Source organism: Equus caballus, unplaced genomic scaffold (assembly GCF_041296265.1).
Source record: "Equus caballus isolate H_3958 breed thoroughbred unplaced genomic scaffold, TB-T2T haplotype2-0000437, whole genome shotgun sequence".
NCBI classification, from domain to species: Eukaryota; Metazoa; Chordata; class Mammalia; order Perissodactyla; family Equidae; genus Equus; species Equus caballus.
Window position 1 is genome coordinate 2,991,464 of NW_027222394.1, and position 121,896 is coordinate 3,113,359.

The window sequence follows — 121,896 nt, forward strand, 5'->3', positions numbered from 1 at the left end:
CAGGACGTGGTTCCAGTGTATCTGGCAGGTGATTTTGGCGTGTGCGGCAGATTGTTCCGACATGTTAGGCTGGTGGTTCTGGCTTGTGTGGCAGGTGTTTGTGGGGTGTCCGGCGCCTGGTTCTGGCATCTTCGGCAGGAGGTTTCAGTGTATCTGGCACCTGGCTGCATCATATCCAACAGGTGGTTCCAAAGTGTCTGGCAGGTGGTTCCTTGTGTCTGGCATGTGGTTCTGGTACGTTAGGAAGATGGTCCCAGCATGTCCGTTGGGGGCTTCTGGCATGTGCAGGAGTTGGTTCTGGAGTGTCAGAGTCATGGTTCCAGTGTGTCCGGCGGGTGGTTCCAGGTGGATCTGTCGTGTCCACTGGGTGCTTCAGGTGTGTCTGGAGTGTCATTCAGGCATGTCTGTCTGGTGCTTCCAGAGTGTGGGGCGGGTGGTTCCAACGTGTCTGTCGGGTTTTTCTGGCGTCTAAGGGGCCTGGTTCCTGCATATCCGGCAGGTGATTTTGTCGTGTCCGGCAGGTGGTTCCAGCGAGTCAAGCACGTGGATTTGGCATGTTTGGCAGGTGGTTCAGGCATGTCCAGCAGGTGGTTCAGGTCTGTCCAGGAGGTGGTTCTGGTGTGTCCGGCACATGGTTCTGGCATATGTGAGAGGTGGTTCCGGCATGCCCTGCGTGTGATTCCAGAGTGTCCATCAAGTGGTTCTGGCATATCCGGCAGGTGATTTCAGCGTGTGAGTCAGGTGGTTCTGGCATGTCCTGCAGGTGCTTCTGGTGTTCTGGACCTGATTCTCGCATCTGTGGTGGGTGGTTCCAGAGTGTCCAGATGATGGTTCCAATGTGTCCAAAAGTTGGCTCCAGCCTGTCAGTCAGGTGGTTCTGCTGTGTCTGGAATGTCATTCCCTGTTGTCCTGCATTTCGTTCTGGTATGTATGATGATTTGTTCCGGAGTGTCCAGAATTTGGTTACATCATGTCCGGCTTGTGGTTCCGGCATTTTAGTCACATGGTTCCGTCATGTCTGGAACATGATTCTGTCTTGTCTGACCTGTGGTTCCAGCGTGTCCCTTGACTGGATCAGGGTTGTCTGTCGGCTTCTTACTTCCTGTTCAACAGGTGTTTCTGGCATGCCCATGAACTGGTTCCTGTGTGTCTGGCAGGTGGTTCTAGTTTGTCCACCACATTGTTCCAGCACGTTTGGATGGTGGTTGTAGGGGGTCCGGCAGATGGCTCAGGTCTTTCCAGCAGGTGGTTCAGGTTGCCTGGCAGGTGGTTCTGGACTGTCCACCAAGTGATTCAGGCATATCAGGCAAGTGCTTCATTCTTCTCTGACAGGTGGTTCAGGCCTGTCCAGAAGGTGGTTCTGGCGTGTACAGCACCAAGTTCTGGCATATGTGACTGGTGGTTCTGGCGTGCCCAGCATGTAGTTTCAGAGTGTCTGTCAAATGTTTCAGGCATATCCTGCAGGTGGTTCTGTCTTGTCTGGCAGGTGGTTCAGTTTTGTCTGGCAGGTGGCTCTGGCATGTCTGGCCAATGGAACTGACGTGTCATTCATGTGGTTCCAGTGAGTCCAGCAGGGGGTTCCTGTGTGTCTGGCATGAGTTGGCGGTATGTCTGTAAGGTGGTTCTGACGTGTCCGGTGGGCGCTTCCGGGGTGTCTGGCAGTTAGTTCCCGCATGTCTGGTGGGTGATTTGGCGTGTCCAGGAGCTGATTATGTCATGTCTGGTTGGTGGTATCAATGTTTCCAGGTGGTGGTTCTGGCATGTCTGGCAGGTTTTTCTGGCCTGTCTGGAAGATGATTCTGGCGCATTCTAGACTTGATACCAGCATGACCAGCAGGTGATTCGCACAAGTCTGGCAGGTTGTTCAGGCTTGTCCAGCAGGTGATTCTGGTGTTTCCGGCACCTGGGCCCGGCATATCCAACGTGTGGTTCCAACGTGTCCGGTGTTTGCTTCTGGGGTGTCTGGCAGTGGATTCCTACATTTCCAGTGGGTGATTCCGGCATGTCCGGCAAGTGGCTACAGCGTGTCTGAGACCTGATTGCATCGGGACGGGTTGGTGGTTTCGGCATGTCCAGGTGGTGGTTCCAGCATTTCTGGCAGGTATTTCTAGCCTGTCTGGAATTTGGTTATGGCATATCTGGGACCTGGTCCTGGCACATCTGGCCGCTGATTTCAGTGTGTCCAGCAGGCTGCTGCAGCAGGTCTGGCAGGTGGTTCTCGCTTTTCTGGCAGGTGGATGTACTATGTCCGGCACCTGGTTCTGGCATATCCAACAGGTGGTTCCAGAGATTCCGGCAGGTGGATCCAGGGTGTCAGGCAGGTGATTCCGGCGTGTCCAGCCACTGGTTCAGCCGTGTTTGGTGGGTGGATGAGTGCTATCTAGCAGGTGGATCAGTCGTGTCCAGCGGTTGGTTTCTGCATATCCGGGGGTTGTTCCAGCCTGTCAGTCAGTTGGTTCCGGTGTGTCCAGAAGATGGTTCCGTTGTGTCCGGTGGGTGACTTTCCACTTCCTGTATGTGATTCCAGCGTGTCCAGAAGGTGCTTCTGGCCTGTCCAAGACCTGATTCTGGAGTCTCCAATGTCTGGTTCCAGAGTGTCTGGGTGGTGGTTCCAACATGTCTGGCATTTGGTTCTAGCGTGTCAGGCAGGTGGTTCACTGCTGGGAGCCATCAGCATACAAGTTAAGCCTCTGCCTTGTGACATGGTCCAGGAGAGAGATGAGGGGATGCATGGCGACCCTCAAGGGAATCTACCAGGCTGCCCCTGCAACAAGTCTCCCTGGTACTTTTGACTTTCCTGCTTCTGCTTACTCTGTTCTACACCTGGCGTTATTTCAGGGGAATTCAGCCCGGCCCTGGGAATGAGAATGATACAATACAATATTCTAGGGAAAGTTCTGGGGAAAAACATCTTCTAGGGAAAGAACATTCTGACCCGTCCTTCGGTCAGGTGAAGCGATGGGTGTGGAGAGGGAACAAAGAAATCTGTAGACCCCACAGATCTCTCTGGGAGGACGGTGGTTCCCATGGCCCATTGAGTCAGGAGGCCGCTGGGGGTAGCCTCCTTGAAGTACAGAATTACAGAAGCTTGACTCCCCCCGGGCCTGCACACAATCAATTGCTCTTAGGACTATTGTCTACCTTTCAAAAACCCGCTTACGCGAGCCAAAGATATGTCCTGGGACTGTTTCATGAAATCATCCTTGCATACCCTGAGCCCTATATAAATCATACATACACAAAATAAAGTTAGACTTGGACACTAAACTCCTTGTCTCACTGCCTGCTCCCTCGCCGACGCCGTCCATCCCTCAGGAGACCCTGTTCGGCTGGGGCTGGACCCCGGCAGTTCACGTGTTTCTGTTGGATGGTTCCGGTGTGTCCAGTGGGTAGTTCTGGCAAGTCTGGCAGGTTGTTCAGGCATGTCTGTCAGCTGGTCCAGGTGCATCAAGCACATGGTCAAGGAATGGCCCTTCTGAGGTCCACATATTTCTGAAACGTGGTTCTCATGTAGTCCAAAAGGTGTGTTGGGCATGTCTGGCAGGTGATTCAGGCCTCTCTGGGCAGGGCTTTCGGGGTGACCGGCACGTGGTCCAGGTTGGTCTGGGAAGTGGTTCCTGCATGTCTGGCATGTCGTTCCAGTATGTCTGGCCTGTGGTTCCGGCGTGTCCAGCAGGTGGTTCTGGAGTGTCCGGTACCGGGCTCTGGCATGCTGCGCAGGTGATTCCGGCATGTCCAACTGATGGTTACAGTGCATGCTGAATGAGATTATGGCACGTCACGCAGTTGGTCCTGTTGTGCCCACCAGGTGGTTCAGGCTGGTCAGGTAAGTGGTTCAGTCATGTTCAGCACCAGGTTCTGGCATGTCTGACACCTGTATTTGGCATATCAGGCAGGTGGTCCCAGCGTGTCTGGCAGGTGGTTCGTGCAAGGCCGTCAGGGGGTTCAGGCTTTTCCAGCATGTGTTTCAGTCATGTCCATCACATGGTTCTGGCATGCACGACACATGTTTCTGGTGTATAAGGCAGGTGGATCCATCCTGTCGGTCAGGTCTTCAGTCGTGTCCGGCACCTGGGTTCAGGATGTGCAAAAAGTGTTTCAGGCATATCCAGCATGTGGCTCCAGCATGTCCAGCAGGTGGATCACACTGGGATGTGAGGTGGTTCAGGTGTGTCCAGCAGGTGGTACTTGTGGGTCAGGCATCTGGTTCCAGCATGCCCGGAATGTGGATCTGGAATGTCGGAATCACCACACACACATGCCAGAACCACCCATCGCACTTGCCAGAAACCACTGCTGGGCACGCAAGGAGCACCCACGGGAAATGACGGGACCACCTTCTGAACGTACCAGAATCACATGCAAGACACACATTAGCCAACTGCCAGTCACACCAGAACCACCTGTTGGATAAGCTTGAACCAGGTGCCGGATACACTGAAACCACCTGACGAATATGCCAGAACCAGGTGCTGGATACAGTGGAACATGGTGCCCTAAGGCCAGGACCACCTGCTGGACAGGCCGGAACCACCTGCCAGACTTGTGTGAACCACCTGCCGGACACGCCGGAATCACCTGCCAGATAGGCTAGAAAATGTGTCTCACATGCAGAAACCAGGTGCTGGACATGAGTGAACCACCTGCCAGACATGCCGGAACCAACTGCCGGACACATCAGAACCACCACAAGGACACTCTGGAGCCACCCACTGGAGACAGTAGAATAAGGTCCTGGCACGCCGCAAGCACCTGCCAGACATGCTGGAACCAGATGCGGAACCGCCAATATTGGGTTGGTGGTTTCAGCGTGTCCGTCTGGTGGTTCCAGCATGTCCGGCAAGTTTTTACAGGACCTGGTTCTGGCAGACGCGGCAGGTCATTTGGGCACGTCCAGCAGATTGCTCCAGCATGTCAGGCAGGTGGTTCTGGCTTGTCCGGCAGGTGGTTCTGGCATATCGGAGAGGTGGTTCTGGCGTGTCCGGCATGTGATTCCAAAGTGTCGGTCCATTGGCTCTGGCATATCCAGCTGTTGACTTTGGCCTGTGAGTCAGGTGGTTCTGGCGTGTCCTGCAGGTGCTTCTGGCACTTTCTAGACCCGATTCTCACATCTGCATTGGGTGGGCCAGAGTGTCCAGATGATGGTTCCAACGTGCCCGGCAGTTGGTTCCAGCGTGTCAGGCAGGTAGGTCACACATGTCCGGCGGCTGGTTCCGGCGTGTGCCACAGACGGTTCCCACGCATCCGGAAGGTGGTTTCGGCATGTCCGGCAGATGGTTCAGTCTTGTATGGCAGGTGGATCAGTCCTGTGGGGCACCTGGTTCCGGTGTGTGCTGCGCCTGTTTCTGGTGAATCTGGCAGTGGCTCTGGCGTGAAAGGCAGGTGGTTCGGTTATGTCTGGCACGCGGTTCCGGGATATCATCCAGGTGATTTTGACGTTTCCTGTGGGTTGTCCAGGCGTGTCAGGCAGGTAGTTTCAGGGAATCAGGCACCCGGTTCTGGTGTATCCATTAGGGGGTCCCGGTATGTCTGGTAGGTGATTCCGGCGTGTGCAGCACATGGTTCTGGCGTAGCCAGCAGGGGATTTCAAAGTGTCCAGCAGGTGGTTCCAGCGTGTCCAGCACCTGGTTCTGGCATGTCTTGCAGGTGATTCAGTCATGTCCGGCACCTGGTTTTGGTGTGTGCGATACTGTTTCTGGTGTATCCATCAGGTGCTTCTCACTAGAATGGCAGGTGGTTCACACTAGCATGTGAGGTGGTTCAGGTGTGTCCAGCAGGTGGTACTTGTGTGTCAGGCATCTGGTTCCAGCATGCCCGGAATGTGGATCTGGAATGTCGGAATCACCACACACACATGCCAGAACCACCCATGACACTTGCCAGAAACCACTGCTGGGCACGCAAGGAGCACCCACTGGAAATGACGGAACCACCTTCTGAACGTACCAGAATCACATGCCAGACACACATTAGCCAACTGCCAGGCACGCCAGAACCACCTGTTGGATAGGCTTGAACCAGGTGCCGGATACACTGAAACCACCTGACGAATATGCCAAAACCAGGTGCTGGATACAGTGGAACCTGGTGCCCTAAGGCCAGAATCACCTGCTGGACAGGACAGAACCACCTGCCAGACTTGTGTGAACCACCTGCTGGACACGCCGGAATCACCTGCCAGATAGGCTAGAAAATGTGTCTCACATGCAGAAACCAGGTGCTGGACATGAGGGAACCACCTGCCGGACATGCTGGAGCCATCTAACCGATATGCCAGAAACAGTTGTCGCACACACCGGAACCATGTGCTGCACACGACCGAACAAAGTGACGGACAAGCCTGAACCACCTGCTGGACATGACTGAACTACCTACCGGACATGCCAGAACCACCTGCCGGATATGCCAGAAACAGGTGTTGAACATGCCAGAAGCAGGTGCTGGACATGACTGAACCACCTGCTGAGCAAGACTGAACCAGCTGCTGGACGTGATTGAACCACCTGCTGGATATTCCATAACCACCTTCAGGAGGCACCAGAAACATCTGGTGAACACGACCCAACCACCTGCCGAACACGCCGGAGCCAGGTGCCACACACACCCGGACCACCTGCCAGACTCCCCAAAGCACCTCCTGGAAACGCCTGAACCACTTGCCTGACATGCTGGAACCAACTGCTGCACACATCAGAACCACCACAAGGACACTCTGGAGCCACCCACTGGAGACAGTAGAATAAGGTCCTGGCACGCCGCAAGCACCTGCCAGACATGCTGGAACCAGATGCGGGACCGCCAATATTGGGTTGGTGGTTTCAGCGTGTCCGTCTGGTGGTTCCAGCGTGTCCGGCAGGTTTTTACAGGACCTGGTTCTGGCATATGCGGCAGGTCATTTGGGCACGTCCAGCAGATTGCTCCCGCGTGTCAGGCAGGTGGTTCTGGCTTGTCCGGCAGGTGGTTCTGGCATATCGGAGAGGTGGTTCTGGCGTGTCCAGCATGTGATTCCAAAGTGTCCGTCAATTGGCTCTGGCATATCCAGCAGGTGATTTTGGCCTGTGAGTCAGGTGGTTCTGGCGTGTCCTGCAGGTGCTTCTGGCACTTTCTAGACCTGATTCTCACATCTTCATTGGGTGGGTCAGAGTGTCCAGATGATGGTTCCAACGTGCCTGGCAGTTGGTTCCAGCGTGTCAGGCAGGTGGGTCACACATGTCCAGCGGCTGGTTCTGGCGTGTGCCACCGACGGTTCCCGCGCATCCGGACGGTGGTTACGGCATGTCCGGCAGATGGTTCAGTCTTGTATGGCAGGTGTGTGCTGCGCCTGTTTCTGGTGAATCTGGCAGGTGGCTCTGGCGTGTCAGGCAGGTCGTTCCATTATGTCTGGCACACAGTTCCGGGGTCTCATCCAGGTGATTTTGACGTTTCCTGTGGGTTGTCCAGGCGTGTCAGTCAGGTAGTTTCAGGGAATCAGGCACCTGATTCCAGCATATCTAACAGGTGGTCCTGGCATGTCTAGTAGGTGATTCTGGCGTGTGCGGCACATGGTTTCCCTGTATCCGGCAGGGGATTTTGACGTGTCCTGCAGGTGGTTTCAGCATGTCCGCCATCTGGTTCTCGCATGTCTTTCAGGTGCTTCAGTCATATCCAGCACCTCGTTTTGGCATGTGCAACACCTGTTTCTGGTGTATCCAGCAGGTGGTTCTCACAAGACTGAGTGGTGGTTCAGGAGTGTCGAGCAGGTGGTTCTGGCATGTTGGACAACTTGTTCCGGTGTGCCCGACATGTGGTTCCAGATTGTCCATCACGTGGTTCAGGCTGGTCTAGAAGGCGGTTCAGGTGTGTCTGGCACCTGGTTCTGGACTGTGCTGGCCCTGTTTCTGGTGTACCCATCACATGGGTCCAGCGTGTCCGGCACATGGTTCTTGTGTATTCGGCAAGTGGCTTCAGCGTACCGGGCCCCTGGTTCCAGCATATCGGACAGTTGTTTCCATGGTGTCTGGCAGGTAGTTCCTGTGTGTCTCGCATGTGGTTCTGGTACATTCTTAAGGTGGTTCTGGTGTGTCCAGCTGTGCCTGTTTCTGGCATTTCCAGCAGGTGGTTCCACCTGCTAGACATGCTGGAAGCCCCTGCTGCGCTCGTAGGAGCCAGGTACCAGAGACACTGTAACCTCCTACTGGACACGCCAGAAACACAGGCAAGACGTAATTGAAGGACACGCCAGACATGCCGAAACACTTCCTGCCCACTTCCCAGACCACCTGCCGGACACCCCCAAAGCATCTGCTGAAGAGGAATGTATCAGATGCCAGACAGGCCAAAACAACATTTCAGACACATCAAAACCACGTTTCAGAAATGCCTGGAACATGGGACGGCCATGCCAGGACCAAGTGCCAGATGCAACTGGACCGGCTGACAGACATGCTTGAACAACCTGCCAACACAGCTGAACTATCCGCTGGACATACTGAAACAATCCACTGGAAAAACCTGAACTACCTGCCTGACATGCTGGAACCAACTGCTGGGCACCTCGGAACCACCACCCAGACAGTCTGGAACCATGCACTGGAGATGCCAGAATCAGGTCCTGGACACACTGGAATCACGTGCAGGAACCGGCAGAATCACCCATTGGACACAGTGGACCCACTTTCTGGAAATGCCAGAACCACCTGCTGGACACAACGGAACCACCTTCTTGACACGCTGGAACCACCCCTGGATATGCTGCCACCAACCACCGGACATGACTGATCCACCTGCTGGACAGCACTGATCCACCTGCCAAACACAGCTGAACCACAAGCCGGACACACCAGAACCACCTGCCTGACATCCCAGAAACACCTGCCTGACACGCCGGAACCACCTGTCGGACATGGCAGAGTCAGGTGCCGGACACTGTAAAACCACATGCAGGATACGCCAGAAGCAGATGCCAAACACATCACAACTACCTGCCGGGCATGCCGGAACCACCTTCCAGACACGCCAGACAACAGGCAGGACAAGCTGAAATCACCTGCCGGATATGCCATAACCAGGTCCTGAATACACCAGAACCAACTTCAATGTCAAAATCAACTGATGGGCATGCCAGATCCACCACACAGACATGCTAAACCACCACCTGACATGACAAAATCAGGTCCCGGACACACCGTAGCCACCTGCCAGACACGCTGGAATCACCTGCCAGACACGTGGGAATCAACTGCCAGACACCCCAGACGCACCAGCCAGACACTTCAGAACCACCACACAGGCACGCCAGAAGCACCAGCCACACACGTCAGAACCAACTGCTGGACACCCTGGAGGCACCCACTGGAAATGCTGGAAACACCTTACCAATGTAACAGAACCACTTGCCAGACACACTGCAAACACCTACCAGACATGCCGGAAACACCTGTTGGATATGCCAGAACCAGTTGCCAGACACGGCGGAATCTGGTGCCCTAAGGCCAGAAAAACCTGCTGAACATGCCCGAAACACTTGCCAGACATGCAAGTACCACCTGCCAGACATGCCAGAATCACCTGCCAGATGTGCTAGAAAAAGGTGTCGCACACACTGAAACGAGGTGCCAGACAAAACTGAACCACCTGCCGGACACCCTGGAGCCACCTATTGGATACACCAGAAACAGGTGTTGCACATCCTGGAACCAGGTCCTGGACACGACTGAACCAAGTGATGGACAAGCCTGAGCCACCTGATGAACTCGTCATAATCACCTTTAGGATGTGCCGGAACCATCTGGTGGACATGATGGAAGCCAAACACGCTATATCCCGGTTCAAGACACGCTGGAACCACCTGTGGGACATGCCAGAACCCCAGGCTTGACATTCTCGAAGGACACGCCGGCTATGCCGAACCACTTCCTGGATACACCCGGACCACTTGCCATACAACCCCAAAAAGCCTCCCGGAGAGGACTGAATCACATGCAGGACATGCCCAAACATCATTCGGACACGTCAGAACCACATTTCAGAAATGCCTGGGCCAGGGGACGGCCATGCCTGGACCATCTGGCGGATGCACCTTGACCAGCTGACAGACACGCTTGACCCACCTGCCGTACACGCTGGAACCACCTGCTTGACTCACCAGAACCACATGCTGGACACGACGGAACGACCTTCTGGACACACTGCAACGACCCCTAGATATGCTGAAACCCACCACCAGACACAACTGATCCACGTGCTGGACAGCACTGATCCACCCGTGAAACACGGTGGAAGCATGAGCCTGACACCCCGGAACCAACTGCCAGACACGCCGGAATCACCTCTCACATATGGCAGAATCAGGTACTGGATACCGTAACCACATTCTGGGCACACCGGAACCAGGTTACGGATTTTCTGTTGAGTGGTTCAGGCTGGTCTAGAAGGTGATTCAAGGGTGTCTGGCAGCTGTTTCAGGCGTGTCCGGCACCTGGATCTGGCCTGTGCTGGACCTGTTCCTGGCGTATCCATAACATGGTTCCCGCGTGTGTGGCACATGGTTCTGGTGTATTCAGCAGGTGGCTTCAGCGTACCGGGCACCTGGTTCCGTATCTGACAGTTGGTTCCATGGTGTCTGACAGGTGTTTCCTGTGTGTCTGGCATGTGGTTCCGGTATGTTCTGAAGGTGGTTCCAGCGTGTCTGGCAGGTGGCTACTGTGTGTCCAGGACCTGATTCAGTTGTGTGTGGTTGGTGCGCTCAGAGTGTCCAGGTGTTGATTCCGGCATGTCTGGCAGTTGGTTCCCGCATGTGCAGTGGGGGATTCCAGTCTGTCTGGTAGGTTGTTCCAGCCTTTTCCAGAAATTGGTTCTGGTGTATCTGGCAGGTGATTTTGTTGTGTCTGGCAGGTTTTTCCAGCATGTTAGGATGGTGGTTCTGGCTTGTCTGACAGGTTTTTGTGGCATGTCCGGCACCTGGTTCTGGCATGTACTGTGCCTGTTTCTGGTGTATCTGGCAGGTGGTTCCGTTATGTCTGGCACATGGTTCCAGGGTATCATGCAGGTGATTTTGACATGTCCTGTGGGTTGTCCAGGCGTGTCTGACACCTGGTTCTGGTGTGTTTGGCAGGTACTTTCAGTGAATCAGGCACCTGGTTCCAGTGTATCCAAGAGGTGGTCCCGGCATGTCTGGTAGATGATTCCGACGTATGTGTCACAAGGTTCCGTCGTATCCAGCAGGAGATTTTGAGGTGTCTGGCAGGTGGTTCCAGTGTGTCTGGCACCTGGTTCTGGCATGTCTTGCAGGTGGTCAGTCATGTCCATCACCTGGTTTCGGTGTGTGCGACACCTGTATCTGGTGTATCCGGCAGGTGGTTCTCACAAGACTTGTAGGTGGTTCAGACGTGTCCAGAAGGTGGTTCTGGAGTGTGGGGCACCTGGTTCCGGTGTACCTGGCATGTGGTTCAGGATTCTCCATCTAGTGGTTCAGGCTGGTCTAAGAGCTGGTTCAAGTGTGTCCGGCAGCTGTTTCAGGTGTTTCTGGAACCTGGTTCTGGCCTGTGCTGGACCTGTTTCTGGTGTATCCATCATATAGATCTGGCATGTCCAGCACAGCATTTGGGCGTGTTCAGCAGGTGGCTTCAGCGTACTGGGCACCTGGTTCCATCGTATCTGACCAGTGGTTCCGTGATGTCTCGCAGGTAGTTCCTGTGTGTCTGGCATATGGTTCCAATATGTTCTGAAGGTGGTTCCGGCGTGTCCAGCTGGTGGCTACCATGTGTCCGGACCCTGATTCCTTCGTTTGTGGTTGGTGCGTTCAGTGTGTCCAGGTGTTGGTTCTGGCGTGTTTGACAGTTGGTTCCCACATGCCTGGCGGGGGATTCCAGGCTGTCTGGCAGGTTGTTCTGGCCTTTTCTGGAAATTAGTTCTGGCGTATCCAGGACCTGGTTCCAGTTTATCCAGCAGGTGATTTTGGCATGTCCGGCAGGTTGTGCTGGCGTGTTAGGCTGGTGGTTCCGGCTTGTCTGGCAGGTGTTTGTGGCATGGCCAGCACCTGGTTCTGGCGTATTCGGGAGGTGGTTTCAGTGTATCTGGCACATGGTCTCGGCATATCCAACAGGTGGTTGCGAAGTGTTTGGCAGGTGGTTCCTGTGTGTCTGGCATGTGGTTCTGGTACGTTCGGAAGATGGTTCCAGCATGTCCTTTGGGTGCTTCTGGCATGTCTGCAAGGTGGTTCTGGCATGTCAGTGTCATGGTTCCAGTGTGTCCGGCGGGTGGTTCCAGGTGGTTCTGGCGTGTCTGGTGGGTGCTTCTGGTGTGTATGGCGGGTCATTCAGGCATGTCTGTATGGTGGTTCCAGAGTGTGTGGCAGGTGCTTCTGGTATGTCTGTTGGCTTTTTCTGGCTTCTAAGGGGCCTGGTTCCAGTGTATCTGGCAGGTGATTTTGGCTTGTCCAGAAGGTGGTTCTGGCGAGTGAAGCAGGTGGTTCAGGCGTGTCCAGCAGGTGGTTCATGTCTGTCAGTGATGTGGTTCCGGCGTTTCCAGCACATGGTTCTGGCACTCTGAGAGATGGTTCTTTCATGCCCGTCATGTGATTCTGGAGTATCCATCAAGTGGTTCTTGTGTATCCGGCAGGTGATTTTGGCTTTTGAGTCAGATGGTTCTGGTGTGTCCTGCAGGTGCTTCTGGCACGTTTTGGACCTGATTCTCACATCTTTGTTGGGTGGTTCTACCGTTTCCAGATGATGCTTCTGAAGTGTCCAACAGTTGGCTCCAGCATTTAAGGCAGGTGGGTCACACAAGTCCCGCCCGAATCATTTGGCTGAGGCACGAATGATTGTCCTTCCACATGCTTAGGAGGAGAGAGACAATAGGATTTTAACCAACCACTCTTTGGAAGTTAAGAAAAAAACTCGCTTTCCACAGTGCTCTTACAGCATACCGGCAACCTCTCATGCCGCCCTTGTGCATGGGTGGAGAGAGTGTTCAGAAAGCAGCTATGGAAGAAAGGCCAAGTTTGCTCAGCAGAGTCCTACATTGACCTAAAACTGCAAGGCACAAAACACTGCCTCCAACCCTCAAGGGGAGATGAGCAATAATCCATCTTGCTTCCAGCTCTTTAGGAAGCTGAGAAAGAACTCACTTTCCACACTGTTCTTATAGTGTACCTTGACCATCTCATACAAAGGCACCTGAAATGCTGTTTATTTGGAGCCCTTAACTCATTCCTTTAGAACTTCTGCTTTTGGGGCATTTCCATCTTGCCAACCCAGCTCAGACAAAATGCCTACATCTTCTCCTTAAGCAAGGAGGCTGAGGCCCGAATGATTGTGCGTCCACATGCTTAGGAGGAGAGAGACAATAGGCTTTTAACCAACCACCCTTGTGCACTGGAGGAGAGAGTGTCAGAAAGCACCTATGGAAGAAAGGCCCCTTTGCTCTCAGCCATGCCCTACATTGCTCTAGAGGTGGAAGGCACAAAGCACTGCCTCCATCCTTCAAGGGGAGAAAAGACACAAACCATCTTGCTTCCAGCTCTTCAGGAAGCTGAAAAAGAAGTCGCTTTCCACAGTGCTCTTACAGCATACTGGGAACCTCTCATACACAGGCAGCTGAACGCCATTTCCTCCCAGCCCTTAACTCGCTGCTTTAGAACTTCTGCTTCTGCCACATTTCCCTCTTGCCAACCCAGCTCAGGGGTAATGGCTACATCTTCCCCTTAAGCAATGGGGCCAAGGCCCATATGATTGTGATTCCACAAGCTTAGGAGGATAGAGACAAGAGGCTTTTAACCAACCGCCCTTGTGCACTCGTGGAGAGAGTGTCAGAAAGCCCCTATGTCAGAAAGGCCCATTTGCTCTCAACCATGCCCTATATTGCTCGAGAGGTGGACGGCAAAAAGCACTGCCTCCATCCCTCAAGGGGAGACAAGCCACAAACTGTCTTGCTTCCAGCTCTTTAGGAAGCTGAGAAAGAACTCACCTGTTGCATATGCTTGAACCAGGCACCTTAGAAGCTGGAAAAACCCGACAGGCATGCTGAAAGCACCCACCAAACACTCTGGAACCACCACACAGACATCCCATAACGACCCACCAGACTCACCGGAAGCACCCACCGGACACACCAGAACCACCTGGAACCACCCACTGGACACACTGGAAACATGAGTCTGACATGCCAGAACCAACTTCCAGACATGCTGGAAGCACCTAACGGACAGGCCAGAACCATCTTCCGAACCTACCAGAACCACATGCCAGACACACAGGAACCACCTGCCACACACTTCGGAACCACCTGTTGGATATCCCGGAACCAAGTACCAGATGCACTGAAACCACCTCCCAAATATGCCAGAATCGAGTGCCGGACACGCCACAAACACCTGCCACACAAGCTGGAACCACCATCCTAACATGCCAGAACAACCTGCCGGACACGCCAAAATCACCTGCCGGATACACCGGAACCAGGTCCTGGATACACCAGTACCAATTTCTGGAAAAGGCTGGAAAATCTGCCAGACATGCCAGAATCACCCACCGGACATGTCGGAACTAATTGCAAGACAGGCCAGAAACAAAGCCAGGACACTCTGAAAGCATCAACCGGACAGGATGGAATCAGGTCCCAGACACACTGTTGCAACCTGCTGGACATGCCAGAACCACCTTTCGAATGTACCAGAACCATATGCCAGACACACAGGAGCCACCTGCCAGACACCATGGAACCAACTGTCAGATACACCGGAACCAGGCTCCCAGTATGCTGAAGCCACCTACCAAATATGCCAGAACCATGTGCCAGACACGCTAGAACCATGTGACGGATACACCAGAAACAGGTCCAGCACAGGCCAGAACCAGGTGCCAGACATGCCTGAAACAGCTGCCGGACACACCTGAAACACCTGCTAGACCAGCTTGAACCACTTGACAGACAGTCCGGAACCACATGCTGGGCACACCAGAATCAGGTGCCCAACATGCCAGAACCACCTGCTGGACACGCCTGAAGCACCTGCCAGTCTTGTGAGAACCACCTGCCAAGAACTCCAGAAACAGGTGTCGCACACGCCAAAACCAGGTGCTGGACATGAATGAACCACCTTAAAGAAATGCCAGAACCAGGTGCCAGACACGAGTGAGTCACCTGCAAGACATGCCAGAACCAGGTGCCTGACATGCTGGAACCACCTGCCGCTCACGTCGAAATCACCTGCCAGATACGCTGGAACCATGTGCCGCACAGGCGGGAATCATGTACCAGACATGCCGGGACCACCTGTTGGATATGCCAGAACCAGGTGCCTGATTCACTGAAACTACCTGCCAGACACAAGAACCAGGTGTCAGACCGGCCTCGACAACCGACAGGACACATTGAAATCACCTGCATGATACCCCGTAACCATGTGCCAGACAGAATGGGACCACCTACCGGACACACCGGAGCCACCTCTCAGATATGCCAGAACCACATGTTGGACATGCTGGAACCACCTCCCAGACACACCTGAACCACCTGCTGGACATGCCAAAATCACCTGCCTGATATGCTGGAACCAGGCACCTTGGATGCTGGAAAAACCCGGTAGACATGCCGTAACCACCCGCCACACACTCTGGAACCACCACACAGACATGCCAGTACGACCCACCAGACACACTGGAAGCACCCACCAGACAAGGCAGAACCACCTGGAACCAGGTGACGGACATGCTGGGACCATGACTCTGACACACCAGAACCAACTCCCGCACATGCCAGAAGCACCTAACGGACACATCAGAACCACCTTCCGAACGTACCAGAACCACATGCCAGACACACAGGAACCACCTGCCAGACACTTCGCAAACACCTGTTGGATATGCTGAGACCACGTGCCAGATACACTGAAACCAATGGTGAATACGCCAGAACCAGGTGTTGGACATGCCACAAAAACCTGTCAGACAAGCCAGAACCACCATCCTAACATGCTGGAAAAACCCGCCAGACACAACAAAATCACCTGCCAGATACACCAGAACCAGCTCCTGGATACACCAGAACCAATTTCTGGAAAAGGCTGGAACAACCTACCAGACAGACTGGAATCCCCCACTGCACATGCGGGAACCAACTGCCAGACATGCCGGAATCAACACCTGGACACTCTGAGCGCACCAACCACACACAACTGAATCAGGTCCTGGACACACAGTAGCCACCTGCCAGACACGCTGGAACCACCTTCAGAACATACCGGAACCACATGCCAGACACACAGGAAACACCTGTCAGACACCATGGAACCAACTGTCAGATACGGAACCAGGTGCCCGGTACGCTGAAGCCACCTGCTGAATACACCAGAACCATGTGCCACACATGCGGGAACCATGTTATGGATACGCCAGGAACAGGTCCAGCACAGGCCAGATCCAGGTGCCGGACACGCCTGAAACAGCTGCCAGACACCCTTGTATCACCTTCTAGACCAGCCTGAACCACTTGACAGAAAATCCGTAACCTGGTTCCCGTGTGCCCAGAATGTGGTTACGGTATCCAGTACCTGATTCTGCCATATGTGAGAGGTGATTCCGGCATGTCTGGCAGTTGGTTCCCGGATGTCAGGCTCGTGCTTAAGCTGTGTTTCATGGGTGGATCAGTGCTGTCCAGCACGTGGATCAGTTGTGTCTGGTGGTGGGTTGCAGCATATCTAGGGGTCGTTGCATTGTGTCCAGAAGGTCGTTCCGTCGTGTCCAGCATGTGGTTCTGGCGAGTCAAGCAGGTGGTTCCAGCGTGTACAGCAGGTGGGTCAGGCGTGTCTGTCAGCTGGTCGAGGTGCATCCACTAGATGGTCCAGGCATGGCCGTCCCCTGGCCCAGGCATTTCTGAAATGTGGTTCTGACGTGTCCGAATGATGTTTGGGCATGTCCTGCATGTGATTCAGTCCTCTCCGGGAGGCTTTTTGGGGTTGTATGGCAAGTGGTCCGGGTGTATCCAGGAAGTGGTTCGGCATAGCCGGCGTGTCCTTCGAGAATGTCAAGCCTGGGGTTCTGGCATGTCCCACAGGTGGTTCCAGCGTGTCTTGAACCGGGATGTAGCGTGTTTGGCTTCCAGCATGTCCACCAGATGGTTCCGGCGCATCCTAAAGGTGATTACGACGAGTTCATCAGGTGGCTCAGGCTTGTCCATCACTTGGTTCAGTCGTGTCCAGGACCTGGTTCCAGGATGTGCAACACCTGTTTCTGGTGTATCCAGTAGGTGGCTCCAGGGTGTCCGGCAGGTGGTTCAGTTTTGTCTGGCACCTCGTTTCGGTGTGTGCGACACCTTTTCCTAGCACATCTGGCAGGTGATTCTGGCATGTCTGGCAGGTGGTACTTGCATGTCTGGCAAGTGTTTCCAGCATGTCCAGCAGGTTTTTCTGGCCTTAGGGCACCAGATTCCTCCGTGTCCGGCAACTGGTTCTGGCATACCCAACAGGTGTTTCCGGCATGTCTGGTAGGTGTTTGCAGTGTGTCTGGCAAGTGGTTCTGTTACATTGGTAAGGTGTTTCCAGCATTTCCAGTGGGTGCCTCCAGGGTGTCCAGCAGTTGGTTCAGACGTGTGTGGCTGGTGCTTCTGGCGTGCCTGTGTGGTGGTTCTGAAGTGTCTGGCTGGTGTGTCTGGGGTGTCTGGCAGTTGATTCCCACGTGTCTGGCAGGTGATTCCAGCGTGTCTGGCAGGTGGCTACGGTGTGTGCGGGACCTGATTTCGTCATATCAGGTGGTGGTTTAGCATGTCTGTGTGGTGGTTCTGGCATGCCCATCAGTTGATTTTGACACTGAAGTTGGTTCTGGTGTATTCTGGACCTGGTTATGGCATATCTGGCAGGTGATTTCAGCTTGTCCTGCCTGTTGTCTGGTGTGTCTGGAAGGTGGTTATGGCATGCCCGGCAGGTGGTTGTGATGTGTTTGGCATCTGCTTCTGGCGTATCCTGCATGTGGTTTCACAGTGTCCGGCACCTGATTCTGCCATGTCCGACAGGTGGTTCTGGCGTGTCCGGCTCATGGTTCAGCTGTGTTTGGCAGGTGGATCAGTGCTGTCCAGCAGGTGGATCAGTCATGTCCGGTGGTTGGTGGCAGCATATCCAGGGGTGGTTCCAGCGTGTCAAGAAGGTGGTTCCATTGTGTCCAGCAGGTGGTTCTGGCATTTCTAGAAAGTGGGTCCACTGTGTCCAATGGGTGATTCTGCCGGTTCCTGCACGTGATTCCAGTGTGTCCAGGACCTGATTCTGGCATCTCCAGTGCATGGTTCCAGACTGTCTGGGTGGTGGTTCCGAGGTGCCCAGCAGTTGGTTCAGCATGTCAGGCAGGTAGTTCAGGTTTTTCCAGTGGATTGTTTCAGTATGTCCAGCGGGTAGTTCAGCTGTGTCCGGCAGGTTGTTCAAGCATGTCTGTCAGCTGGTCCAGTTGCATCTGGCACTTGGTCCTTGCATGGCTGTCCCATGTTCCAGGCATTTCTGAAACGTGGTTTTGATGTGTCCAAAATGTGGTTTTGGCCTGTCTGGCATCTGATACATTCCTCTTCAGCAGATGCTTTGGGGGTGTCCGGCAGGTGGTCTGGGTGTTTCCAGGAAGTGGTTCGGCATGTCTGGTGTGTCCTACAATTATGTCTTGCCTGTGTTTCTGGTATGTCCAGTAGGTGGTTACAGTGTCTCCAGTACCTGGCTCCTACGAGCGCAGCAGGGGCTTCCAGCATGTCTAGCAGATGGAGCCACCTGCTGGAAATGCCAGAAACAGGCACAGCCGGACACACCAGAACCACCTTAAAATGTACCAAAACCACATGCGAGACACACAGGAACTACCTGCCAGACACCATGGAAACGACTGTCAGATATGCCGAAACCATGGGCCCGGTACGCTGAAGCCACCTGCTGAATACACCAGAACCATGTGCCGGACACGCTGGACCCATGTGATGGGTACACCAGAAACAGGGCCAGCACAGTCCAGAACCAGGTGCCAGACACACCTGAACCACCTTCTAGACCAGCCTGAACCACGTGATGGACAATCGGAACCACATGCCGGGCACACCGGAACAAGTTGTCCAACATGCCAGAACCACCTGCTCGACACTCCTGAACCACCACTCAGTCTTGTGAGAACCACCTGCTGGATACACCAGAAACAGGTGTTGCACATGCCAAAACGAGGTGCTGGATATGACTGAAGCACCTGAAAGACATGCGAGAACCAGAGGGCGGACATGCTGAAACCACCTGCAGGACACATCAAAATCCCATGCCGGATACAGGGAAACCATGTGCCACACACGCCAGAATCACCTACCAGACATGCCAGCACCACCTGTTAGATATGCCAGAATCAGGTGCCTGATTCGTTGAAAATACCTGCCGGACATGCCAGAACCAGGTGTCAGACATGCCTGGACAACCCACATGACACGTCAACATCAACTGCATGATACCCCGGAACCATGTGCCAGACATAATGGAACCACCAGCTGGACACACCAGAGCCATATGCCAGATATGCCAGAAACAGGCACAGCACACGCAGGAACGGGGTGCCCCAGATGACTGATCCATCTGCCAGATAAGACTGAACCATCTGCTGGACATGCTGAAACCACCTTCCGGATGTGCCTGAACCATCTGTAGCACACGCTGGAACTACCCACCGGACATGTGTGACGCACCTGCCGGACAAGCTGGAACCAACTCTCAGACACGTAAGGACCAACATATGGTCACTCTAGAACCACCCACCACAGATGTGAGAATCAAGTCCAGAATGCACCAGAAGCACCAGCAAGACATGCCAGAACCTCTTGACTCCCATGCCAAAATCACCTGCCAGATATGCCAGAACCACTTGACGGACAGTCCGAAAGCACATGCCAGGCATGCCTGAACCAGCTCCCAGATATGCCGGAGCCACGTGCTGGACACGCCGAACCACCTCCCGAACAGACCTGAACCACATGCCGGACACGCCTGAACCACCTGCCATTCTAGTGAGAAGCACCTGATGGATACACCAGAAACAGTATCGCACACACCAAAACCAGGTGCCGGACACGACTGAATCACCTGCAAGACATGCCAGAACCAGGTGCAGGACACGCTGGAACCACCTGCTGGACACTTTGAAAGCCCCTGCCGGATGCGGCAGAACCATGTGCTGCACACGCCGGAATCACCTACCAGACATACCGGGACCACCTCATGGATACGCCAGAACCAGGTGCCTGATTCCCTGAAACTACCTGCCTGACACGCCTGGACAACCCACAGGAAACGTCAAAATCACCTGGATGATACCCCGGAACCATGTGCCAGACATAATGGAACGACCTGCCTGACACGCCAGAGCCACCTGCCAGATTCACCAGAAACAGGCACAGCACACACTGGAACCAGGTGCCCCACACGACTGATCCACCTGCCATACAAGCCTGAACCCTCTGCCAGACATGCCGAAACCACCTTCCGGATGCGCCAGAACCGTCTGTGGCACACGCCGGAACCAGCCGCCAGACATGTGTGACCCACCTGCCTGACACGCTGGAACCAACTGCCAGGCACGTTGGAACCATCATCTGGACACTCTGGACCACCCAATGCAGATGCGAGAATCAGGCCTAGAAAGTTCCAGAAGCACCTGCAGAACACGCCAGAACCACCTGACTCACATGCCAAAATCACCTGCTGGATATGCCAGAGCCAATTGACGGACACTTTGGAATCACATGCCGGACACGCCAGAAGCACCTCTCAGATATGCCAGAACCACCTGCCGGACAAGCCAGAACCACCTGCCTGACATGCCGGAGCAATCTGCTGGACGTGCCCAAATGACCTGCCGCATCTGCCAGAACCAGGTCCTGTAAAAACCTGCCGGACACGCGGGAACCACCAACCCAATATTGGCGGTCCCGCATCTGGTTCCAGCATGTCTGGCAGGTGCTTGCGGCGTGCCAGGACCTTATTCTACTGTCTCCAGTGGGTGGCTCCAGAGTGTCCTTGTGGTGGTTCTGATGTGTGGCAGTTGGTTCCAGCATGTCAGGCAGGTGGTTCAGGCGTGTCCAGGAGGTGCTTTGGGGTGTCTGGCAGGTGGTCCGGGTGTGCATGGCACCTGGCTCCGGCGTGTTCGGCAGGTGGTTGGGTCATGTTCACCAGATGTTTCTGGTGCATCCTGAAGGTGGTTATGGAATATCCGGCAGGTGGTTCCATCATGTCCAGCCGCTGGTTCAGTCTTGCTCAGCAGGTGGTTCAGTCGTGTCCAGCACCTGCTTCTGGCACGTTCAACACCTGTTTCTGGTGTATCCGGCAGGTGGTTCTGGCATGTCCGGTAGGTAGTTCAGTCATGTCCAGCAGGTGGTTCAGGCTTGTCCGTTGCTTTGTTTGGTCGTGTGCAGCACATGGTTCCGGTGTGTGCGACAACTGTTCCTGGCATATCGGCTAGATGGCTCCAGCATGTCCGGCAGGTGGTTCACTCATGTCCAGCACCTGGTTTCTGCCTGTGAGACACATTTTCTAGCCTATCTGGCAGGTGATTCCGGCGTGTCCGGCAGGTGGTTCACACAAGTCTGGCAGGCGGTTCCGGCCTGTCCAGCAGGTGGTTCTGGCCTTAGGGCACCAGGTGCCACTGTAGCCAGCACCTGGTTCTGGCATATTCGTCAGGTGGTTTCAGTGTATCCAGCACCTGGTTCAAGCTTCTCCAACAGGTGGTTCTGTCATGCCTGGCACTTGGCTAATGTGTGTCTGGCATGTGATTCTGGTATGTTCGGAAGGTGGTTCCGTCATTTCCAGTGGGTGCTTCTTGCGTGCCCAGCAGTTGTTTCTGGCAAGTGTGATGGGTGGTTCTGGCATGTGTGTGTGCTGATTCCCACATTCCAGATCCCCATTCCGGGCATGCTGGAACCAGATGCCTGACACACAAGTACCACCTGCTGGACACACCTGAACCACCTCACATCTTAGCATGAACCACCTGCTGGACATGCTGGAGCCACATGCTGGATATGCCTGTAACACTTTTTGCACATGCTGAACCCAGGTGCCGGACACGACTGAAGACCTGCCTGACACGGTGGAGCCACCTGCCTTATACACCAGAAACATGTGTCGTGCATGCCAGAACCAGGTGCTGAACACGACTGAAACACATTCTGGAAAAGCCTGAACCCCCTGACAGCCTTGCACGAACCACCTGCCAGACACGCTGGGACCACCCGCCTGATATGCCAAATACAGGTGTCAGACATGCCAGAACCAGGTGCTGAACACGACTGAACCACCTACCTGTCCAGCCTGAACCACCTGGGGGGCACGACAGGATCAACTGCCTGACGTGCCATAGTCTCATTCAGCATGCACTGGAACCATCAGTTGGAGTTGCTGGAATCACCTGCGCAGCACGCCAGAGCCAGGTACCGGACACTCCAGAACCACCTGCTGGACACGCTGGAACCACAGGCCAGACATACTGGAACGACATGCCAGACATCCAGGAACCACTTGCCAGACCAACCTGGACCACGTGCCGGACACCCCGAAAGCTCTGCCCAGAGAGGCCTGAATCACCTGCCAGACATGCTCAACGTACCTTTCGGACACATGAGAACCACGTTTCAGAAATATGTGGACCTCAGAAGGGCCATTCCTTGGCCATGTGCTTGATGCACCTGGACCAGCTGACAGACATGCCTGAACAACCTGCCGGACTTGCCAGAACTACCCACTGGACACACCGGAACCATCCAACAGAAACACGTGAACTGCCGGGGTCCAGCCCCAGCCGAACAGGGTCTCCTGAGGGATGGACGGCGTCGGCGAGGGAGCAGGCAGTGAGACAAGGAGTTTAGTGTCCAAGTCTAACTTTATTTTGTGTATGTATGATTTATATAGGGCTCAGGGTATGCAAGGATGATTTCATGAAACAGTCCCAGTACATATCTTTGGCTCACATAAGCGGGTTTTTGCAAGGTAGACAATACTCCTAAGAGTAATTGATTGTAAGGTAGACAATAGTCTTAAGAGCAATGGATTGTGTGCAGGCCCGGGGGGAGTCAAGCTTCTGTAATTCTGTACTTCAAGGAGGCTACCCGCTGCGGCCTCCTGACTCAATGGGCCGTGGCAACCACCGTCCTCCCAGAGAGATCTGTGGGGGCTACAGATTTCTTTGTTCCCTCTCTACTACCATCGCTTCACCTGACCGAAGGATGGGTCAGAATATTCTTTCCCTAGAAGATGTTTCTCCCCAGAACTTTCCCTAGAATATTGTATTGTATCATTCTCATTCCCAGGGCCGGGCTGAATTCCCCTGAAATAATGCCAGGTGTAGAACAGTAAGCAGAAGCAGGAAAGTTAAAAGTACCAGGGAGACTTGTTGCAGGGGCAGCCTGGTAGATTCCCTTGAGGGTCGCCGTGTGTCCCCTCATCTCTCTCCAGGACCGTGTCACAAGGCAGAGGCTTAACTTGTAGGCTGATGGCTCCCGGCAGTGAACCACCTGCCTGACACACTAGAACCAAATGCCAGACATGTCGGAACCACCACCCAGACACTCTGGAACCAGACATTGGAGACTCCAGAATCAGGTCTCGGACAGGCCGGAAGCACCTTCTGGACATGCTGGAATCACATACAGGAAGTGGAAAATCACCCACCGGACACAACGGAACCATCTTCTGGACACACTGGAATCAACTGACTGACAGGCTGGAACAACCCCCGGATATGCAGAAACCAACCGCTGGACACGACTGATCCACCTGCTGGATAGCACTGATCCACCCACCAAACACGGCTGAACCAGCGGCCAGACACGCCGGAATCACCTGCCTGACACCCTGGATCCACCTGCCGGAATCTCTGGAAACACCTGTTGGATATGCCAGAACCAGGTGCCAGACACAGTAGATCCACCTGCCAGAAAAGCGAGAACCACCTGCCAGACATGCCGCAGCAGCCTGCTGGACACACTGAAATCAGCGGCCAGATGTGCCAGGACCAGGTCCCAGATATGCCATAACCAAATTCCGGACAGACTGGAAATACCTGCCAGAAATGCTGGTACAACCACCTGGACATGCCGAGACCACCAACCCGTCCTGATGCAATCAGGTCTCAGACACGCTGTAGCCACTTGCCGGACATGCCGGAATCACCCACCAGAAATGTAAGAATCCACTGCCAGACACCCCAGAAGCAAACACCGGACACGTTGGAAACACACGTTTGATATGCCAGGCCCAGGTGCCGGAAACACCAGAACCACCTGCTGGACAAGCCTGAACAACCTGCCAGACTTGTGTGAATCACCTGCTGGTCACGCTGGTATCAAGTCTAGAATGCGCCAGAATCATCTTCCAGACAGGCCAGAAAAACCTGCCGGACATGCCGGAACCACCACCCAGAAACATTGATACCACCAACCAGACATGACAGAATCAGCTCCTGGACACGCCAAATCACCCAGCAGACATGCGGGAACTAACTGCCAGACACCCCGGAAGCACCCACCTTACAGACATACCGGCAACTCATGCCAGACACACAGGAACCCCCTGCTGGACACACTGGAACCACATGAATGACACGTCAGTACCATTGGCCAGACATGCCAGAGCCACCTGCCAGACAAAACTGAACCACCTGCCAGACAAGACAGAACCACCTGCCGGATACACCTGAAACATTTGACAGACACTCTGGAACTACATGCTGGGCACGCCATAACCACCAGTCAGATATGCCAGAACTGGGTGCTGGACACGCCGGAACCACCTTCTGGACAGGCCTGAACCACCTGTCAGAGAAGAATGAAGCACTTGCCCGATACGCCTGAATCACTTGGTGGACAGTCCAGAACCACCTGCCGGGCAACCTGAACCACCTGCTGGAAAGACCTGAGCCATCTGCCGGAACCCCTACAACCACCATCCAAACGTGCTGGAACAATGTGGTGGACAAACTAGAACCACCTGCCAGACACACAGGAACCAGTTCATGGGCATGCCAGAAACACCTGTTGAACAGGAAGTAAGAAGCCGACAGACAACCCTGATCCAGTCAAGGGACACGCTGGAACCACAGGTCAGACAAGACAGAATCATGTTCCAGACATGACGGAACCATGTGACTAAAATGCCGGAACCACAAGCCCGACATGATGTAACCAAATTCTGGACACTCCGGAACAAATCATCATACATACCAGAACGAAATGCAGGACAACAGGGAATGACATTCCAGACACAGCAGAACCACCTGACTGACAGGCTGGAACCAACTTTTGGACACATCGGAACCATCATCTGGACACTCTGGAACCACCCACCACAGATGCGAGAATCAGGTCCAGAACGCGCCAGAAGCACCTGCAGGACATGCCAGAACCACCTGACTCACACGCTGAAATCACCTGCCGGATATGCCAGAACCACTTGATGGACACTCTGGAATCACATGCAGGGCATGTCGGAACCACCTCTCACATGTGCCGGACACGCCAGAACCACCTCCTGGACAGACCTGAACCACCTGCTGGACATGCCTGAACCACCTGTCGAACATGCCAAATCCACGTGCTTGACTTGCTGGAACCACCTGCCGGACACGACAAAATCACCTGCCGGATACGCTGGAACCAGGCTCCTTAGACGCTGGAAAAACCCGACAGACACGTGGGAACCACCCGCCGGACACTCTCGAACCACCACACAGACATGCCTGAATGACACTCCAGACACACCTGAAGCACCCACTGGACACGCCAGATCCACCTGGAACCACCCGCCAGACACACTGGAACCATGACTCTGACACTCCAGAACCAACTCCTGCACATGCCAGAAGCACCCAACGGACATGCTGGGACCATCTTCCTAACGTACCAGAACCACACGCCAGACACAAGGAACCACCTGCCAGACACTTCGGAACCACCTGTTGGATATGACGCAACTAGGTGCCAGATACACTGAAACCTCCTGCCGAAGACGCCAGAACCAGGTGCCGGACACCCCACAAACACCTGCCACACAAGCCGGAACCACCAGCCTAACATGTCGGAACAACCTGCCGCACACACCAAAATCACCTGCCAGATACACTGGAACCACGTCCTGGATATGCCAGAACCAATTTCCATAAAACGTGGGAAACACCTGCCGGACACGCCGGAATCACCCACCGGACATGTGGGAACCAACTGCCAGACACACTGGAACCAACACCCGGACACTCTGAAAGCACCAACCCGACACAATGGCATCGGGTCCCGTACACACAGCAGCGACCTGCCGGACACGCCGGTACCACCTTAAGAATGTACCAGAACCACCTGCCAGACACCATGGAACCAACTGTCAGATACGCCGGAATCAGGCGCCCAGTACGCTGAAGCCACCTGCTGAATATGCCAGAACCATGTGCCAGACATGACGGAACCATGTGAGGGATACACCAGTAACAGGTCCAGCACAGGCCAGAACCAAGTGCTGGACACGCCTGAAACAGCTGGCGGACACACATGAACCACCTGCTAAACCAGCCTGAACCACTTTACGGACAATCCAGAACCAGTTGCCCAACACGCCTGAACAACCTGCTGGACACTCTGGAGCTACCCGCCGGACATACACCCAGCGTCCACCAGAAACGCCTGAACCACCTCCCAGACACTCTGGAACCAACCGCTGTAAAAATCGGAACCACTACCTGGACAATCTGCAAACACCTGCCGGAGACACCAAAATCAGGTCCTGGCAGGTGGTCCGGGTGTGTCTGGCACCTGGCTCTGGTGTGTTCGGCAGATGGTTCCGGCATGTCCACCAGATGGTTCTGGCGCATTCTGAAGGTGGTTATGGAACGTCAGGCAGGTGGTTCAATCATGTCCAGCACCTGGTTCAGTCTTGTTCAGGAGGTGCTTCAGTCATGTCCAGCACCTGCTTCTGGTATGTGCAACACCTGTTTCTGGTGTATGCAGCAGGTGGTTCAGTCATGTCCGGCACCTTGTTTCTGTGTGTGCAACACCTGTTTCTGGCGTATCGGCCAGGTGGTTCCGGCATGTCCGGCAGGTGTTTCCCTCAAGCCTGGCTGGTGGTTCAGGCGTGTCCATCAGGTGGTTCTGGTGTGTCGGGCACCTGGTTCCAGCACGTCTGGCATGTGGTTCTGGAATGTCCATAAAGTGGTCCTCGCTGGTCCAGCAGGTTGTCCAGGCTGGTATGGCAGCTGCTTCAGGCTTGTCCAGCACCTGGTTCTGGCCTGCCCTGGACCTGTTTCTGGCGTAACCAGCAGATGGTTCCGGCAAGTCCAAGAGGTGGCTCGGCTGTGTCCGGCAGATGGTTTCAGTGTATTCAGCAGGTGATTTGGACATGGCCACCAGGTGTTTCCACCATGTCTGGCAACTGGTTCTGGCATATTCGGCAGGTGGTTTCAGGGTATCTGGTACCTGATTCTGCCATATGTGAGAGGTGATTCCGGCATTTCTGGCAGTTGGTTCTGGGGTGTCAGGCTGGTGATTCTGCCGTGTTTCGCAGGTGGATCAGTGCTATCCAGCAGGTGGATCAGTCATGTCGGGTGGTGGGTTGCAGCATATCCTGGGGTGGTTGCAGTGTGTCCAGAAGGTGGTTCTGTCGTGTCGGGCAGGTGGTTCTGGCGAGTCAAGCAGGTGGTTCTGGCGTGTACGGCCGGTGGGTCAGGCGTGTCTGTCAGCTGGTCAAGGTGCATCCAGCAGATGGTCCAGGCATGGCCGTCCCGTGGTCCAGGCATTTCTGAAACGTGGTTCTGATGTGTCTGAATGATGGTTTGGGAGTGTCTGGCATGTGATTCAGTCCTCTCTGGGAGGTGCTTTGGGGTAGTCCGGCAGGTGGTCCGGGTGTATCCAGGAAGTGCTTCGGCATGGCCGGCGTGTCCTTTGAGTATGTCTGGCCTGGGGTTCCGGCATGTCCATCAGGCGGTTCCAGTGTGTCTGGCACCTGGCTCCAGTGTGTTTGGCAGGTGCTTCCAGCATGTCCACCAGATGGTTCTGGCGCATCCTAAAAGTGGTTATGATGAATTCATCAGGTGGTTCAGGCTTGTCCGTCACTTGGTTCAGTCATGTCCAAGACCTGGTTCCCGCATGTGTGACACCTGTTTCTGGCATACCCAGTAGGTGGCTCCAGGGTGTTTGGCAGGTGTTTCAGTCGTGTCCAGCACCTGGTTTCGTCATGTGCGATACCTTTTTCTAGCGTATCTGACAGGTGATTCTGGTATGTCTGGCTGGTGGTACACGCAAGTCTGGCAAGTGTTTCGGGCGTGTCCAGCAGGTGGTTCTGGCTTTAGGGTACCAGATTCCACCATGTCCGGCAACTGCTTCTGGCACATCCAATAGGTGGTTGCAGTGCGTCTGGCAGGTATTTGTGGTGTGTCTGGCAAGTGGTTCTTTTACATTAGGAAAGTGGTTCTGGCGTTTCCAGTGGGTGCTTCCAGGGTGTCCAGCAGTTGGTTCCAGCGTGTGTGGCTGGTGGTTCTGGTGTTTCTGTGTGGTGGTTCCAATGTGTCTGGTGGGTGCTTATGGGGTTTCCGGCAGTTGTTTCCCACATGTCCGGTGGGTGATTCCAGTGTGTCTGGCAGGTGGCTACGGCACGTCCGGGACCTGATTCCATCATGTCGGGTGGTGGTTTAGGCATGTCTGTGTGGTGGTTCTGGCATGTCCGGCAGTTGATTTTGACATGTACGCCAGGTTTTTCCAGTCTGTGCAGAAGTTTGTTCTGGCGTATTCAGGACCTGGTTCTGGCATATCCAGCAGGTGATTTCAGTGTGTCCAGCAGGTTGTTTCAGCGTGTCCGGCAGGTAGTTCTGGCATGTCAAGCAGGTTGTTGTGGTGTGTTCGGCATCTGCTTCTGGCATATCCCGCAGGTGGTTTTACAGTGTCTGGCACCTGGTTCTGCCATATCCTAACAGGTGGTTCCAGCATGTCAGGCAGGTGTTTCCGGGGTGTCAAGCAGGTGGTTCTGGTGTGTCCAGTTGGTGGTTCAGCCGTGTTTGCCAGGTGGATCAGTGCTGTCCGGCAAATGGATCAGTCATGTCCAGTGGTTGGTTGCAGCATATCCAGGGGTGGTTCCAGTGTGTCAAGAAAGTGGTTCCGTTGTGTCCAGCAGATGGTTCTGGCGTTTCCAGAAGGTGGTCTATCGTGTCCGGCAGCTGATTCTGCCAGTTCCTGCAGGTGGTACAAGCATGTCCAGGCATCTCCAGTGCATGGTTCCAGAGTGTCTGGGTGGTGGTTCCGACGTGCCCAGCAGTTGGTTCCAGCATGTCAGGCAGGTAGTTCAGGTTTTTCTGGTGGATGGTACCAGTATGTCTGGTGGGTAGTTCCAGTGTGTCTGGCAGGTTGTTCAAGCATGTCTGTCAGGTGGTCCAGTTGCATCCGGCACTTGGTCCTGGCATGGCCATCCTGTGTTCCACACATTTCTGAAATGTGGTTCTTATGTGTCCGAAATATTGTTTGGGCATGTCCGGCATCTGATTCAGTCCTATTCAGGAGGTGCTTTGGGGGTGTCCGGCAGGTGGTCCGGGTGTTTCTGGCAAGTGGTTTGGCATGTCTGGTGTGTCCTTCAATTGTGTCTTGCCTGTGTTTCTGGCACGTCCAGTAGGCAGTTCCAGTGTGTCTGGCACCTGGTTCCAGCGTGCTCAGCAGGTGCTTCCGGCATGTCTAGCAGATGGTTCCAGCGCATCCTGAAGTTGGTTACGGTGTGTCGAGCGGGTGGTTCAGGCTGTTCCGTCACTTGGTTCAGTCGTGTGCAGCACCTGCTTCCAGCGTGTGTGACACCTGGTTCTGGCGTATCCGTCAGATGGCTCCAGCATCTCCGGCAGGTTGTTCAGTCATGTCTGGCACCTGGTTTCGGTGTGTGCGACACCTTTTTCTAGCGTATCTGGCAGGTGATTCCAGCATGTCCATCAGGTGGTTCACACAAGTCTGGCAGGTGGTTCAGTTGTGTCCAGCAGGTGGCTCTGCACTTAGGGCACCAGGTTCCGCCGTGTCCAGCACCTGTTTCTGGCATATTCGGCAGGTGGTTTCAGTATACCTGGCACCTGGTTCAGGCATATCCAACAGGTGGTTCTGGCATGTCTGGCATGTGGTACAGGGGTATCTGGCATATGGTTCTGTTATGTTCAGAAGGTGGTTCTGGCATGTCCGGTGGGCGCTTCCGGCATGTCTGGCAGTTAGCTCCGGCATGTCTGGTGGGTGTTTCTGGCATGCCTGAGTGGTGGTACCAGTGTGTCCGGCGGGTGGTTCTGGCATTTCTGTTGGGTTGTTCTGGTGTCTAGGGGCCTGGTTCCAGCATATCTGGCAGATAATTTTGGCCTATCTGGCTGATGGTTCCAGCAAGTCAAGCAGGTGGTTGCGGTGTGCCCGGCAGGTCGTTCATGCCTGTCCAGCAGGTGGGTTCATGCCTGTCCAGCAGGTGGTTTCAGCACTTCCGGCACCAGGTTCTGGCATATTTGACATGTGGTTCCTGCATTCCCGGCATGCGGTTCCACATTGTCCATCAAGTGGTTCATGCGTATCTGGCAGGTGGTTCAGCTTGTTTGGCAGGTGGTTCTGGCATGTCCTGCCAGTGGTACTGGCGTGTCACTCAGGTGGTCCCAGTGTGTCAGGCTCGGGGTTCCTGTGTGTCAGGCATGAGTTTCTGGTATTTTTGGAAGGTGGTTGTGATGTGTCATGTGGGTGCTTCCAGGTTGTCCGGCTTTTGGTTCCTGCATGTCCGGAGGGTGATTCCAGTGTGTCCAGGACCTGATTCTGTATGTTGGGTAGTGGTTTTCGCATGTCTAGGTGGTGGTTCTGGTGTGTCCGGCAGGTGATTTCAGCATGTGCAGCAGGTTTTTCCAGACTCTGTGGAAGTTGCTTCTGGTGTATTCAGGACCTGGTTCTGGTGTATCTGGCAGGTGATTTTGGTGTGTCTGGCAGGTTGTTCCGGCCTGTCTGGCAGGTGGTTCTGGCCTGTCTGGCAGGTGGTTCTAGCGTGTCTGGCACCTAGTTCTGCCATCTCTGGCAAGTGGTTTCAGGGTGTCTGGACCTGGTTCTGCCATATCCGACAGGTTGTACTGGTATGTCTGGCAGGTGTTTGCGTGGTGTCAGGCAGGTGACTATGGTGTGTTCAGGACCTGATTCCATCATTTCAGGTGGTGGTTTTGGCATGTCTGGGAGGTGGTTCTTGTGTGTCTGGCTGCTGATTTAGGCATGAACCACAGGCTTTTCCGGCCTGTGTGGAAGTGTGTTCTGGTGTGTCGGGCAGCTTGTTCTGGCGTGCTCGGCATGTGGTTCTGGAATGTCCGTAAAGTGGTTCAGGGTGGTCTAGCGGATGGTTCAGGCTAGTCCTGCAGCAGCTGCAGGCTTGCCCGGCACCGGGGTCCTGCCTGTGCTGGACCTGTTTCTGGCGAATCCGGCAGATGGTTTCGGCATGTCCTGCACACGGTTTCAGCGTAACCGACAGCTGATTTGTACATTTCCGGCAGGTGTTTCTGCCATGTCCGGCACCTGGTTCTGGTGTATTTGGCAGGTGGTTTCAGTGTATTTGCCACCTGGTTCCCGCATATAGAACAGGTGTTTCTGGCATGTCTGGCAGGTGTCTGGCATGTGATTCCGGTACGTTCAGAAGGTGGCTCCGGCATGTCCAGTGGGTGTTTCTTGAGTGTCCGGCAGTTGATTCCGGGATGTCTGTTGGGTTGTTCTGGCATATAATGGCGTGGTTCTGGTGTATCCAGGAAGGGATTTCGGCGTGTCCGGCAGGTTGTTCTGGCAAGTCAACAGATGGTTGCGCATGTCCAGCAGGTGGTTCAGGCCTGTCCAGAAGGTGGTTCAGGCCTGTCGTGAAGGTGGTTTTTGGGCGTCCGGCACCTGGTACTGGCATATCTGACATGTGGTTCTTGCATGCCCAGCATGTGGTTCCAGATTATCTGTCAAGTGATTCAGGAATATCTGGCAGGTGGTTCAGTCTTGTCTGGCAGGTAGTTCATCTTTGTACAGCAGGTGGTTCTGGCATGCCCTGCCAGTAGTACTGGCATGTCATTCAGGTGGTGCCAGCATGTCAGGCAGGGGGTTCCTGAGTGTCTGGCATGAGTTTCCGGTATGTCCGGAAGGTGGTTCCAACGTGTCAGGTGGGTGCTTCCGGGGTGTCCAGCAGTTGGTGCCCACATGTCTGGCATGTGATTCCGGCGTGTCCTGAATCTGGCTATGTCGTGTCCAGGACCTGATTCCATCATGTCAGATGGTAGTTTTGGCATGTTTGGGTGATGATTCCAGCATGTGTGGCAGGTGAATTCGGCATGTCCGGCAGGTGGTTTTGGCGTGTCTGGCAGGCGGTTCCAGATTGTTCGGCATGTGGTTCTGGTGTGTCCGGCACCTGGTTCTGGCATATCCAAAAGGTGGTTCTGGCATGTCTGGCAGGTGGGGCAGCTGTATCTGGCACATGGCTCTGTTATGTTCGAAAGGTGGTTCTGGCGTGTCCGGTGGGTGCTTCCGGCGTGTCTGGCAGTTAGCTCTGGCATGTCTGGAGGGTGGTTCTGGTATGTCTGGCACCTGGTTCTGGCATATCTGGCAGGTGCATTCGCATTGTCCGGCACCTACTTCTGCTGTATCCAACCTGTGGTTCCAGCTTGTCAGGAAGGTGGTTCTGGGGTGTCAGGCAGGTGTTTCTGCTGTGTCTGGCTGCTGGTTCAGCCATGGTTGACAGGTGGATCAGTTCTGTCCAGCAGGTAGATCAGTCGTCTCTGGCAGTTTGTTGCAGCATGTCCTAGGGTGGTTCCAGCATGTCCAAAATGTGATTCCATCGTGCCTGGCAGGTGGTTCCAGCGTGTCAGACAGGTTCTTCTGGCGTGTCAGGAAGGTGGTTCCATTGTGTTCGGTGGGTGATTCTGGCAGTTCGTGCAGGTTGTCCCACCATGTCCGGCAGGTGCTTCCGGCATGTTCGGGACCCGATTCTTGCATCTCTGGGGTTGGTTCCAGAGTTTGCAGGTGGTGGCTCCCATGTTTCCAGCAGTTGTTTCCAGCGTGTCAGGCAGGTGGTTCAGGCGTTTCTGGTGGATGGTTGCGGTATGGCCAGAGGGTAGTTCGGCAAGTCTGGCAAGATGTTCAGGCCTGTTAGTCAGCTGGTCCAGGTGCACCTGGCACATGGCATGGCACATGGCATGGCCGACCTCTCCAGGCATTTCTGAAACGTGGTTCTGATGTGCCCAAAAGATGGTTTGGGTGTGCCAGACATCTGATTTGCTCCTCTCCGGGAAGTGCTTTGGGGGTGTCCAGCAGGTGGTCTGGGTGTTTCCGGCAAGTGGGTGATCCACCGTATCATTTGATTATATCTGGCCTAGGATTATGTGCCGTAACCACCCACAAGACATGTCGGAATCACCTGCTGGACACACTGGAACCACCTTGTGGAGATGCCAGAACCACCCCCTGGATAAGCTGCAGCCAACAGGCAGACTCGACTGATGGCTGGAACCCAGCTCCTTCTATGCTGGGAAAACCGACCACACGTGCCGGAACCACCTTCAGGACACACTGGAAGCACTACAGAGACACACCAGAACCACCCAAAACACACGTCGCAATCAGGTAGGGGACATGATGCAACCTCCTGCTGAATGGACCGGAACCACCTGCAAGAAATGCTGGAACCAGGTGTCCAACACGCCAGAACCACCTGCTGGACATGCCTGAGCCACATGCCAGACTTGCAAGAACCACCTGCTGGGCACACTGGGACTACCTGAAGTATAATCCAGAAACAGGTATTGCACACGCCAAAACCAGGTGCAGGAAATGAATGAAAAACCTGCAAGACATGACAGAACCAGGTGCCAGATATGCTGGAAACACCTGCTGGACACGTCGAAATCACCTGCCAGATACACCACAACCATGTGCCGCACACACCAGAATCACCTACCAGACATGCCAGGACCACCTGTTGGATACGCCAGAAACAGGCGCAGCACACGCCGGAACCAGGCACCCCACATGACTGATCCAACTGCCAGACAAGACTGAAGCATCTGCTGGACATGCAGGAACCACCTTAAGAATGTACCAGAAACACATGCCAGACACCATGGAGCCAACTGTCAGATACGCCGGAACCAGGCACGTGGTACGCTGAAGCCACCTGCCAAATAAGCCAGAACCATGTGCCGGACATGCCGGAACCATGCGACGGATACACCAGAAACAGGTCCAACACAGGCCAAAACCAGGTGCCGAACATGCCGGAACCACTTCCTGGACAGACCTGAACCACCTGCTGGGCACGCCTGAACCACCTGCCGAACACGCTGGAACCACCTGCTTGACTCGCTGGAACCACCTGCCAGACACGACAAAATCACCTGCCGGATACACTGGAACCAGGCCCCTTAGACACTGTAAAACTCTGAAAGAGATGCTGGAACCACCCACCAGACACGCTGGAACCACCACACAGACATGCCTGAATGACCTGCCTGACACACAATAAGCACCCTCCTGACAAGCCAGACCACCTGGAACCACCCGCCGGACACACTGGAACCATGACACTGAAACGCCAAAACCAACTCCCGCACATGCCAGAAGCACCCAACAGATACGTCGGAACCGTCTTCCAAATGTACCAGAACCACAGGCCAGACACACAGGAACCACCTGCCAGACACTTCGGAACCACCTGTTGGTTATGCCGGAACCAGGTGCCAAATACACTGAAACCATCTGCCGAATATGCCAGAACCAGTTGCCGGACACACTACAAACACCTGCCACACATGCTGGAACCACCAGCCTAACACGCAGGAACAACCTGCCGGACACGCCAAAATCACCTGAACCAGGTCCTGGATATGCCAGAACCAATTTCTGTCAAAGGCCAGAACAACCTGCCAGACACGCCAAAATCACCCACCGGACATGTAGGAACCAACTGCCAGACACGCCGGAACCAACACCTGGACACTCTGAAAGCACCAACTGGACACGCCGGAATCAGGTCCCGGATACACAGTAGCCACCAGCCGGACACGCAGGAACCACCTTAAGAATGTACTGGAAACACACACAAGACACACGGGAACCAACTGCCAGACACCACGGAACCAACTGTCAGATACGCCGGAACCAGGCGCCCAGGATACTGAAGCCAACTGCCGAATATGCCAGAACCATGTGCTGGACACTCCTAAACCATGTGATGGATACACCAGAAACAGGTCTGGCACAGGCCAGAACCAGGTGCCGGACACGCCTGAAACAGCTGCCACACACACCTGAATCACCTGCTAGACCAGCCTGAACCACTTGATGGACAATCCGGAACCACATGCCAGGCACACCGGAACCAGGTGCCTGACACGCCAGAACCACCTGCTAGACCAGCCTGAACCACCTGCCAATCCTGTGAGAACCACCTCCTGGATACACCAGAAACAGGTGTCGCACGTGCCAAAACCAGGTCCCGGACACGTCGGAACACTGAAATCACCTGCCGGATACACCAGAACCACTTCACAGACACTATGAAATCACATGCCCGGCATGCCGGAACCACCTCTCAGATATGCCAGAACCACGTGCTGGACATGCTGGAACTACAGGTGATTTTGGCGTGTCCAGCAGGTTGTTCTGGCGTGTTAGGCTGGTGGTTCTGGCTTGTCTGGCAGGTGTTTGTGGCGTGTCAGGCACCTGGTTCTGGAGTATTCAGCAGGTGGTTTCAGTGTATCTGGCACCTGATTCCGGCATATCCAACAGGTGGTTCTGAAGCGTCTGGCAGGTCGTTCAGGCCTCTCTGGCAGATGGTTCAGTCTTGTCCCTCAGGTGATTCAGTCGTGTGGGGCACCTGGTTCCGGTGTGTGCTGCACCTGCTTCTGATGTATCCAGCAGGTGGTTGGGGTGTGTCCAGCAGGTGTTTGTCATGTCTGGCACATGGTTCCAGAGTATCATGCAGGTGATTTCGACGTGTCCAGAGGGTTATTCCAGTGTGTCAGGCACATGGTTCTGGCGTGTTCGGCAGGTAGTTTCTGCAAATCAGGAACCTGGTTCCGGTGTATCCAACAGGTGCTTCTGGCATGTCTGCTAGGCAGTTCCGGCGTTTCTGGCACATGGTTCTGGCATATCTGGGAGATGATTTTGACGTGTCCAGCAGGTGGTTTCAGCGTGTCCAACACCTGGTTCTGGTGTACCTGACAATTGGCTCTGGAGTGTCCAGCATGTGTTTCTGGCGTGTCTGGCAGGTGGTTCCAGCATGCTGGGCACCTGGTTCTGGTGTCTCTTGCAGGTGGTTCAGTCATGTCCAGCACCTGGTTTTGGCACATGCGACACCTGTTTCTGGAGTATCCGTCAGGTGGTTCCGGCGTGTGTGGCAGGTGCTTCTCACAAGTCTGGCAGGTGGTTCAGGCATGTCCAGCAGGTGGTTCTGGCGTATCAGGCACCTGGTTTCGGTATGTCCAGCAGGTGGTTCCAGACCATCTGGCAGGAGGCTGTGCCATGTCCCCTCCCTGATTCCGGCATGTGATTCCAGTGTGTCTTAGTGGTGGTTCCAGTGTGTCTGGCGGGTGGTTCCAGTATGTGTGGTGGGTGGTTCTGGCAGATAAGCTTGGTTCCAGCAGGTGACTTCAGCTTGTCCAGCAGGTGGCTCTGGGGAGTCAAGCAAGTGGTTCTGGTGAGTCACAGTTGGTTCTGGTGTGTCCAGCAGGTGTTTTAGGCATGTCCAGAAGATGGTTCAGGCCTGTCTGGAAGGTGGTTCTGGAGTGTCTGGCACCTGGTTTTGGCATATCTGTCAGGTGGTTCCAGTGTGCCCGGCATGTGGTTCCAGAGTGTCCGTCAAATGATTCAGGCATATCCAGCAGATGGTTCAGTCTTGTGTGGCAGGTGGTTCAGTTTTGTCTGGCAGGTTGTTCTGGCATATCCGGCGGGTGTTACTGGCTTGTCATTAAGGTGGTTCCGGCATGCAAGGCAGGAGGTTCCTGTGTGTCTGGCATGAGTTACTGGTATGTCTGGAAGGCGGTTCCCATGTGTCCATTGGGTGCTTCCGGGGTGTCCAGTAGTTGGTTCCCGCATGTCCAGTGGGTGATTCCAGCCTGTCTGACAGGTGGCTACGGCATGTCTGGGACCTGATTATGCTGTGTCCAGTTGGTGGTTTCAGCGTCTCCAAGTGGTGGTTCTGCCTTCTCCGGCATGTTTTTCTGGCCTGTCCTGAAGTTGGTTCAGGCATATCTGGGACCCGGTTCTGGCACATATGCACGTGATTTCGGCTCTCCAGCAAGTTGTTCCGGCATGGCAGGCAGGTGGTTCTGGCTTGTCCAGCAGGTCATTCTGGCATGTCCGGTACCTCACTGTGGCATATCTGGCAGGTGGTTTCACGGTGTCTGGCACCTTCTTCCACCATATCCAACAGGTGCTTCCGGCGTGTCTGGCTGGTGGTTCTGGGAGTCAGGCAGGTTGTTCCAGCATGTCCGGCCGGTGGTTCAGCCATGTTTGGAGAGTGGATTAGTGGTGTCCAGCAGGGGATCAGTCAAGCCCCCCGGTTGGTTGCAGAGTGTCCAGAGGTGGTTCTGGCATGTCCAGAAGGTGGTTCTGTCATCTTCAGCATATGGTTACTGCATGTCCAGCAGGTGGTTCACGCAAGTCTGCCAGGTAGTTCAGGCGTGTCCAGTGGGTGGTTCTGGCATTTCTGGCACCGGGTTCTGGCATGCCCGGCATGTGGTTCCAGAATGTCCATAAAGTGGTTCAGGCATCTCCAGCAGGTGTTTCAGGCTTGTCCCGCAGCTGCTTCAGGCATGTCCGGCACCTGGTTCCGGCCTGTGCTGGACCTGTTTCTGGTTTATCTGGGAGATGGTTCTGGCTTGTCTGGGATGTGGTTTTGGCGTGTCCGGCACATGGCTTTGGTGTATCTGACAGGTGATTTGGACATGTCCAGCAGGTGTTTCTGGCTTGTCTGGCACCTGGTTCTGGCGTTTTCAGAAGGTGGTTTCAGTGTATTCAGCACCCGGTTCCGGTGTAACCAACATGTGGTTCTGGCATGTATGGCAAGTCACTCCTGTGTGTCTAGCATGTAGTTCATGTACATTCAGAAGGTGGATCCAGTGTGTGTGGTGGGTGCTTCTGGGGTGTCGGACGGTTGGTTTGGGCATGTCTTGTGGGTGATTTCAATGTGTCCGGCAGATGGTCCTGGAGCATCTGCCAGGTAATTGTGCTATGTCCGGGACCTGATTCTGGCAGGTGTGGAGAGTGGTTCCAGCGTGTCTGTGTGGTGGTTCCAGTGTGTTTTGTAGGTGGTTCCGGCATGACTGGTGCGTGGTTCTGGTGTATAAGGAGCCTGGTTCTGGCATATCTGGCAGGGGGTTCTGGTGAGTCAAGCAGGTGCTTCCAGCGTGTCAAGCAGGGGTTCAGGCGTGTCCAGCAGGTTTTCCAGGCCTGTCCCGAAGGTGGTTCCAGAGTGTCCAGCAGTTGGTCCTGCGTTTCAGGCAGGTGGTTCAGGCATTTCCAGTGGATGGTTCTGGTATGTCCGGTGGGTAGTCCCGGCATGTCCAACAGGTTGTTCAGGCATGTATGTCAGCTGGTCCATGTGGATCTTGTACATGGTCCAGGCATGGCCGTCCCATGGTCCAGGCATTTATGAAGTGTGGTTCTGACATGTCCGAAATGTGGTTTCAGCATGCCCAGCACCTGATTCAGGCCTCTCCAGAAGGTGCTTTGGTGGTGTCGGGCATGTGGTCCGGGTGTATCCGGCAATAGGTTCTGGCGTGTCTGGCGTGTCCTGCCAGTATGTGTGGCCTGTGGTTCCGGCATGTCCAGCAGTCAGTTCCAGCATGTCTGATTCCTGGCTCCAGTGTCTTTGGTAGGTTATTCTGGCATGTCCAGCAGAGGGTTCCACCGAGTCCCGAAGGTGCTTACGGTGTGTCCAACAGGGGTTCAGTCATGTCCAGCAGGTTGTTCAGGCTTGTCCAGCTGGTGTTTCTGTCGTGTCCAGGACATGGTTCCAGAGTGTACAACACCTGTTTATGGCGTATCAGGCAGGTGGCTCCATCGTGGTCGGCATGTCTTCAAGCATGTCCAGCACCAGGATTCAGCATGTGCCACAACCGTTTCTGGCATATCCAGCAGGTGGTTCAGGTGTTTGCAGCAGGTGATTCAGGCGTGTCTAGAAGGTGGTAATAGCATGTCGGGCACTTGGTTCCAGCGTGCCCAGCATGTGGCTCCAAAATGTCAGATTACCTGCTGGACACCCTGGAACCACGTTCCAGACGTGCCTGAACCACCGGCTGGACATACCTGAACCACCTGATGGACATCACGGAACCAACTTCTAGACATGCTGGAACCACCTGCCAGAAACGCTGGAACCACCAGTCAGATATGGTGGAACCTGGTGCTGGACACAGTGAAACCACCTGCCGGATATGCTGAAAGCAGGTGCCTGACAGGCTGGAACCACCTTCTGAACATACCAGAACCACATGCCAGTCACACAGGAGCCACCTGCCAGACACTCTGGAACCATATGTGGGAACCGGTGGAATCACCCTACGGACACCATGGAACCACCTTCTGGACATACCGTAAACTCATACCAGACACACAGAAACACCCACCTGACACGCTGGAACCACCTGAATGACACGCCAGTACCACTGGCAGACAGGCTGGAATCACCTGCCAGACAAGGCTGAGTCACCTGCCAGACAAGACTGAACCACCTGCTGGATACACCTGAACCACTTGACCGATAATCTGGAACCACATGCCAGGCATGCTGGAACCACATGTCAGATATGCCAGAATCAGGTTATGGACGTGTGGAAACCTCCTTCCAGACACACCTGAACCACCCGCTGGATGTGTCTGAACCACCTGCCAGACACGCCAAAATCACCTGCCGGATATACTGGAAACAGGCCCCTTATATGCTGGAACAACCCGACAGACATGCCAGAACCACCCTCTGGACACACTGGAAGCACCACTCAGACACACCAGAACCACCCAGCAGACATGTCAGAACCAACTGCTGCACATGACAGAAGAACTGAATGTACATGCCAGAATCACCTTCTGCACATACCAGAATCACAAACCAGACAAACCTGAACGAGCTGCCGGACAGGCCAGAACCACCTGCCAAATATGCCAGAACCAGGTGCTGGACATGGAAGAAATACCTGCCAGACACGTCCAAATCACCTGTCTCATATGGCGAAATCATGTGCCGGACACGCCGGAACCATCTGCTGGATATGCCAGAAACAGGTCCAGCACAGGCTGACACCAGGTGCCAGACAAGCCTGCAGCTGCTGCAGGACTAGCCGGAACCATCTGCTGGACCAGCCTGAACCACTTTACAGACATTCCGGAACCACATGCCGAGCACGCTGGAACCAGGTGCCTGACATGGCAGAACCACCGGATAGACACACCAGAACCGCCTGCTGGACATCCCAGAATCAAAGTCCAGACATTCTGGAAGCACACGCTGGACGTGCCGGAACCACTTGCGGGAAACACACAGACCACCTGCGAGACATCACCAAACCACCTCCCGGTGAGGCCTGAATCAGATGCCGGGCATGCCCAAACCACTTTTTGGACACGTCAGAACAACGTTTCAGAAATGCCAGGACCACGGGACGGCCATGCCAGGACCATGTGCTGGATGCAATTGGACCAGCTGACAGACATGCTTGAACAACCTGCCGGACAAACCAGAACTACCTGCCAGATATACTGGAACCATCCACCGGAAACGCCTCAACCACCTGCCTGACATGTTGGAAGCAAATGTTGCACTCGTCAGAACCACCACCTGGACACTCTGGAACCATGCACTGGAGATGCCAGAATCAGGTCCTGGACACGCCTGAAGCACCTGCTGGACACACTGGAACCAGCTGCGGGAACCGGTGGAATCACCCACAGGACATGATGGAACCACCTTCCGGTCACCTGGAACCACCTGACTGACACGTCAGAACCACATATTGGAAACGTCAGAACCACCTCCGGATGTGCTGCAACCAACTACCTGACATGACTTATCCACCTGCTGGACAGCACTGATCCACTGGCCAAACACGCCTGAACCACTGGCCGGACACACTGGAACCACCTGCCTGACACCCCAGAAACACCTGCCAGACACGCCAGTGCCACTTCTCATATATGGCGGAACCAGGTGCCGGACACCATGAAACCAACTGCTGGATATGCCAGAACCAGATGCTGGACATGCCAGAACCACCTGCTGGACAAGATGGAACCACCTGCCAGACACGCCAGAACAACCTGCTGGACACACCAAATTCACCTGCTGGATACGCCGGCACCAGGTCCTGAATATGCCAGAACCAACTTCCGCACAGGCCAGAAAAACCAGCTGTGCATGCCAAAATCACCTGCCAGACAGGCAGGATCCACCACCCAGACATGCTGAAACTACCACCTGACATGACGGAATCAGATTCCAGACACACTGTAGCCACCTGCCAGACACACCGGAATCACACACTGGACATGCGGGAACCAACTGCTGGACACCCCGGAAGCACCCACTGGACACTTTGGAACCAGCAAACAGACATGCCGGAACCACCAGCCACACATGCTGGAACCAACTGCTGGGCATGCCAGAAGCACCCACCGGACACGCCAGAACCATCTTCCAAATGTAACAGAACCACTTGCCAGAGCCACCTGAAGCAGCTGCCAGACATGCCGGAAACATCTGTTGGATATGCCGGAGCCAGGTGCTGGATAGACTGAAACCACCTACAGGATATGCCAGAACCAGGTGCCAGACACGGCAGAACCTGGTGCCCTAAGGCCAGAACCACTTGCTGGACATGCCTGAACCACCTGCCAGACACGCTGGAATCACCTGCTGGATATGCTAGCAAAAGGCGTCACACATGCAGAAACCAGGTGCCGAACATGACTGAACCACCTGTTGAACACACTGGAGGCACCAGCTGGATACACTGGAAACAGATGTCGCACACGCTGGGACCAGGTGCTGGACACGACTGAACCAAGTGACGGACAAGCCTGAACCACCTGCTGGACCCACAGTAACCACCTTCAGGATGCACCAGAACCATCTAGTGGACATGCAGGAACCACCTGCTGAACATGCCTGAGCCAGGTGCTGGACAGGCTGGAACCGCCTGCTGGACGTGCCAGAAGGCCAGGCCAGACATACTCGATGGACAAGCTGGACATGCCGAACCACTTGCTGGAAACACCCGGACCATCTGCTGGACACCCCGAAAGCACCACCCGGAGAGGACTGAATCAGATGCTGGACACGCCCAAACCATGTTTCGCACATGTCAGAAGCACGTTTCAGAAATGCATGGGCCACGGGACGGCCATGCCTGGATCACGTGCAGGATGCACCTGGATCAACTGACAGACATGCCTGAACCACCTGCTATACACGCTGGAACCACTGGCTTGACTCGCTAGAACCACCTGCTGGACACGACGGAACCACCTTCTGGACACACTGCAACCACCCCCAGATATGCTGCAACCAACCGCCAGACATGACTGATCCTCCTGATGGGCAGCACTGATCCACCCATGAAACACGGCAGAATCACCAGCCTGACACCCCAGAACCACCTGCCAGACCTGCTGGAACCACCCGTCACATCCGGCGGAACCAGGTGTCAGATACACTGAAACCACCTGCCGAATATGCCAGACCCAGTTGCCGGCCACGCTGGAAACACCTGCCAGCCACGGCCAAATCGCCTGCTGAATACGCCGACTCCATCTGCGGGACACACTGGAACCATCTGACAGATATGCCAGAAACAGGCCCAGAACAGGCGGGAACCAGGTGTGGAGAAGCCTGAAGCAGCTGCCATACTAGCCTGAACCACCTGCTGGACCAGCCAGGACCACTTTACAGACATTCTGGAGCCAAATACTAGGCACGCTGGAACCAGGTGCCCGACACGCCAGAACCACCTGCTGGACATGCCTGAATCACCAGCCAGACTTGTGTGAAACACCTGCCAGACACTCTGGAACCACCTGCTGGATATGCCAGAAACAGTTCTTGCACACACAGAAACAAGGTGCTGGACACGACTGAACCACCTTCTGGGCATGCTGGAGCCACCTGCCGGATATGCCAGAATCAGGTGTTGCACATGCCAGAAGCAGGTGCCGAACAAGACTGAATCACCTGCTGGACATGATTGAACCTCCTGCTTGACATGCTGTAACCACCTTCAGGACACACCAGAACCATCTGGTGGACATGCTGGAACCACAGGCCAGACATACTGGAAGGACACACTGGACATGCTGAAACCACATGCTGGACACTCCTGGACCACCCGCCAATCACCCCCTAAGCAGCTCTGGAAATACCTGAACCACCTGCCTGACACGCTGGAACCAGCTGCCGGATACATCAGAACCACCACAAGGACACTCTGGAACCACCCACCGGAGATGGCAGAATCAGGTCCCAGCACGCTGGAAGCACCTGTCAGACATGCTGGAACTCCCTGTGGGAACTGCCAGAATCAGGTTGGTGGTTTCGGCATGTCTGGGTGGTGGTTCCATTGTGTCTGGCAGGTTTCTCCAGGACCTGGTTCTGGCGTATGTGGCAGGTGATTTCAGCGTGTCTGGCAGGTTGTTCTGTTGTGTCTGGCACCTGGTTCTGGCGTATCAGACAGGTGGTTTCATGGTGTCTGACACCTGGTTCCGCTGATTCTGACAGATGGTTCCGTAAGGTGGTTGCGTTGTATCTGGTGGGTGATTCAGGCGGTTACCGAAGGTGGGTCCAGAGTGTCCGGCATGTGCTTCCAGCATGTCCGGGACCTGATTCTGGTGTCTCCAGTGGGTTGTTCCAGATTGTCGAGGTGGTGGTTCCAACATTTCTGGCAGTTGGTTCCAGCGTGTCAGGCAGGTGGTTCAGGCATTTCTGGTGGATGGTTCTGGTATGTCCAGTGGGTAGTTCTGGCGTGTCCAGCTGGTTTTTCAGGCATGTCTGTCAGCTGGTCCAGGTGCATCCGGCACATGGTCCAGACATGTCTGTCCCGTGGTACAGGCATTTCTGAAACGTGGTCCTGAAGTGTCAAATGGTGGTTTGGGAGTGTCCGGCAGCTGATTCAGGCCTCTCCAGGAGGTGCTTTGGGGGTGTCCGGCAGGTGGTCCGGGTGTGTACAGCAATTGGTTCTGGCATGTCCGTTGTGTCCTTCCAGTGTGACTGGCCTGTGGTTCCGGGGTTTCCAGCAGGTGGTTCCGGTATGCTCAGCACCTGGTTCCGGCATGTTCGGCAGGTTGTTCCAGCATGTCCACCAGATGGTTCCTGTGCATCTGGAAGGTGGTTGCAGCATGTCCACCAGGTGGTTTAGGCTTGTCCAGCAGGTGGTTCCAGTATATCCAGCATGTTGTTCCGGAGCGTCCATCAAGTGGTTCAGGCGTTTCCAGCAAACAGTTCAGTCATGTCCAGCACCTGGTTTCGGCATGTGTCACAGCTGTGTCTGGCGTAACTGACAGGTGGTTCCGGCATGTCCCCAGATGGTTCTGGTGCATCCTGAAGATGGACCTGGCCTGTCCAGCAGGTGGTTCAGTTGTGTGGAGCAGGTGGTTCAGGCTTGTCCAGCACCTGGTTTCGACGTGTGTGACACATGTTTCTGGTTTATCCAGGAGGTAGTTCTGGCGTGTTCAGCAAGTGGTTCTGGCGTTTTGGGCACTTGGTTCCAGCGTGCCTGGCACGTGGTTCCAGAATGTCTGTAAATTGGTTCAGGCTGGTCCAGCAGTTGATTCAGGCTGGTCCAACAGGTGGTTCAGGCTAGTCTGGCAGCTTCTTCAGGCTTGTCTGGCACCTGGTTCCGGCGTAGCAGTACCTGTTTCTGGCGTACCTGGCAGATGGCTCCAGCATGCCTGGGAGGTGTGTCTGATGTGTCCAGCACATGGTTTTGGCATATCCGACAGGTGGTTTTGATGTGCCCGGCATTGGTTCCGCCATGTCCGGAACCTGGTGCTGGGGTATTTGGCAGGTGGCTTTCGTGTATGCAGCACCTGGTTCCGGCATATCCAACAGGTGGTTCCAGCATGTCTGGCAGGAGGTTCCTGTTGGTCTGGCATGTGGTTCTGGTACGTTCAGAAGGTGGGCCCGGCATGTCTGGTGGGTGCTTCCAGCGTGTCCAGTAGTTGGTTCCAGCGTGTCTGGCGGGTGGTTCCAGAGTGTCTGAGTGGTGGCTCCAGTGTTCCTGGGGGTTGTTTCATGCATTTTGGTCAGGTTGCTCTGTTGTATAATGGGCCTGGTTCTGGTGTATCCGTAAGGTGATTTCTGCATGTCCAGCATGTGGTTCAGACGAGTCAAGGAGGTGGTTCAGGCATGTTCAGTAGGTGCTTCAGGTCTCTCTGGAAGGTGGTTCCAGTGTGTCTGGCATCTAGTTCTGGCATATCTGACAGGAGGTTCTGGCGTGCCCAGCATGTGGTTCCAGAGTGTCCGTCAAGTGGTTCAGTCTTATCTGGCAGGTGGCTCAGTTTTCTCTGGCAGGTGGTTATGGCACGTCAGGCCGATGGTACTGGTGTGTCATTCAGGTGGTTCTGGCGTGACAGGCAGGGCTTTCTTGTGTGTCTGGCATCAATTTCCGGTATGTCCGGAACATGGTTCCAACGTGTCTGGTGGGTACTTCTGGTGTGTCCTGATGTTGGTTCCCATATGTCCAGCAGGTGATTCCGGCGTGTCCGGCAGGTGGCTATGGACTGTCTGGGACCTGATTCTGTCATGTCTGGTTGATGCTTTCAGCATTTCCAGGTGTTGGTTCTGGCATGTCTGGCAGTTGGTTCACGCATGTCCAATGGGTGATTCCGGCATGTCTGGCAGGTTGTTCCGGCCATTTATGGACATTGGTTCTGGTGTATCCAGGACCTGGTTCCAGCGTACCCGATAGGTGATTTTGGCATTTCCAGCAGGTTGTTCCAGCATGTCATTCAAGTGGTTCTGGCATGTCCGGCAGGTTGTTCAGGCACGTGCAGCGCCTGGTTCTGTCACATCTGACAGGCGTTTCCGGCGTTCCCGGCATGTGATTCCGGAGTGTCTGTCAAGTAGTTCAGGCATATCCGGCTGGTGATTTCAGCATGTGACTCACGTGGTTCTGGCATGTCCTGCAGGTGCTTCCGGTGTGTTCTGGACCTGATTCTCGCATCTTAGGTGGGTGGTTCCAGAGTGTCTGGATGATGGTTCCGACGTGTCTGACAGTTGGTTCCAGCGTGTCAGGCAGGTATCTGACAGTTGGTTCCATGGTGTCTGGCGGGTGGTTCCTGTGTGTCTGGCATGTGGTTCTGATATGTTCTTAAGGTGGTTCTGGCGTGTCAGGCAGGTGGCTACCGTGTGTCCAAGACCTGATTCCGTCGTGTCCGTTTGGTGATTTCAGAGAGTCCAGAGGTTGGTTCCAGCATATCTGGCAGTTGGTTCCCGCATATCTGGTGGGTGATTCTGTTGTGTCTGGCAGGTTGTCCCAGCCTTTTATGGAAACTGGTTCTGGCGTATCCAGGACCTGGTTCTGGCGTATCCGGCAGGTGATTTTGGCACGTCCGGCAGTTTGTTCTGGCGTGTTTGGCAGATGACTCCAGCTTGTCTGGCAGGTGTTTCTGGCATGTCCAGCACCTGCTTCTAGCATATTCGGCCGGTGGTTTGAGTGCATCTGGCACCTGGTTCTGGCATATCCAACAGGTAGTTCCAGTGTGTCTGGCAGATGGTTCCTGTATATCCGGCGTGTGGTTCTGGTATGTTCGGAAGATGGTTCCGGCGTGTCCGTTGGGTGCTTCCAGCATGTCCAGGAGTTGGTTCCAGCATGTCTGGCACATGATTCCAGCATGTCTGATTGGTGGTTACAGTGCGTCTGGTGGGTGGTTCCAGGTGGTTCCGGCGTGTCCAGTGGGTGCTTCCTGTGTGTCTGGCAGGTGGTTCTGGTGTGTCTCTATGGTGGTTCCACTGTGTCCGGCGGGTGGTTCTGGAATGTCTGTCAGGTTTTTCTGGCATTTAAATGTTCTGCTTCCAGCGTATCTGGCAGGTGATTTTGGAATTTCTGGCAGGTGGTTCAGGCGTGTCCAGCAGGTGTTTCAGGTCTGTCCTGAAGGTGGTTCTGGCATGTCCAGGAACTGGTTCTGGCATATCTGAGAGGTGGTTCTGGCATGCCTGGCATGTGGTTCCAGAGTGTCCGTCAAGTGGTTCAGGCGTATCTGGCAGGTGGTTCAGTCTTGTATGGTAGGTGGTTCAATTTTGTCTTGCAGGTGGTTTTGGCATGTCCAGCCAGTGGTACCAGCGTATAATTCAGGTAGTTCCAGCATGTCAGACAGGGGGTTCCTCTGTGTCTGGCATGAGTTTCCCATATGTCAGGAAGGTGGTTCCCACATGTCTGGTGGGTGCTTCCGGGGTGTCTGGCAGTTGGTTTCTGCATGTCTGGCAGGTGATTCCGGCATGTCTGGCAGGTGGCTATGATGTGTCCGGGGCCTGATTCCATCATGTCAGGTTGGTGGTTGCGGCATGCCTGAATGATGATTCCAGCGTGTCCGGCAGGTTTTTCCGGCCTGTCCGGAAGTTGCTTTTGGCATATCCGGGACCTGGTTCTGGCATATTCAGTAGGTGATTTTGGTGTGTCCAGCAGGCAATTTCGATGTGTCTGGCACCTGGCTCTGGCATGTTCAGCTGGTGCTTCTGGCATGCCCACCAGATGGTTCTCGCATGTCTTGAATGCTGATGGTGTGTCCGGCAAGTGGTTCAGTCTTGTCCAGCCAGTGGTTGAGGCTTGTGTGGCAGGTGGTTCAGTCGTGTCCAGCACCTGGTTCTGGTGTGTGCGACACCTGTTTCTGGTGTATCCAGCAGGTGGTTCACGCAAGGCTGGCAGGTGGTTCATGCATGTTCAGCAGGTGGTTCTGGTGTGTCGAGCACGTGGTTCCCGCATGCCCAGCATGTGGTTCCAGAATGTCCATAAAGTGGCTCTGGCTGGTCCAGCAGTTGGTTCAGTCTTGTACAGCAGGTGGTTCAGGCTAGTCCGGCATCCACTGCAAGCTTGTCTGGGACCTGCTTCTGGCCTAGCATGACCTGTTTCTGGCATATCTGGCAGATGGCTCCGGCGTGTCCAGGAGGTGCTTCCGGTGTGTCTGGCACATGGTTTTGGTGTATCCGACAGGTGATTTGTACATGTCCGGCTACTGGTTCTGCCATGTCTGGCACCTGGTTCTGGGGTATTTGGCAGGTGGTTTCAGTGTACGTGGCACCTTGTTCTGCCATATCCAACAGGTGGTTCCAGCGTGTCTGGCAGGAGGTTCCTGTGTGTCTGGCATGTGGTTCTGGTACATTCAGAAGGTGGTTCCGGCATGTCTGGTGGGTGCTTCCGGCGTGTCCAGCAGTTGGTTCTGGCGTGTCTGGCAGGTGGTTCCGGAGTGTCTGAGTGGTGGTTCCCGTGTGTCCGGGGGTTGGTTCCGGCATTTCTGTCAGGTTGTTCCACTGTATAAGGAGCCTGGTTCTGGCATATCTGTCAGGAGATTTCTGCATGTTCAGCAGGTAGTTCTGGCGAGTCAAGGAGGTGGTTCCACCGTGTCTGGGAGATGGTTCAGGCGCGTCCAGCAGGTGGTTCAGGCCTGTCTGGAAGGTGGTTCCGGCGTGTCCAGCATCTGGTTCTGGTATATATGAAACGTGGTTCTGGCATGCCCGGAATGTGGTTCCGGAGTATCCGTCAAGTGGTTCAGGCATATCTGGCTGCTGGTTCAGTTTTCTCTGGCTGGTAGTTACGGCATGTCCACCTGATGGTACCTGCGTGCCATTCTGGTGGTTCTGGCATGCCAGGGAGGGGGTTCCTGTGTGTCTGGCATGATTTTCTGGTATGTCCGGAAGGTGGTTCCGACATGTCTGTTGTGTGCTTCCAGTGTGTCCTGGTGTTGGTTTCCACATGTCCGGCAGGTGATTCCAGTGTGTCTGCCAGGTGACTATGGTGTTTCCAGGACCTAATTCCCTCATGTCTGGTCACTGCTTTCAGCGTGTCCAGGTGTTGAATCCGGCGTGTCCGGCAGTTGGTTCCCGCATGTCCGGTGCATGATTCCAGCATGTCTGGCAGGTTGTTCCGGCCTTTTATGGAAATTGGTTCTGGCGTGTCCAGGACCTGGTTCTGGCATGTCCGGCAGCTGATTTTAGCATGTCTGGCAGGTTGTTCTGGCGTGTTAGGCTGGTGGTTCCAGCCTGTCTGGCAGGTGCTTCTGGTGTGTCCGGCACCTGGTTCTGGTGTATTCGGCAGGTGGTTTCAGTGTATCTGGCACCTGGTTCTGGCATAGCCAACAGGTGGTTCAAAGTGTCTGTCAGGTGGTTCCTGTGTGTCTGGGATGTTGTTTTGGTACGTTTGGAAGGTGGTTCCAGTGTGTCTGGAAGGTGCTTCTGGCATGTCTGGCAGTTTGTTCCAGCTTGTCTGGCGGGTCGTTCTGGCATATCTGAGTGGTGGTTCCGGCATGTCCATTGGGTGCTTCCGGTGTGTCTGGGAGTTGGTTCTCGCGTGTCTGGCAGGTGATTTTGGCATGTCAGAGTCGTGGTTCCAGTTTGTCCGGTGGGTGGTTGTAGGTGGTTCCGTCGCGTCTGGTGGGTGCTTCCGGCATGTCTGGCAGGTGGTTCTTGCATGTCTGTGTGGTGGTTCCACTGTGTCCGACAGGTGGTTTTGACATGTCTGTCAGTTTTTTCTGGCGTATAAGGGGCCTGGTGCCAGCATATCTGGCAGATGATTTTGGCATGTCCGGCATCTGGTTCCAGCAAGTCAAGCAGGTGGTTCTGGCGTGTTCGACAGTTGGTTCAGGTCTGTCCAGAAGGTGGTTCCAGTGTGTCTGGCACCAGTTCTGGCATATCTGACAGATGGTTCCGGCATGACCGGCATGTAATTCTGAAAAGTCCGTCAAGTGGTTCAGGCGTATCCGGCAGGTGATTTTGGCGTGTGAGTCAGGTCGTTCTGGCGTGTCCTGCAGGTGCTTCCAGCGTGTTCTCGACGTAATTCTCGCATCTCTGGTGGGTGCTTCCAGAGTGTCTGGATGATGGTTCTGATGTGTCTGAGAGTTAGTTCCAGCGTGTCAGGCAGGTGTGTCACACATGTCTGGTGGTGGTTCTGGTGCATCAGATGGATCTGATGCAACAGATGGATCTGGTGCATCCGGAAGGTGATTTCAGCATGTCTGGCAGGTGGTTCAGGCCCCACCAGCAGATGGTTCACTCTTGTCTGGCAGGTGGATCTGTTTTGTGGGGCACCAGTTTCTGGCATATCCAGCAGGTGGCTCCAGTGTGTCCAGCAGGTGGTTCTGTTATATCTGGCACATGGTTACTGGGTATCATGCAGGTGATTTTGATGTGTCCTGTGGGTTGTCCTGGCATGTCAAGCACCTGCATCTGGCATGTCCGGCAGGTAGTTTCAGCAAATCAGGCACCTGGTTCCCGTGTCTCCAACAGATGGTCCCAGCATGTCTGGTAGGCGATTCTGGCATGTCCAGCACAGGGTTCCGGCATATCTGGGAGGTGATTTCAATGTGTGGCAGGTGGTTCCAGCATGCCTGTCACCTGGTTTTGGCATGTGCGACACCTGTTTCTGGCGTATCTGGCAGGTGGTTCTGGTGCATCTGTCAGGTGGTTCTTACAAGACTGGCTGGTGGTTCAGGCGTGTCCAGCAGGTGGTTCTGGTGTGTTGGGCACCTGGTTCTGGTGTGCCCAGCATGTGGTTCCAGATTGTCCATAAAGTGGTTCAGGCTGGTCTAGCAGGTGGTTCAGGTGTGTCCGGCAGGTGTTTCAGGCATGTCCTGCGCCTGGTTCTGGCCAGTGCTGGACCTGTTTCTGGTGTATCCATCACATGCTTCCGGCGTGTCTGGCACATGGTCCTGGTGTATTCAGCAGGTGGTTTCAGCCTATTAGGTGCCTGGTTCCAGCGTATCTGACAGTTGGTTCCATGGTGTCTGGCAGGTGGTTCCAGTATGTTCTTAAGGTGGTTCCGGTGTGTCCTACAAGTGATTCCTACATGTCCTGCAGTTGGTTGTGCTGTGTCCCGGGCCTGACTCTGGGGTGTCTTGTGGGTGGTTCCGGTGTGTCTGAGTTGTGGTTCAGGCTGCCCGTCGGGTCATTCCAGCTTGTCCTGCGTGTGGTTCCTGCATATAAGTGGCCTGCTTCTGGAGTATCCATCAGGTGATTTCAGCACGTCCAGTAAGTTGTTCTGGCGAGTCAAGCATGTGGTTCTGGAGTGTCTGGCAGGTGGTTCAGTCATGTCTGGTGGGTGATTCGGGCTGCTCCGGCAGGTTGTTCAGGCTTGTCCATCTGCCAGTTCTGGTGTTCCTGCCAGCTGGTTCTGCTGTAACTGGCAGGGGGTTGTGGTGTGTCCCGCAGGAGTTTCTGGCATGACTGGCGGGTGATTCTGGTGTCTCAGTCAGTTAGTCCCTGCATGTCAGTCAGGTGGTTCTGGCATGCCCAGAAGGTGATTCCATCGTGTCCAGTGGGTAGTTCCGGTGTGTCCAATGAGTGGTTCCAGCATGTCCGGAAGGTGGTTCCATCATGTCTGGCAGGTGATTCTGGTGTGTCCCATGGGTGATTCAGCTGTGTTCGGTGGGTGGATCAGTTGTGTCCAGCTGGTGGATCAATATGTCCTGCATGTGGTTACTGTGTGTCCGGGGCATAGTTCCTGCTTGTCCGAAAGGTCGTTCCACCATCTCAGGGAAGTGGTTCTTGCATGTCCATCAGGTGGTTCCGGCATGTCTGACAGATTGTTCTGTCATCCCCGTCAGGTGGTGCAGGTGCTTCTGGCACCTGCTACAGGCATGGCAGTCCCGTGGTCCAGGCATTTCTGAAACGTGCTTCTGACGTGTCAGAATGGTGGTTGGGTTTGTCTGGAGGCAGTTCGGAAGTGTTTAGCAGGTTCTTCAGGCGTGTGTGGCAGGTGGTCCAGGTAGGTATGGCGGGTGGCTCTGCTGTGTCTAGCATGACCTTCCTGCATATCTGGTCTGTGGTTCCAGCATGTCTGTCTGGTGGTTAAGGGTTGTCCAGCAGGTGGTTCCGGCGTGTCCGGGTGGTGGTTCCCTCCAGTCCAGCGGGTGGTTCCGGCGAGTCCAGCACCTGGTTCTGGCATATCTGGCAGGTGGATCCTGCGTGCCAGGCAGGTGGTTCCAGATTGTCCCTCCAGTGGTTAAGGCATATCCGGCAGGAGGTTCCATCTTGTCCGGCTGGTGGTTCCAGAGTGTCCAGCACGTGGCTGGGGCGAGACCGGAAGGTGGTTCTGTCATGTCTGCTGGGCAGTTCTGGCCTTTCCAGTGGATCATCTCATTATGTCCGGCAGATAGTTCGGGCGTGTCCAGCAGGTTGTTGAGGCATGTCCGTCAGGTAGGCCAGGTGCACCTGGCACGTGTTCCAGACATGGCCATCCCGTGGTCCAGGGGTTTCTGAAACGTGGTTCTGACATGTCCGAAAGGTGGTTTGGCTGTGTCCAGCAGGTGGTTTGGGAGTGTCCAGCACCTGGTTTTGGCATATTCAGAAGGTGGGTTTAGCATATTTGGTACCTGGTTCCAGCATGTCTGGCACCTGGTTCCGGCGTATCCAGCTTGTTGTTTCAGTGAACCAGGCACCTGGTTCCAGTGTATCTGACAGGTGGTTCCCATGTGACTGGAATTTGGTTCCTGTGTGTCCGGCAGGTGGTTCCGGTGGGTCCTGCAGTTGGTTCTGGCATGTCTATCGGGTGGATGAAGTGTGTCTGTCTGGTGATTGAGGCATGTCCAGCAGGTGGTTCAGGCTGGTCTGACAGATTTTTCAGGCTTGTGTGGCAGTTGGTTCTGGCATTCCTGCCACCTCAGTCTGGTGTAACCAGCAGGTGGTGCCAGCGTGTCCCGCAGGTGGTTCCGGCATGTCCGGTGGATGATGCCTGCGTGTCAGTAAGGTGGCTCCAGTGTGTCAGTCAGGTGGTTCTGGCGTGTCTGGAAGGTGGTTCTGTCGTGTGCAGTGGGTGGTTCCGGTGTGTCTGAGGAGTGGTTCTGGCATGTCCAGAATGTGGTTCTGTCATGTCCAGAAGGTGATGCTGTCATGTCTGGACTGTGGTTATGGCATGTCCGTTGGGTGGATCAGGGCTGTCTGTCAGCTTTTCCCTTCCTGTTCAGCAGGTGGTTCCAGCGTGCCCAGGACATGGTTCCGGCATGTCTGGCAGGTGGTTCCAGTATGTCCACCACGTTGTTCCAGCACGTTGGGATGGTGGTTCTGGCATGTCTGGCAGGTGGCTCAGACCTCACCATCAGGTGGTTCAAGTTGTCCGGAAGGTGGTTTAGTCGTGTCTGGCACCTGGTGCTGGCTTATCGGGCAGGTGGTGCTGGTGTGCCTGGCAGGTGGTTCTGGACTGTCTGCCAAGGGATGCAGGTTATTGGGCCCCTGCCAGACATGATGGAGCCACCTTCTCGACATGCCAGAACCACCTGACTGACATGCCAGAAGAACCTGACAGACGTGACAGAACCACCTTCTGAAAACGCTGGAACCACCCCCAGATATGCTGAAACCAACCACCAGACATGACTGATCCACCTGCTGGACAGCACTGATCCACCTGCCAAACACAGCTGAACCACCAGTCAGACACACCAGAACCACCTGCTTGAGACCCTGGAAACACCTGACAGTCACACCGGAACCTCCTGTCAGATACAGCAGAACCAGGTGCTGGACACCATGAAACCACCCACCGGATACACAAGAACCAGGTGCTGGACATGCCAGAACCACCTGCCAGACACACCAGAACAGCCTGCCAGACACACCAGAACAGCCTGCCAGACAAGCCAAAATCAACTTCTGGATACCCCGGAACCAGGTCCTGAATACACCAGAACCAACTTCCACACAGGGTGGAAAAAGGTGCCGTACATGCTGAAATCTCCTGCTGGACACACCGGAACCACCACCCAAAGATGCCAAAGCCACCATCCGACATGACAGAATCAGGTCCTAGACATGCTGTACCCACCTGCCGGACACGCTGGAATCACCCACTAGACATGTGGGCACCAACTGCCAGACACCCTGGTAGCACCCTCCTGACACATCAGAACCACCTTCCAGACACACTGGAAACTCATGCCAGACACTCAGGAAACCCCTGCCGGACATGCTGGCACCACCTGAATGACATGCCAGTACCACTGGCAGGACATGCCGGAACCACAAGCCAGAGAAACCTGAACAACCCACCAGACAAGACTGAACCACCAGTCGGATATTTCTGAACCACTTTACAGACATCTGGAACCACATGCTGGGCACGCTGGAACCACATGTCAGATATGCCAGAACCAGGTGCCAGACGTGCAGAAACCACCTTCAGGACAGACCTGAACCACCTTTTGCACATGCCTGAACAACCTACTGGGCCACACCGCAACCATTTGCTTGACTCGCCGGAACAACCTGCTGGACACGCCAAAATCACCTGCCAGATACGCCGGAACCTGGCCTCTTATACGCCGGAACAACCCAACAGACATGCCAGAACTACCCACCGGACACACTGGAACCACCACTCAGACATGCCAGAACCACCCTCCAGACATGCCGGAACCAACTGCCAGACACTCTGGATGCACCCACTGGACACCCCAGAACCACCTTACAGACGTACCAGAATCACATGCCAGAAACACCTGAACCACCTGCCTGACACACCGGAACCACCTGTTGGATATGCCAGAACGAGGTGCCAAATACACTGAAACCACCTGCCGAATACACCAGAACCAGGTGCCAGACATGGCAGAAACACCTGCCAGACACGTCCAAATCACCTGTCAGATACACCAAAACCATGTGCAGGACATGCCAGAACCACCTGCCAGATACACCAGAAACAGGTCCAGCACAGGCCAGAACCAGGTGCCAGACAAGCCTGCAGCTGCTGCATGACTAGCCTCAAGCATCTGCTAGACCACCCTGAACCACGTCACGGACATTCCAGAACCACATGCTGGGAAAGGTGGAACCAGCTGCCTGACATGCCAGAGCCACCTGCTGGACACGCTTGAATCACCTGCCAGACTTGCATGAACCAACTGCTGGTCACGCCAGAAACACTTGCCAGAAATGCCAGAAACAGGAGTCACACACGCTGGAACCAGGTGCTGGACACGACTGAACCAACTGCCGAGCAAGCCTGAACCACTTGCTGGACAGGACTGAAATACCTATTGGACATGCCGGAACCACCTTCAGGACATGCTGGGACCATGTGGTGGACATGCAGGAACCACCTACTGAAAATGCCAGAGCCAGGTGCTGGACACACTGGAATCGCCTGCTGGACGTCCCAGAACCAAAGTCCAGACATTCTAGAAAGACACACTGGACATGCCGGAACCAATGCTGGACACACCTGGACCGCCTGCCAGATACCACCAAAGCACCTCCTGGAGAGTCCTGAATCAGATGCTGGACACGCCCAAACCACCATTCGGACACGTCAGAACCACGTTTCAGAAATGCCTGGTCCACGGGACGGCCATGCCAGGACAATGTCCCAGATGCAACTGAACCAGCTGACAGACATGCCTGAACAACCTGCTGGACACACCTGAACTACCTGCTGGACATACCGGAATCATCCCCTGGAAACGCCTGAACCACCTGCCTGACATGCTGGAACCAACTGCTGGACACATCAGAACCACAACCTGGACACTCTGGAACCATGCACTGGAGACGCCAGAATCAGGTCTTGGACATGTTGGAAGCCCCTGCCTGACATGCTGGAACTACCTGAATGACAAGCCAGTACCCCTGGTAGGACATGCCGGAACCACCTGCCAGAAAAGACTGAAACACCTGCTGGATACGCCTGAAACACTTGATGGACAATCTGGAATCACACGCTGGGCACGCCGGAACGACATGTCAGATATGCCAGAATCAGGTGCTGGATGCGCCAAAACCACTGTCCGAACAGGCCTGAACCACCTGCTGGACATGCCTGAACCCCCTGCCTGACACGCTGCAACCACCTGCTTGACTCACCAGAACCACCTGCCAGACACGCCAAAATCACCTGCTGGACACGCAGGAACCACCACCCAAACATACCAAAACCACCACCCAACTTGATGGATTCAGGTCCTGGACACACCATAGCCACCTGCTGGATGTGGTGAAATCACCCTCTGGACATGTGGGAAGCAACTGCCGGACACCCCAGAAGCACCCACCGGACACATCAGAACCAGCAAACAGACACAATGGAACCACCAGCCACACGTGCTGGAACCAACTGCCAGACACACTGGAATCACCCACCAGACATGCCGGAAGCACCTTCCGAATGTAACTGAACCACTTCCCAGACACACCTGAACCAGCTGCTAGACACGCTGGAACCACCTGTTGGATATGCTGGAACCGGGGGCCAGATACACAGAAACCACCTGCAGGATATGCCAGAACCAAGTGCTGGACACAGCGGAACCTGGTGCCCTAAGGCCAGAACCGCCTGCTGGACACACCCAAAACACCTGCCAAACTAGCGTGAACCACCTGCTGGACATGCTGGAATCACCTGCCGGATACGCTAGAAAAAGTTGTTGCACACGCCGTAACCAGGTGCAGGAGATGACTGAACCACCCACTGGATACACTGGAGCCACCTGCCAGATATGCCAGAAACAGGTGACGCAAATGCTGGAACCAGGTGCTGGACAGGACGGAACCAAGTGACGGACAAGCCTGAACCACCTGCTGGACACGCCATAACCACCTTCAGGATGCACTGGAACCATCTGGTGGACATGCCAGAACCACCTGCCAAGCATGCCGGAGCCAGGTGCCAGACACGCTGGATCCGCCTGCTATACAAACTGGAACCCCAGACCAGACATACTCGAATGACGTGCCGGACATGCCGAACCACTGGCTGGAAACACCAGGACCACCTGTGGGACACCCCCAAAGCACCTCTCGGAGAGGACTGAATCAGATGCCAGACGCGCCCAAACCATCTTTTGGACATGTCAGAACCATGTTTCAGAAATGCCTGGACCACGGGACGGCCACACCTGGACCATGTGCCAGATGCACCTGGACCAGCTGACAGACACGCCTGAACCACCTGCCAAACATGCCATAACCACCTGCTTGACTCACCAGAACCACCTGCCGGACACGACAGAACCACCTTCTGGACACGCCACAACCACCGCCAGATATGCTGCAACCCACTGCCAGAACGACTGATCCACCTGCTGGACAGCACTGATCCATCTGCAAAACATGGTGGAATCTCTGGTCTGACACCCTGGAACCACCTGCCAGACATGCTGGAACCACCTTTTGCATATGGGGGAACCAGGTGCCAGATACACTGAAACCACCTACCAAATGTGCCAGAACCAGTTGCCAGACATGGAGGAAACACCTGCCGGCCACTTCCAAATCACCTGCTGAGTACACCAAAACCATCTGCCAGACACACCAGACCCGCCTCTTAGACACACCGGCACCATCTGCCAGATATACCAGAAACAGGACCAGGACAGGCCAGAACCAGGTGCCAGACAAGCCCGAAGCAGCTGCCATACTAGTCTGAACCGCCTGCTGGACCAGCCAGGACCACATTACAGACATTCCCAAATCACATGCCAGGCACGCTGGAACCAGGTGCCCAACACGCCAGAACCACCTGCTGGACACGCCTGAACCACCTGCCAGACTTGAGTGAAAAACCTGCTGGACATGCCAGAAATACCTGCCTGATATGCCAGAAACAGGTGTCGCACGCACAGAAACAAGGTGCTGGACACAACTGAACCACCTGCCGGACACACTGGAGCCACCTGCCGGATACGCAAGAAACAGCTTTCTCACATGCCAGAAGCAGGTGCTGGACATGACTGAACCACCTGCTGAACAAGACTGAACCACCTGCTGGACATGATTGAACCACCTGCCAGATATGCCATAACCACCTTCAGGATGAGCCAGAACCATCTGGTGGACTTGCTGGAACCATCTGCCAAACATGCCAGAACCAGGTGACGGACACACCAGAACCACTGGCTGAACATGAGGAATTACAGGCCAGACATACTGGAAGGGCACGCCGGACATGCTGGAACCACTTGCCAGACACACCCGGACCACTTGCTGGACACCCCCAAAGCACCTCCCAGAAACGCCTGTACCACCTGCCTGACACGCTGGAACCAACTGCTGGACACCACCACAAGGACACTCTGGAACCACCCACCGGAGATGGCAGAATCAGGTCCCAGCACACCAGAAGCACCTGCCACACACGCTGGAACCACCTGCAGGAACTGCCAGAATCGGGTTGGTGGTTTCGGAGTGTGCAGGTGGTGGTTTTGGTGTTTCTGGCAGGTTTTTCCAGGACCTGGTTCCGGTGTATGAGGCAGGTGATTTCGGCGTGTCCAGCAGGTTGTTCCAGCATGTCAGGCAGGTGGTTCCGGCTTGTCCAGCAGGTGGTTCTCTCGTGTCTGGTCCCTGGTTCTGGCATATCCGACAGGTGGTTTCATCATGTCCAGCACCTGGTTCCGCCGAATCTGACAAGTGGTTCTGGTGTGTCTGGAAGGTGGTTCCTTCGTATCCGGTGGGTGATTCAGGTGGTTCCCGAAGGTGGTTCCAGAGTGTCCGGCAGGTGCTTCCGGTGTGTCCAGGATCTGATTCTGGTGTCTCCAGTGGGTGGTTGCAGATTGTCCGGGTGTTGTTTCCAACATTTCCTGCAGTTGGTTCCAACATATCAGGCAGGTGATTCAGGCGTTTCCAGTGGATGGTTCCGGTATGCCTGGCAGGTAGTTCCGGCGTGTCCAGCTGGTTGTTCAGGCATGTCTGTCAGCTGGTCCAGATGCATCTGGCACATGGTCCAGACATGGCCATCCTGTGGTACAGGCATTTCTGAAACATGGTCCTGAAGTGTCTGAATGGTGGTTTGGGCATGTCCAGCAGCTGATTCAGGCCTCTCCAGGATGTGCTTTGGTGGTGTCTAGCAGGTGGTCCAGGTGTGTGCAGCAATTGGTTCCTGCGTGTCCAGCATGTCCTTCCAGTATGTCTGGGCTGTGGTTCCGGGGTTTCCAGCAGGTGGTGCTGGCGTGTCTGGCACGTGGTTACGGCATGTTAGGTGGTTCCGGCATGTTATTCAGGTGGTTCCAGCATGTCCACCAGATGGTTCCGGCACATCCAGAATGTGGTTGCGGTGTGTCCACCAGGCGGTTCAGGCATATCCAGTAGGTGGTTGAGGCCTGTACTGCAGGTGGTTCCAGCGTATCTGGCATGTGGTTCTGGAATGTCCGTCAAGTGGTTCAGGCATGTCCAGCAGGTGGCTCAGTCTTTTCTGGCAGGTGGTTCAGTTTTCTCTGGCAGGTGGTTATGGCATGTCCAGCCGATGGTACTGGCATGTCATTCAGGTGGTTCTGGCATGACAGGCAGGGGGTTCCTGTGTGTCTGGCATGAGTTTCTGGTATGTCAGGAAGGTGGTTCCGATGTGTCCGGTGGTTGATTCTAGCATGTCCAGCAGGTTGTTCCAGCATTTTATGGAAATTGGTTCTGGCATATCCAGGAGCTGTTTCTGGCGTGTCCGGAAGGTGATTTCGGCATGTCCAGCAGTTTGTTCTGGCATGTTAGGCAGGTGGTTCCGGCTTGTCTGGCAGGTGTTTTTGTCATGTCTGGCTCCTGGTTCTGACTTATTTGGCAGGTGGTCTCAGTGTATCCGGCACCTGGTTCCGGCATATCCAACAGGTGGTTCCTGTGTGTCCGGCATGTGGTTCTGGTACGTTTGGAAGATGGTTCTGGCGTGTCTGGTGGGTGCTTCCGCTGTGTCCGGAAGTTGGTTCGGTGTGTCTGGTTGGTGGTTTCAGCATGTCTGAGTAGTGGTTCCAGTGTGTCCAGTGGGTGGTTCCAGGTGGTTCTGGCGTGTCTGGGGTGTGTTTCTGGTGTGTCTGGTGGGTGGTTCTGATGTATCTGTGTGGTGGTTCCACTGTTTCTGGTGGGTGATTCCGGCATGTCTGACGGGTTGTTCCGGCATATAAGGGGCCTGGTTCTAGGGTATCTGGCAGGTGATTTCAGTGTGTCCTGCAGGTGGTTCAGGTATGTCTGGAAGGTGGTTCCGGTGTGTCCGGCACCTGGTTCTGGCATACCTGACAGGTGGTTCTGGCATGCTCGGCATGTGTTTCTGGAGTGTCTGTCAAGTGGTTCAGGGGTATCCGTCAGGTGGTTCAGTCTTGTCTGGCAGGTGGTTCAGTTTGGTCTGGCACGTGGTTCCAGCATGTCCGGCCATTGGTACCGGTGTGTCATTCAGGTGGTTCCAACATGTCAGGCAGGGGGTTCCTGTGTGTCTGGCATGAGTTTCCAGTATGTCCAGAAGGTGGTTCCGACGTGTCCAGTGGATGCTTCTCGGGTGTCCAGGAGTTGGTTCCCCCATGTCTGGCAGGTGATTCCAGTGTGTCCAGCAGCTGGCTGCGATGTGTCCAGGATCTGACCCAGTCAAATTGGGGTGGTGGTTTCGGCGTATTTGACTGGTGGTTCCGGTGTGACTGGCAGGTTTTTCTAGCCTGTCCAGATGTCGGTTCTGGCATAACGGGGACCTGGTTCTGGCATATCCGGCAGGTGATTTTGGTGTCTCCAGCAGGCAGTTCTGGTGTGTTCGGCACCTGGCTCCGGCATGTTCGGCTGGTGCTTCTGGCGTGTCCAACAGATAGATCTGGTGTGTCCTGAAGTTGGTGATGGCGTGTCCTGCAGGTGGTTCAGTCGCTTCCAGCAGGTGGTTGAGGCTTGTCCGGCAGGTGGTTCAGTCGTGTTCAGCACCTGGTTCCGGGGTGTGCAACACATGTTTTTAGCATATCCAGCAAGTGGCTCCAGTGTGTCTGGCAGGTGGTTCAGTTATGTCCGGCACCTGGTTTCGGCATGTGTGACACCTGTTTCTGGTGTATCTGGCAGGTGGTTCCCACGTGTCTGGCAGGTGGTTCACACAAGGCTGGCAGGTAGTTCAGGCGTGTTCAGCAGGTGGTTCTTGAGTGTTGGGCAGCTGGTTACAGCGTGCCTGGCATGTGGTTCCAGAATGTCCGTAAAGTGGTTCAGGATGGTCCAGCAGGTGGTTCAGGCTCATCCAGCAGGTGGTTCAGGCTAGTCCAGCAGCTGCTTCGGGCTTGTCTGACACCTGGTTCCACCCTAGCTCTACCTGTTTCTGGCGTATCTGGCAGATCGTTCCGGCGTGTCAAGGAGGTGCTTTTGGTGTGTCCGGCACATGGTTTTGGCATATCTGACAGGTGATTTGGACATGTCTGGTAGTTGGTTCCACCATGTCTGGCACCTGGTTCTGGGGCGTTTGGCAGGTGGTTTCAGTGTATGCAGCACCTGGTTCCGGCATATCCAACAGGTGTGCATTGGTGGTTCTGGGGAGTTAAGCAGGTGGTTGAAGCATGTTGGTCAGGTGGTTCCGGAGTGTCTGTCAAGTGGTTCAGGCGTATCCAGCAGGTGCTTCAGTCTTGTCTGGCAGGTGTTTAAGTTTTGTCTTGCAGCTGGTTTTGGCATGTCCGACCAGTGGTACTGGCATGCCATTCAGGTGGTTCCAGCTTGTCAGGCAGGGGGTTCCTGTGTACTTGGCATGAGTTTACAGTATGTCCAGAAGGTGGTTCTGACATGGGCAGTGGGTGCTTCCGGGGTGTCCAGCAGTTGGTTCCAGCATGTCCGGCGGTTGATTCCAGCGTGTCCAACATGTGGCTACGACATGTCCAGGACATGATCCCGTCATTTCATTTTCGTGGTTTTGGCCAGTCTGAGGGGTGGTTCTGGCGTGTCCGGCAGGTTTTTCTGGCTTGCCTGGAAGTTGGTTCTGGCGTGTCCGGGACCTGGTTCCAGCATATCTGGCAGGTGATTTCAGTGTGTCTGGCAGGCAGATATGGCGTGTCAAGCACCTGGCTCTGGCATGTTCGGCTGGTGCTTCCGGCATGTTCACTTGATGGTTCTGGCCTTTCCTGAAGGTGATGATGGCGTGTCCGGCAAGTGGGTCCCTTGTGTCTAGCAGGTGGTTGAAACTTGTCCAGCAGGTGGTTCAGGTGTGTCCAGCACCTGGTTCCAGCATGTGCAACAGCTGTTTTTGGCATATCCGGCAGGTGGCTCCAACGTGTCTGGCAGGTGGTTCAGTCATTTGGGATCCTGGTTTCCGCATGTGCGACACCTGTGTCTGGCGTATCTGGCAGGTGGTTCTGGCATGTCCGGCACCTGGTTCTGGCATATCCGGCAGGTGGTTTCACAGTGACCGGTTCAGGTGTGCTCAGCAGGTGGTTCTGGCGTGTCAGTCACTCGGTTCTAGCGTGCTGGGCACGTGGTTCTGGAATGTCCATAAAGTGATTCAGGCTGGTCCAGCAAGTGGTTCAGGCTAGTCTGGAAGGGGCTTCACGCTTGTCTGCCACCTGGTTCCGTCCTGTGCTATTCCTGTTTCTGGAGTATCCAGCAGATGTGTCCGCGAGGTGGTTCTGGCATGTGTGGCACATGGTTTTGGCGTATCTGACAGGTGATTTGGACGTGTCTGGCAGGTGTTTCCACCATGTCCGGGACCTGATTCTGGCATATTTGGCAGGTGGTTTCAGTGTATCCGGCAGATGTTTCTGGCATATCCAACAGGTGGTTCCGGTGTGTCTAGCAGGGGCCCAAGATGAGTACAGGATAGTGGCAAAGAGTGTGGGCTTTGATTTGGGTTTTAATCTCTACCCTGCCACTGTTTTAAATCCAAAGGTTGAAGGCCATATATGGTCTTGGGCAAGAGACGTAATCCTTCATAAACCTCAGTTTGATAACAGTCTCTTCTCCATGGAGTTTTAAGATAAATTATATTACAGTACCTGGCAAATAGTAGATTTTCAATAAATAGTACTTTAAAATACTAATAATGACAACAACAATAATAACAATATCCTTGGATCTACCATTAGAAATTATGAGCATTTTTAGTTAAAGTATTGAGACATCAAGAGCAAGAGGTATTGCTATAAAAAATTAGTAAGAATGACAAAATTTAACATTACTTGGCCACAAGTATAAACTGGTGGAGTCTTTCTGGAAAACAAATATAGAGATGTTTCCTGATCAGTCTTACATGTTTAGAGGATGAATAGGCTCTCACTTAATCCAGAACACTGTCAGCCATTGCTCTGAATCAGCATTTTCCCCCTTAAGTGTCCATTTGGAGACTTAAAGAAAGTAGAACTCACTCAAACTTTTCTTTTCTCATCCACTTATTGCTGCTTTCTTCCAGCAATAATTAAAAGCTGTTGATGATTCTTCCCTCAGAAACTGTCTGAGAAAACATAGCAGAAATACAATAAATATGTTGATTGGCATTTTTATTATGTAGATGTTTTATATAAGGTGACAAATATTTTTCTTTTATGCTGCTTTAGAACTCATAAAATATGATTAAAACACTTTTAAAAAATCTCTGTAAAATTTAAGCACACATCTCCAAAATCATCTCTGAAAATGTATAAATACAGAGTTGACAGACTGCAATTATTTACAAGTCACACACACATATTGACAAAGCCTGGGAGGAGCTGGGTGATCTGGCAAGATCGCATGAACCTTTCTTGTGTTTTAATTTCCACCAGCAGTGTAATAATAGTTTTTATACAAAAAATATAGTTTAAAAATTCCTGCAAATAGCTCAATCTAATTATGTCCCTGATGATCTAATTAAATGTTAAATTTTCAGTTATTAAAAACCCACATCTTTCTTTAAAAGAAAATGTTTTAATTAATTGCTGTATATTTTTTATGTTTTATATATGCTATATATTACAAATTAATCACTCTCTTCGTATTAGCTATTTAAGCTATTTCTAATTTTCCTATTGTACGTAATCCTTCAATTAACATCTTTTAAAAGGTCAATTTTTGTTCAAGCTTCTCTTTTATGTCTCAACATTAGATTTTTATTTCCCTGGTCTTTACAATGGAAGACAGGAAGGGCACTCTATTAAAAACTGAAAGAAGTAAAGATGCCTGTCAAACAATGCAAAATTTATACATTTCCACCCCTTTCTGTCCTTCCCCACCACTGCCATCTCCACATAAGTGTGATCCGTTTCAGTGTGTCCAAGTTTCTGATAATTTCTTAGGATACAATCCGAGACAGGGGAATTACTGAGTAAATTAGAAATTATAGAAACATGAAAGGAAATTATTGGTGGCAAAATAGAAAAATTCAAATCCTATATATATGGAAATAAGAAACATTTACATCAAAGAAAACAAAGATAAAAAGAAAGTCAATGGAATGGGGTAATGCTTGCCATTAGTATGTCAGAGGGAAGTCTGGTATCTAAAATATAGAGAACTGCTGATAAATTTTTTTGGACAGCAACTAGGATCTAGTGGATGAATAAATATTGGCAGAGGAGAAAAACGAGAGCTGGAGGGAAAGGAACTTGCCCACCTTCTGAAGGAAAGTAGACTGTGAAGAGCATGCTGAGTCTGTGTGCTTGATTGTGCCATCTTGCACTCTCTCTTATTCAGGGTGATGAGTATTTTGTTCACGAAGTTTAGATCTCATGAGTAAACATAAAGTGTGATGTGCACTGATAGAGAATATATGCAGGAAATGGGATGGAATGGAGCAGGGTGCTGGAATATATACATATAGTGTGATGTGCACTGATAGACAATATATGCAGGAAATGGGATGGAATGGAGCAGGGTGCTGGAATATATATATATACAGTGTGATGTGCACCGATAGAGAATATATACAGGAAATGGGATGGAATGTAGCAGGGTGCTGGAATATATATATATAGTGTGATGTGCACTGATAGAGAATATATGCAGGAAATGGGATGGAATGGAGCAGGGTGCTGGAATAATATATAGTGTGATGCGCACTGGTAGAGAATATATGCAGGAAATGGGATGGAATGGAGCAGGGTGCTGGAATATATATATATAGTGTGATGTGCACTGATAGAGAATATATGCAGGAAATGGGATGGAATGGAGCAGGGTGCTGGAATATATCTTTAAAGTGGTTTTACTATACCAGAGGATATGATTGTGTTTGCGACTCTGATAAAGAAATATTTTGAATGATTTCTTCTTTTGAAAGACGGCGTGCTCATTACCATTGCCTTGTCACTCTTGCTAATTTTTGTTAGTGTTTCCTTCTAGTCATTTCCCAAGTATTTCTTTTTGGCTAAATTATTTGTTTATCTGTATAAAGCCAAGGGGGTTTGTTTTTCGGTGTGGATTTTTTAGCAGGTCTTCCTAATATGGGAAGGAATTTAATAGTGAATTTTTAAAGTAAAGGCCTAGTGCCCATAGGCATATTTTAATGTGTGAATTCTTTATTAAATATGTCATAAATATTGATGAGGTGGTGTGTTAGTCTTATTTATTTATTTATTATTTAATTTTTTAAATTATTTTTTAAAATTTTTATTGAGTTAATGATGGGTTACAGTCTTGTGAAATTTCATTTGTACATCATTGTCTGTCAGTCGTGTTGTAGGTGACACCCTTCACCCTTTGAGCCCACCCCCACCCCCCCTTTCCCCTGGTAACCACTAATCTGTTCTCTTTGTCCACATGTTTAAATTCCTCATAGGAGTGGAGTCATACAGAGATTGTCCTTCTCTATCTGGCTTATTTCACTTAACATAACTCCCTCAAGGTCCATCCATGTTGTTGCAACTGGGACGATTTTGTTCTGTTTTATGGCTGAGTAGTATTCTATTGTATATATATACCACATCTTCTTTATCCATTCATCTGTTGATGGGCACTTAGGTTGCTTCCATGTCTTGGCTATTGTAAATAATGCTGCAATAAACATTGGGGTGCACAGGACTTTTGGAGTTGCTGACTTCAAGCTCTTTGAAGAGATACCCAGTAGTGGGATAGCTGGGTCCTATGGCAGTTCACCATTCCCTTTCCTCTTAGATTACTGACACCTATCTTATTGAGAAAAAAATGGAATTAAGATTATTATCAGTGTGCTCATTATATTTTTTAAAAATAAGTCTATCAAATCTTTGTCTAGGATTAACTTTTATTAATTGATTTGCATTCAAGTGATTAGGATGATTACAACTAATTATCCAGTCAACTCTTAAAATTTTAATAACATCCCTCTCTTTGGGCATGCTTGGAAAATCTGTCCCTGAATCAATATTAGAAAATATCTACATAATTTTCACCACAGAACTTCTACAATTAATTATTCATTCCATTTTGACTATTATAGCTTATCCTAAAGAATTAAGTAAATGTGTATTACTTCACTCCTGCACACCCTTTAAACGCAGCTAACAGACACTGAATAAACCAGCTCATCCCAGGCGGTATCAGGAGTTACTTGCCCCACGTGCTGTCCCCAGGCTGCAGCCGCCTGAGGGGACTCGCCCGGGCCCCCGCCCTCAGAGCTCACACCCGCCGTGCGCTCTCGCCCCGAGGCCGCCCCGCCGACCCTCCCGCGCGGCTCTGCGCCCACAGGCCGGACGCCCGGAGACGGCGCCGGGCTGCGCTGCTCGGCCTCCTGGACGCAGCGCCGCCTCTGGACCGAGCACGCGCACCAGCGGCCTCCGCGCAGGCTCCGTGCCCGCGCACGCGCCCTCGCGTCGCGCTCCTGGCGGAGAGACCTGCGCTCGGGCCGGGCTCCGGGCGGTTCTCGCGCTGCCGTTCCACCGGGACTTCCGCGCTTCGGTGGCCTTTCTGACGAGCCGCCGCGCCCAGAGATGTTCAGGTTGGAGCGACACTTCCCAGACGGCAGCGGTCACGCCAGCTCTTCGGCTTCCATTCCGTTTTCGCGCGGTTCTCCCTCTTCGCAAGGTGAGTGGAGCTCATTTGTGGATGTGTTAGCACAGGATGCGGGAATCCTGTGAAGCGAGTCAATTTGGAGCCCGACGTGAACCAGGAGGGGTGGCGGCGGAAGCGCTCACAGCCGGGAGGCCCATAGTAGGGACGCCAGTCCTCACGGGACTCTCGGGCCTGAACGGCAGAGGACGGTGTGTGTCTGTGGGGACAGACGGGCAGCGTGTGGCGGGGTGTGTGTGTGTGAGAGACGCGAGTGAGCGGTGGGATGCGCCTCCGTGCCGTGGGTGTGGCTGTGCTGGGGTGACGGGGATTTGGTGCATGTCCTTCACCTGTGCGGGTGTGATGGCTGTGGCTCTGTGGCGTCACTGTCTGGTGGCTCTGGGTTCCCTGGTGTTCCTCCTCTTCTCTCCTCACAGCTGCTTGGCTGCAAGAGGGAAGTAGGACATTGAGCCCTAAAGGGAGATTTCCAGCCACGGGGCACCGAGGTTAGTTTGGGAAAGCCTGGGGAGTTCTCTACTTGGGAGCTCTGAGGGGCAGCTACTGTCTCAGAGCCTCGGGGTTCCCAGAGCTCGGACCCCAGGAACGTGCTGTAAACCTATTCCCGTAGTCCAGGCTCTGTCCTCTTTTCCATCTGTTTATGTGTATGAGCAGGGCGGGTGTGGACCTGGAGAGTGTCGTGTAAGGGAGTCATTCTGTGCCCCAAGAACAGCCTGGTGCCTCCTGACTTCCTCCTCAGTCCTGCCATCCCCAAAAGAAGAACCTTGATGAAGGGAAAGAATTGGTTTACACACAAAAGTCAACATTGAGGACGGTTGATTTTCTTTCATAAAATCATTGATTTTAACTTATTGGTATAAGAAAAACTTAACAAAACTTTGCAAAAATATCTGATTTTAGTTGTCTTCCCCAAAACATTTCCAAATACTGATTGAAATAGAAGAAAATAAGGAATCATTTTATTTACCCACGTCTTTCTTTGCTGCTTCAGGGCACTGAGAGTCTTACTGATGTTCTCACTTATGAGACGCTTGATCACATCAGCTTCTTTGGGCAGGTTGTGATTCACAAATGTCTCTTTGATTCTGCTGCATTTCGGTGGGAGGGAAATTTCCTCCTCCTCTTTTCTAGAAACTTTTGATTTATGAATTAAAAATGCATTCTCAAGCAAAAGTCCTGATTTTTTTTCCCTTTGTTTTGTAAGCATTATCAGAGCAGGGCTGATAAGCACAATTTTAATCTAAGAATAATTGTTTCTTTTATAATACCCAATTAGAGGGCATGCAATGTTCTTCAGTAAAAATATCTAACATATTTATATAGGATTACAACATGTTATTAAGTTTTTATGTAGATTATATTTCTCCAAGATATTCATGCTTAGTAAGGGATCTTCACACTCTTAGTTTTACTGATGAACAACCCAAGGCATTAAAATGCCATGAACTCTAAGAGCAGTTACATTTAGAAAATCTGAGAACAGAATCTATGTCTTAAGTTTCAACTGGATACCGTTCCCCAGTTATGAGTGCGTATTTTACACTGGGACCAGTATCATCCTGATTAATAATGCTGTACCTGCCATCATATAGCAGAACCAAGTTAATTAACCTGTTCCGTTAGATTTTTGTGTTTCTAGTTTTGGCTGTCATAAGCTAAGTATTGAACATACTTGTACATGCATTTCTTTATCTCAATATTTTCTTAAGAAATGTCTAGAACTAGAATTTGGGGTCAAATAATCAGATTTTTAGTAAGTGCTTATGATATGCCAGACCATGCCATCTTAGTATTCGGGGTGATAAAAAGACTCAAATGACATAGTTGACACTTTTACGTTCCTTCTGGTACGTAAGGTAAACCCTGAATAGGAATAGATGCATCGAAGGCCACTAGGGAGATTCAGATAATGTGACTTGGTGTTTTATACGGCAGTGATGTCATTCTGACTGCAGTCACCACTGTCGGGTTGTGATTAAACTCTGATGACCTATGAGAGCACCGTGACGGTAAGGAATTTATGTTGCAAATTTTTATGTTGCTTTTTAAGTTGAGATAGATTCATGATCATAAAATTCACCGTTTGTTTTTTGTTTTTTTGGTGAGGAAGATTGGCCCTGAGCTAACACCTGTTGCCAGTCTTCCTCTTTTTGCTTGAGGAAGAGTGGCCCTGAGCAAACATCTGTGCACGCCTTCCTCTATTGTGTATGTGGGGTGCCACCACAGTATGACTTGTTGAGTGGCGTAGGTCCATGCCTGGGATCCAAACGTGTGAACCTGGGCCAACAAAGCAAAGTGTGCTGAACTTGACCACTATGCCACTGGGCCAGCCCCAAAATTCACCTTGTAAAAATGTACTCAAAAGAAAACGTTTTACTATATTCACAAGGTTGTAAAAATCAGTACCACTATCTAATTTCAAAACATTTTATCACCTTAGTAAGAAACCCTGGTCTTGTTAGCTGTCACTTCCTATCCCTCGTCCTCCCATACTAAACCACTAACCTGGCTTCTGTCTCCATGGATTTGCTGACTCTTGAAATTCAGTCTACATGGAATCATGCAGTATGTGTCCTTTTATGTCTAGCTCCTTTCACTTAGCATGAGGTTTTCAAAGTTCGTCCATGTGGTAGATAAGCACATCATTCTTTTACTTTACTTTGGAAAGTATACATGGCATTACATTTGCCATTTTAACCACTTTTCAGTGTACAGTTCTGTGACAGTAAGCACATTCACATTATTGTGCGACCATCAGCACCATCCACTTCCAGGACTTTTTCATCTTCGACTGAAACTCTGTCCCATTAAACACTAACTCCCCATTCCCCTCTCCTCCCATTCCTGGCAGCCACCATTCTCCTTTCTGTCTCTGAATTTGACTTCTCTAGGACCCTCATAGTAGAGCAATCGTGCAAAATTTATACTTTCATGACTAGCTCATTTTACTTAGCGCAGTGTCCTCAAGGTCCTCCATGAGGAGTCGGTATCAAAATAGCCTTCAGTTTTATGTCTGCGTAATATTCCCTTATATCCATAGACGACATTTTCCTCATCCATCTGTTGATGGACATTTGGGTTGCTCTCAGTTTTTGGCTGTGACAAATGTGAACATTTGTGTACTAGTTTTTGTGTGAATGCATATTTCCATTCTCTTGGGTATATAGCTAAGGGCAGAAGTGCTGGGTCACACGGTAACTCCTACATTACATTTTATTCTGATGATGGTGGTTGCTGAGTGAGACTGATGGGATAAGATAATTGAGCAGCTTTCTGGAGGACGTGATTAACAGGGTGGGAAAGGATTCCGTAAGAAAACTTGCAGAAGGATGTAGCGCTGAGACCAGCAACAATACATGTTAGCTACACTCAGGGACCTCACCATCTGTCTAGACAGTCATCCAACAATGAGCATGCCTAGAAACCTGAGAGGAGATTGTGTCACTGGTAGCTGAAGGAATCAAAAACCATTTAGTAAAACAACCCAAATTTAGTACATTTCCCCAAGACCAAGTAAACTCTGTTTAGAAGAATGAACTTTCCACATTTTGGAAAACAGCTTCCACTTAACACACAGCAAATGTTCACATGCACAGATATTTTAAGAAATGGCCATTGACTCAGCAAGTTAAGATATACTTAAACAAACAAAATCCCCATCAGGAGCAAAAGATAAGCACTGTTAATCAGTGAATGTACAACTTTCTAGATCTTTTTCTGTCTATTGAAGTCTGATGATTTTTCAGTCATTTGATATTGAGATACACATATGTTCTTCAAATGGTATCATATTGCACCTATAGTTTTATAACCTGATTTTTCTACTGACAGTATTTCTGGAATGTTTTCCATGTTCACAATATTTTTCCTGACTTCACGTTTACTACATGGATATGTCGTAATGTGTTTAACCAGTCAGTTTTTCTGGAATTGGAATATTGAATACTTCCTGACCAGTTCTATGTCTTTTCTAACCTGTTCAACCTCACCTGACCCCAAGGCCATGAGGTAAGGTGTGGCTGGATGGCGTGGCTCCTTTTCAGTCCTGGAAGGTGTGAATGGAGGGAGGAGGACCTGTTCAGGGCAGCGCTGACCAGCCTAGCCTCACGTGCAGAGCTGCTTCCCCAAAGTGGAGGACAGGCCAGAAAACTGTCTGCTGAATTGTTTGGGTTTCCTGGGGGTTAGGGAAAGAGTTTGGGTTTATCTACAATCCTTCTAATCTTTTCATATTGTTGTGTTTGTTTGGTTAGCGGTATTATGCAAAATGGAATGGAGGAGCCAAATGTTACTTCCTTTCATGCTAACCCTGAATTATGCTTGCTCTCATGGTCTCTTTTTCCTTACCCAGCTCTGGATTCCCTTTGTTCTTTCCCAGTAGAGGAATCCCAAGGAGGACTGATCAGTTTTGGCAGGTGCAAAACCATGGTATGTGTAAGTTAGTGTTTCCTTCTCGTTAAAATAGTGAGACGTAAATGTTTTCATTAATTGTTCTGAAGCGTCCTACCCAAAGAACCCCATGTGATTATGTGCTTCCCAGTTCCTCCCATTCCAGTGAACTGAACAATGGTTCCAAATAACCTAGTCCTCCTTATGTGGCCCAGTCTTTTCCAGCCAGTGTTTATGCATTCACTGACCAGGTTATTCTCTCCTACGTGCTCAACTTAGTCATATTAAGAGCTATAATGGAGGAATGAAGAAATTAAGTCCTGTCAAGAAATGATTTGAGCTTCCCGTGTCAGGACTGTAGTTGGATGAGAGATGGAGATCCCATTTGGCCAAGCAGGGAAAGACCCTGACGTTCTCACAGACATGAGTTTTCTAGATACACATGATAAAACCCAGCAATGAACGGTCTCTGGAGGCTAAGATCCAATGCACTGTGAGGTTTTTGGAATTGAATAGCAATATGATTTAGGACTTGAAAATATATGGATCATGGTCCTTTGTAAGGGATTCCTGAATAAGAAATATGACTATTTTATTGCTGACTGGGATGCGATGAAATTGAATGACTTTGATATAATTCTGGATCATCCTACATTAGTATCCTCTAACTCATGAACCAGAAAAGTTCTCAGTGAGGGATTGTTAGTGTCCATAAAAGAGAATAAAATCATAAGTCTTAAATTAACAGAGAGCAAGAATAGAAAAGACCTTAGATATGTTGTCTAACAATGTATATAATCATAATCATCTAAACATGTTTAATTCTATTATAACCATAAATTAGAGTGCTATGCAGCCATTCAAAATATTAGTCAAAATAAGGAAACTACATATGATAGCATTTAACAAAGAATTTCAGTATTTAAGATATTCTTTCGTTCTTTTTTATATGCTGTTTTTCTATCTGTTATGACAAACTCTAAGTTTCAATTGGAGAATTTTATCCTTTTACATTTAACGTAATTATTGACAGTTAGATTTAGGTCATCCATTTTACTGTATGTTTTCTTTTTTTCCATTTGGCTTTTGTTCCTCTTTCTCTTTTTTTCTTCTTTGGGGTTAATAATAATTATTTAAAATTCCATTTTAACTTGATTTTCTATATGTGCCTATTTTTAGTGGTCACTGTCTGTATCTATATACATGTATCTATCTATCTATCTATATAATTATTTTACTGAGTCATATTGGCTTTCAACCTTGTATACATTTCAAGTGTCTATCATAATATTTCAGTTTCTCTTTAGACTGCATTGTGTTCATCACCAATAATTCAGTTTTTATCCGTCACCATACATATGTGGCTTTACCATTTCATCCTCCCTCATCCCTTTTTCCTCTGGTAACCACTAATGTATTCTCATCTATGTGTTTGCTTATATTCCACATAGGAGTGAAATCATAGAGTATTCCTTTCTCTGTCTTACTTGTTTGGCTCAGGATCCATCCGTGTTGTCTCAAATGGGATGAGTTTGTCTGTTTTTATGGGTGAGTAGTATTCCATTGTATATATATACGACACCTTCTTCTCCATTTGTCCCTTGATGGGCATCTAGGTTGCTTCCACATCTTGCCTATTGTGAATAATGCTGTGGTGAGCATACGGGTGCATATATCTTTTGGAATTAGTGATTTCATGTTCTTTTGATAAATACCCAGTAGTGGGATGGCTGGATCATACAGTATTTCTATTTTTAAGTTTTTGAGAAATTTGCATACTGTTTTCCATAGTGGCTGCACCCGTTTGCATTCCCACCACCAGTTTATGAGCATTCCCTTTACTTCACATCCTCTCCAACATTTGTTATTTTTGGCTTGGTAATTATAGCCATTTGACTGATGTGAGGTGATACCTCATTGTCGTTTTGATTTGCATTTTCCTGATGATTAGTGATGTCGAACATCTTTTCATGTGCCTGTTGGCCATCTGGATATCTTCGTGAAAAATGTCTGTTCATATCCTCTGTCCATTTTTTTGATTGGATTATTCTTTTTTTGTTATTGAGTTGTATGAGTTCTTTATATATTTTGGAAAGTAATGCCTTGTCAGCTGTATGATTTGCAAATATTTTCTTCCCATTGGTAGGTTGTCTTTTCATTTTGATGATGGTTTCCTTTGCCTTGAGGAAGCTCTTTAGTCTGATGTAGTCCCATTTCTTTATTTTGTCTTTTGATTCCCTTGCCTGTGGAGACATGGTATTCAGAAAGATACTACTAAGACCTACGTCAAATCTGTACTGCCTATATGTTCTTCTAAGAGTGTTATGGTTTCAGGTCTTACATTCAAGTCTTTAATCCATTTAGAGTTAATTTTTTTGTATCATGTGAGACAATGATCTACATTCATTCTTTTGCATGTGGCTCTCCAATTTTCTCAACACTGTTAATTGAAGAGACTTTCCTTTCTTCATTGTGTGTTCTTGGCTTCTTTGTTGAAGATTAGCCGTCCCTTGAAGTGTGGTTTTACTTCTGGGCTTTCAATTCTGTTCCATTGATCTGTATATCTGGGTTTATTATGTGAGTACCATGCTGTTTTGACTACTACAGCTTTGTAGTATATTTTGAGTTCAGGGAGCATGATGCGTCCAAGTGTTTTTTTTCCCCCCTCAGGGTTGCTTTGGCTATTCAGTGTCATTTGTTTTTCCGTATAAATTTTAAGATTCTTTTTTCTCTTTTCATGAAGAATGTCATTGGTATTCCATTCGGGTTTGAATTAAGTCTGTAGATTGGTCTGTAGATCAATCTGTAGATTGATTTAGGTAATATGGACATTTCAACTGTGTTTATTCTTACAATACATGAGCATGGAATATCTTTCCATTTGTCTTCTTTCATTTGTTTCATTAACGTCATAGTTTTTGGTGTATATGACATTCACCTCCTTGGTTAAATTTATTCCAGGTATTTTATTCTTTTTTGTTGCAGTTGTAAGTGGGATTATAGTCTTGACTTATCTTTCTGCTGGTCCATTATTAATGTATAGGAATGCAAGTGATTTTGTGTGTGTGAGGAAGACTGGCCTTGAGATAACATCTTTTGCCAATCTTCCTCTTTAATTTTCTCCCCAAAGCCCCAGTACATAGTTGTATATCATTCTAGTTCTTTCATTTGGGATGCCACCACAGCATGGCCTGATGAGCGGTGTGTAGGTCCATGCCCAGGATCCAAACTGGCGAGCCACAGGCCACTGTAGTGGAATAAAATGCAAATGATTTTTGAATGTTGATTTTGTACTCTGCAGCTTTACTGTATTCGTTGATTATTTCTAATGGTTTTTTGTTGGATTCTTTACAGTTTTCCATATATAGAATCATGTCAACCACAAATAGTGACAGTTTTAATTCTTCCTTTCCTTTTTGGATACCTGTTATTTCTTTTTCTTGCCAAACTGCTTTGGCTAAAATTTCCAGTACTGTGTTGAAGAAGAGTGGCAAGAGTGGGCACCCTTGTCTTGTTCCTGTTCTCAGAGGAATGGTTTTCACAAGGCAGACTTGAAAGCTTTGCTCCTGTCTCCTTGCCAGTCAATCTCACAATAAAGCTTTTTCTTTTCTCCAAAGCCGGTGCCATACTATTGGCTTTTCTGTGTGTCAAGCATCAAACCCTTGCTTGATAACAACACTATTCCATCATAAAAATGAATGAAATCTTGCCATGTTCAACAACATGGATAGACCTTGAGGGTATTAAGCTAAATAAAATAAATCAGTCAGAGAAAGACAAGTATTGTATGCTTTCACTTATATATGGAGTATAATAAACAAAGCAAAACTCACAGACACAGAGAAAAGATTGGTGGTTGCCAGAGGAGTGGTGGATTAGGGGGTGGGAAAAAATGGCTGAAAGGAGTCAAGAAGTGCAAACTTCCAATTACAATATAAATGAATCAAGGGGATGTAATGTACAACATAGTCACTACAGTGAGTAATATTGTATTAAATCTTTGAAAGTTGTTAAGAGAGTAAATCTTAAAAGTTCTCTTCACTAGAAAAAAATGTAACTTTCAATAGTGACAGATGCTAACTAGACTTCATGCAGTCATTCCATGATGTATACAAATATTGAATTATTATGTTGTGTACCTGAAATTAATCTAATATTTTATGTCAGCTATACCCCAATAAAAAATAAAAATATGGGCAAGCCACATAATATAGTGGTTAAGCTTGCACGCTCTGCTTCTGTGGCCCAGGGTTTCATTGGTTTGGATCCTGGGCATGGACCTAGCACCACTCATCAAGCCATGCTGAGTTGATGTCCCACATAGCAGAACTAGAAGGATCTACAACTAGAATATAGAACTATGACCTAGGGAGCTTTGGTGAGAAGAAGGGAAAAAAAAAAGAGTGGCAACAGATGTTAGCTCAGGGTCAATCTTTGTAAAAACAATTTTAAAAATAAATAAAAAGAAAGCAAAAAACTACACAACAAAATCTCTGATTAATATATATGTAAGGATTTGCAACAAAATACCAGCAAACAAAAAATAATAGAAAAATAAAGAGGCCATACATCATGAAGAAGTGAAATTTATTTCTAGAATGTAAGGATGTTTCCCTTTAAGTAAAGAAATAAATGTGATACATCACATTGATAGAATTAAAGTTTAAAGAGATATGATTAGCTCAATAGATGTGGAAAACACTTTTGGCAAATTCAACATCATTTCATAATGTATGATCACAACAAATTTGTGATAGAATAAGCATATCTCAAAATAATAAAGGCCATATATGACAAGACACAGCCAACAATATATACAGCAGTGAAAAGTTTAAAATTTTCTCTCCAAGATCAGGAACAAGATAAGGATGTTACTCTCACCACTCTTATTCAACATAGTACTGGACATCCTAGTCAGAGCAATTAGACAAGAAAAAGAAATAAAATACGTTCAAACCAGGAAGGAAGAAGTAAAGCAGTCCCCATTCAAAGCATGATATCTTATGTAGAGACCCATGAAGACCCCACCAAAAACTGTTAGAAGGAATAGACAAATTCAGCTAAGTTTTAGAACACCAAATCCACATATAAGGATCAGTTCTATGTCTACACACCAAAAATGAGCAATATAAGTAAGAAATAAAGAAAATACTATCTTTACAGTAGCATCAAAAACAATAAAGTACTCAAGAATAAAGTTAACCAAGGAAGTGAGATTTCTATCCAAATAGAACCAGAAGACATTAATGAAATAAAGTGAAAAGACACAAATAAATAGAAAGATTGTCCTTGATCATGGATTGAACAATCTAATATTGTTAAAATCTCCATACTACCTAAAGCTGTCTATGGATTCTATGCAATTGCTATCAAAATTCCAATGCTACTTTTCACAGAAATATTTTTAAAAATCCTCAAATTTTTATGGAATCACAGAAGACCCCGAATAACCAAAGAAATCCTCAGAAAAAAACAACACAGCAAAGCTGGAGGCATCACACTTTCTGAACTATAGTAATTAAAACAATATGGTACTGGAATATAAAGAACCACGAAGACCAGTGAAACAGAATCAAGAATGCAGAAATAAACCCATGTATATAAGGGCAACCAGTATTTAACAATAGAGCCGAGAATACTTGTTTAAGAAAGGATAGTGTCTTTAATAAATGGAGCAGGAAAAACTGGATATCCATATACATTAGAAAGAAATTGAACTCCTATCTCACACAATTAAAAAAAATAATTTTAAGTGTATTAAAGACCACATAGGACTTGAAACCATAGAACTCCCAGGAGAATGAGTAGGAAAAAAATGTCTTTGACATGCATCCTGGCAATGAATTTTTGGATATGACACCAAAATCACAAGCCACAAAAGAAAAGATAAACAGATAGGGCAAATCAAGCTAAAAATATTCTGCATGGGAAAACAAACAATCAACAGAATGAAAAGACAACCTGCCAATTGGGAGAAGATATTTGAAAATCATATATTGATAAGGGGTTAATATCCAAAACATGTTTAGAACACATACAACTCAAAAACACAAAAACAACTGATTAAAAAATGATCAGAGGATCCGAACAGACGTTTTTGCAAAGAAGAGATACAGATGGCCAACAGGCACATGAAACAATGTTCAAGATCACTAATTAGGCAAATACAAATCAAAACCACAATGAGATATCACTTCCCACCTGTCAGAATCACTATTATTAAAAAAGGCAAAAAAAGCCCAGCAGAAAATGAAAAGTAACAAGTATTGGAGAGGATGTGGAAAAAAGGGGCTTCTTGTATTCTGCTGGTGGGAATGTAAAATGGTGCAGCCACTGTGGAGACCAGTATGGAAATTCCTCAAAAAATTTAATCTACCATATGATCTAGCTATTTCACTTCTGGCTGTTTATTGAAAGAAAGCAAAAACATTAATTCAAAAATATATATACACCACTATGTCTGTTGCAACATTATTCACAGTAGTCAAGACTTGGAAATAATCTAAGTGTCCATCAATGATCGAATGGATAAAAATCGTGTTGTTTGTATGTACAATGGAATACTACTCATCCATAAGAAAGATGAAATATTGCAATTTTCAATATGGATAGACCTCGAGGGTATTATGCTAAGTAAAAACAACTCAGACAGAGAAAGACAAATACTATACGATTTCACTCACGTGTGGATGATAAAAAAGCAAACACATAGAGAGAACAAAGTGGTGGTTACCAGAGGGGAAATCAGATTGGGGTAGGGCAAATGGGGCAAACAGGGACACTTGTACCATGAGGGAGGGAATTAGATTTTTGGTGGTGAACATGATGTAGACTGTGCAGAAGTTGAAATATAGTGATGTACTCCTGAAATGTATACAATATTATAAACCAATGTTACCTCAACAAACTTTAAAAAAATTACCTGAAGAGGCAATTTTGGTGAAGTCCTAAAAATGCCTACACCTGACTCTAATACAGTACCACAGCCTTTTTACTCAAAGACTGGTCCACAGATTAGGATCTTCAGTATCATCACCCAGGAGCTTCTTAGAAATTGAGAGTCTCTTGGGCCGAGGGAGACCTACTGAATCAGAATCTGCACTTGAACTAGGTTCCTTGGCGACTCTCATGCATATTGAAGTCACAGAAGTGCTGGTCTTGAATGAGTTTTCTCACCTTGTCACTATTGACTTTTGGGGCTGGATAATTGTTTGTGTTGTGTGTTGTCTGTGCATTTCAGGTGACTAGCAGTACTCCTTCAACATGGCCAAGTGTCTCTGGGGCAAAATCACCTCTGATTGAGAACCAATGGCATGATGTTTCAGAACTGAAAGCATTCTGACAGAATTCCAATCAAGACCCCATGTCTTACTTGTAAATTTGCACGGATCACTAAATCTCTCTGAGCACCATTTCTGCAATATAGGGTGGAGTTCATAAACATACTATCTCATAGAACAGACTTTTGTAAAAATTAAATAGGAAAGACCCTATAAGGTGGTAAGTTTGGATAATTTGGCATAAAATGATCTAAATAGATATCTTGTAATTAGCAAATGTTTCATAATGAAGGGTGACATATCAGCTCTTAACTTGTGATATAAATAGGAATTGCAAGTTGTTTTGGCAAATGTATCAGGAAGGCAAGGAATTTTGTGCCCAAGATTTTATATTAAAGGAACAGAATGCTCTCATGTTCTGAAGAATGGACTAGCGATTTTCTGGAGATATGAGGGACAGTGTTCCCACCACGAGTTAATGTTTGAAGATCCTGTGGACCTAAACCAGAGGTTTCTCAGTCTTAAACTTTTGACAAAATTTAAGCTCAGGGTTTTGATGAAGGGCTGATAGGTTGGACCTCTGGAAAGCAGGAGAGTTTATGTAGAGGGAGTAACAAGAACTGGATTCACTTGATTTCTAAGCTCGTCTCTTGGAAACAGAATCAGTAGGAAAACTTTTAATTCTGTCCTGATCACTGTCAGGCAAGGAAATCATGTATTTAGAGGTTGGAGTAATAAGAGGGAAATGTGCCTAATGAACAGATATAGGGAGCTCAATTCCCCACTGCTGCAGTCCCTCAGCATGTGCAACCTTGGACTGGATGGGAGATGGTTGTTCTTTTGGAGTCCTACATCTGGCTCATGGACCAATATTTGACTGCTCCCTGGTGGCTTGTTGGGTGAAACTTCAATCTCCATAATCAACCATCCAGGGAGAAATTTTTTTTTCAACCTGGAGACTTTCCTCTCAGAGATTCCATCCAGGTGAGTCTGAGAGTGTTGTAGACACTGTAGGAGAGAGTCAGAGAGAACGAAAGCCAAGAATATTTCCCTGAGCTCAACTGAGAGTCAATCCTGCCTAACAGAGAGCTCAGAGATCACTGGGGTTGTTTGCTTGCTGTATTAATTAATTAATATATTTATTTATGATGCTGAAATGAAAAGCGAGCAATGAATCTAGCAACACAGGTGTCAATGTTGAAATTAAATGATAGTAACAGAAGGTCAATAAAAAGGGGAAATGAGAAGCGTGAAGTCATTTTAGTAAACGTAGAACATAAATCAAAGGATATTTGCAATTAACAAAAGTGGGCAAATAGCATATTAGCTGAAGAGTGATGTACAGGCAAGTGAGGTGATTTCTTTTTATTTTTTATTTCTTTTTCTTTTTATTTTTTTCACAGTAGAATTATGTATATTTCTAGCAACATTATTTCTGTGTGAATTTCCATGCCATAAATTTGAGTACTCATTCCATTCAAAATAGTTTGCCAAGCTTTTAAATCAGTGGGTGCCCAACCAAATTATCTTTTCCCTTTGGTTAAAGATCTGGATTTTTTTTTTTTTTTACTTTCTTTTTTTTATCATTCTTTTTAAATTTTCAGATGTACATCACATTTCGAATTCTGTGTACATTACATCATGTTCACCACCCAAAAACTAATTATAGTCCATCCCCTCACATTGTGAGCCTAATCACCCCTTTTGCCCTCCCCCTTCCCCCCTTCCCCTATGGTAAACACCAATCCAGTCTCCAGTGCTATGTGTTTTTTTGTCATTGTTTTTATCTTCTACTTATGATTGAGATCACATGGTATCTGACTTTCTCCCTCTGACTTATTTCACTCAGCATAGTACCATCAAGGTCCATCCATGTTGTCACAAATGGCCGGATTTTGTCATTTCTTATAGCTGAGTAGTAGTCCATCGTGTATAAATACTACATCTTTATCCATTCATCCCTTGATGGGTACCTAGGTTGCTTCCAAGTCTTGGCTATTGTGTATAATGCTGCAGTGAACATAGGGGTGCAAGTATCTTTATGCCTTTGGTATTTTCAAGTTCTTTGGATAAATACCCAGCAGGGGAATAGCTGGATCATATGGTAGATCTATCCTTAATTTTCTGCGGATACTCCATACTGCTTTCCATAGTGGCTGCAACAGTTTGCACTCCCACCAGCAGTCAACAAGGGTTCCCTTCTCTCCACATCCTCTCCAACATTTGTTGTTTCCTGTCTTGTTAATTATAGGCATTCTGACCAGAGTGAGGTGATACCTCATTGTAGTCTTGATTTGCGTTTCTCTGATAGCTAATGATGTTGAGCATCTTTTCATATGCCTGTTGGCCATCCGTATATCTTCTTTGGAGAAATCTCTGTTCAGATCTATTGCCCATTTTCTAATTGGATTATTGTTTTTTTCTTGTTGAGCTGTATTAGTTCTTTGTATATTATGAAGATTAACCCCTTGTCAGATATATGATTTGCTCATATTTTCTCCCAGTTGGTGGGTTGCCTTTGTTTTGGTTTGGGTTTCCTTTGTCTTGCAGAAGCTCATTAGTCTGATGAAGTCCCACTTGTTTATTTTTTTCTTTTGTTTCCCTTGTCCAATAAGACATGGTATTTGAGAAGATCCTTTTAAGATGAATGTCCAAGAGTGTACTACCTATAGTCTCTTCCAGAAGTTTTATAGTTTCAACTCTTTGATCCATTTTGAGTCTATTTTTGTGTATGGCATAAGATAGTGGCCTACTTTCGTTCTTTTGCTTGTGCTTACCCAGTGTTCCCAACACCATTTGTTGAAGAGACTATCTTTTCTCCTTTGTAAGATCTTAGTACTTTTGTCAAATATTAGCTGTCCGTAGAGGTATGGTTTTATTTCTGGGCTTTCAATTCTGTTCCATTGATCTGTGTGCTTGTTTCTGTACCAGTACCATGCTGTTTTGATTACTATAGCTTTGTAGTACATTTTGAAGTCAGAAGTTGTGATGTCTCCAGTTTTGTTCTTTTTTCTGAGGATTGCTTTAGCTATTCAGGGTGTTTTCTTGGCCCATAGGAATTTTAGCATTCTTTGTTCTATTTCCTTGAAGAATGTCATTGGGATTCTGATTGGGACTGCATTGAATCTGTAGATTGCTTTGGGTAGTATGGACATTTGAACTATGTTTATTCTCCTGATCCATGTGCATGGAACATCTTTCCATTTCTTTACATCATCATTGATTTCTTTCAATAATGTCTTATAGTTTTATTGTATAGGTCTTTCATCTCCTTGGTCAAATTTATTCCTAGATATTGTATTCTTTATGTTGTGATTATAAATGGGATTGTATTCTTGATTTCTCTTTCTGTTAGTTCATTGTTAGTGCATAGAAATGCAACTGATTTTTGTAAGTTGATTTTGGACCCTGCAACTTTACTGTAGTTGTTGATTAATTCTAATACTTTTCCAATGGATTCTTTAGGGTTTTCTGTAATAGGATCATGTCGTCTGCAAACAGTGAGAGTTGCACTTCATTTCCTATTTGGATTCCTTTTTCTTGCTTAATTGCTGTGGCCAAAACCTCCAGTGCAATGTTGAATAAGAACGGTGAGAGTGGGTACCCTTGTCTTGTTCCTGTTCTCAGAGGGATGGCTTTCAATTTCTCCCCACTGAGTACAGTGTTAGGTGTGGGTTTGTCATATATGGCCTCTATTATGTTGCGGTAGTTTCCTTCTATCCCCGTTTTGTTAAGAGTTTTTTTTTTTTTTATCACGAATGGCTGTTGGATCTTGTCAAATGCTTTCTCTGTGTCTGTTGAGATGATCATGTGTTTTTTATTCCTCATTTTCTTAATGTGGTGTATCATTTTGATTGATTTGTGGATGTTGAACCATCCATGTGTTCATGGTATAAATCTCAGTTGATCATGGTGTATGAGCTTTTTAATGTATTGCTGCATTCAGGTTGACAAGATTTTGTTGAGGATTTTTGCATCTATGTATATCAGTGATATTGACCTGTAGTTTTCCTTTTTTGTGTTATCTTTGTCAGGCTTTGGTATTGGGGTGATATTGACCCAGTAGAATTTTTTAGGATGTGTTCCGTCTTCCCTCATTTTTTGGAATAGTTTGAGGAAGCATAGTTCTTAAATCGTCTGTGAACATTTGGTAGAATTTTCCAGGGAAGCCATCTGATCCTGGACTTTTGTTTTGGGGGATGTTTTTAATTACTGTTTCAATCTCTTTACTTGTGAGTGTTCTCTTCTGATTATCCATTTCTTCTTGATTCAGCTTTAAGAGGTTTAAGAGTCTAAGAATTTTTCCATTTCTTCTAGATTGTCCAATTTGTTGGTATATAGCTTTTCATAGTATTCTCTGATAATCATTTGTATTTCTGTGGTATCCATTGTAATTTCTCCTCTTTCATTTCTAATTTTATTTATCTGAGCTTTCTCTCTTATTTTTCTTTGTAAGTCTGGCTAGGTATTTGTCAATTTTGTTCATCTTGTCAAAGAACCAGCTCTTTCTGTCATTGATTTTTTCTGCTGTTTTTTGTTTCAAGTGCATTTATTTATCCTCTGAATTTTATTTTTTGCCTCCTTCTGCTGACTTTAGGCTTTGTTTGTCCTCATTTTTATAATTCAGTTAGGTGTAGTTTGAGATTGCTTATTTTGGATTTTTCTTGTTTGGTAAGGTAAGCCTGCATTGTCATGAATTTCCCTCTTAGTACTATTTTTCTGCATCCCATATGAGTTGATATAGTATGTTTTCATTCTCATTTGTCTCCAGATATTTTTTATTTCCCCTTTGATTTATTCAATAATCCATTGGTTGTTCAGTAACATGTTGTTTAGTCTCCACATCTTTGTCCCTTTCTCAGCTTTTATCTTGTAGTTGATTTCTAGTTTCACAGCATTGTGATCAGAAAAGATCCTTGTTATTATTTCAGTCTTCTTAAATTTATTGAGACTTGCTTTATTTGCCAACATATGGTCTCTACTTGGGAATGTTCCATGCACACTTGAGAAGAACGTGTATTCTGCTGTTTTTGGATGGAGTCTTCTATATATATGTCTTAAGTCCATCTGGTCTTGCTTTTCATTTAATTCCCCTGTTTCCTTGTTGATTTTCTGTGCAGATGATCTATTCATTGATGTAAGAGGGGTTGTGAGGTCCCCTACTATTATTGTGCTATTGTGAATATCTCCTTTTAGGTTTTTTAAGAGTTGATTTATGTATTTTGTTGCACCTGTGTTGGGTGCATAGACATTTATAAGTGTTATGTTTTCTTGGTGGAGTGTCCCTTTAATCATTATATACTGCCCCTCTTTGTCTCTCTTTACCTGTCTTATCTTGCAGTCTACTTTGTCTGATATAATATTGCATAACCTGCTTTCTTTTGTTTGCCATTAGCTTGGAGTATCATCTTCCATCCCTTCACTGTGAGCCTGTGTTTGTCATTGAAGCTGAGATGTACTTTCTGGAGGCAGCATATGTGGGTCTTTAATCCATCTCATCACTCTGTCTTTTTATTGGAGAGCTCAATCTATTTACATTTAGAGTGATTATTATATATATATAATAAAATATATAATAAAAATAATTAATATGTTTATTTTATATATAATAACATATATAAAATATGTAATAAAATAAGTATATATGAATATAAGATTTTATATATATATATGAGTATATATGAGGGCTTAATACTGCCATTTTATTGCTCATTTTCCTATTTTCCTCCATTTCTTTGTTTTCTTCTCCCATGTATCTTGGACTGCTAATTTGGTTAGGTAGTTTTTTGTGCTGGATTACTTAGTTTTCTCCTTGTTTATTATTTGTGACTCTGATCTACTTTTTTGTTTAGTCATTACCCTGAGCTTTGCATGCAAAATCTCATAGATGAGATAGTCCATTTTCTGATGACTTCTCATCTCCTTAGACTAAGTGGATTCAGTCCCTTTCCTCTTCCTCTCCTGAGTTGTTTTTGTCAAATCTTAGTCTATTGTCTGTTGTGAGTTTGTGGTTAGAATGACAAGGCTATCTTTATTTTCAGTATTTTCCTTCCCTTTATCTCTAATGTTGTACCTGAGTATTTGCTAACCTCTTCTGCTGAATAACTCCGATTTTCTGATTTTGTCTACCTCTTCATCTCCCTACTCAGTGCTTTGTAACCCCTTTCTTCTTCTTTGTTTTTTTATGTATGAGGGCATTCTTGAAGATTTCTTGTAGCAGGGGTTCTTGTGGTGCTGAACTCCCTTAGCTTTTGTTTATCTGGGAAAGTTTTTATTTCTCCATCATATCTGAAAGATATTTTCACTGGATGGAGTATTCTTGGTTGAATGTTTTTATCTTGCAAAGCTTTGAATATATCATTCCACTATCTGCTAGCCTCTAAGATTTCTGCTGAGAAATCCACTGAAAGCCTTTGTAGGGGTTTCTTTGTAAGTTACCTTCTCTGTCTTGCTGCCCTTAGTATTTTTTGTTTGTCATTGACTTTTGCAAGCTTCACTACTATACGTCTTGCAGTAGGCCTTTTTACATTGACAAGTTAGGAGATCTGATGGTGTCTTTCACATGAATTTCTATCTTCTTCCCCAGGTTTAGTTCTCTGCTATTATTTTTTTGAACATGCTTTCTGCTCCATTCTCCTTCTCTTCTCCCTCTGGAACACCTATATCTTATGCTTCATTTCCGAACTGAGTCAGATAATTCTCAGAGATTTTCTTCATTTCTTTTTAGTCTCAGTTCTCTCTCCTCCTCTCATGAAGCATTTCTGTTTCTGTCCTTAATGATGTTGATTCATTCCTGCTGTTATCAGCTCTACCATTCAGGTAGTCTATGTTCTTCTTTATCTCATCTATTGTGTTGTTCATTTCCAATATTTCTGATTGGTTCCTCTTTATAGTTTCAAACTCTTTTGTGAAGTAGCTCCTGAACTCATTGCATTGTCTCCATGCATGCTTTTTTACCTCACTGAGTTTTTTAATCATAGATATTTTCAGTTCTCTGTGATTTAGGTTATAGACTTCTGGATTGATTTCAGGATACTTGCCATTTTCTTTCTGGTCTGGAGGTTTAGTATATTTTTCATACTGCCAGATGACATGGATTTGTACTTTCTCATTGTGGTAGTACTTGATTGCCACTTCCACCCTTTGCCATTGGGTGGGGGTAAAGAGCTGCTTAATCTGAGCCTGCTGGGATCTGTGGGGACAGCTCCAAGGTGCTGGGCTTTGGCTCTGGGGGCTGGGAGGGGCACTTTCTTCTCTTGCATGATCTCAGGGGCTTCTTGCTCTGCCCTTGCTATCTACTCTCCTAGTGTGTTGGTTTGATGGACACACCCCATGATAGCTAGTCCCTTCTGTGAGGGGCTTTCCCCTGGGCGGTGAGGGCCTCAGAGGTCTGTGGTGTTCCCATGGGGGGCTGCTCCTCCCTCCCCACCTCTGCTTTCCTCCTGAAGGCTGAATGCACTCCCTGGGCTGCTTGCCTTCGGTGAGGAAGAGAAGCATCCTCTTAGCTCATATTCCACTTCCTTGGGAGGGAGCTCTAGCACCTCCACCTTCTGACATATGGTTGCATGGGTCTCTTCGACATCTTTTGTGTTGTGTGGATGTCCACTGTTGGCATATGAATGTCCTTGTTGTATCTTTGAGGGGAGAGTTTACAGGAGATTTCCCTCCACCATGATGCTGACATCACCTCACTCCTTTTCATTTTTTTACTGAAAAAAGTGAGCTGTCCCTTTGCTGTTCTTCACTTGCAAATCCTTGCTATAAAGAAAAATCAAAATGAAGGTCCTTCTGTATACTTTATACTAATAAATTACCCTTTATACATATTTCCAACTCATTTTCAGGTCTATGTTAATCCTTATGTTTTCTTCTGGTGTTTTGTGAATAGATCTATTTCTAAAAGTTGCATCACCTTTGTCCATCATCTGGAACACATTCTTCTTTACATTTGATTAAAGATTATCTGTATCTTCCAGAAGCATATTTAAACGTGTCTATCTTTACAGAAGATAATATTGTAACTTAAGATAGTGCTTTCTCTCAACATTGTAAAAGACTTTCTGTTATATTCTTTTATTTCCAAGCCTTTGGCAATTTAGTCATTAATCGGTGGCCCATGTCAATGTCATTAAATTATTAATACTTTATATGAATTTAATTTCATATTTCCATCTCTTTTCTTTCCTAGATTTGTTTTGAAAGCACTAAACTTAACCTAATTGCATTCTCACTGTCATTCTTCCTTCCTTAAGCTCCTAGGTTCTTTTAAAACTTTTATATCTATATTTGCACCCATACATATGCAGGAAATTTTAATTCAAATGCCTGAATAGAATCCTCTGTGCATGATAAGTCATCTTTCTGTTTTGGGGCATTCTTCTTTTTTCCAGCCTGACTCCCCCATTCCCTTCTTACTCAATACTATTTTATAGATGCCCTTCTAATCAACCAGAAAAATGCTGATTCATTGTTTCAATGGTTCCATATTATTTCATGGTGTGGCTCTGCCATTTTTTACCTTTGATGATCTTTCATATTCTATGTTAAAATTATTAATATACCAATGCAATAAAAATGCTTTGAGATAGTTAAGTGAAAACTGTGGTTTTCACGAACCAGGGACAATTCCCCCCCTAGAGAACACTGAGCACTGTCTAGAGACATTTCAGGCAGTGACATTTTGAGAGGGGAGTGTGGAGGCCATTTATGATTTAAACATCCTGCAATCCACTTGACAGAACACACCACAGAGAGTGATCTTCCCCAGAAGGCTAATCATGCTGAGATTGAGAAATTCTAAGTTAGAGAATATCTACATTTTTAATATTTACAGCTGAGCTCTAAAATATTACTTCTCACATCCACTCCAATAGATAGAAATTACTGAGTTTATAGATAAAGAACCAAAGTTCTAAAAGTTTCATTTCCTGTCATGGGATAAATATTCAAGAGGCATGTGTAAACGTGTGCAGGAGCTGAAATACTGAGTGCAACAATTGACAACATAAGGTCAGACCTGAGTTGTTTAGGAGGGTTCTTGGTGAAGAAGGCCTCAAATTGCCCATTTATGACTGTAACACTTGACTACTGTCTTGATACTCAGAGTGGTCTGCAGACAAGTACCTGAAAATCAACATCAACTAGAAGCTACCAAAGTGTGTAGTGCACAATGTTTATATCAAAGAAACTAAATTCTCTCTCATTTTGGAGAATAACTATTTTCTGAAGCTATCAGGGGCTGCATCTCCACTACAAGTCAATAGGGTTTTCGTGTGTGTGTGTGTGGGGGGGGGGGGCGCGGTATGTGTGTTTGCTGAGGAAGATTCACCCTGAGCTAACAACTCTGCCAATCTACCTCTATTTTGCACGTGGGTCACTGCCACAACATGACAGCTGAAAAATGGTGTAGGCCCATGCTTTGGAACTGAGCCCAGGCTGCTTAGGTGGAAAATGCTGAACTTAACCAATAGGCCATGGGGCCAGCCCATAGAAGTCCATAACTTGAAGATTCAAGTGATCTCATCCAGATGGGTTTCTCAGTCTTCAACTTTGGAAAAAAAATTTCAATCAGCAGTAAGATAAAATGATGGGAGATTAGACCCTGGAACCCAGGAGTGTTCGTGAAAAAGGACTAATAAAAATTGAATTCACTTGGTTCTAGCCAGGTCTATTGGGAACAAAGAAACTCCATGGAAGATTTCCTTTCTGTTTAGACTAGTGTCCCACAGGGAAATCATGTGACTAGAAGTTGGAGTAACAAGAGGGAAATGTGCCTAATGAGCAGATAGAGGGAGCTGTAAACATCTCCTCTGCTGCAGTCCCTCAGCATGTGCAAGCTTGGACTGGACAGGTCCTGCTTGTTGCTTTTGGAGTCCTAAGTTTGGCTAGAATGCTAACACTAGCCTCCTTCCTGCTGCCTTGTGTGGGGACAGAACTGCAGTCTCCATCATTAACCATCCAGGAGAAATTCAGACCCCACAGAGACCTTCCCCTCAGAATATCCATCCATGTGAGTCTGAGAGCCCAGTAGATACTGCTGGAAGGGGTCAGAGAGAATCAAAGCCAAGCACATGTACTTGAAGTTGTTTGACAGCCACCAATCTCATCCAGAACCTAGAGATCTCTGTTGTTGTTTTCTTATCTGATTAATTAAGGAATCTATTTGTGATGCCAAAAAAGAGAAGTGAACACTGAACTCAGCAACACGTGGGTAAATGTTGACAATGAATGGAGTCAAGCCCAGTTGAGGAGGGAATGGCAGGCATAAAGTGCTTCCAGTAAAAGTACAAGGAGCTTTGCAATTACAGGGAGTAGGAAAATAGAGTATTCTCATGGAAGGATATCCAGTGAAGAGGAGGCATTTCTTTTTCATATTTAAGATGGGGCACATTGAACTATATTTCTGTATTGATGGAAAAGATCTTCAACATTTGTTCACGTGACATATATTTCACAGTATCTTCGAAGCTTCACTCTGGACATTCATGTAAAAAAAACCATGTCAGAAGCAAAAATGGGTATGCTAAATAGCTTTACTTTGCAATTATTTCATTTCTTGTGACTTGAATATATTTGTGGGTTAGCATATGTTTTCTCAATTGTAAATTGTCTGTATAAGTTCTTTATAATGTATAAGGGGGTCAGAGGGTTTTTATTCCTGTTTTTGATTAGATTATCCCAAACAATGAATTGAAGGGTTTTTTTCAATAATTTTGCTGTTTGTCATTGAATTATTTTATGTATGTATAGACGTATACGTGGGGAACTGTGTTTATCAATAGTGTGGGGTCAAATATATCACTCAGCCATATTCCTTTGCTCTATTGAATGTTTAGATTTTATATTATTTTACAGAAAGAATTTAGCTGTCACTTTTATATTCTTTACTTGTGAATCTTTGCTGTGAGCAAAAGTGAGAGTGAATGTTCTTCTGTGTATTTGCTAAGTATACTTGCTACGAAATCACCCTTTATACATATTACCAACTAGTTTACACATCTCTGTTATTCCAAATTGTTCCTTTTGGCCTTTTCTGATTAGATCTATTTCTAAAAATTGCATTATGTTTGACCATCATCTGTAAGTCATTCTTCTTTACTTCTGAGTAAAGATCATCCTTACCTTCCATGAGTATATTTCAATCCATATATCTTGATATAAGAAGAAATTATAACTTAGATTCTGCTTCTTCCACATTTTTAAAAACCCTTCTATTACATCCTTCTATTTCTAAGTCTTTGAAAATTTAATCTGGAAGTAGTGATCCATGTTGATATCAATAAATTTGTATCATTTTATGTCTTTATATAAGTAAGTTATAGATTGTCATTCAATTTTGTTTCATGCAATTGTTTTGAAACTACTATACTTAATCTAATTTCATTCCTCCTGACAATCTTTATTCCATAAATTCTTAGTTTCTTTTAAAACTTTTCTTCCTATGTTATGCACACATATATATTTATACACTTTTTATAAAAGTATGAATGTTATCCTGTGCCCATCGTAAATGCTCTTTATGTTTTTGTGCAGTCTTTCTTTGTATGTGTCTGCTCTTCCTCTTTACTCAATACCTCATAGACTTATCTCCAATTAACTAGTGCAATGCTGATTCGTTATTTCAACGTCTGCATATCTCACGGTGTGCCTGTAATAAGCACTCTTTGAAAGCCTCACATATTCTTTCTAAACACATTGTTATGATAACAATTATACAAAAATATTTTGAGGTTTTTATGTACTATTTTGACCTTCCATCTGGCCATGACTGATGCAGAGTTGGCAAATATTAGAATTCTGGATTGTACATCTTGTTTTTAAGAAAACTCATGACATAAAGCTTGGATTAAATCAATATTTTATGAACTGTTTGTCCTAATTTTAAGTGAGTTCACTTTAGTTGAACTTCTTCATGTTCGTTTATCCTCCAGTAGTAAGAACATTTTTAATTTAAAAAAACCCTCTTGTTCTCCACCAGAGGCAATATTGTTCCCCCAAGTGATCTTCATCAATATCCAAAGAAGAAATGTTTGGCTGTCACATGGGGAGTTGTCAGTAGAGGCTGGGGATGCTCTAAACATCCTATAGTGCACAGGAAAGACCCCACCAAAAAGAACGATCCAGCTCAGATTGTCAATAGAGTAGAGATTGAGAGAACTTGATTTAAAAAATATCCATATTTTAATATTTTTGGTATCTTCAGGTTGTTTCCCCAATGTGTAACACATTTTTGCCAGCAAAATTAGACAAGACTCTTTTGTTACCTCTTTAAAACTTCTGACCCCAATCAATGTGAGAGATCCTTAAGTTGTCTCACGGGCTGATGGATGGGAAAGAGATTTCTTGTTGTTTTCTAAAAATATTACTCAATTTGAGCAAATATCCATATACTTGATCCTTATGTTCATTACTACATGCCTATTATTATTTTACATCCAGAAATTATATGTCTATTATTCAACAGTTAGCAGCATTTCAAATTTTTGCAGATTGTTTATTGATGTTTTGTTGGATATATTGTCCAAAAAGTTTTAAATTTTATATAGTTAAATATAACTATCTTTTACTTATGATTTTCTTGCCTTACTTACAATGGTTTTGCCCACTTGTAGCTTTTATATGTAGCTTTTTTACACCTTAAATGTACGGTGTCCCTTTACATTGATGTCTTTAATCCTGACTTTTTAAGATGTGTGAAATAGGGAACCATTTAGTTTTCTTCCAGATGGACAGCCATTTATACCAAAGATGATTGGAACAATCATCTTTTACCATTTAAACTGAAATACACCTCGTCACATATTAAATGTCCATATGTACTGAGATCTAATTCCTGATTTATTGAACATATTATAACACAGTATCTGTGCATGCCGGAAAGTTCTAGGTACATTTTGTGTTACATTCCCTTATGACAAGATCTTTGCTAAATTAATTATTGATCCATGTTACTATTGTTCAATTACTGTTGTTTTACATCATACTTCAGTTAGTGTTCAATGCTCCATTCAATTTTGAATAACATACTTGCATGAGATCACTCTATTTTACTGGTTTTATCTCTGCTAATCCATTTATTTCATAAATACTCATCTTCTTAAATTTATTTCTCTCTAAGTTTACATATATTCACATACCACTTGAAAAGCTACAGTAAACAATGAAGATGAAGGCCCTGCTCCTTTGGTACTTACATTATAATTATGAAGTCACAGTACAATGTCAAATATGTGGATGATGTAATATCTTGAGGCATAAATCTTATGAAGATTGTCATTTGGAGTCAGAGGATGGATTGCCATGGAATAAGCAAAATTTTATAGAGCATGGTACGAAGAGGCATTAGCATGTTATACAAAGGCCAGAATCAGACTGGAGAGTGCCCATTGTATTTGTGAAAACAGAGATCAAAACTCAAAGCCCAGGAAAAACAAAGAAAAGATACCACATTAGAAGAGTGAAAGGGATTTTACTCATCCCCTGTAAGATCATAGAAAATCTAATTGGTCAAATAAATGTGGAATAGGCACAGAAAAAACAACTCTTCTACTGCTTCATATATAATAAGCTCAGCCTTTGATATTCTTTGAATATTTTCTTTGGTGAAGTGTTGGTTTATTTCCTTAGTAGATTTTTCTTTTGGAGTGTTTAGTCTGTAGTATAAAGATATCACTACATTTGTCCTATGGCCAAATTTATTTTTGCTCCCTTATTTTTATTTTCTTTTTTGTTAAGCATCAAGGAGATATAACAAGGGTTGGAATGTCATTAGAACCAAGGATGCTTTTTCTTCTTTATGGTCTCTCAGAGACCACCTGAACTGTTTGGTCTTTTCTTCATTCATGTCCATTTCATTTCTCTCTCTCTCTCGTCTCTCTCTCTTTTAGTTTACTGAAAAAATGCATACGTTTCTTTAAATACAGGGTAGAAATTGAGTGTACCAATCTGGATTTTCAATTTTATTTGTACACAGGAAGTTACTAACTGGAATTTCAGGTACCACTTCTACATTCTTTAGGGGAGTGATAATTGATCTGGCCAGTTTGATTTATACACACTCTTCAATTAATCAGTAGGACTCAAAGCATGGTAAGAACACAGCCCAACAAGCAAAGGTCTGGTGTTTGTGTGTATGTGTGTTTGTGCCTTGTAGAGTGAGATCCATCCTCAAAGCAGGAAGACATAGTCCCATATATTCCATGGTGACTCTTACAATACAGAGGCCATAACTCAAACAATAGATGGTATTAAGGGGGAATCTATTTCAATTTACAGGCTGCCTTTGCCACCAAATTTATAAAGTACAAAAGTATATAGTGTGGATAGTGACTCCTTTGTCTTGAACTTTAACCAGCAGCGAGACCAACTGTTTCCTTCAAATCGTCTGACACCATCTCTGATTACTCTATTTCATGCTTATTTCCCTTATCACAGTTGCTTCCTTTTTTGGACTTGAATTGCTGAAAGTTTTATAATCCTCAGGGCCTTTGCAGTGGCCATTTCCTCTGCCAGCCACATATTTCCCAGTATGGTTGTGGCTCCTGCCCTCTCTTTCTTGAGGTCTTGATTGAAGGGTCAACTTTTGTACTGGTCTTGCCTAAACATCAAGAAAAAATAAAACTCCTATCCACTCCCTTCTTTATACTTCCTTTATAATGCGTGTAGTCATCTGACATATTGCATAATATTTTTTTTACAGTTGAACCAAAATATCATGTAACATTTAATAATTGCAAATACATTTATTACAATTTACAGATTAGTTGTTATATACACAAATACAATTTTAGCTATAAAATCCTATTGAACTGGTTACATTTAAATTACTGGATCTGTAGAAGCCAATTTAGAAGTCTTCTAGTCTGTTAACTTCACCTTCCTAAATTATAGAAAAATAAAATCTGATAGTTTTGATTTCAAGTTAAAGATGAAGAGGTGCTGTTATCACATTTCCACACTCAGAAAAGGAAATTTCACCTGTCTGTACAAAGCCTTTCACATGCTACATTGATACTTAAAGCACCATTGCAAGACTTGAAGTGTGTAAAATGTTCCATTAAAACTTACAAGGATTTTCTGAGATTATGGGGGTTCAAGTTTGTTCTAACAACTAAAATTGGATGAAACTGACAGGAACTTTTTCTCCTCGGTCCAACTTACAAACGGTCCCCCCTATCCTGCTCACACCCGTCTGGCCACTGCCTTTAGAGGAGGGCAGCAAACCACTCCTAACCAAGCTTTTCCTCATTGAGCACTGAGGGTGGGATCCCAAGGAACAATTTCCCAAATCCAATAAATGTAAAAATATTGCACTATTTTCAAATATGCAAAGGTCCTAGATTTCAGAAACACAGAACACAACCTAAGTCTCTGAAACAAAAGTATACTTCGGTCTGGTTTTCAAAGAATGCCTACACATTTTCCAAAAGCTTTTTTCAAGGCGAATGCCGCCTTCCTTCCCACTGACACAGCTGGGGCTTGAAACTAGCCTGTTTCGACGGTGTTCCACCACGCTCCATAAACACACCCCTACGACTACCTAACGGGGAGGGACGCAGAACACACAGAACAAAGGCTCTGCGAAAAGCAGGCCCGCCTGCACGTTGTCGCACCTGCAGAGTGTTTACGGATGAATACACATATTAACGCTGGCGGCAGTTTTTAGAGCAAACCAGAGAGGCATAAAACAACGACCGGTAGATTACAAACTGAGGTAGTAGCCCGGGAGGCCGGGGCGCGCAGCGGCTCAGGCCCTCGGCGTCCGGCTCCGGGTCCGACTCGGCGAGCGAGCTGCCGATGTCCAAGCCGTCGTCCGCGGCGTCCTCCCCGTCGGAGCCGCTCTCCGCCGGGCCGCCCCCCAGGATGTAGTCGATGAGCCGGTTGCCGCAGGCTGGCCTGGCGGTGTGCTCGGACCCCGCGTGCGCGCGCGAGGCAGCCCGTGCTCCTCCTCCTCCAGGCTGTGGTAGTGATGCGGGATCGGTGAGCCGAGGAGTCGAAAGAAAGATTTCTTAGACTCTCAAGATCTGGCAGTAGTGCTCTTTTATTTAGAGAATAGAGATAGAGTAGCATGGGGACAGGACCCATGGGTAGTCAGAGCTTCTGCTGCTCCTGCTGCCCCGAACTGAGGGTTAGGGCCAAATTTAAGGCATAGGTATGTGAGTTATCTCTTTATTAGTGCCCGTTTGGTCTGGCCATTTGGCGGTCCCACAACTTTAAGATAAGAATCAAACCGGATTGAGTAAATGGCAGAAGTCACCGCTCAAATATTATCTTTAACTAAAGACAAAGGAGGATTTTGGGGTGGGGGTCAGTTACATGAGGTTGTCAGACAGTTTCCAGAGATAGGCCATTCCCCCTTCCTCCTGGCTCAGAGGGGGAGGCATCTTCACAGATAGATGTTTCCCTTAGAAATGTAAATGTTTTCCCAACAAGGGGCAAACAAATTCCAGAGAGGGAGGCATGGAGATTTCCTTTACAACTGTAATTGTCTCTGATCAAAGGGCAAACAAATTCCACTCCTTGGAGCCTTCTTCTTATCTGTAGTTTTAAAAGTAACCAGCCTAAAAATCCTCATCATAAACTGTTTTAAAATTAAGCAGCCTAAAAATCCCCATCAGTAGCCGGGGTCCGTGCGCAGCGGCGGTGTGGGCGCCCCGGGCAGCTTTTCTTTCAACATAATAGATGGGATTTAAATGAGTTTATGTGTGTGTACATATACAAGTGTGTATTTCTATGAAACAAAGATGTATACAAATGCATACATGCATATACATACACATTCTCCTAAAGTTGAACGTTTTACTTGCACTCAACAAAGTATTTCTACATCTTTTATTTATTCTTCACAACATTCATCTGAAGTTAGTGTAAATGGTCTCACATTAATTTCAGAGATAAGGAAATTGAGGCTCAGGTGAGTAAATTTTGTAATGATGACATGACAAAACAGTTAAAACATATTGTACACATTTTGGAGGCAGGCCCCATGGCCCAGTCCTTAAGTTTGTGTGCTCCACTTTGGTGGCCCAGAGTTTCCCCAGTTCAGATCCTGGGTGCGGACAATAGTACCACCCCTCAAGCCATGCTGAAGCGGTGTCCCACATACCACAACCCAGAGGCACTCACAACTAGAATACACAGCTATGTACTGAGGGGCTTTGGGGAGAAGAAGAAGGAAAAAAAAAGAAGATTGGTAACAGATGTTAGGTCAGGTGTCAATCTTTAAAAAGAAAAACATGTTGTACACCTTTTTGAATTATACATAAATGGAACCATGTAGTATATACTCTTAATTCTTGTATGGTCCTTTAATTTTTTTAAAAATGTATGCTTTAAATATGTGAAGTTTATTTTATGTAATTAAACTTCAGTGCATTAGTTAATAATTAAAAATTTTTGGTGGTGCATGGCTCAAAGAAGGATTTAGAGCACATGTAGCTGAATCACACCTAAAGTGTTGGGAAATATGTCTTCTAACTTGGACGAAGGCAAAGTGTCATATATGAATATGAGAACAGTGGAATTAAAATAAGTAATTAACATTTGATAAACCCATTTTTTCCATAAGCTAAAGACTGATCTTCACATATAAAAGGAGCAAACTGAACTAAAATTGTTCAAGACAGACGAGCACTACAATTGCACACATTATGTATTCACCCAAGATACACAGTATAGAGACTGACAGCTGACAATAGGCCCATTAGTGGGTGACCAGAGCTCAGAACAACTCCCCTCAATATAATCCAACTTGATAATAAATGCATTATATTAGCCATTTGCTTTTAGAATGACATTATGCAGCAACAGCTGATACAATAACCAAAGTGAACAGAACTGAAGGAAATTATAATTGTCACTTCTCATTGTAGGCATTTGTTCTGATATTTGAAGATATCATTCATGATTACTCCGTTATTCAAGATTACTTCATCTAACTCTATTAAAAATTGACTCCATTGAGGTTCCTAATAGGGAACCAAAGAATTTGAAATGATGTGCGTGTTTGTGCAAAACTTGTGTGACTCTGATTCATAGGACTGGACAAGAATTCAAGCTCTTTAGTGAGTCATCCTTTGAACATTTATATATAATACATAATTAGTATATATTATATTGTGTAAAGGACATATAATGGATGATAATGATATTGTTCATTCAGTACACTTTTAGTGATTTTGACAAAATTTACTAAAGGGGGAGATATTCATTTAGAGCAATGGAAGTAATCATATCTGTAGGCAGTAATGGAGGTTCTCAAGCAGAAGTAAGAAGGTAATTCAATATAAAATATAATTACACCAAACAATCCTCCACTTCAATGATAATCGACTTTACACATGGGCATCAATCTTACCTACATTAATAAGCAAATGTAAGCCACAAAAAATAGTTTGCATAGTCATACATTTATAACTTAAAATGTTGCCTTATTGTAATTAACATCATCTCTGACTCTATGATCATATTAATTTAAAGTATTTATTGAAATATATGTTTCTACAAAGACTACAATTGGAGACCTGTATTTATCAGTTTTACGTGACTATGTTAGCCAATGTGGACACCAAGCTAAATAAGAAAACAGTATCCTGTTGTTGGAATGACATCCAATGACCTATTATAATACACACTATATATTAAAGTCTACATTTTCAAGAAGAACAGCTAAATAGAAGGAATAAATTCTCCCGTCACAATCTGATCAAAGAATCACAATATCTGGCTCTGATGTTTTAAGCCTTGCTATCATGTGCATCTGTCCAAGGACAATAGGTTGTTTTATAATTTCCTTCTCAAAGAATCTTTTCAGAGCCCTTTTTATGTTTTTATTCCTCAAAGTGTAGATGAAAGTGTTCAACAAGGGTATGATCACAGTGCACATGACCAAGGCTATTGCATTTGAGTTTGAGCTGTAGGTAGTAGGAGAGCTAAGGTACAATCCTAGGTTCGTACAATAAAATAAGGAGGCAACTGAGAAGTGAAATGTACATGTGGAAAATGCTTTATGCTTCTCTGAGCTCATGAGATTCCACATACTGAAGAAACTGTTTAGACTAAGAATAAATTATACCAGCGAGGAGACCACCAGCCAGCAGCCCAGTTCATGTTATTAAGAAAGATGTCAGAACAGGCAAGTTAGACCACCTGTTTGATTTCACGCAAAAGGGGAAGGATTTCCATGTCTACACACAAGGATAGTGACAACACCATTAAGCATTGTAACAGGGAATGAAAACTACTCATGATCCAGGACACCAGAAAGTCCACACAGTAGTTGTTTCACGAGGACCATGTAGTGCAGTGGATAACAAATGGCCAAAAGTTGGTCATAGGCTCTCGCAGTCAAAACGAGGTGGTTCAATACTGCAATGAGTAAGAAAAATACATCTGGGTGGTGCAGCCTGCATAGGTCATGACTTTGTTTTCTCTCTCTATATTCACAAGCATCTTTGGGATGGTGATGGAGGTGAAACAAATGCCTACAAAGGAGAGGTTGGAGAGGAAGAAGTACACAGGTGTTTGAAGGTGTGATGAGATGACCTGGATGAGTGTAGGCAAATGGCCCAGATGATGAGCAGATTTCCAAACAGATTGATCAGGTATATGGAGAGGGAAAGCCTAAATATGAGGCACTGAAATTTTGCTTTCTCTGAAAATCCCAGAAGAAGAAATTCTGAAACTCCTGTAAGGTTCCTTGATTCCATATGTTGGAGGTGACTACCAGTACAGAGAAAAAAATGAGTAATTTTCACACAAGCGAGCACTGGTAACCTAGCATAAATGCTACCGTTTATATTTTAGAGTCAAGAAATTCATTTTAATATATGTGTATGGACTGGTCACCTTTTGGAAACACCTAGCTCCATTTCTCATTAGAAATTTTTTTTCCATGCTCAGACTGTTCTTCAAGCATAATGCATACTATGTTTTAGTAAGCATACTTTTTATTTATTTGATGAATTCACATTGAGTGTTGACAATATACGAGGCACTATGTAGGCAATGAACATAGGGTGATGAAAAACAAAAAGTCCCTACAATCCAATGATGGAGAAAGAATATAAGCACATAAAATATTTTAAAAATCATGTCCTACAGTGACAGGAGCTATGAAGAAAACTCAAGCAGGTTTAAAGGAGAGAGAGGATGGGGTCTTATTTTTTACTGGAAGTTCAGGCAAGATTTGCAAAGAAAGTGACGTTTGAACAGAGAAGTCAAGGAAGATAGCTGGGAGATTGATGTTATCCAGGGAAGTGTGTGCCCTGCAGGGTGAACTGCCATTGCAAATGCCCTGAGGAAGGTGCTTGTTTCAGATAGTCAAATCTCAAAAGGAAACCAGTGTGTCAAGGACAATGAACAAGGAAGGGAGTGATGAGAGACAGTGTCAGAGAAGCTTGAGGCATGAAGAGAATGCCCTATGACAGCTGAAACTGCAGGACACAGGGATCCCCCACCCATGAACTGTTTGTAGGTCTTTGTTCATTTTGTTATAACGGTGTCCCTTGAATTGAAATTGACAACCCCCTTTAGTTACTTCTGTTGATTGAGTTCTGGCCTCTAACTTATGAGTCACCTTGGGATATATGAACCCAGAAACCCTTCTCTGAGGACTGTTCTCACTCAACAAAGAGCACACACACATGCATATGTGCACATACATGCACACACCACAAAAACCGTGGCCTCCTGGGTCGCTTACTACCTTGCCTTTCTTGCCCCCAGTCACACTAATTCAGCCAGTAGTGGATATGCCTCAAGCTGGCCAGATCATGTTATCTTTCCCCTAAAGAACGTAAAAATGGTACCAGAAATTCAAGTTAGTAAGCTTCCTATGGACAGATCGACTTGGGGATCCCTATTGGCATACTCATTTTCCTCCTTACTTTAAAGAAACATAAGCCATCTGTTCAATAAAGACAGAGAAGAGAAAAATGAAGTGAACATGAGGAGAAAAAGATCTAGTATCTCAGATGATCCCTGAGAGACCATGAGAAAGTAAAAGTATCCCTGTTCTGGTGGCATTCCAATTCGCATTATATCCCCTGATGTCCAGCAGAAAATGAGAGAACAAAAACAGTGTTCAAAAGGCAAAAGCACTGAGATGTTTACATTATGAAACACATTATGATTGAACTCTTCAAGCACAAAATGAACAAAACTAAAACACGAACATTTCACAAAAGGAAATATACAAAGTACAACAAAAGATGGGCTTTAAAAAAATATTTATTTATTTGTTTTTGAGGAAGATTATCCCTGAGTTAACATCAGCCGCCAATCCTCCTGTTTTTGCTCAGGAAGATGGGCCCTGAGCTGACATCTGTGCCCATCTTCGTCTATTTTATGTGGGATGCCTGCCACAGCATGGCTTCACAAGTGGTGTGTAGGTCCACACCCTTGATCCAAACCAGTGAATCCCAGGTCGCCAAAGTGCAACGTGTGAACTTAACCACTGCAGCACTGGGCCAGCCCCAAAAGTTGGACTTTTTAAATATCAAAGAGCATAAGACTTGTGTTTCCTGGTCCTGTTCAATATTTATTTGACAGTATTTTTTAATATAGTATGATAACATAGGAGGCAAGCCCTCCTATTTTTCCTTTGTTATTCTTAGACTTTGGGTTTGATCTCTTTTTTTGACAAGTCCAATGGGCACACCCTAGTCTTGGTTCTGGTCTTTGTCCAACATGCAAATTCCTTCTCAGACTGTATTTTTACCCCAAATCACTTTATTTATTGACTTCTTCTATGGGCATATTATGTCATTCACACTTTTTATTGTACTCTGTACTTTGCCATATAACGTAAGTAGCAACGAAACAGGGACTTCACTTGCATTGTTCACCTTTGTTTTTCCCAAAAGTATGTGAATATACATGCACTTGTATAGAAACAAATTTAAGCAAGTGAGAAGTTATGAAATAAAAGGAATGGAAAAGAACATGAAACCAGTTAAGTAGGCTGATTTCATACAATGGTCTGAAACAAATTTGAATGGGACATCAAAAAATAACTAAAATATGATATACAATAACAGAAAATGAATAACATCAACATGGAATTGTAATTGAATTAGCGAAGACCTGGACATAAGAGAGTATAGCATTAAATCTACCTAGAACTTTCTGGCATATAGCATATATGGCATTATTATTTGTTGACTGAATCAGGAATTAAGTTTCAGTAGATACGGACATTTACCATATGGAAAGGCTGTATTTCAACTTAGTTGGAAAAAATTGGACCATTGAATAAAATCTAGCACAGATGGCTATCTGAAAGAAAGTTAAGTGGTTCTTTATATCACACATCTTTAAAGACCAGAGAGATTAAAGTCCCCAGTGTAAACAGTACATTTTAGATAACATACAAAATCTACATATCAAATCTAATAGTGGACAAAACCGTCAAAATTAAGGTGAGAAAATCAGAAGTAAGAACATAGATATATTTAAAAATTTAAAACTTAAAACTATTTTGTGGTCAAAAATATCCAACCAAAAGTTATAAAAGTAGAAATAATGTGTAAAATAGATTTGAAATGTAGCTGTGTAAAAATAAGCTTAAAATATATGGACACGTAATAATAGGCAAATGCCTTGGTGATCAAATATATGAATCTTTTTTCAAACAATGAAATAATTTAAAAGTACAAGAAAAGATCTCTTCCACACTCATCAGCCTGGGGAAAGATCTCTCATGTTGACTGGAGTTAGGACTTTTAAACAGGTAGCAAAAGAGGTGCTCTCTAATTTTGCTGAAAGAAACGTGAAGTCTTATAACGTTGGGGAAATCATCTGAAGACAGCTATAAATATTAAAAATGTGGATATTCTTTAATGCAGGGTTTCTTAGTCTTAGCATTATTGACATTCTGTGCAGATCATTCTCTGTGAAGGGCTCTGTCCTGTGCATTGTAGGGTGTTCAGCAGCATCCTTGGCCTCTACCCACCCCTCCTCAATGTGACAGCCAAAAATGTCTCAAGATATTGTTCAATGTCCCCTGGGAACAAAATTGCCACAGATAGACATGCACAGTTTTAACGTAACAGTCCCCACATATTTTTGTGGCAGTAATAGCAATTTTATGAGAAAGAATATGAAAGACCACCAAATATGTAATACAGCCACACCAGGAATCTTACACAGCCTTTGAAATAAGGAGTCATTATTATAGTAGTTGACTGGGGGCATGTCCGTTGAAGCATTATTGAGAAAGAAGAAAAAGTACGCAGAAGGTAGAAAAAAAGTCTGCACTAAAACATAAAAAGCATCAATGCTGTGAGTAGGGCTCTATTCATCATCTGTAGAAAGTGTATTCATATGTATTTGTGCACAATATAGAAAGATAAATTTTTTAAAAAGCTAAGAAGTTATGAAACAAACAAAAGCAGTGAAAGTAAAGTTAGGTTAAGAATATTGTTTTCTAAAAAACTATATGTAAAAAACTTGAAGGAAAATGTACAATTAATTTATATAACTACATAAAATAGTAATAATTTAATGATACATATCACTAATTAGTGCCTAAGTCACTAATCCAAGATAAAATTCCCAAAGACTTGGAAAGAAAAGAATGTAACAGAAGGATTTTAAAATAGGAGAAGCAGCAGTATCTAAGGTAGAATTTCATCTTGTATAAAGACACATGAATTCAAATATGCTTAAAAAGACAAAGGTGATGTGTAGTCAAATGGTAAAGAGCAATACTTCCCAAATGATGGCCCACATAATGCGACTTTTAGAAATAGATCTAGTCACAAAAGCTCAAAAGATAAAATCAGGAATAATGGAGATGTGAAAAGAAGTTGGAAACATGTATAAAAGGTGATATATTACCACTGGATGCAGGAAAATTTTCAATTTTAGTTTTGTTTGTAACAAAGACTCAAAAGTGAAGAAATGACTGCTCAGGTTTTTGGTAAGAATAATAAAAGAAAAAAAGCAATGGAGAGAATACTGATAGATTCTACCACACCGAATTTGTAAACTCTCATACATTCCCCACAAATGCATCAGTACACACATAAAAGAACTAAATAGTAGTCATTTTGTGTATAATTCAAGAAATTACACAATAAATTTTAATGACTTTTTAATGAAATTGTTGCTAATTTAACCTCCCTGAGATCCAGCTTCCTTGTTTCTGAAAATAATTTGGGAAAGCAAATGTAACATCAGACAAATGTTGCAAGAAATAAGTAAAATGTGTGGCCATATATTGTTGAGTCCAAAGAAAATGTTCAAAAGTAAAACTCACTTGTATGTATGTGTGTGTATACGTTTTTATTTCAAATAAATATACTCACACACATAAAGGTACACAAGAACAAACTCATATTTTATGTTGGAAGGAAACAAGAGAAAATTGAAGAGGATAGAAATGAAGAGAAGAAATGTTTGAATTAACGTGATAATTAAAAGAATGTGGAAATTTAAACAGAAAGATTTAAATTTAGGGGCCAGCCCCGTGGCTTAATGGTTAAGTTCATGCGCTCCACTCCGGTGGCCCAAGATTTCACCAGTTCCAATCCTGGACATGGACAGAGCCCCGCTCATCAGGCCACGCAGGGGTGACATCCCACATAGCACAACCAGCAGGACCACAACTGCGATATACAACTATGTACTGGGGGGCTTGGGGAGAAACAAAGAAAAAAAGATTGGCAATGGATGTTATCTCAGGTGCCAACCTTTAAAAAAAAGATTTAAATTTAGACTAATTTAAATTGTGAATTATTTTTCTATTCTTAACGCTTCAAAGGTGTCAAAATCTGAAGCAAATTTACATTTATGCGATGAGAAATTCTCTACCAGCTAAAGAGGGTGAATATCTCCATAGTGATTTCAAATTTCTTCTTCTCCTCTAGGTTGAATTACAACAGAAAATGCCTTTACCCAGGCAAAACTAAATGAATGATTTGAGAAGCTTAATCTGTTTCTGGAACAAAATTTTATTGGATAATTGTCTCTGTTAAATTCCTAATGTGTCCTTACCCTCCCATCTCATCACCAGTGGCCCATGACATCCTAACCCACCTGTCTCATCAACAGGGTTAGGCTTAGGGTTAGGGCTAAGGCTAGGGCTAGGGCTACAGTTAGGGTTAGGGTGCCCACAGCACAGCATCCTAACCCTCGCGCCCCATCGTCAGGTTCCCAGGGCGTCCTAACCCTCCTGTCTTGTCATCAGGCAAGTTACAGGTTCATTATATATTATACTTACCTTAAATCCAAACCTGAAAATACATAACCATGCCCATGTCCAAATGCAAGTCTAAATGTCAACCTAAACCTGTACCTACATTTGTAGCTATCTAAATGTACACCCATGTCTATCTACCTGAAAGGCAGACGGCTTCATTTGGGGGAATCTCTCCCAAGGACAGCTGTCAAATGAGATTCTCAGGCAGCGCACATGGGTCCAAGTTGTGGCCCCGTTACTTGTGTTCTCTATAATCAGTTGAGGTGCAATTTAAGAGCGAAATGCTGCAAACATTGCGACGCTCTTCTAAAGCTGCGTTTCCTGGCAACCTTCCTCACGTACGCTGGGCATACCTGGAAGTTCCTCTTCCTACGTAATGATCAGGAAGCAGTAACTTGCCACACCTGACTCAGGAGAAGCAGGGAGAGAGTGGACCTCCAGACAGACAGACAAATTCCATTGCTGGAATAAACACCCTTGTCCCACAGAATGTTTTGACACGACCACCATCATAAAGCAAAATAAATGAAATAAAAATAAGAGCACTACTAAGATACTGAGCTTTCAGTAACTGCACAGAGAGGGGCAGATGGATCTTTTAGGACCCAAAGGAGGGGAATAGCAGATGCCGGACTTGGGAAAGGACACACACTGTGTGGATGCAGCATTGCTCCGCTGGGAAAACTAGCAGCACAAGCAGAGGCTCACGGTCATGTGGGGCCTGACGTTTACCTAATGAACACACGATGGGTCTGCTCCCTGAAGGGACTGACGTGGGGTTGAATTGTCTTTCCGTTGTGCTGTTTCATTTTGAAGCTAGAGTTTAGACTGCTGAGGTGGTGTCACCGTCATCTGACCTGAGGTCCTCAGTTGAGAGTGGCTCAGGGGATGTGGTGGGCTTGCCCACCAGCCTTTGCCCCTCCTGGGCTGTGCCAACCTACTGCAGCCACACAGTGAGCTAAGTGACGGTGAAGAGATGAGGAGGAGTCCACACTGTGCAGTGATCTGAAGCTCCCCTGAAATTTCCAGGATTCCTGGCCGCCCACGGGCTGAATTTCAACTTTTTGTGTGACTCAAAGAAACAAAGCAGTTCTCAAAAACACCATTGACCACAGTTTGAACCACCGTTGACAAAACTAGGCGCCAAAATCAACATGCAAGTTTGACGCCACATCTGAATTGAAATAAGTCCGAACAGGAACACCCCCAACAAAAAAAACCATTATTGCACTTGTTATTTCTTACCTTTTTGTCTGGAAGCAATTTCAAGCTTAGAGAAGATTTGAAGAGAGTAGAAAGAATGCCAGGGCACCTCCCCCAAATTCTTTGTCAGCAAATGAGGTGAGGAGAGACGGTTTGGCATTTAGGTAGACACCCACTTTAACGTAAGGTGCAGACACCACGTCCCTTCACCCCTAAAACTTCAGAGCGTATTTCCTAAGAAGAGAGATGTTGTTTTCTGGAGCCACACACGATATCAACCTCAGTAAACTCGACATTCACACACTTCCTTTCTCTAATCCACTATTGACACCAAATGCCCTTCACAGCGTGTTTTTTCTCCCTCGGAGCATCAAGCCCTGAATCTCGTGCTGCCCTGAGCTTCCGTCTCCCTGCATTCTTCAGTCTGGAAGAGATCCTCAGCCTGTTTCTTTCATGACATTTCCATTTTTGTAGAATAAAATACTCTTCCAGTTTTTCATAGAATGTTCCTCCTTTGTGCCGGATGTTTCCTTATAATTGGATTCAGGTTATCCTTTCCATAAAGAATACCGTGTCCTTCCCACAGCACCACATCTGGACACTCCAGCCTCTGCCCTCTCTATCCCGTGTCTTCTCCACTAGATGGTGGGCGTTTCCCTCAGCACCAATAACCCCGTGCGGGTGCCCCCCGTCTGCCCCCGCCCTGGCTCCCCGACTCGGGAGCAACAAGGCTTTGCTAGTTGCTGCCCCACCGCAGGTGACTCTTTATATTTTTACTATTTCATTGTTTTTAAACAGTGTGGTTGTGTCACCCATTCAAAAATTAAAGAAAAGGAGCCAGTTGTCAGGGCTCAAGGCAAATACCACCTACTCTCTCAAGACTGCAGAGGTTTGCCCTCTGGGAACCAATGATGTCAGGCACAGTGGGAGACACATGTATGTATTTTAAGTGGCAACGTTTGGAGAGAGCCAACCACGTGGCACCAGAGTGGTATCTGAGGACGGTAACCACTGATGCAAAATCACTCTCCTCAACTGCAATTGTGCAATTAAAGTATTTGTTAATGAATAGTATTTCCTGCTTTTAGTTAACAATATGAAAAAGAGAATCATGAGTAGACTGGATAGAGCAAATAATGAGCTATTTTATGTTTCTTTCCCCTGTTTACTTTTAAAATAATTTTGAGATGAATTAGAAACTTTAAAGACACCAGGCAGCGCATATAACTGAACAGAACTTTTATCTTACTTCTGTATTTTTAGTGTATAATATAAGAGTAGCAAATATCCAGTCAACCCTCTTGAGATGTTAGGAATTTTGGTTGAGAATTAGGGAAAAGAAAAAAAAAAAAAAAGAGGAGAGAAAGAAAAAGATGATGTGATTTGCATGCCTTGATATGGTCAACCTGTTTCTACCCTGAAAATAACTCAAAAAGGATAAACTGAGCTAGCATCTACTTAGTGTGTTATCACCTCCTTTAAAAAATCAAACATGCTTAGAAACCAGTGCCCCCTGATACTCAAGGACCTGCAGGTGATTGATGGACCTCAAACGGGAATGTGGAGGAAGCAGCCGCCTCAGGCTGTGAGAGCTGACATCGCCATTTATTCTCGTCCTCTCTGTCTATCCTCTTTCTGTGTGCCCCCCCCTTCTCCCTTCTCATTGCGGGAGGGAACACAGCTGCATGTCACCGACGTCTTAACTGGGAGCTGCACCCCTAGGAGATCTGGACAGGCGTTCTGCGCATAGATTTCTGGATCTGAAAGTGTCGCCATTTCTCCCCGAATGGTCTCTCTGTCGCTGTCGGAAGTCAGCCGCCCCCGTCTGTGGGGGTCTGTCTGTGGACCTTCAATTCTCTTTTGCCCTATGTGTCTACCCACTTGCCAATACCACACATACTGATTCTTGTGGCTTTATCCTAAGTTTTGAAATCAGGTAGGGTCAGTCTTACTTCCTTCTCCTTTTTGAAAATCATTTTGGCTGTTCTAGGTTCTTTGCTTTGTTGTATAAATTTAGATGAACTTGTCAATTTTTACAAGAAAATCCTGCTCGTATGCTTATGGTGATTGTGCTGAGTCTATACGTTAATTTGGGACAAATTGATGTCTTCAAAGTATGGTGACTTCCAATCCATGAATAAAATATTTCTTTCCCTTTATTTAGGTTTTGTCTGTTATCCCGTATCAGTATTTTGCAGTTTTTGGCATGCAGACCTTATACATACTTTTATTAACATTTATACCTAAGTATTTCAAGGTGTTTTTGGTACTATTCAAAATCGTATGCTTAAATTTCGATTTCACATTGTTCGTTGATACCATGTAGAATTACAGTTAATTTTTCTATCTCCACTTTGTATCCTGCAAACTCGTCAGAATCACTTGTTAGTTCTACTGCTAATTTAATATTTCCAACCCAGACGATCATGTTGTCTGCAAGTATAGATAATTTTAATTTTCCCCTTCCAATCTGAATGCCTGCTATTCCTTTTTCTTGCCGTGTTGTACTGGCTAGAACCTCGTGGTACAATGCTCGGTAGGAAGAGTGAGACAGACGTCCTTCGTGGTCCTGGTTTTACACCACAGCATGTGAGGTCAGCTGTGGGACTTCATGGATGCTCTTCCTCAGGTTAAGAAACTTCCATTTTCTTTCTAGTTTGCATGTTTTTGTCATAAATGGACGTTGAATTTTTTCCAGTGCTTTTTCTTTACATTTCAAAATAGCCACGTTATTTTTCTTTTTTAGTCTGTTAATATGATGAATTAAAAAACAACCTTACATTCTCAGAATGAACCTCACTTGGTCATATGTTTCTTATGTATTATCAGGTTTTATTTAATAATATTAAAGATTTTGCAATGTCTTTATGAGGACATATATCTATAATTTTCTTATAATGTATTTGTCTGCTTTTTTTTTTTTTTTAATCAGGGTAATGCTGGCTTCCCATAAGTTATTGGGAAGCATTCCTTTCTCTTCTGTTTTCTGGAAGAATTTCTCAAGCACTGATTTTCTTTCTTCTATGATTATTTATTAGAATTTTCCAGTGAAACCAGATTGACCATGAATATCTTAGTTGAAAGGATTTTAAGTACAAACTCAGTTCCTCTAATAGATAGGAGAGATGTTTCTTTGTGAGTGGACTTTGGAAATTTTTGTCTTTCAGGGAATTTGTACGTTTTGTCTAAGTTATCACATGTATTGGCATAAAGTTTCATAATATTAACTCACTGTCATTTAAATGCCCATAGTATGTACAGTTGCCAGACTTAGTATAATAATTAATAGTAATAATAATAATGATGATGATTGAACTTCAGATACAAAAACAAGTCGTTTGTCAGTGTGAGTTTGTCCCATATGTATTGTTATTTGAAGTTAAAATTTACCTGGGTGTGCCCTATTTCATCTGAAAGCCCTGGTAAAATATCTAGTAAAACCTCTTCTTTCAATCTTGATATTTTTAATTTGTCTCTTCTCTCATCTTTTCATTATCAGTCTGGCTAGACATTTTTCAACTCTATGGATCTTTATTAAAAAATCAGCTTTCTGTTTCACTGATTTTCTCTAGTACCTTTCTATGTCAATTTAATTGATTTCTGTTCTTCTCTCTGTTAACTTCTTCTTTCTGGTGCTTTGGGTTAATTTCTTCTCTCCTACTAGTGTATAGGGTGGAATCTTCAAGAACTGATTTTGCATGTTTTCCACTGTAAGCAGTGGGTGCCGACATGGTCCTCTGAGCAGCAAGGCACCTGTGTCCTCAGGTTCCCTCCTCTGAGATGCTCTCTATTCCCTCTCGCTTCCTCTTTGACTCATGGATTATTGAGAACAGGGTCACTTAATTTTCAAACATTTGAGGATTTTCCAGATGTCTTTCTGTTAACCAGTTTCTAATTTAATTCCGTCCTGATTAGAGAACATACTTGGTATGATTTCAACTTTGTAAAATTTTCTCAGTTTTGTTTTATGGCATTGAAGGTGGTGTGTCCTGGGAATAGATCCAGTGCACTTGGAGGAAGTGCATCCTGCTGTTGTCAGTGGGTTGTTCTGGAAATGTCCTTCAGATGAGGAGGTCCAGTTGGCTGATGGTGTTCCTTGCTTCTTCTCCATCCTTGATGGTTTTCTATCCAGTTGGTGCATTGATTAGCAACAGGGCGCTGAGAGCTCCAACTGTAACTGATTCGCCTCTCTCTCCATCAGTCCTTGTTTTTGCTCCGTGCTGTCAGAAGCTCTGTTGTTACACACATGCGTTTGGAATTAATCTCCTTAGGGAACTGACCCATTGGTGCCAGGTAACAGCTTTCTTTCTTCAGCAGATGTCCCCACAGGAGAAGGGGTGGGGTGGGCCATTGGGCCTCTCCCCGGTGGAGGTGCCTCCAGCCCCACTTGCCCCAAGGTGGTACAGGTCCCTTTGAGTCTTGGTAGAAGAGCCCAGAGAGGCTGCACACCCCGCTGTGTGTGGCCCCCAGGGTTTCTAAAGCCTCTCCTGGGTCCACGTGGTCTGTGGCCAGGGGTCAAACATTTCAGCTCATCTTCTCACCACTTTCAAGATGCGCGTGTTGCCTTCACCCTCCTGGAGGGCCAACGTTTCTCAGGTCTCTGGCCACCTGCTTTCCTTGTCACCTTGGGTGTCGAGTGGACTCGGGTGACTCTAGTTTATCCAGCGTGGCTGCTGTCAGGATGGGAGCAAAGCCCTTCCACCCTCTCTGCAAGCAGAGGCAAGTAGAATTCCTCTCTGCCTTATTTCTACTCGAGTAAATCACTTACCATGACACATAAAGCCCTCCTGGCCTTTTAGCCATAAGCATGGGAGTTCTCAGACAGACTTTGTAATCGATTATCCTTCCTGGGAGCTAAATGCATTCCTTGCCTATATTGATTGAAGTCATATTCCTCAGAGGCATATGGTGATTTAAAGAACTATGTTAAACTTCAAAAGAGTTTTTATTTGATGGTTTGAATAGATTCTTCTTTTATATGAATGGTTTCACCTATCATCAACTGAAGTATCATGAAAAATATTTGCTTACACAGAATTTAATAACTGGAATGTGTAGGAGGAAATAAACTTGGAGAGCTTACCTTGGATCCATGTGGGACAAACAGTTAAATAGGCAAATTCAGTCCTAATTTTAGTAAAAGGAAAAAATGCCTAATTTTTGAAACGATAGCTTTCACCTGTGTCGTGTGACGAGGCGGGTCTTCCAGCCATGAGTGGACATCCCTGCCCACAGGCCTCTGCTTCAGGTCTGAGCACAACAGCTCCTCCCCTGATGAAGTAAGCGCTATTTGTTCCCACACATCCCTGCACAAGCCCCCTGCACATCCCAACTCACCCGCCACTGGGTGAACAATTGTTGAATAAGATAAACACACACTCTCCAAATACCATCCCACAGGTGATGTTTACCATGCATATTTATTATATACATGTAATCAATGTATATTTATTATTGCCTAATAATTTCAGAGTCAAAGGCACTTGGAAGCAGATAAACCTGGCAGACACCACTCTAACCAAATGTGCAACATCAGCACCACCACTAGGGGAATCTCATCCTGTTGCTCCCTGTTGCCTGAGGAGAACTCAAGGCTGCTTCTGCAGTGTTCCTGCCCCAACTGTTTGTTCGGACTGTCATCAGGAAGAAGCACACAATCACTCCAAATGAGTGGAGTTATGCAAAACAACGATCCTAGACTTTTCAGAAATGTCAATGTAATGGAAGAGGAGTCAGTGGGACTCATCAGGTTGAGGACCACAGGGACGGGAGGCTGAACTCGACGCCAGGTCTGGGATGGATCCTGGAGAAGAGAAGGTGCCCAGAGGAGCTGGGACACATAGGAGGACGTCCTGGTTACTAGGGGATAGGTGCTGGAGTATTTAGGGGAATAGTCTTGATGTCTGCAAATAATGCTCAAATTATTCGGCAAAAATCTTTCAAAATGTGTAGATAGATTAGGGGGTGAGGGAATGAGAAATCAAGAAAATGTGGTAAAATATTAACAATCTGTGAGTCTAAGTGATGGGCAAACGGGTGTTCTGTGTACAATTGGGACAACGTTCTGAAGTTCGAGTTTGTTCTACATAAGACGTCAGAAACAAGTTAGTTCAGCTAAATAGAAAAACATGAAAGGACTGACTGCCTTCACATCAGGTGTTTTTGATGGAAGGAATAGATCTTTATGGAAATATGTAGCTTGAATTGAAATGATAGGTATATCCATGGGTATAGTGAAGAATGTTTTAAACACAAAAGCCTACAACCACGCAAATTTAATTCTGGGTTATTGGAGAAGGCTGGTTCTAAGAAGCAGGAGGATTGCTTTCATTTTGAGAGGAGGGGGTTAACCTGTGAAAAGCTATAGCTCAGCTGGGAGTTAGAACCTGCATTTCCTCACAGATTTATATTTGGTGATTTAGATACAAGCTCAATTTTGTGCCCTTGGATCTAGCTTTTCATGCACAAGTGTAAAATATTTTATTAGTTTGAAAATATATAGGAGATTTCAATTCTTAAAAGCAACACATGCTGTCTTTCAATTCAGAAAGGCCGGATCATAAATTAAGCCCTACTGATGAGGAAGCAGAGAATTGTTACCAGAGAATAATTATTAATTACATTAACAGGGAATAACCAATAATTAGATACTCACTAAACACCAATATTATTCCAGTTTTCTGCAGAAGAGCAGATTCAGTCTCAGGAATGACTCCCCTTGCCAATGTCAGGAATGAACTCACTCCCATCACTCTCAGCATGAGTACCAATGCCATTCGTGTCAGGAACAAGTACTACTCCCACGGTACACAGGAAGGCACCTGCTTCTGTCAATCTCAGAAATGGCTCCCATGGAGACACTTCGTCTCAAAAAAATGAAACAAGCCTCAAAAGGAACTCGTTATGGGAGCAAGCGTACACCTCTCCCAACAGCAGACACATAAGGGGCTTCCACCAAAAATTTTCAGGGGCAAGTCAAATAACCTACGTATATAAAATATATAAAATAATGATAGGCTGAATTCACAGCCTGGGGAAGATTACGTGCAGCAATGCTGGCTGACAGACGTCGCTGCTCTACAGCTGAAGAGGTGGGCGGATGTGTGCAAACATGGTTAACGCAGCCAGATTCTGCTCTATTTATCAGAAGACGTGTGATTTTGCTTCCTGAACTTTTCCCTAACATCTGTAATTACTTGACATTTAAAGAACATGCTACTGGAAGGATTTAATTGTTTCCAATGTTACAATTTCTTACTTGTTACAGATTTTTCCCCCTTCCTGTTACATGATCAATTAAAAATAGTCCTTCACAGCCAAGAGTCTGAAAACAACTCTTGTAGCCAAACCCTCTCTCTTCCTTTCTCTCTCTTTGAATGTACTATAAGGATAGAAACAGTCATGGATGATTCCTCCAAGTGTTTACCGCCTTGTCCCTGAAACTTCCTTTCTTCCTTCTGGAGAACTGGCACCTTCCTGTTCAGAACTGCTGGCTCTGACTGGTAACATGAATCTTTACATGTGTAGCAGCTAAAGATGAACATCTGGCTGTCAGCCTTCCTTTTTCCATGAATACGTTTGCTGAACAAAGTTGATGAAAGTTAAAAGCTGATGTTAAATAAAATTAAATCAAGGGAACATAAAATTAAATTAAAAAACCCTAAAATAATGGCAGAGGAGGATCTTGGGGAAGACTCAGTCAAACGTCCATTTGTAGATGAGGATTGTGTGAAGAATATCAAAGGGAAATAACAATGAGTGATTTTGTTTTTAGTTTGGGAAGGGGGTTGGCCAGGGTGGGGGCCAGATGTGGGTGAGGAAGCTGTGTGACCCTCCACTGCCCCCCCTCCCCGGGAGTCTTCATTCCTCCCTCTCTCTTGTTCTGGGCTCACTTACAAACTAGTTCTAGGTGAGGAATTCGGCGGTTCAAGACTGGAGATTTGCATAAATGGTTCTGATGTTAGAACATTTTTCTCATGGACATGAGTGTTGAGTCCTCATGTTTTTGAGGTCATAAAACAAAGAAGTTGGTCTTTGTATATGTTGATGTCAAGGATTGTGATGCCTCCAGCTTTGTTCTTTTTCCCAGGATTGCTTTGTCTTTTCAGGATCTTTTGTTGTACCATATATATTTTAGGATTCTTCGTTCTATTTATGGGAAGAATGTCATTGTGATTCTGATTGGGATTGCATTGAATCTGTAGATTGCTTTAGGGAATGTGGACACTTTAACTATGTATATTCTATAAATCCATGGACATAGAATATCTTTCCATTTCTTTGTGTCTTCTTTGATTTCTTTCAATAATGTCTTATAATTTTCAGTGTATAGGTTTTCATCTCCTTGGTTAAATTTATTCCTAGATATTTAATTCTTTTTGTTGCAATTGTAAACGGGATTATATTCTTCACTTCTCTTTCTGCTGGTTCGTTGTTAGAGTATAGAAATGCAACTGATGTTTGTAAGTTGATTTTGCACCCTGCAACTTTGCTGTAATTGTTGATTATTTCTAACCATCTTTCGGTTGAGTCTTTAGGGTATTCTATTTGTAGAATCATGCCGTCTGCAAACTGTGAGGGTTTTACTTGTTAATTTACAATTTGTATCCTTTTGATTTCTTGCCTAATTTCTCTGGCTGAAACTTCCAGTACTATGTCGAATAAGAGTGGTGAGAGTGGATACCCTTGTCTTGTTCCTGTTCTCAGATGAATGGCCTTCAGTTTTTCACTGTTGAGTATGATGTTGGTTGTGGGTTTGTTATATCACCTTTATTATGTACTTTCCTTCTATACCCATTTTATTGAGAGTTTTTTAAATCATAAATTGATGTTGGACCTTGTCAAATTCTTTCTCTGCATTTATTAAGGAAAATCAAAACTACCATGAGATATCACCTCACACCCATCAGAGTGGCCATAATGAACAAAACAAGAAATAACAAATGTTGGAGAGGATGTGGAGAAAAGGGAACCCTCATACACTGCTGGTGGGAATGCAAACTGGTGAGCCCACTATGGAAAACAGTATGGAGATTTCTCAAAAAATTAAAAATAGAAATACCATATGATCCAGCTATCCCAATACTGGGTATTTATCCAAAGAAGATGAAATCAACAATTCAAAGAGGTTTACACATCCACAGCATTATTCACAATAGCCAAGACATGGAAGCAATTCAAGTACCCATCAATGCATGAATGGATAAAGAAGATGTGTGTGTATATATATGAACGAAGCTGATGAAAGTTAAAAGCTGATTTTAAATAAAATGCAATCAAGGGAACATAAAATTAAATTAAAAAACCCAAAATAATGGCAGAGCAGGATCTTAGGGAAGACTCAATCAAAAGTCCATTTGTAGATGAGGATTGTGTGAAGAATATCAAAGGAGAAATAACAATGAGTGATTTTGTTTTTAATTTGGTAAGGGGGTTGGCCAGGGTGGGGGCCAGATGTGGGTGAGGAAGCCAATATATACATATATGTGTGTATATATATATATATATATACACACACACAATGGAATACTACTCAGCCATAAAAAAAGACAAAACTGTGCCACTTGTGACAGCATGGATAGACTTTGAGGACATTATGCTAAGAAAAATAAGTCAGACAGAGAAAGACAAATACTCTATGATTTCACTCATATGTGGACAATAAACAAACACATAGAAAAGGAGAACAGATTCGTGGTTACCAGAGGAGAAGGGGGTGAAGGGAGGGTGAAGGGGATAAAGGGGAACATACATATGGTGAAAGATAAAAACTAGGCTATTGGTGATGAACACAAGGCAGTCTATACAGAAACTGACACATAATAATGTACTTCTGAAATTATACAATCTTATAAACCAATATGTTCTCAATAACATAGTGAAATAAATAAATAAGTAAAGCAGTTGGTTTTCTTTTCCTTAATCCTAACTAAACTGTAATGAGCCCCCACCTGTAGTAGGCACTGTGTTAAGTGGGTGCGCCATCTATTTAATGCTAACAACTCTAAAGGATCCTATTATTTCACCCCATGCTTTGTAGATGAGGAATTGAGGAAAAGTATAGTTACATGATCCATTAGTTGGATGGATGGCCAGCCAGTCCAAAAATTAGTGATTTGAAACTCCTTTTTATTCAGCTCTTGATTCTGTTGTTGGACAACTTGACCTGAGGTCTGCAGGGCTTCCTCCTGTGTCTGTGGAGAAAGAGAGAGGAGAGAGGGCAGGAGATACAGAGAGATATTGACAGCCTAAAGAAAAGATTGGTGAACACTCAGAGATACCTTTGAGATGTGATTTTAAGGCTTGTTTTTCAATACAATTTGCAAATTCAAATTGAATTAACAGAAAAAATAAAATGAAATAATTCTGAAAAAGAAAATTGGTGACATTCTGATAAAAAACCATCTACCCTAATACCCTAATAGGTATTATTTCTTGAAAGATCTCACTATAGTTAAGAAAATATGCTGCAAAATATTAAGTGATTAGAGCTGTTTTCTTCAAATGGTTCTCATTTTGAAAGTACCCATTGATTATTTTCTGTAACAAGTGAGGACATGAAAAAGTAACCCCCACCAAACCTTTATTTCCTTTCCTGATTTGTGCAGGTGGCATTTTTACTTTTGCATTTCAAGATGCCTGATGTTTTCCTTCTGTCCTGCACTGATTATTCATACAGTTTGGTCTTAGTGTACTTTAAATTACTTCACAGTGATGGGTACAAGTTTGTTTGCAATTATTTTATGTGATTTCACTATTCTTTAGTTATTATTTTATGTATTACATAATTTTTCAGAGTAATTTTAACAAAGATTCTTGGGTTTGCATAGCTTGAATCTGATTCCTCTATAATTTAGGGAAACTTGAGTGTGTCTAAAATGCTCTCATTTCTTCTGTCATAGATGCTGCAGGGACGTCTAGACTTGCCAGGGATTCCCCTTTGCATATTGAGTTCTACATTTATTTTATAATTATTTCCCCACTTAATTCAGCTCACACCCAGGTTGTTCTTGGGCTGAAAGTGTTGTATGGCTCATTTCCTGGGAAGGGGTATGCCCTTTTAACTTGGAGACATAAGTTAGTTCACAAAATATTTATTCAATGAAATCATTAAACATTGTTTTCTGCTCCATGTTTTTCAGAAACATCAACAATCTTTTTTATAATCATTAAATCATAATCAATAAATGCAGCATTTGTCTCTGCAGCTTCTAGTTCTCTCCCACTCTTTCCTGTGGTCCATGAGCTCCCCTTTCATCTCTTTCAGCGGTTCTATCACCTTGTCCTTCAATGCACGTGGTTCTTTTTGACCAGTACTTAGAGATACTGTTGTGTGAGACTGTGGGGAGCTGGTCGCTGGATGCTCCACCTGGTGACTCCCTGGAAGATGTTCTTTATCTCCCTACGTTCTGTCCCTCCATTGGCGTTGAGGCTAGTGATGCAGAGATCCACTGCTGGTGAGTTATCTGTTATTTTCACCTAATCCTCTTTTACTGTCTGCTAGTGTTTAGAGTGGTGTGTGGGGCTATGGAGGTGGCAGGGTCAATTCCATCACTCAGGCTTCTGTTTGGCTTCGTTTGATTTTAAGCCCCTCCCCGAGCCTGTGGAACCTCTGCCTCGGGGCGTCTGTTCCTGCTGCGCCTTTGCTGGTGGTTCTTCACGGCAGATCGTGCACAGAATGCACATGGCCATTTCTTTATTGCCTTGAAAATAGTCTTTTCTTCCCTTCTTTTTCTTTCCTTTTCTTTTGTTCAGTGAATGAAACAGATTGTTTGAAATTCTCTCTTAAAGATATAATATTAAAAAAAAAGTGTTATGTTAGCTCCACATATCATGGCAAGGTGATTCCTAGGCAGGACTCCTGATTTCCCCTAGAATGGACTGAGATTATTTCACTGAGAATGGATTATGTTGTCCTTCCAGACGCCTCTGATTGAAGAGAGAAAAGTGGCTGTGTGACCATCGGCAAGTGAGAGGGAGCTCTGAGTCCGCATGAAGCTGCACGGCATCCTGCCGGAAACTTGCAGACTGTGGGTCAGATACACACCAACACTCTTCATACTGGAGCTCATTTGCTATCAAAATGTGTTTTAATTCCCACTCTACCATTTTTGTCTAAGACTGTCAATCATGAATAGAGAAAGAAGATTCAGTTTTTGTGGACAAATGAAGTCTGCTGGAGCCTATTTGTATTGCCCTTGCTTCCTTGCTTTTACTGATGAAAGTAGCATCTGTCAAAGTCATTTCAACAAAGATGCCTTCAAAACTTACATCTGTTTAAATTAATGTCGGGGCTGGTTTGCAAAGGAGATTTTGCTATGAAAACAAAGACCCATCTAAAGGGTCTACTTTCACTGTCAGAAATTTAAATGCCTTTACATTTTTATAGACTTACCCGCCTTTCTTTGGAAGATGCAAATGTACGTCCTTTAATCCCTTCCATACCCTGGAACAAGTTAACATGTCTGTAGCTATAGAAATTTGTAACTTACTTTATTTTATTTTATTTTCCTGAGGAAGATTTGCCCTGAGCTAACACCCATGCCAATCTCCCTCCATCTTTTAGTACGTGTGTTGCCAGCATAGCATGGCTGCTAACAGAGCAGTGTAGGTCCACACCTGGGAACCAATTACAGGCCACCAAAGTGGAGCACACTGAACTTAACCACTAGGCCACCGGGGCTGGCCCTGGAACTTATTTTGTACTTTTCATGGTTGAATAGTAACAAAGAATATCATTAGCATGATCATTTTACCCCTGTGTAAACTCCCAACACTCAACAAAAATAATAACAGCAAATAAAGCCAACAAACTTTGCTCACTGGAATACAGCAGTTACATGTTTTCTCCCTTTCCTGTTAGTATTTTACTTTCTTAGAGAATCGCTGTAAAACAGCTTTCTTTAAGGTGGCTTCATCAATGAAAAGCATCAGTGACAGCTACCTGGCTGGTAGGAGTGTCTTCAAGTCCATGTGTCAGCCATATGATGATTTTTTTGTCCCCAAACGCTTGGCTTTTCCAATACCGGAATGATCAGTGCATCATTGGGAATCCTACACTTCGTTGACTCTGCGTCATTCTGAGATGGATCACCAATTGCTGGGCCAGCTGAAGAACCATATCAACTTACAATTACTGACTTCACTCTGTGTAACTCACCCTTGGAACACACTGAATGAGATCCTGGGATTCACCCGTTCCCGTCTCAGTACTTGAGATCTAGGGAACTCACTTTAAGCAAAATCAGACATCACTGGCTCTCTCCATTCTAAGAGACATTTTGGAGACTTTTGAGTACTAGGAAAATTTTAGAATATACGAGAATACTGGGTTGACCCCAGGACCTCAGAAATCTCTCTTACTAACAGGTGTTGGTTTTTCAACATCAATTAGTGTTGCTAACATTCATGTGGGTTGTTCTTTGATCAGGAACCCCCCCCCCCGCCATGGTAAGTTTATTAAGTAAATCTTATGAATGGTATAAATTCCTCAAGCATTAATAATGGTATAAACATTCAATAAAATAAGCTTTAATGAGCCTGCATTTTGTGGCAAACTTTATTATGGGAGGGGCACAGAATGATCGTTTTTGTTCCCTAATCCCTAGAGTTACTCAGAGGGTGGTAAATGTTCCATCAACATTGAGGAATCCCGGGGTTGAATAAGTGGCTTCCTCAAACATAACAATGTGGCATCAATATCCTTGTTATAGTTCCTCAGTTTAGGGACTGACATTATCTTGATTCTGGAGAGACAGCAGCATCTAGGAAGTGAGAGCGATCTTGCGGTGGGCTGGAATCTGAGGGGCTAGAACTTAAAGAAGGGATGATCCATGAGGATGTGGATCTTGTTCTGAAGGCAGTGAGAGCAAAGGAAAGTAAGCCTGAGGGCCAGCCAGGAAACATGCAAGAAGGTGTTTAATCACTTGGAGCAGATTTTATGGAGGTACTATTTTCATTCGTTTTATACTATAACTCTATTGAAAAATCAAAACTGAAAAAGAAGATAAGGGCATTTTTTATCCAAAGTATTTTCTCTTTTCTATACTCCTTGGTAGTAACAGTAGTCCCCAAAACTGAAAGTGACATGTGACTCCAATAGCCAAGACTGGCCCCTGCCATTGCCTGGAAGTATGATGGAGTTTGTTTTCTGGTGCCAAGCAGGTACATCTGTGATTCACAAAGGACTATTTCCATTACCGAGACAGAAAAGAGCATAGAGGGTAGTTAACCATCTTTTATTTCAGTTTGTTTCCTTCATAATTTTTATTGAATTAAAATCTACATACAGCAAATTACACAATTTGATATATTTGATGAGTTTGGGAAAATGTATACACTCATTTAATCAGTACCACAATCAATGTTTCAGTCAACAGAATGTCTCACTACCCTAAAAAGTTTTATTTTGGCTTTTTCCGGAAAACACAACTCTCAGTGTTAACCCTTGTTCTCAATGTATCACTGTAGATTCATTTGCCTGCTTTGGGACTTCATACGGATGGATTGTGTTTGCGTGCATTCATGTGTATGTGCATGCGCGCAGGTGTGCGTGTGAGCGTGTGAGTATGTGCATGTGCATTTGCATGTTTTAACTTGTTAGTATTGGGTACTTTCCTACATGTTTCATGGTGATTGACTCATACGAATTCCTTTATTGTCAGGGAGCATAAAATGTCTTACTCCAGCCTTTTGAAATTTACTGAGACTTATTTTATTGCCCAGCACATTGTCTATTTTGGGAACATTCCATTTTTACTTTAATAGAATGACTATTCTTCAGTTTTGCATGAGATGTTCTAAATATTTCGATTAGGTCAGGGTGACTGATAGTCGTGCTCATGTATTTTGTGCCCTCACTGAATTTTGTCTGTGTATTCCATTAATTACTGAGACAGGGCTGTTGGCATTGCCCTCCGTGATGTGTGTTTGTCTATTTCACCCTTTGTCATGACAGTTTTTGCATCACATATGTTGAAGCTCCGTTAGTAGGTGCACACACACGTTTAAGATTTGTATGTTTTCCTGGTGAAGTGATGATTCATCATCATTAAATATGTCTCTTTGTCTCCAGTAATACTCTTGTGGTAAAGTCTGTTTCGTCTGATATCAACACTACCGACCAGCTTTCTCGTGCCTACTGTGTGCCCGGTGTATCTGTCCCATTCTCTCTTTTTCACCCTCTGTCTTTGTATTTAAAATGGGTAGGATATAGTTGAGTCTTTCTTTTCCGTTCCTCCTGACAATATAGCTCTTAATTAAAGGGCTTACACCACTTACTTTAAATGAATTATTGATATGACTGGACTAGTTTGTTATTTGTTTCAATTCAACACATCTAATGTTTTTTCCACTTCTCTTTCTTAGCATTTTGGATATTCTTTTAAAACTGTTTCAGTTCCCCCAAAACCTATTACCTATAAGCTTTTAAATTGTGTTTGCTACCTAGAGTTATTAATATACTATTCAATGTAAACTTAAGAATTTTGCGATGGTGAATTTTATTTGTTCTGTGCTATATTTGTCATCTGTTCTATATATGCCTCTGTTATGAATCGTGAGATATGATTCTATTTGCATTAAACAGAAATTTGACTTTAAAGAAATTAAGAGAATATTTATTTATGTTTTCTATATTTAACACTTGAGTACTTCTCTTTCCTGCTTGCAGATCCCAGTTTCCACTGGGGTTCATTTCCCTTAAGCCTTCTTCTAGAATGTACACAGACTTTTTACTGGATATAGAATTTCACGTTGTCAACTTTGCTTTTATTTTTCTTTCATCACTTGAACGTGTGGTCCTTTGCCGTCTGCTGTCATCATGGTTCTTGTTTGTGATGGTCTTTTTATTCCAGCAGCTTTCATATGTCCCCTTTATATCTGATTTTCCGCTACTTGACTACCATGTGCCAGGCATGGTGTTCTCTTTATTAAACCTGCATGGGTTTTGCTGAGGAGTTTCTGGAATCTATAAGTTGATATTTTTCACTGAAACTGGAAAATGTTCAAACATTATTTAAAAAAAATATTTTCCCAAATCTCTCTTCTCTTCTGGAACTCCAAGAATATGCATGTCAACCACATGATTGTGTCCTACAGGTCACTCATGCTCTGCTTGTGATTCTTCTGTGTTCTATCTTCTTCTTCAGGTTGTATAATTTCTCTTGATCTGCTTCAATTCACTGTCAATTTCACCTGTCACCTCCAATTGGTTTTTGAGTTTGTAAATATTTTTTAAAAATTTCTTATATGCAGTTTTTTTTCTAGAATATCCATTGGATTGTTTATTAACTTTTTATTTCTGTGCTGATTCCTCATCTGTGCATTCATCATGACATCTTGTCATTTAAGTCCTTTAAAATACTTGGAATAGCCGCTTAGCCTCAACACATGCTAACTGCAAATCAGAGACATCTTATGGCTTGTGTTTCTTGACCATTTTTTCTCTTGACATGGGCCAGTTTTTCCTGTTTATGTGTAACAATTGTTTTTTCTGTAAACTAACCATTGTGGATGGTTTGCTGAAGAGACTGAATTTTGTTACCTCCCTCAGAAGAGCAATGAGGCATTGTTTTATTATAGCTGGCACTTAAGTTGCTGGCTGATCACCTTGGACTTAAAAAAGATAAGGATCGGTTTTTCTTGAATTTTAGTGTGAATCCTTAGTTCCATCTGGTGTTTCATCCAAAGCTGGGTTGTTACTCACCATTCTAACTTGGCAGCATTCAAACTCCAAGTTCCATCCTTCTGTGGTGGGCGCCAGCTGAAATCTCAGCTCAGATGGCCCAGGAGTACGGATCTTGCTTTCCACCCAGCTTTTGGACTCAGTCTCATGTGTTTAAAGTTCAGAGATTGGCCAAGGATTTGTGGGGAGCCTATAGAAAATTTGAAGCCCCCAACTGTGGTTTTCCTTTTCCCTCTCAGGTTCCAGCCACTGTAGCAAGCCAAAACTTTGTTCTCAGACATGTCCCGGTGAGAAAACTGTGGGTTTTGCTCATGTTCTGGCTACTCCACACCTTAAAACTTGGGAGGAATCTAAG

General features: G+C 46.8%; 1 protein-coding gene and 1 long non-coding RNA gene across 2 annotated transcripts; both read left to right on the forward strand.

Moving 5' to 3' along the window:
• The first annotated feature begins 61,883 nt into the window (after positions 1-61,883).
• On the forward strand, positions 61,884-120,462 carry LOC138922951 (uncharacterized). Its single transcript, XM_070259410.1, has 7 exons — positions 61,884-61,987; positions 62,185-62,252; positions 66,398-66,805; positions 71,136-71,212; positions 115,759-115,783; positions 116,121-116,313; positions 116,780-120,462. Coding segments are annotated over exons 1-7 (876 nt in total). The 3' UTR covers positions 116,781-120,462.
• Positions 96,265-103,417, forward strand: LOC138922945 (uncharacterized). Its single transcript, XR_011436081.1, has 3 exons — positions 96,265-96,515; positions 97,900-98,054; positions 103,323-103,417. It is a non-coding gene; the product is annotated as an uncharacterized lncRNA (long non-coding RNA).
• Positions 120,463-121,896: the final 1,434 nt, after the last annotated feature.

Coding starts and splice junctions, on each gene's coding strand:
- LOC138922951 (XM_070259410.1), top strand. CDS start 61,884: ATGGCGTGTCAAGCACCTGGCTCTGGCATGTTCGGCTGGTGCTTCCGG. Junction 61,988..62,184: donor GATGATGGCGTGTCCGGCAA/GTGGGTCCCTTG, acceptor CGTATCTGGCAG/GTGGTTCTGGCATGTCCGGC. Junction 115,784..116,120: donor GCAGGGACGTCTAGACTTGC/CAGGGATTCCCC, acceptor TTTCATCTCTTT/CAGCGGTTCTATCACCTTGT.